At 40.1% G+C, this 144,179-nt stretch overlaps 1 protein-coding gene and 1 long non-coding RNA gene across 3 annotated transcripts; one reads left to right on the top strand and one right to left on the bottom strand.

Annotated features, from left to right (window-relative positions):
- Positions 1–45,834: 45,834 nt before the first annotated feature.
- INHBA (inhibin subunit beta A) lies at positions 45,835–59,368 on the bottom strand. The gene is made up of 3 exons (XM_003268974.3): positions 59,289–59,368; positions 56,261–56,791; positions 45,835–46,836 (listed from the first exon to the last, which is right to left on the bottom strand). The coding sequence occupies exons 2-3, from the start codon at positions 56,646–56,648 to the stop codon at positions 45,944–45,946; spliced, it is 1,281 nt and encodes a 426-aa protein (XP_003269022.1). The 5' UTR covers positions 56,649–56,791; positions 59,289–59,368; the 3' UTR covers positions 45,835–45,943.
- LOC105737805 lies at positions 50,199–135,639 on the top strand. Of its 2 annotated transcripts, XR_004026468.1 has the most exons (4): positions 50,199–50,371; positions 66,882–67,065; positions 129,219–129,318; positions 133,117–135,639. It is a non-coding gene; the product is annotated as an uncharacterized LOC105737805 (long non-coding RNA). The 2 variants fall into 2 exon arrangements; XR_001113500.1 differs by lacking the exons at positions 129,219–129,318; positions 133,117–135,639 and adding an exon at positions 67,943–69,468 and having other exon boundaries at positions 50,202–50,371.
- The last annotated feature ends 8,540 nt before the right edge of the window (positions 135,640–144,179 follow it).

Below are 144,179 nucleotides of genomic sequence, written 5' to 3'. Positions count from 1 at the left end.
AATTTTGGAAAATGTGTATCTGCCACAAAGAGCTAGACAGCTTCCTTTTACTTGAAGCGTTTCCAGATGAGATTTGGTGATTATGTTAACAAATATGATTTTTTGATATCATTTAATGAAATGTGTCAGTATTAACTCAGTGAACCAATATTTTCCAAACGACCAATGCATAGCAATACAAAATCACATGGCAATATGAAAATTCATTTAAAGTATAAGTTAGATCAACGGATTTTAATCTAATAGAAAATAAAATTGTGTTGATATAATTTCAGATACCACCTGATTTGTGGGTTTTGCAACTAACCTTTAGAAAACTACTACTTATTTTGGTACAACATGAAAGAAGAATATCCACAGTGATCTGAAAAGGCTATTTTAAAACTCCTGTCTTTGCCAACTACATATCTATGTCTGGATTTTCTTCATATACTTCAACCAAAACAACATATCACAACAGACTAAATGCCAAAGCAGAGATGAGCTTCCAACTGTTTTCTATTAAGAGTTTTGCAAAAATGTAAAACAACATCACTCTTCTCACTCTTCCTTTTGTTTTGTAGAATTTATTTTTCATAAAATGCATTATTTTTGTTAGCATGTAATAAGTTTGTCATTGTAATATTAGCCAAACTAATAAATATTTTCAAATGTCTCCATTTTAATTTGAAATTTGGTACATATTGATAGATAGTGCCCATATAAACAAATATTCTTTGGAGGTCTCAGTAATTTTTAAAAATGTAAGGGGTCCTGAGACCAAAATTTTTGGAACCACTAGATTGGATGGATAAAAGATAACAATTGAAACTTGATTCACTATTATTTTTACATCAGCCATTACCTGAATAAAATGTTTAAGTGAACTAATTTTAAACATTTTAATAAATAACAAATTAAAATAATTCATTGAGGCTTTATTTTGCGCCTGCTCTTAGCTAACAACTTTGTTTACCATGACCGTAGGTGATCCTCAAGGCACAGCTGAGATTATGTTATTCTAAGCCCATTTTACAGAGAATAGACCTGTGGCTTCAGGAGTACAAATAACTGAACAAGCTCATAGCTGGTCGCTGGCAGAGCAAGTTTTGAAAGCAGCAAGCCTGCCCGGCATCAAGGATGCCGTCCTAAACCATTAAGTCACACAGCTTCCCAGTGGCTGACATGTAACCCCATCACGTGTTCTGGTTGTGTTCTAAGAGCTTGCTATACTTTATCTCATTTAATCATAATTCTAAAGAATGAGGCAATTATTTTGCCTCACCTTTTATGGTCCAGAAAACTAACGTTGTGAGAGGTGAGGTGACTTAGCCATGAGTATCACAGCTGTAGTGCACCAAGCAATGATTTGGATTTTTTTGTGGGATATTTGTGTGTGTCCCTGTAGTACAGAGATGTGAGATCTTCTTACCATTCAGTTTGTGGTACACTAATTATCAATTTAGCAAGATCCCTCTTGTGTTTAAATTCATTTTTTACTCAGCATTTCCCCATCCACACTGCCATTCATCACCCCCATAAAGCTACTATTCTAATGTAATTCAGATAGCTCCTCAGCTGTGTTTCTTTGAAATTTTTAAATTTGTTTTCTTAATTCATCTAAATGATATTATATGATAGATACAACTCTGTTTTTTAACCCCACGCTGTTTTCATGATCGATCTACAAGGCTGTAGCTGATTCGTGGCTCCTGATAGCTGTGTAGTATTCCATCATGCAGGTCCACTCCTCTTTACTAAATATTATTATGTTTCTCCAAATCACTGTTGCCTCCAGGAAGCAATAAACAACCTCAAATATAACCTTTAATGGACCAAAGGTTTTTATTTTTATATTTTTTGTTTTATATATTTATTTATTTAGAGAGAGGCTCTTGCTCTGTTGCCCAGGCTGGAGTGCTATGGCATGATCATGGCTCACTGCAGCCTCCACCTCTCGGGCTCAAGCAAATCCTCCTGCCTCAGTCTCCCAAGTAGCTGGGGCGACAGGCACACCCTACCATGCCCAGCTAATTGTTTTTTTTGTAGAGATGGGGTCCTGCTATGTTGCCCAGGCTGGTCTTGAACTCCTAGCGTCAAGCCATCCTACCCCCTTGGCTTCGTGTGTGAAGCTGTGCCCAGCTCTTAACTTTTTATTTGTATTAAACGTCTTCTCTTAGTCTGTTATCCATTGGTTATTTTTGTGTAAAATTCCTTCCTTGAAGAATAATATTTACCTTTTTTTATTTTTGTTTTTTTAGAGATGGGGGTCTTACAAAGTTGAGTTGCCCAGGTTGGACTCAAACTACTGGGCTCAAGCAGTCCTCCCATTTTAGCCTCTCAAGTAGCTGGGACTACAGGCACATGCCACCATGCCCAGCTAAGAATAATCATTACTTCAAATGTAGAGAAATTTATCAATTTTTCCTTTTCATGGTTTATGATTTTTGAATCTGAGTTACAAATTTTTATCCAAAAGTCACAAAGATATTCTTTTGCATTTTCTTCTCCTAAATTTTATATTTTGCCTTTCACATTTAGAAGTCAGTTCACTTCTATATATGATGAGTTCTATGTTTCTCCACATAGTGAGCCAATTTTCCTGAGTTTCTACTAAGCAAACCATTTTTTATTCACCAATTTGTGGTATCACTTTTATACCAGTTCCCATACATACCAGAATCTCTAGTCTATTGCATGGGTTCTGTTTATTACTATACCAATAACACACTACTTTTAAAAAAAATTTGCAGTTTTTCTAAATAACTTGTAGAACAAGTGTGCTGCTCACTCCATCTTCAAATCCTGGGGTCATTTTTTTTTTTATTTTCCTTTTCAAACTTTGATTAACATAAGGGGCACATTTATGTTTTCATATCCACTTGGAATCACTTTTGAAAAAACTCTCCTTGAGTTTTGCATGAAATTGCATTGAATGTATAGATTAATTTTGGTAAGAATTGATATAAAAATAATATTAAGTTGCCTCATCCGTGTACATGGTCTATACTTTCTATTTATTCCAGTCTTCTTTTGGTTCTTTTAATAGTGCTTCATATTTTCCTCTATTTTTAAAAATTTCCTCTGTGCTTTTTAAATAGGTTAATTCCTACCTACTTTATAGTTGCTGCTGTTTTGGGAAATGGATCTTACTTTCTTTCTTTTTTTGAGACAGAGTATCACTCTGTCGCCCAGGCTGGAGTGCAGTGGTGAGATCTCAGCTCACTGAAACCTCTGCCCCCAGGGCTCAACCGATTCTCCTGCCTTGGTCTCCCGAGCAGCTGGGATTACAGTACCCGCCACCAAGCCCTGCTAATTTTTCTGGTATTTTTAGTAGAGATGGGGTTTCATCATGTTGGCCAGGCTGGTCTCAAACTCCTTACCTCAGGTAATCCACCGGCCTCAGCCTCCCAAACTGCTGGGATTACAGGCGTGAGCCACCACACCTGGCTAGGTCTTACTTTCTAGTAAATTTTCTACTCAATTATTGTTAGTGTGAAAAGAGGCTATTGATTCTTATAAGTTGATCTTATTTGGCAACTTAATTTATTTTTTACTAATAGCCAATGAATTTGTTAGTTCTGCTGGGGTTTCCATATGGATGATTATGTTAGCTGCAGATAAAATACTTCTGTCTTTTGCTTCTCAATTCTTAAAGTTCTTCTTTTTCATGGGTTATCATTTTAGCCAGGACCTTCAGGGTTTATGGTAAGAACACCATCCTTGTCTTACTCCTTATCTAAAAAGAATGCATATAATACTCATTATTACAACTGGTGTTCATTGTAGCTTTTTAAAATAAATATTAGGTTGGTGCGAGAGTAATTGCAGTTTTTGGCATTAAAAGTAATGATTGAATAAAGTTAGGAAAATATCCTTCTAGTCCTTCTAAAAAAATTATGTCATTCATAGACATTGAATTTTAAGTATTTTTAATAATGATTGAGATAATAATAAGATATTTTTCCATTAGCCTAGTTTTCCACCCTGGAGGGTAAATTGATAAATTTTATATTAAACAATATTCAAATTCTTGAATCAACCTTTCTGTCTTTTAAAATTAGTAAACTTTACTTTTTAGAGCAGTTTGAGGTTCAAACAAAGTTGAGCAGAAAGTACAGAGAGTTTCCATATCCTGCCTGTTCCCACACATACACAGCCTTCCCTGCTATCAGGCACACAGTGGTCCATTTGCAGCTGATGGACCTACACTGACACATCATTATCACCCACCCTTCAGAGTTTATATTAGGGTTCACCATTGGTGCTGTGTACTCTGTGGGTTTGGAGAAATGCATAACAACGTGCATTCATTATTATAATGCCATACAGAGTAGTTTCACTGTGGGGGTGTAGCTCAAGTGAGAAAACTAGAAAGTTACAACCTAGGCCCACCTCCCTCCATTTCCCTTATCCCTAAGGGAACTTGCCCTTACATTTGCCTAAGAAAGATCAACCTTTCTCTGCCGTAAGCACCTGGGGTGGAAGGAAGGCAAGACTAACCTTAATGTTCTCTGCTCACCCCAGCTGCCACAGCTGCTGTTTTGCACCCCTAGAGGCAGAATTCCCACTGATTTTCCTTCCCTTGGGTACTTGCTCCACTTCTACTGCCTGCTGTTTCTTTTCCTTTCCATATTCGTCTCTCTCTGAATTTTTCAGTTTTAAAAATCTGAGAGCAATCAACTCCTGTTCTGCTTTTATTTCATCTCCAGAGTTGGTTTTGGCATCAAGAGGCAGCATCTTATATTAGTCCTCTTCTGTCAGCCAAAGGAGAGATTTAAACCTTAGTTTGTTTGACTCCAAAACCCATGCTGTATGATGTAATAAATAAAGAGAAAACTGAGGGCATTAGAGCAGCTAGAATTCCAGATGCTATCTTGAATTAAGAAGCAAATAAGCAATTGACTTTCCTAGAGAAATTCAACGGCACATATTTTTTTTCTCTGACCCAGATGTAATAAAACTTCATTACAAAAAATTTCAGAACAAGTTATTGTAAACTATAAATAACCACTATTTAAATTATGGTATATTTCCTACCAGTTTATTTGAATAAATTTTTCAAGGCATAAGGAAAAGCAATTTACATTTCTCTTCTTAAAAAAAACAGCATAAAGAAAAAAGAAAAATCCTAGGACAGTTCAAAGGGAATCTACTCCAACCTCAAATACAGAGCCACACCCCACTGAGATCTTGGCAAGGATAACCTCCAGCTCCTTATAACAGTCCTATCTCATGCCAGTGATTGAACAAGTCATTCAAAATCCATGACCAATGTCAGTGCGTATAAATTTAAAAGAATCCAAAAAGTTTGGCTACTGTTAGAAGGACCTTCTGTTTTGCTCCAAAGTTCTTGGACTGTAGCAATTTCATATCCATAGTCCATTGCTTTGTATTTCGGAGGATCTCTTCAGGATCTTTCCCTGGATCTCCTCTCCTGGGACCAAATTTCTTAGTACAATTGTACCTACCAGCATTATACTTGGTGGTTAAACAGATAAACTATCTGAAAAAAATTAAAAACTCAACAATGGCTTGAGGACCTTTTATCACTTTAGAAAAAACCCGGTTCAATATTCAGCCACTATTGCTTGCTGACCATGACTTACATGGAAGTAGCTAACTTAACAAAAACTCAAAGGAAAACTCAGGCCTTTACTGTATGCTAGAAGGTTCACTGACAATTTTAGTACATTTTAAAGTCCTGTAACTCCACTTTAACCTCCGCTGTGGCTATGATCTAATATAAACAGACAATGAGGGAGAGGCATATAAGAAATAAGGTCCACTGATCAATGATTACATGTTAGCTCGACCTGTGTTTTTTGGCAGCTAAACTGACACATAATAAAGTGCCTTGATGGATGTAAAATTTGATGAGTTTTATTCTCATTTTTTCCATGGGAAAATGAGTTTCCAGGGAGCCCAAGGCAGAGGAAACAAGCCCCCACTCCTTTCTTCACGGGCTTCCACTAATGGACTTATATGTGATTAATGAATCTCTCAAAGTAGCTCCTTTTTTTTCCTTTCCTTTTTTTGTAATATTATAGCTTTATTGAGATATAATTCACATCTCATACAATATATCCACTCAAAATGTAAAATTCAGTGGTTTTTAGTGTATTCACAGATTTGTGCAAGCCATCATTAGATTCCATGCTGAAACATTTTCATCATCCCCAAAAGAAATTCTGTATCCATTAGCAGTCACTCCCCATTTTCTCCCAATCTCCTCATCTCAAGCTCAGGCAACTACTATTATATTTTGTCTTTATAGATTTGTCTATTATAGACAATTAATATAAAAGGGACTGTATAATACATGGCCTTAGGGTCTGGCTTCTTTCATTTAGCATAGTGTTTGTGAGGTTTATCCACATTGTAGCATGTATCAATTGTATATTTCTTTTTATTGCCAAATAATATTCCATTGTATGGAAATAACATACTGTATTTATCCCTTCATTAACTGTATTTACTTTTTAGCTATTATGAATAATACTGCTATGAACTTTCAGGTACAAGATTTTGTGCGGGTGTGTGTTTTTATTTTTCTTGGGTACATACATAGGAGTGGAATTGCCAGGTCATATTGTAACTCAAAGTTAAACTTTTAAGGAACTGCCAGAACTCCCATTGTTGATCTGGTTAATTCCTCTTCCTCCAAAAGACACTTATCCAGAAATGTCCCTACTCTTTATCTGCTCTAATTCCCCTATTTTTCCCTGTCATAACACACAGTACTTCATAGAAATTGGTAAATTTGTGATTCCATAGTTACCTGGATGTGGACTCTATGAACAATAATTATATAGCTCATCACTGGATCTCAAGCCTGTAGCACAGTGTTTGATACCTGGTAGGCACTCAGTAAATATCTACTGAATGAATAAAATGAGACTCACTATTTTCTATAAGCCTACAAAGCTGACATACCAAGTTATTTTATATAGGAATCACATATCTTTACTTTTTTAGCCTGAAATTCACCAGTCATGATATTTTTCCATTAAATTTGCTCAATAATTTTCGATTATCCAGAAATCATCAAATATACTTGCCTAGAAAATCAGGATGCATAAGGAGGGTATCACAGAGGATGAAAGTTTTAGTCCCAGCTTACACCTGCAATCGCAACCATTGATCCTATCACACTTTGTGCTTTTTTCTGGGAAGCAAGAGAATACAAACCACCCCATGCCATTAAGCTCTAAAGTTAAACCAAGATAACTAGACCCTATTGTCTTACAAGTTGGAGTTGTACATGGTAGATATGTGTTAAATATTGTTTGGTTTGAATATAATTTATCCATGTAACTATTTCTCTCATTTCAAATATTGGAATTCATTTCCTATTGTTTATATAGATTGGTACAATTTTCCTGGAGGGCCATTTGATTAAAGATGTGCTTTCTTAAGTGTGCATATGTCTCGATTCACAAATCCACTTCTAGGATGTGATTTTGGAGAGATAAATCAAGGTGTGGGTGTGTATGTGTGTATGCAAAATTTAAAAATTTTTAATTAAAAAATCATATTATATTTTACAAGAAAACTGCAGCCACAACATTCTTTGAGTAAGAGGGCTTTAGGAAAATACATGCTTTCATTAGCAAAAGAAGTCACGTGAAAAATAAGCATGAATTTTCAATTGTAACTTTGTGTTTTTGCACAGACAGAGTGTTTGGTCTCAAAGCTTTCCTTCCTGATTATATCAGCAAGATTTTTGAAATTTTGGGGGATGCTTCCCTGGGTGCTTAGAAAATTCATCTTTGATTCTGATGTTCTGTTTCCTGAACAAAGTATTTTTGAATATTAAAATATAAGAATCAAGACAAGTGTTACTGTTAAGAGTAGAATAAGGAATTTGTGTACTTTGATGATTTTTAAGTCTCTGAATCTTGAGGGTAAAGAATCTGAATGTGTTTTATTAAGTATTCAGTTGTGATTTTCTGGCTGGGTTGATAACTATGAGTTATGACAGTGGAATAGGAATCAAATACTTCATTATGGCTCCACTTGCCCCACCATCTTCATTTTGCTCTCCAATGAGGTGTGAAATATAAGGATGTGATTAATATTGTCTACAAGGGATTCATGGTCATCTCTGACTCTCTGACTTTCAGGCCCGTGGTCAGTTTTAGGAAGCAGAGGGAATATGTGCCATCAAATTCTTAAACTTGAAAGCAGAAAATTGGTGTGCAATAAGGCAATCCACCTTAAGCTGTTTAGATGAACATTAAAAAAAATGCATAATTAGGACCAGTCTGAGCTCTCAGCTCTCAGATCTATAGTACCTGGAAACCATGGAAGCCATCTGAGTGCCTCTGAAGTAGATTTGGTTGGAAAATGGAAACATACGCCCAGACAATAGCAAATAGCATTTGGGGACTCACTGATTTGAGATTAAGTTGCCATTTAAGAGAGGCCTTTACCCCTAAACTATCAGAACAGTGCAGCCAACAAATTTGTCTGTGAGGGGGAAGCAGAGGAAATGTATTGGGTCATTTGAAATAAAATCTCTCGCAGCTGACCCATGAGAGGTGCTGATGGCTTCCAGATGGAGCTTTGTCCAGTTCCCACTGGCCAGATGTCTGGGCCTGTCCAGCAGGATTGTTTTGTATGTAGAGTGGGGAACCATGGAAATAGCATCAGGATTGACCAAGGGCTTACCCCTGAAATAAGAAAATTCCAGTCAGAGGTGTGGTCTATAGCTTGAAGCTCATTCAGTGCACTGACTGGCTTTAAACTCCAGCTCCATTCCATCAGAGCTCTGTGCCTTTGGGCAAGTTATTTAAACTCTCTGAGAATTAGTTACTTCATCTGTAAGATGGGGAGAATAAGAAGGAACACAGGCGTGCAGAATTGTTGTGAGGAATACAAGAGGTGATCCATGTGACATACTGACTCAATAGCCCATAATAAATGCTAGCCATTTATAATTATTAATTTCATTGTCATCACCTTTCTATTACACAAACATTGACTGAGCACCTGTGCTATGCCTGGAGCTTTGCTGTGTCCTGCAATGCAAACATGAGTAGAACCTGGTCATGGTTTTCAGAAACTTCAGTCAATTATAGGAGACTGAGAAATAAACCACTAATTGCCCAGAGTGGATGAGTGCTGACAGGGATGTGCACACAGTGTTTCAGAAGAGGGGAGCGGAAAGTGACACTTACACCCCCCCACCATTGCCACACACCGGCGTCAGGCTTGGCAATGACATCTCAGTAAGTTTAAGACAGCCCCATAAAATAGCCCTATTCTCCCACTAACAGGTGAGAAAACTGAGGCAAAAGTACTTTGCTAAGTTCACAAGGCTAGTATACGGCAAAGTTTGGTTCCTCTTGCCTTATCCTCTCTCTACTCAACCAGGCTGTCTCCTGAGCAGCAAGAACACCTGGATGGCAGGCCAGAAAGTGGTCCACAAATGAGGGAAAGTTTCTATTCTAGATAAGTAAATAAAAGTTCTGCAAATGGCAAAGGGCAAGAAAATCTCATTCCCACCAGGCAATGGGAATAGTATGTTTAAAAGTATGAAATCATGAAGACAATGTAGACAGACAACTACAGTTGCTGCACTGGGTCTAGAAAATAGGCTCTGGGTACGCAGGTGGAGTCTGTGAAGAGCCAGGGGAAATGAGGAATGAGACTACAAAAGTCAGTGGGGACTAAAGCACAAAAGGACACTGTCGGTGATCAGAAAGTGTGAATTTATTTGCTATGATATGTGCCTTTCATCTAGTCAGTCTCTCGGCTTAGCATGAGCCATGGGTGGACACTCATGAATTCCACTCCATAGCAGAATAGAGGGATGAGCTGGAATTAATGGGAATTAGGCACAGTTTGAAGATCTCTAACACCTCCAATTGCCTGGAGGCAAGGAAAAGTGCTCCAGTTCATGGATTTTAATGCAGTTCTTCCCTAAACGCAGTGAATTCCACAAATAGAAATTAACTGCTTACTTTGTAGAATGCACAGGTTTAAGTATCAAAGGTCTATAGGCATGAACAGAGGAAATTCTTGTCTTTCTGGAGTTCACATCTTAGTTGGGAGACAGAGACTAAATGTCACAACAAGCCAGTCATACAGGATGGTGGTAAGTGTCGCTGGAAAAAAAGGGCAGAGGAAGGGGGTGCATAGGGCTAGCCAGGGGCATTGGTCACAATTTCAAATAGGATAGTCAGGGGAGGCCTCACACACAAAGAGATATTGGAGCAAGATTTAAAGATGTGAGAGAAAGAACCAGATCTTGGAAAAGATAATCCCAGCCAAGAGAACAACCTGGGCTAGGGCTGAGGCAGGCTCACACCCGATGCATTTGAGGACCAGAGTGGAGTCATTCATGACTGGGACTGAGCACATGAAGGGGACAGTGGAGAGCTTCCAGGTCAGAAGTGCCTGGGAGTTAAAGGGGGAAGCCATTGGTGAGTTCTGAGCAAATGAGCAAACCTGGACTGACTTAGGTTTGAAAAGGTCCCCCACTCTGTCCTCTGTGGTGAGAATAGACATAAATAAAAATTTAAACCAACAGTAGCTAGATGCCTCACTAGATCAGTGGCTCTCAAACTTTTGGATTGTGATTCATGGGAAGGAACACATTCTACATGATGACTAGGATATATGCACACACATATATCAGAATTCTATAATGTAACTACTGCAGAATTCTATAATGACACCGGTTGCTTGGTTACTCCTGCTACATAGGATGAACTCTGATGTTTTCTATCCTAGTTTAGGTTACTCTATTTCACTTTCAAAATGTCTGTTTGTCACCCAATAAATTGACTTTATGAGTATATCAGTTTTAATCTGCAGTTTTGAAAACACTTGAAAAGGGATCTTTGGCCATAGTGTTGCATTGTGTATATACGGTGGTCCATAGCTGTCTTGGTACTGAATACCCTAGATAAGGCAGAGATCCATTAGTTTGCAACATAATGGAGATAATATTAAATCCAATACATTCTTGTGGTAGAAGCAACTGATGACAATATTTAGCTTCAGGTAAACCAGAGATATAGCTCCTTAAACTATGGATTAAGCTGTCATATTAGATAAACTAAGGTCAAATATTAAGTGGGAAGGAAATAAAATATAGTTGTAGTGCACATTAGAAATCAGTGTGTATAAAATGTGTTAAAAGTTTAATTAAAGAATGAAATATTAAAGCAGGATGCAGTGGTGTGCACCTGTAATCCCAGATACACAGGAATATCATTTGAGCCCCCGGAGCTTAAAACCAGCCTAGGCAACTTAGCAGACCCCATCTCGATAAAAAAGAAAGAAAAAAGTTCGCTTTTTCTGTGACCAGTATATACCATGACTAGGGAAATATTCACACCCAACCGATTTACTGAATGCTGGTTTTTGTTTTCTAAAACTTTTTCTCTCACATAGAAGGAAAATTTTCAATTATAGATAGTGTTTTTTGCAGCCATAGAGTATGCCTATTAAACTGGACACTACACCCAGCACAGTGCTACTGGAGACATCCAGGCTATAAGAAAACACTCTGGTAACATGGCTGGACCTGGAATCAGTCACTTTGTAATGTATTCTCGGAGTATGTTATTTATGTAAGGTTGAGTGACCCTTTTTCAGGCTCTTAGCCACCCTTTGAACCTTTGCCCATGTATATTATCAACCTTCAGTTGATATGCTGAAATATTTGGATGCCGAGTTTATAGCAGGGACTAAAGCAGGGGGTGTCAAAACACGACAAGAAAGGCTTTTTCTTGTTTGATTTCTGGCAGGGATCAGAGTGAAAGTGATGGAAGGCTTGGGAAAAAGCCCAATCCTGTCAGTTATTCTAGCCAACTTGGCAGACTCCATAGGTTTAGAGAGTTCAGATGAGCTTTGTGTCCATAAACCTTTGAATACTTATAGAGGAACTAATCTTCCTGTCTGAGATTTTCTGAGGTTCAACACATCTCATTGCTCTGGAGCCAAACTTCTAGCTACAATCAGATCCTTCTCTTTCCCAAAAACAGCAACACGAAAAGGCATTGAGCTCTGATCGCATGTGCCAAACCTAAACTCACAGAAAATGGCAAAAACGTTGATAGAATATGTGCTGCACCTCACCTGGATAAAGATTCTTATTACTATCTCAGCTTTGTAGTGTACAACCCCCAAAACCATCTGGAGTGTTTTGTTTGTCTGTTTTGTGTTTTTAAAGCTATAAGAGCTAACACAAACCTTTTAAATGTGAACATTTCCACTTTGCCCCAGGAAGTTATAGACTAATTTTTAGTATTCTTTGTAAGGGAGAAGATTATTTACTGATTTGTGTTTCATAAGTGAAGAGTGTGTGTGTAATTGTGTATAAAATAATTTATGATTTACATATACTCTAAAGCTACTTAGTAGTTAAAAATTTCATGATTCAATTTTTTATGTCTGTCATATAATTTGTTCTAGATAAGCCCTTAATAAAAATCAAGATTTTCCAGAGAAACCACACTATCTGGCAGACTGTCATACTGAGCAAAGAAGGAAAGGCTCTAATAAGGAATCTGAGCTTTTTACTAGATTCACTGTTTTTATGTTATACAGATCTCGGATATTCTTCCTGGGGCTTTGTAGAGGTCTGTGCAAGTCTCCACGTAGATCTAAATTATCTCCAATACACACATTTCCTTGAGAACATTCTTATTGAAACCACATTTTCAACCTTAAGTCCCTGGTGTTACTGTGCCTACGATGCTGGCTCAGAACCAGAAATATGTCTCACATATTACTGCCACATTTCCTGAGTGAATTCAGGGTTCCAGTTGCAGGCTGAATTTTCTCTGAACTGTAGATACATTCAAGAAAGGCCATGTCTTATAAAATAACCAGAGAATGCTGGCAGGCACACTTCCAGGAGGCATGTTTTTTATGCCCAGTGCTACCATAGAGTCCTCTGGGTGTGTGTATCTTCCAGCTTGGTCGGCAGGCCAGGTGGCATTCATTCTATAACACATCCCAAATGTACAAGTAGGTCACCAGAAATGGCCCCTCGTGGATAAAAGAACAGAGCATTCGCTGAGGGGAGAAGTTGGGAGGGAAGACAATTTATAGGTGTTTCTTCATTACCTATATCCAGAATCCCTCACCCAATGTCTAACATTGATCTTCCCATTGCAAATATTGATAGTGTGAACACCCAGAAAGAATGTAATATGCTTCAAACACCTAACAGAAATCAAACCAAAGAATAGGAAATACACTCTCATGTCGTACTTTTGCAAAGCTAGTTTTTACCACTGTATCATAGATTCAACAAAAAGAGAGCTCCATTATGCTTGAACCACTCAGTATTTGTGTTTGTCTTTCTGTTTCAGCTTTGTCTTAGATAGCTTTCTAATGTGTTTGTTGGTTTTGACAATACTTGAGACTGTATCAATAGGAACTAACACATTTTAATTTCAGTTTAAAATGAAACTCACCATAGGAAACAAAATTGCAAAACTAGTTTTTCATATTGGAATAAAAACCTGTGTAATTTTTAATGGATGCCAATGTATTCCACTTGTGGATAATTATTAGAAGACAGTTAAGGGCTTTGCTTTCCAACGCCAGATTTCCAAGAGCCACTTACACAGAATCTCATGAACATTCTTATGACAGCCACTGTACAAAGAAAAGTAATGAACTAACGCCTTACCTTGTAGGAGATTGTATTTCAAATTTTTTACTCAAATTGATGAAGATAAACTCAGAACTCTTGCTAGAAAAAGATAATAAACATTCTCCCCATTTATAATTTAGGACACCTAAATATTTCCACTGTTCTTCGATCTTACTGAACTGAACAATCCCAAGGGTACCTACATATCTACATTTTATTGTGGGGAGGGGTAAATATGGACTGTTTTTCGACTAAAAAGCCTTCCAGACCCAAAGGAATTAAACTCTAATGGTGCCATTCCTGAAACTGGGGCAGGCAGTTGGGCGGAGATGGGGGTAGAGAAAAAGCCACAGTCTTCTCTGCCAGAGAACAGGCACATCTGTCCACTGGAAAGGTCAGCCGTGTCTGTTCTCTGGCAGAGAGGACTGTGGCTTTTTTCTCTACCCTCATCCCCATTCCATGGAACCAAAGCCAGCTCCTAGGAGCATACCAGGCACTTAATGAACAACTTCATTATTCTTTCAGGAGAGCACTAGCCACAAATCTAAGGAGTTTGGAGAAGAATTTTTCTTGGATCTATTTTAGTATTTTTTCTTCCAGGCTTAAATGTGGATAGACAAGATGGTTCCTCATTCAGTCAGAAGAATGCATGTCAGGCCACAGTAGAGCATCAGTGTTAAATATTCTTTCCTACTGGAGAACATAGGTTGGGAAGAGACAGCCATGAATGCAGAGACAGTCCTGCCCAAGGGAGGCTTGGCAAAACACTCTGCCTTTCCTGCTAAAATCCTAGGGGTCACTAACTTCCCTACTCCTGGTACTTACTCAGCAGATCACCAAACCATGTTGTATGATGGAGAAAAAGAAGCACTATGGTAGTATAAATTCCATGAGTATGTCCATGTATAATGAAGGCAAGGCTACCCAGAAGGAAAATTATACAGGGGTTGTCTACAAGTGTAAAGGGTGTGTTTTCTCCATCTGCAGAGGCTGCAGCAATAATGAGAGACAGCACCTTAATAAGCCAGGGCTCAGTTCCCAATAAGACTTTGAAAGTGATCTGGCTCCACGCACATCAGCATTCAATTGTGCTGAGCATTAAGAGCTTAGGTGCACACAGCAGAGTATACTAATGAAACATTCCTAGGCTTGTTGCCCTCGAGAAACACGCTTTCTGTAGAGTCATAGTGGGCACACTTCTCTTCTATGATTTACTATTTTTAATTTGTTTTGCTGTTGTAAATAGTGACTGGGAGCAAAAGAGGTAGATGAAGGGGAACACTGAACATGCATATAGCGATTACGACTTGAACTTATTCGGGGTTAGAGTTCTCACTATTACTTACTTTATTTTATTTTATAAGAATTTTGATTTTGAAAAGATTGGGTATTACTTACAAAATAATAATACCCACTGGGTTTTCTGCAGCAGATTCTATACCAACTATTAGGAAGAGAGAGAGAGAATGACCAAGGACATAAGCAGGAAAACAATGAATTTGAACTCTAGTAAGAGGGAGAGGAAAAACTACCTTACGGAAGGGGATTACCAAGTCTTCACAGTCAAGACCACAGAAATCTGGTTTTCCAGAGGAAAAATGAGGCTGAAGAGGTGATAATGGACTATGGGCCAAGCTCTGATGACATGATTGTGGTATACAACAAAATATGAAACTCCTTCTCCCAAGGGTAAGACTGAGCTAACCTTAAAATTCAAGTTATTATGATTATGTAATTTTGGGAAAAATGACACACCAAACTTTTAAAACAAAAGTGTCAGAAAAAGAGAGACAAAAAGAAAAAGGAGGACAACATGACAGGAGAATAAAAGAGAAAAATAGGAGATAAAATCATTTCCTAAGCCTAAGGCAGCATTTCCCTTGATCTTCCTGGTAGATGAGTGATTTTTCAAACCCAAACAATGTTTCATGGGGAGTTACAATTCTGCCTCTGGGGACCCCAGGGGAGGGGGAGCTGAGGTGAGGGAGAAGTGAAATGAGTTTCCAGGTCCAGGCTCCACTGCTTCTCAAATAATAATTTCTACTGTAGATGTAACTGGTTCCCAGAAAATTATCTGGAGTCTGGGGCATAAGACAGTTTGAAAACCACCTTCTAAATTATCATACCTTATGGTGCTATTTAGCATGATTTTTCAGATGATATTCATGATGGGGCTTCCTTGGCATTCCTTCAAGTCAAGTGAAAAAAATCAGAAGGCTTAATGTCTCAATCAACCTGTCTCTTTCATCCCCCGTAATACCCCATTGCAAGAGTACATTAACCTAGGCAACCGGCATAGTGTCAATTTCTTTGCTTCTCTTGGAGGGCCATAACTGTCGGTGGAAATTATTTTAGTTATGTCAGCTCTGCAGAGGAAAGTACAAAAACAAGGGAATCTAAGTCCTTGGAGTTCTACATTTGTCTCAGTCTTCAACTTGCTTCCTCAAGAGTAATATGTGGATTCTTTTCATATGCCAGGTTCCTAAAGAAACCTCACCACCACCACTAATTTCCCATCTTTGCAGTTCCTTTGCCCAACCCCACAGAACAGCTACTTCTTGTCTAAATTACAAATACAAGGAAATCTCATAGGTGTCTTTCTTTTATACTTTCATGGTAAATTTCAGGCATTGCCTCAGGGATTCAGTTACTAAACCTAGTTTAAATGGAAACATTTTTCATTGTAACTCAAACTTAAACCCTTAAGACTTAGAGAACTTACAATATTGGCCATAATTAATTCATGTGACGGAGAGGGGAATACTCCAAATTTCCTTGTTTTTTTGAACTAGATAGTTTACTATCCCTTGTAGAACATTCCTAATCCACTATATTTAAGTGTGGTTGAGATGTCTCAAAATCCTATGCATTCTGACATTTCTAATTCTTAATAGATTTATAACTCATTTCTGTGCTATAATTAGAGTTTTATACTTCTAAATCAAAACCAGTCATCAAATTTTCATGTCTTTGCACCAGAACATCTATATATAATAGAATTGCTTAGAAACCCCTAGATCTTTGCTAATCATATTAGTAAATTCTTCCTTGGTACCCTATCTTATTATGGCAACAACATGTGTTTCAAATTTCAGCCACTCACAAGTCATTTCTTACAGAAGAAGGAGTGCATTGCACATGTCTAAATGATGAGCATATGTTAGCACACAGACATACACATGAACATACTTTGAGTCAAAGTGTGCTATTGGGACTATAACCCATCTGGCCAATGAAAGTTATAGATGAGCATTTGAAGACTGACTCTTCTAATTCACATAATTAATAAAGCTTGTTTAAAATGGAAGGCTTATATTGCTATATTTATTTACAGTGTTGCCATCTTAACTAATAGACTCATTTACTATTCCTGAATTCAAGTTGTGGCTTTCTATCTCTTGGAAGTTTTCAGTCCAAATCAATTACAGCTTGTGGTCACTATGCCCTTGTCTGCTGTAGTAATAATGTGCCCAGCTGAAATCTTTCTTTGAAGTATTAGAGACATCATACCAGAAAATACTTACCTTCAGTGAAGTTTCATAATTCCTTTGGATACCTGCTAAATCTGACAACCTGCTGTACATTGCTGAAATTTCAAGTGTTTTCTACTCTGAAAAAAATGGAAATACAGAAAGACGACTATATAAATCTAATCAAGACTGGGTATGATTCTTAAGTGAACAATTTCTATTTAACATACTATATGTCCCTGGTTTATAATTTTGCAAAAAAGAAGGGACATTTGTGTTTAGCCAACGATGGTTTAAATGTAGGTACTTAATGAAGCGCAGACTTATACCAATAGCTGCTCATCCTGGAACCCAGTGATGCCTGTTACTCCCTGAAATTCACATTGGCAACATCGCTTTTGATAACCAATAGCCGCTGTAGTAACAAAGACCTGGGAGCAGAGATCATTCACCCAGTAAGTGCTGTGAATTGAATTGTGGCTTCTAAAAAGATATGTCCATGCCCTAAACCCTATAACCTATAAATGTGATCTTATTTGGAAAAAGAATCTAAACAAATCTAAGTAAGTTAAAAATCTTGAGATAGGTTCATCTTGGATTATGTAATTGAACCTAATCTAATGACAAATATCAGGAAAAGACAGAGGGAGATTGAAGGCAGACAGAAGAGAGAGGATGTGGGCTACAGTAGAAGTCCCTGTGAAGACTAAGGCAGACTGGAGTGATGGGCCACAAATCAGGGAATGCCTGGAGCCACTGGAGCTGCAGGGGATAAGAAAAGATTCTCCCCTAGAGACTTTGGAGTCAGCATAGCCCTGTGGACACCTTGTTTTTGGACTTCTGGCCTCTAGAACTGTGAGAAAATTTTGTTTTGTTTTGTTTTAAGCTACCAAATTCATGATAAATTGTTATGGCAGCTGCAGGAAATTAATGCACCATGATGTGCAAGCCCTTCTGAAACAGCAGATAAAAATATAGAATCATTGAGTGTCAATAAGTGTTACCTTTCAGTTTAGAGAGGAAAAGCAAGCCTGAGCTATAAGTGGAAGCCTGGAAAATGGAAAATGTTTTATGAATGGTATAGAATTGACAGTGGGGTAGGCTGTTCCATTTCAAGCTAGGAGGAATGACATATAGACAACCAAAGAAGAAAGCAAAAGGCAAATTAACTGACCTGGAAGAAAGTTTAACATCATAAGTCAGACATACTGAATCATTAGGACAAAATATTTTAATAGATTGATTGATCTATAACTAAAAACACTACGTAGAGAAAAATCTTATAAAACCTTCATATACAAGATTGAATAATTAGCACATTTCCAAGAACGTGTGAAAAGGAGTGAGGGGGTTCCCAGTGTGTCTTGATTTTGTCTTCTGATAGGGTTTCCTGAAATGAATACACAGGCTCCTCATGAGTTGATCCAATGTGTGTGTCTGCTCATAGACTGTATTCTGGGCGATCTACAGATATAGGCACAAAACTCCAAAACTCCCCGTGTATTTTATTGTCTGTATTGTTCCAGTTCATTTTTTTTGAAATAATATTTTTTAGTTCAAACAGTTCTATTTTTGGTTCTGCACCATGATTTCTCATTAATTGTGAACTAAGGCAAGTGTTTTTTGTTGTTGTTGTTGAGAAGATGTTTCGCTCTTGTTGCCCAGGCTGGAGTGGAGTGGTGCAATCTCGGCTCACTGCAACCTACGCCTCCCGGGATCAAGCGATTCTCCTGCCTCAGCCTCCCAAGTAGCTGGGATTACACACACCCGCCACCATGCCTGGCTAATTTTTTGTATTTCTAGTAGAGATGGGGTTTCACCATGTTGGCCAGGTTGGTCTCAAACTCCTGGCATCAGGTGATCCACCCGCCTCGGCCTCCCAAACTGCTGGGATTACAGGCATGAGCCACTGCGCCTAGCCACAAGTGTCTTCTTGATGGTATCAGTCTATGAGGATTCACTGCCCATGGTACAAGAGTGTCAGCGTCCATGCTGATTGACTGTGGGAAATCCAGGATTGAGCTGGGGCTTCCCTCCCCAAGAATGAGCTGCGGTTTCACTGTGTTGTCATTTTCGTCTGAGGAGACATCTTGCCTTGAATAGATTCTGTGGTCTTATCAGAAGTTCCTGGCAGGTCAACCCTTGCCATCTTAGGCATGGAGTCTTTCAAGATGTTACTTATTTATTTTTTTCTACATTGCTTTGCCTCAAATTTGAACACAGGCCCTTGTCTCAATTCCCCAGAGTGATAGTGAAGACTGGTTTCTACCTTTAAGAGATTTTACTTGAATTGGGGAAAAATTGAAAGAGAGAAACAACTTTGACTATGACTAATTGTGCTCCCAGTCTCCCAAGCCAACAAGGGTGACACCACAGCTTCACTCCCAGATTTCTATCATTTTGATAGGCTCCTCCTCCAAATAAAAATTTCTCCTGGCAGGCCCGGTGGCTCACACCTGTAATCTCAGCACTTTGGGAAGCTGAGGCAAGTGGATCACCTGAGGTCATGGATTCAAGACCAGCTTGGCCAATATGATGAAACCCTGTCTCTATTAAAAATACAAAAATTAGCTGGGTGTGGTGGTGGTTGCCTGTAATCCCAGCTACTCAGGAAGCTGAGGCAGAAGAATCGCTTGAACCAAGAGGCAGAGGTTGCAGTGAGCCAGGGTCACACCACTGACTCCAGCCTGGGCGACAGAGTGAGATTCCATCTCCAAAACAACAAAAAAGAATTTCTCCTCAGCCTCAAAAACCAGGCTTCAAAATAGAAAGAGGACTACCAGAATCAATCATCATACTCCTCTCTATCCCAGCCTAACCTCCTTTGAACAAAAGAAAAAACATGTTGAAAGCAAAATGTTTAGCTAAAGTTCATCTCATCCTGTGGTAACTCCTCCTTCTTTCCAGATAACCAAGCCAATACTTTGAGAGTCATCTCTGATTTCTCCCTTTCTCTCACATTGGATGTGGGCTCTGTCAAATCTTGTTACTTCTAATTTCAATATATATCCAGAAACTGAACTCTTCTCAGACTCTCCCGTTACCATTTATTCCAAGCACCCATCACATTTTGTCTGACTTAATGAAGTAGCCTCCTAATTTGATGCCTTGTCTAGACCTTGCTTTCCCTACCCCTAATGCTATGTTCTCCACCCAAGAGTTAAACAGACACTTTTACTATTTAGGTCTACTTATTTTACAACGCTACTTGGGACCCTCCACTCCTTCCCTATTACCAGCCCTGGCTTGAGCCCCACATTTTTAAGCCTCACTCAGCCCCTCCTCTCACTGACAGTTGTCTTCAAGAGCCAAGAGATGGTGATCATACAGAGCCCCTCTCTTTTCTCTCTCCCCCTGCTGCTGCAATATGAGTAGCTTGGACAAGAATTCTCTCACCAAATGACCCCAGATCACTTCTGCAAGAGCCTCTTCTCTGTCTATCCTCTCTAGGATAGCCTGAGTAAGATCTGTCTATACCTCTAAGCTTAAAAGATGGCGAAGGGGCAAGGTCAAGGGTGTGGCTGTGGATCTCTATTTTCCCTCTTGCCCTGGCCCCAGAGCTCTAAGAGACTGATCTGTGCTTCCCACGTCCCCAGAGAAAAGTCATAGCTTTTAAAGTCCTCCAAGGCTATATCATATTTGTCCCGCCCCAGTATCTCTCCAATCTCGTCTGCACCAAACTTCTGAGCCTCCTTGCTGTTCCGGGGATACATAGACTGGTTTACGTCTCTGGGGCTTTACACTAGCAATTCCCTCTGCCTGGAATTCTCCCTCCATCCCTTTTCCCTATATTGTTTTGCTTCCTAGCACATTATCATCTTATAATATGCCATACTATGTACTAATATAATATTGTACATAAATATATAAACAGCATAATGCTAATGTGTATCTCATACAAATATAAAATAAAAACAAGTCAAAGATTTTATTTTGTTTATTAACTAATGAGTGAACAGTAAGATGTTAAAGCTGGTTCATTGAGATTTATATTCTTTACTTGAGAAAATTAATATTCATTGCTATGCCCAGGAAACATTTGCTTTGCTATGGATAGGAAATTATGCATTCGTATCAGTTTCTACACTTAAATTCTGTCCCTACAGAGTTGTAAAATAGCCTAGTCAATCAAAAACAGTTCAAGGTGAACACCTTATAGATTCCAATAAACTCTGGATTAGACAAGGCATTCCACTGAGAGGACAACCAGTGATTCCTTTTACCCAGGCTCGTCTTGGACACATTAAGTTTTGCCAGCAACTATATACTCATATTCTATATTAATATACTAACTAGTATTAAAATATGGCTAACTTCCTATATTAGAATAATATAAGTTCCTTAAAGGCAAACATTTCTACACTTCCTTTCATTGCTATATCTCTCATGTCTCGAACACTGGCTAGGACATCATAAGCATTTAGTAAATTCTTGTTGAATAAATGAATTAAAAACGTCACCGGTACATGCAATAGCTGCATAGAAATAAAGGCATCTAAACCTACACAGAGAAAAACGTGATTATCTCAAAATATAGCATAGTCTTTGAGACTTCATTTGAAATTTGCCATCACATTATGTTTTAAGTAGAATGCTTAACTGCATATCTTCACCTTTCTTCAAGGCTCCAGTCAATCACCAAAACAATAAGTGGATTCTTACATTATATTTACATAATAAGCATACCTATAGTGTTTTGTTTTTTTGAAAGCCCCCAAGGTAAATTCAAGTTTCTACCTATTGGTACGGCGGTTGGGGGCGGGGAGGAAACAAACAACCAAAAAAAAACCTGCTGGCTTGTTTTCCTCCCGGCATTTTCAAAAATCTTGGAATCTAGAAGGCCTGGGGGCCTAATTACAAATGAGCTTTTTATATACTTCATTGGACATTAAAGGACACAGGAAGTTTTCCATAAAGAAACTTATTATTTTCAATTTTTAGCTGAGCCCAGTTTACACAATCTTAGTAAGAGAACATGAAAGAAGAACAAGTCTAGTTTTGGTACATTTTATGTTTGACCAGAAGGGCTCCGCAGTTCAATTGCTTGGTTTCCAGGTAAGAATTTCAGTGGATCTCTTTTTCCTGTTCTTGGGTTTTCTCAAAGGTAGACCAGCTGTCTTTACCAATCTCATTAGTAAGTATTTTTAAAAAGAAAGCAAAAAGCAAATAAACAAAATCCCCTCTCCAAAAGTTCATCAATGCTCTTGCAACCTCAAAAACAAATTTAAGCACATTCTTATAGGAAATGGTTACATGAAACTCTTTATTTAGCTAAATTGCTTGTGCATTCATTGAATGCAAGAATTAAAGATCTAGCTAGTTAAAATCCTACTCTACAAGGAAGTTGAAACTTTCTAAGCTTCTATCCAAACTGGAATTTGGCATATTGAGCCCCCAAAAAGATACTCTGAAGACAATATGTAGGAGGAAAGAAAACAACCGCATACGTTTATTGAATGTTTATCATGTTCCTGATGGTGTGCTAGCAATTTTCAAACACTTTTTAATTAATTTTCACAATAATCCTAGGACGTAGTTATCATCCTCCTCAACTTCATCACCATCCTTGTACAGCCGGTCCTCAAATAACCTCTCTTCTTTCAACGTGGTCTTGTTATAAGGTCATTACACATTTTTTTGTTCTGACACTGACTGTGTGGGGTTCCCACATTCTCCCCATTTCTGTTGTAGGTTTTCTCCAGGCCCTCCAGTTTTTTCCCGTATCCTAAAGATGTGCATGTTGGGCTAAGTGGTATGTCTAAAGTGTCCTGGTGTGAGTGTACCCTGAGATTGGAGGGTGTCTTGTCCCGGACTGGTTCCACCTTGTGCTCTGAGCTGCTGGGGTATACTCCAGCCACCCAAGACCCTGAACTAAAATAACTCAGTAAATACAATAATTATCTTGTTTTAATTAATCTTCCTAAATGTATGTATTGCTCACATTTATTTCAATGTGTAATGTTTTGGTCTTTATCTAGAAGTTTGGTAATGTTTGTGTGACCAGAAATATGCCGTAAGAACCTAAGTTTTCTTTATATCAATTTGCCTATGGGAAAATTGGTTTTCTCATAGTTGATTCTCTTAAAGTCACCATTTCCAAGAAATTGTCAATGATGTTAAGTGAGGACTTTCTGTATATGAGGAAATTGAAGCTCATGACATCAAATAACTTGGTCAAAGTCACACAGCTGGGGAGGAACCCAGGCAGGGTTCAGAACTAAGGGTCTGAGGCTCCTATCCTTTTGCTCATTACAACTGGGAAGTTGCAACCCATATCATTTTATTCTCTTCTGTTTTATTCTGTGCTCTGTAAATTGGCAGTGAGGCTTAAAGTACTGCAGGAAGGAGAAATACAAATGGAAGAGATTTCAATCATACTCATCTTTAAAATACACATTTTCAAGATGTTACAATTACCCATTGTCAATGTATGAAAATGGTATCCAGTGAACTTCAGTTCAGGGCTACAAATACTGATTGATGGGTGCCACAATCAGTCTGACCTGGAAACTCTGACCTGGAAACCAAGTAATTGAACTGAGGAGCCCTTCTGGTCAAACATAAAATGTATCAAAACTAGACTTATTCTTTTTTCATGTTATCTTACAAAGATTTTGTAAGCTGGGCTCAACTGAAAATTAAAAATAATAAGTTTATTTATGGAAAACTTCTTGCATCCCTAAAACTTTTGATGTATGCCACCATCAAAGGTTTCTTGCCTGGAAATTTCTTAATTCCTCTTATGCAATTGAAAAGGGCTTTGCCAGTAGAATTTGTAATTCTATTGAATTACATAAAGGAGTACATGAAGAAGTTTTTGACAGGCTTCTAAACAAAATAGCAATGTGGCTGTGGACAATTCTTGTGTGTATATCTCATTTTTTGCTGGTGAGCATAATTCTTTTACCTGGCTTCACTGGGTGGTTGAAAGAATACAATGAGGTAGAAGATAAGAAAATGTTTTCTAAAATCTAATTTTAAAAATTGTTGAATGATACCATTGTAAGTCATGGTACAACACAAAAATCCATGTTTTCAACTTGTCCTTCTCTGTCTTCAGTGAGATGTGTGCTACTGTCACCTATGGCTGAAGCCATTCCTTTGTGCAATGAGAGCAGCAGGGAGAAGAGGGCATAGACCTTCCACAGTGAATCCTCACAAAAACACTGAGAACTCAATATTGTTCCCATTTTATAAGTAAGAGAACTAAAGGCCAGAAATTCCAAATCACTGGTTCAAGTTCATTTAAGTGAAACTCAATCTTTTACCACTAAACTCTAAGCTGTATGTTCATTTTCCCATGACATATTCTGTGATTCTGGAGCTTATACTCCAGAATCCCCACATCTATCCATAAAAGTCCTTGCTGAAATGATGTAACTGCCTGTTGGGTTCTTCTCTGCCACTTCCCAGATACAGCTGATTTATTAAGACAAGAAAATTGCAATAGAGAAAGAGTTTAATACATGTAGAGATGGTTAAACAGGAGACTGCAGTTGTATTATTACTCAGATCAGCCTCTCTAGAAATGTGAAGGCTAGAGGTTTTTAAAGATAGTTTGGTGGGCAGGGGCTAGAGAATGGGTCCTGCTGATTGGTGGGGGTGTGAAAAATGGTACTTGTATGCTGAGTCTGTTCCTGGGTGGGGGGCACAGGACTGGCTGTCATGAGTTATGTGTCTGAGTGGAGCCATCCAGTCATCAGAAATCCACAGTCTGAAAAGACATCTCAAAAGGCCAGTCTTAGGCTCTGTTAGATTAGTGCAAAAGTAATCATGGTTTTTAGCCATTATGGCAAAAATCACAATTATTTTTGCACCAACCTAATACAATAGTGATGTTGTTTATAGGAGTACTTGGAGAAGTTAAAAAATCTCGTGACCTCCATAACAATGGCTGGTAATCCACCAACATCTTAGCAGAATTCAGGCCCCTCTCATCCTCCTAAACTTTCGGTCTTTTATTAGTTTTATAAAGGTGGTTTAGTTTGGGGAAAAACAATTGTCATTTAAACTATAAACTAAATTCCTCCCAAAGTTAGGTTGTCCCACACTCAGAAATGACAATTTGGAGGTTAAAGGCAAGGGGAGTTTGGAGGTTAAAGGCAAGATAGAGTTAGTTATGGCAGATCTCTTTCATGGTCAAAATTTTCTCACTGTCATAATTTTTACAAAGGTGGTCTCAGTGACAGGGTTTGGACAGTGCCCCAGACTGGGAGACCCCCCAGCCTGCAGCCATGCCTCAGAGGTAGAGATGCTGAGGGTGCCTGGGAAGGCAGTCTCTTTCATTTGGAAGGTATAGCACATGAAACCTCTGTCAGGCACTAGCTGCTTCACTTAAGTGAGTTTGTCTCATTTTCTAGTTGTTTCCCACAGTCTCAAAGTAAAGATAATGCAACCATTAGTTTATAATCAGCAAGGACTTCAGAAAGGCCAAAATTTGGAATAAACCCTACACTTCACCTAAATCTTTCTATGAACTTAACAGCCTATGTTCATTCCTGAAGCTTATTAGTTTGTGATTGTGGTAGGTAAATTTAAAGAAAGATCTGTGGAGAAGAAAGGCTGTACATTAGACACATAGCTGGAAATTGCTTAGCTTACACTTTGAAGAAAGTTTAAAAATTTGGTTTGGATGAGAAAACTGTGCCTCCTGAGAGTCAAGTGTCTCTTTCATTTAACCAAGTGAATCACACCCCTTGACAAGGCAAAGATATCCCAAGTCATATTGGATATGATGAAATGTTATAAGACAAAACAAAAGAGACCATGAGTTTAGAGAAAACCTTTTCCTTTCATAAAAAATAAAAAAGAAACAAAGGGAGATGAATCCACAACAGTTGTGGCCATTTGAAAATCTGGTTTTATCTATAATGCCCATGTGCACAGATCCGTGTTTTAAAATAAATCTGAACATTTACCCGAGCCTCAATTTAGGTCCACTACTATTTGTTCTGCCTGTTTTTATCATGATTTAAGCTTTGTGTTTTATTGTGCAGAAGGGCTATGTGGCAGGCTAATGGTCTAAATACCTATGTCTCATTTTATAAATATTTATTGCCAACTGGTACATTCTCTTTGAAGTCACAGGCATGGCCCACTGGGAGCCCACACCTCCCTCCTCTGGCCTATGGAGGATGGCTTCCCCAGCACTCTTGTTTACATCAGGATAGCTTCAACGTGGAGTGATTTTTAAAAAAATCTACATCTTCTCACATCGCTCATCTTTGCTCTGTTATATTTTTTCCCTCCTTCACCTTACATCTCATGCAGTGAAGGCCAGAAGTACTAAACCAAACAACCTAATCTGTGTTGCCCTTGAATTAAAGCATTGGTTCAGGATGAGCTAGCTGATCATTCATAACCTGGCTGGGGTTGCTGCAAAGGGCCGACAGGGTCTGGGGGAGAGAAACGAACAAAACTCAGAAGAGAAACTCAACATAAAAGATGTGATCATGGAGAATCTCCAGCAGCAAACTAAAACCCCTGGACATAATTTTACTGGTAATCAAGAGCCACTGGAAGTTTTGAAGCAGGAGAACCTCACTGAGAAACATTGCTTCAAGGAAATGAATCAGACAGTGTACATGAAAGACTGCTGCAGACGGGAGGAGGAAGGATCAATTAGGAGGCAACTGCGATAACACAGATGAGAGGGGATGCAGACCCGGACATGAGTACAGCTCTGTTAGTATTTAAGATCCAGATGATGAGAGTGGAAATAGATAGGAAGGTGCTGATGGGAGAGATGTCAATCATAGAGTTGACGACATTTGGAACTTTTGGGTATAGGCAAAGGTGAGTAACCATACAGGACAGAAAAAATGTGGAACAATAGTGAATAGAAAAATGGGCTGGGTGTTGTGGCTCACACTTGTAATCCCAGCACTTTGGGAGGCCGAGGTGGGTGGATCACCTGAGGTCAGGAATTCAAGGCCAGCCTGGCCAACATGGTGAAACCTCGCCTCTACTAAAAACACAAAAAATTGTCTGGACATGGTGGCGAGTGCCTGTAATCCCAGCTACTCACTGGGGAGGCTGAGGCAGAAGAATCTCTTGAACCTGAAAGGTGAAGGTTGCAGTGAGCCAAGATCACACCATTGTACTCCAGTCCCAGTGACAGAGTGAGACTCTGTCTCAAAAAAAAAAAAGAAAGAAAGAAAAATGAGGGTCACATTAAGTTTCAAACATGCAAGAGGAGAATGTTTAGAACAAAAGATGATACAAATTACTGGAGACGGAATATGCTGAAACCCACAGAGGTAATGGGTAAGAAAGGAAAGGTGGGCACAGCTTAGTACTTAGCTGGCTAAGATACGGCAGGTGAGGGAAAGAAAGGCAGACAGGAATAGCTCCTGATTTCCAGCTTGGAAGGCCATGTGGTAATAATAACCAGAATAGAGTAAAAGGAGGAGGAGTGCTAAGGTGCTAAGGAACAAGGAGTGAGCCCATACATTTATGTTTAATTTGAGCTTTTCACGATCTGTCCAGGTGAAAACATTCAATAGGCAAGCTCACTTGCCAGAGCTCTTTGGAACAGATCTATTTGAGCAATATGGATTGGAGAATGGTAACAAGAAATTTAAAACACTGTTCGGAGGAGCAGAATTCTACTTTTGGGTAGATGGAGTAGACTTACTTTTTCCTCTTCCTCCCACTAAGTAGAACTAAAAACCCTGGATGTTATGTATAAAATAAACACAAGAAGACTTTGAAGGATGGAACAAAAGGATGCAGAACTATTGGAACCTTACGACGAGAGGAACAGCATAATGGTGGGTTCTCTAGGTTTGTTTGTTTTTTTCCTAGATCTCAGACCTGAAACTGAAGAAGTTGGCAATCTGGAAACAACAACATACACAGACAAAAAAGCCCAACAAAGCCTGTTTTTTCTAATCAAAGGACCAGGAAAGGGGTGGCCTAGCAAGCCAGAAACCTTTAGGAAATTACTGTTCTACTCCATCCACCAAAGCACCACAGAAAAAAAACCGTAGCCCCACCTTGACTCACACTACCTAAGGCCAAATGGACTCCCTACCAGGTGCAGCTGGTCTCCATTGTGGGATGTCCTCTCACTCTCAGGATACCAGAGTAAACCATGGTTAGTGACCAAGTGCAAGGAAAGGAAAATGCTCTTCCTCAAATCCTGTACCACCGACATCAGATTCCTCTGCCCAAGTCTTGAGCAGCATTTATCCTATCCAGCTCACCCAATTGTTCAAATGCACAACTAATTTTTTTGCCACATTTTAGAGACTGTGTTCCTTAAAATGATCAGTCTCTTGATTCTCAGCTCACAAGACCCAGCACAAGCCTTTCATTTTGGGCCTTCCATGTCCTGTCCTCTGTTCTCTTCATTTAGCCTTTAATCTCTCACTGCTGGAGTCACTGTCTGTTTTCTAAACTTGCTTCATTTCTGCCTTCCAGTCAAAATGAGTGCTTCTAACTTCCTACCAAAGCCTGTCATCTGTTTTTGGCTCAATTTTAACAACTTCACCAGCCCTTACTTGCCTTACTACAAACCTGGAAGGCTCTGAGACTCTGGTTCAAATTTCCAGGAAGTTTCTGGTTGGTCTTTCTTCTAATGATAGACATGAAGACCTTTCTCCATATTTCCAGTAAAAAGCTAGTCCATGCCCACACATTTGACTCCTCTCCTCTTGCCCCCACCATGCCACTAAGCTCCTTTCTTGTTCAAAACCCTTCTAGTAGGTTATTTCCTCCATTCCCATCAATCTGAGTTGATATACACAATATTTATTTTCTTCTCTATCTTGCCTTTTCTGGAAGCGTGCAATTCCACAGTACTCACCCCAGATAATGGACTTCTGTTCTAGATTCGTATGTCTGCCACATACAAGCTGAATGACTTTGGCAAGTTTAAGAAATATATTGATAATTAAAATATTTAGAATGATAAGGTCAGCTATGATTGTGGGTCTATATCTTGAACTTTAAACACTTTATATCTGAACTTTACAATAAGTCACAAGGAAGGTATTATTATCTAAAATTTGCAAATAAGAAATGAGATTTAAAAGATTTGGGAGGAGGTTTCAGTTCCTCACTTCAGGTGCCTCTCCACAAGTCTTCTCATAAGACAGCATCTGGCTTCCCCCTGAAGGAGCACTTGGGGAGAGAGAAAGAAAGAGGGAGACAGAAGCTGTTACAGGAAAGGGGTCCCGATCCAGACCCCAAGAGAGTGTTCTTGGATCTCCCCCAAGAAAGAATTCAGGGTGAGTCTGCAGTGCAAATTAAAAACAAGTGTATTAAGAATGTAAAGTGGTGAAAGAACAGCTACCCCATAGACAGAGCAGAGTGTTCCTGAAAGTAACAGGAGGAACGCATCTACCCTAGGTACAATGCTCATTTAAATGGGGAGACGTGCTCTGCTACAAGAGTTTGTGATAAAGGATTACTTGTCTTAATTACTATACTTTGCAAGATTCTATTATCTTTAAAGCAAAATTAGGAATGCCTTTGTCATCCAGGTATCCGGATATCTGGACACTCCCAAGTCTGGGTCTGTTTAGTAAACATCATTAATTTGTTCCCTTAACTGTAAACATCTAGAGTCCAGGAAAGCCTAACTTTCTGAGAATGCAGCCCAGCACGTCTCATCCTCATTGCCCTAGCCCTCACTCAAAATGGAGTTGCTCTGGTTCCAATGCCTCTGACAAAGCCACAGGGTCTTTTATAATCTAATCTCAGAACTGACTTGCCATTCTCTGCAGCATCTTATTGGCCACGTATACCAACCTACTATGACATGAGATGTGGGAGGGGAGGACACATGGGTGTGATACAGGAAGCCAAGGTCTGTGGGGGCTATGTTAGAGACTGGCTGCCACAGCAAAATCAGGACTGGTAGATGCTCCTGTTTAATATGTTAATATTTATAAGAGTAAAATTTATACATCATTAAAAAACTCAGAAACAATAAGCACATAGTGAAAACAGTAGCCTTTATACGTAGCCCACCCTCCACTATCATAACCCCACTTTCCAAAGACAAATACTTTTTAACGCTTTTAGCTTTTTTTGAGTAGTTATTTTTAAGTGCTAAAGAATGTATATTTATATGATTTTTGATTCATTAACTTTAGAAAGTGTCTAAAGTCTAAATGACTTAGACATTGGATAAGGACTTAGCATTCTGACTCTTAAATCCCAAAAACCATCCGTCACCAACAAACACACATGTAAACACACACACACACACACACAAACACACACACACACTTCCTACTTCACCCTTCCAGTATACCATGAGTCTTCTTGGCTGATGTGAAGTTGGTTAGTTAATAGAAGTTAGTTAAACAGGGTAATTACACAAAATAATATATACACTTAACATTAGGTTTTAACTTAAAATATGTCATTGTATGTTCATTCATTAAGCTTTTGATTCATGGCCAAGGCCTCTTCTTCGAGACTAGATCTATTGATCAGAGGTTGCCATTATCTTTCTTGTATGAATCACTTTATAATGCATATTCTACAATGTCCAGTTTGGGATTCTTTTAAGTAGAACACAAACTTAAAGATCCCTGCAAAAACCTGTGTATGTAGAACCTTCCTATATTTAGTGTTTTTTGTTTTATAGCTGTCTCTTCTATGGCCATTTTTTGTTTTGTTTTGTTTTGTTTTAGTGACTTTCCTTTAACTCTTACAGAAACAATGTACTTGTTTGTTAACTTGAGTTTTGTTTTGCTTTTCTTTGATTTCTTAAATTTTTATGCGATACACTCCCAAATAGAACTGGCAGAAACAGGTTTGGAAACAAACATGCCCGACCCTCAATAAGCATACAGTTCAGCCAGTGAGAGCAAAAATGCACAGGTACTGCACAGAGTGACTCACTTATTCAATCTTCTGAGAGCATCAGGCAACGTGTTTTATGTGGAAATCAGAATCGCCCATCAATCACAAAGTAAATTAAGTGGGATCCATTAAGAGGCTTCCCATAATATTTTCTCCCATAGCAAAGTAAAATTGGGAAGGAGATTGCTATCTATCCCAAGAACTTAAGTTGTTAGCATCACAATGACTGAAGAGACAAAGTACTTAGAAGAGTAGTCATGGAATTCAAAAAGATCCAGAAACTATTTAGTTTAAGAAAAAATAGACCTGCCTCATTAAATAGAAGTGACTGAGATTATACCTGAACAATTTCTGAATCATCATCCAAAAGCTAAGGAAAAATTATGTTCGGTGTTGTCTATTTAAGGATATAGAACATAGGAAAACTGTACAAAGAGTTCCCTCAAGTATATTAAAATAAAATTCTGGCACTTGTGATGTTTGACTCTCTATCATTCACCCTATCCAGTCCCACATTATCTAGTAGCAAAGCAATGTAGGGAATTGACCCTATCTCTGGAAGTTGGTTCGATTTGTCTTAGTCAATCATGGATTCCTGTCCTTGTGGTTGGTCTGTGCCAACTTGGTGCAGAAAGTGACTAGGGAAGACTTACCAGTAACTTTTTTGAAATGTTTTCCTTGCTTTTAAAAGAATGCCATGGGAAGTGTTTAAAGAAAAACTTCAGCCAAATTAAATTTAAAGGAGTTTAATTGAGCAATGAACTATTTGTAAATCTGACAGCCTCCGCAGCCAGAGTAGGCTCTGGGACTCCAGTGCAGCCACATGATGGACGAAGATTTATGGACAGAAAAAGGAAAGCGACGTACAGAAAACGGAAGTGAGGTTCAGAAACAACTGGATTGGTTATGGTTTGGCGTTTACCTTATTTGAACACAGTTCGAACAATTGTCCACATTTGATTGGCCAAAACTCGGTGATTGGCACAAGTGTAGGCTACCACCTGTTTACACTTCCACTTATAATACTCCATGATGTACAGAGAAACCTTTAGGCTGAACTTAAAATATGTAAGGAGGCAGCTTTAGGCTAAATTTGATTCAACAGAAGCAATCTATCCTGAACACAAGTGAAGATGAATAATGCCCAGGTTTTTCCTAAGGGTCCTTTTGTGATCATATGCCTGATGACAAGTCGAAATACTGATGAATGGAGCTATCAGAAGACGATAAGGTCATAGAGCTGGTGCCATGATTACAATGTTCCTGAAAATTTGTTCTTCAACTACATGAACAACAAATGCCCTTATTATTTAAACCTGCTTGGTCAGATTTCTACTTCTTAGAGCCACAAATACACTATCTTTTTTTTTTCTGAGACAGAGTTTCATTCTTGTCACCCAGGCTGGAGTGCAGTGGTGCAATCTTGGCTCACTGCAACCTCTGCCTCCCAGGTTCAAGCAATTCTCCTGCCTCAGCTCTCCGAGTAGCTGCGATTACAGGCATGCCATCATGCCCGGCAAATTTTTGTATTTTTAGTAGAGATGGGGTTTCACCATGTTGGCCCAGCTGGTCTCTAACTACTGACCTCAAGTGATCCACCCACCTCGGCCTCCCAAAGTGCTAGGATTACAGGTGTGAGACACCGTGCCTAGCTCACTATTTTTTTTCAGTATTTAAAAGACCCTTCTTCAATTATATACAAAATAAGCATTCTTTACAAGAGACACTTCAGTTTCTATCAATTCAAATAAATTAGCTGCTACTTTAATTTATGTGTTAAACTAATAGAATTTGTTATCTCAAGAGGTAACCTAAGCTCAAATGAATATTTATAGTAGGATCATTAAAGAAAGATGTTTGGGTCAAAAACAACTCTGTGATTTATTAACAACCACATTTGGGAGAGTAAACAACAGCCACAACTATTCCTAAAACATCCCATGAGGCCACTGTCAAAACTAGTGTCTTGGAATGCCTGGGCCCAGGGTATGATTGAGGGAGGTATTTCTGAACATTCTTAGAGATTGGAGCCATATAAATATAATTAAATATTTCTAGCAGGGATTGATGGTGAACTCACCATGTCAAACACTAGGCTCCACTATTTAGATGCCTTTCCACTTGAAATTTTTCAGATAGCTCTATCAAGAATATACATTTCTATTCCAAATGTAAAGAGAAGGAAAAATGGTTATTGAATTTAAATAACTTGTCCAATGCCACAAAGCTGCTAAGTGGCTAACGTAAAATTTGTTATTATTTAACTAGGAAGCTATTCTCTTCATTATGTTTTGATTTTATTTACTTATTTTTAAATTCACTCGCTAAGAAAAAAAATACTACGTAGAAGCCAAACATTACAGCATGTATAACTCTAATGATTAGAAACATCTACCAACACTTTCCTCTCCTGACAGTTAACTCAGCTTCACCTGTTCTAATAGCATGTACCCTCTCAATGGGCCAAAGGGGCGCTTCCATCTTTTCAAGGAGAAAAGTTTTTTGTTGTAGGTCGTCGGGAAGTGACAGGTCTACAATAAGAGCATTTCCAATGACTTTACATTAGAGTGACATGGTAAATGTGTAGCATATCAATCCAAAGAGACTTTGAGATTGGCTCTACTTGAAAACACTATGGAAAATACAGCTTTCAAGGTTTAAAAATGTGTGATCAGAAATACACCTTAACCAAGGTTGTGTCACATGGTCACTATCATTCTTTAAGAACTACATTGAAAATAGTATATTTATCATACTTTGAAAACTATATATCAGGCCAGGCATGGTGGCTCACACTTGTAATCCCAGCACTTTGGGAGGCCGAGGTGGGTGGATCATTTGAGGTCAGGAGTTCAAGACCAACCTGGACAACATGGTAAAACCCCATCTCTACTAAAAATACAAAAATGAGCCCACTGGGGGCCAGGCATGGTGGCTCATGCCTGTAATCCCAGCACTTTGGGAGGCTGAGGCAGGCAGATCATGAGGTCAGGAGGTCAAGACCATCCTGGTTAACACAGTGAAATCTCATCTCTACTAAAAAAACAAAAAAATAGCCAGGCATGGTGGCACGTGCCTGTAGTCCCAGCTACTTGGGAGGCTGAGGCAGGAGAATGGTGTGAACTCAGCAAGTGGAGGTTGCAGTGAGCCAAGATCATACCACTGCACTCCAGCCTGGGTGACGGAGTGAGACTCTGCCTCAAAACAAACAAACAAACAAAAAAAAATTAGCCCAGTGGTAGTGGCATGCACCCGTAATCCCAGCTACTAGGGAGGCTGAGGCAGGAGAATCACTTGAGCCTGGGAGGCAGAGGTTGCCGTGAGCTTAGATTGCACCACTGCACTCCAGTCTGGGTGACAGAGTGAGACCCTGTCTCAAAACAAAAACAAAAACAAACAAACAAAAAAACTGTGTATCAAACAGGTTATGCTTCTTTATCATAAACTCATCGATCAGTGGTTCATTGAGGTGGTTTGGGTACAACATTCAGCTATTGAATTAGAAAAGTAAAGATTAGAAACAAATCAATGGCCTGGAAAATTGTGTTTATGGATTAAAGAAATAAAAGGAGTATACTCATCACTATTCTGATTCTTAAATTACTAAAGTGGTTTGACATGAGCTCACTCTAAGCACCACAGGGACATAAGCAAAATAGGTATAATTGGCTCTACACTACAGAAGAATAAATCTAGAATCAAAGCATCTAGTTCAAGGTCACATTATTGAGTAAAAAGACAGCCTGGAAGAAATACATTTAGTACTCACTCCAGGACTCAACACATCTCCTACTTCTTCATGTGTACACAATTTCTAGTAATGTTAATGCTTCATATTAACCAGGCATATAAAACCAAGTTCATATTTCTCAAAGATAAAGTTATACAGTTAATAAAATTGTCTTTATCTTATAGCTAAAGACAAAGCAGAGGTAGAAATATATCACTAAGCCCTGAACATACCATTTAAAACCCTATGCATCTTTAATTAGATCAAAGTAAATAATCTTTTACTTCTACTTCTGCAGTTATTACACTGTGTGCTCATACTTCTTATCTATGAACCTGGAAAAGACTATCCGAGCAGAGGAAACACACAGATGTGAACAAATGTGGCTTTTGGACAGTTCATACTAACATTCCATTTATTTGCTTCCAAAGAAGAATTCAGGGTCACCAATATGGTATAGCACTTTTCAGTTTTTCTAGTTGGTCTATCTTTACCTTTTGGCAAAAACAAAAAACAAGAACCTCATCTTCACAGAAGCCTCCTCGTCTATTTACTTGTTGAATAATTTTTTAAAATGAAAAGCACTAAGTCTGTACTCCAGAACTTCTCTAAAAATGTAGATTCTCTGGTCCTATTCCTTATCTATTGTCTCAAAATTTCTGGTGGGTGAAGCATGGAATATTTATTGTTAATACTTTTAATAAGGTTCCCAGATGACTGTGCACACTAAAGTTGTAGAATTTCTGGGCTAAAGAATGAAGTCCCATCTGAAACTTTCCCTGCCCAAGTAGTTTTACTCTTAATGGCCTTCCTTTCTGGCTTTTAGGAGCCAAAGAAAGAATGCTTTCTGGAAATATGAAAAATGATAGAAAAGAAAAACATAGAAGCAGAAACTCTATCAAGAGAGTGAAAGAGAAAAGAGACTAAAATCCAGTCATGTGCAAAGTGAAACACAGACCCAGAAATATATAAATACAAGCAAAAGATAGCTGGACAACATGCCCAAAACAAAATAGAAAGCTGTATCTGAACACATCTGTCTAATCATAACTAAGTGTGAAACACATTTCATCTATCCAAACCTCATCTCTTTGCTTTAATCTCTTCTTTAAAAGCAACATGGGTTATTCGGCAGTAATTTTTCTAGCCAACTTGGTTGAATGGTCTTGACAATTGTTTTTGTCCTACAGCAAGTATTGAAGTCAAATATTTTACTGTTATCGCTGTTACGACAAAAAGTACTTATTGGGATGTCAAACACACAGTAACAGTCCATTTAAAAATATATCTGATGATTAGGTAGGTCTTTGTGATAAGATCTGTTACAAAGGGAGATGCAGAAGCTGTGTCCAAGAGATCCACGTCTTATCCATGTCTAGCTACTTTGTATTTTAGTGTCTTAAGGCTGAATCACACTTGAGAGATTCTCACTCGCCCTTTTTTATAGATGTGGACACTGAAATCAAAAATGTAAATATTAACTTAATGACAGAGTTATTTAGTGACTGAGAAAGGATAAAGCGTGGATTTCCTGACTCATGATACAGCATTCTTTCCTCCTCACTAGTGTCTCCTCTCTGTAGATCACCAGCCGGATAAGTAGTTGTATCAGCTGTAAATATGCAAATCATATATTGAAGTGGAAGGACACGGTTGTGATGTCAGCAGACTTATGGGGGAGCAGGAATCATGCTCATGGTGGACTGTAGTAGGACACATGGCTGAAGGTCAATGGCTGGTAAAGGGCTTCCCTGGGTTTGAACCCCAGCTCTGTCACATCATAGGTGTTTGACCTTGGATAAGTTATTGCACTACTCTTTGCCAAAACAGTTTGTTTTTCTAACCTATGGAATGGTGGCTAAGATCCACCTTTGAAAAAGCCAAGGGCAGGAGCTCTACCTCGTAGAGTTTTTACAAGGCATAAAACATTCAGAACAATGCCCAGCACATAACACCATCATAGGAGTTTTTCAGATAAATATGTGGTATACTCATACACACTGTAGATAGTGTCTCTCAGGTACCCTAGTCCGGGAGGCACTGTTTACAAGTCTGGCTCCTAACTTGGTCTAATTCCTTCCTTCAGTAATTCATAGATATTATTTCCTGTGCTTCATTTTTTACACAAAATCTCCCTCAAATTGACTAAGATTCGTCACTCAAATTGTCAAAAAATGAGTTGCTTGTAAAGATCTCCATTAGTAAGACAAATTCTTTTGTAATTTTTTTTTAATTTGGGTTCAACTAACATTCCTTAAGGATCTACCACACTTTTCTGTGTCACTGTGTGCAAGTCTACTATAAATGGAGTTCCTTCCATTCTTACAAGTCTGTAAAAGCAGACAAGGTTATACTAAGTGAAATGGACCCAATTTCATCAGCTCTTGCCTCACCGCCTCAAAGACAGACGTTAGTCAGCTCCATACCCCATCCCTAAGCTTATGTCTGGGAACCCTCAGGCATCTCACGTGGGCCCCACTCTCACGGAGATCCATCACACCACCACTACTTCCAGGGGATATCTCGTGAATGCCAAAATCTGGGGAAGATCCATTCTCCCAGATCCCCCAAAGCTGTTTGGCCTATTTTTCATGCAGCATCCAGGACGTTGTTTTTGAAGCAAAATCAGAGAAAATGTTCCCCCCTCCCATGGAGTATCACAATTTGTTACCTGGGGACCAAGAGTGCCCCCTTTACATTGAGTTCTTGATGTAAAAGGATTCTTCCCTTGCTGCCTGCAGCCCTTCTCTCCACTGGTCTGGGCATAAGTCCTTGAAGCCTGACTGGTGGAAGATGTGACTTGCCCCACCCTATTTTCTCCAGGCACCTACTCCTTCAGGAAAACAACAACACAAAACCTCAAGCAATTTGTTTTTTTTGTTTGTTTGGTTGGTTGTTTTTTTTTTTTTTTTTTTTTAGATGGAGTCTTGCTCTGTCTCCAGGCTGGAGTGCAGTGGTGCAATGGGCTCACTGCAACCTCCACCTCCTGGGTTCAAGCCATTCTCCTGCCTCAGCCTCCTGAGTAGCTGGGATTACAGGTGCCTGCCACCATGCCCGGCAAATTTTAGTAGAGACGAGATTTCACCATGTTGGCCAAGCTGGTCTCAAATTCCTGACCTCAAGTGATCCACCCACCTCGGCCTCCCGAAGTGCTGGGATTACAGGCGTGAGTCACCACACCTGGCCGAAATCTCAAGAAATTTGATTCCCAAAGGCCAGCTCATGCCTTCATCAGACTATTCCCTGACACATCTAAGTCACAGTAGAGGATCTTGACACTTGATCTTGACCTGATTGCTCCTAGATTGCATCTACTTTTTTTCCCTTATATGATCATCTGAATGGTGTTTATTACAGGGATTTTTTTTCCATAAAATTTACTTCCAATGCTTAATCCATCTACTATCAATTCTGGGCTCATTACTTTAAAAATCAGTCTTCTGGGTGATGGATGAATTGAGTCAGAATCATAAATGTGTGCTTGTTCAATACAATAACGGGTTAAGGTTACGTATCCTGTTTTGTAAAATGTTTAAATCCCAAAGATAAAAGCTGTTCACCTATCACCTTTTCTCACTCACCGGTGATGCCTAATAGCAGGAGTAAGCTGGGGTGGTCAGGTGGTGGACTGGGAACTTGCTGCCTTAGGAAAAGGAAGGCAAGCTTGTCCTGTTTCTTTGAAGCTGCTGACACTTGGCTTGCTGGGGACATTGGTTGGACCAGCTAACATTTGCTGTCCCTTCCTCTTTAAGTCAATCAAAAAGCCACCCTATCTGTTAACCTTGGCAGTATTTAGCTTGTAGATCACTCTTAAGTCCTCTACCCCAGGATATTTTCATACAGTGGTTAAATTAATGATTCAGTCAGCCCAATTAGCTAGATTTTTAATTGTAATATATATCGTATTATCCAAAGCCCAAAAGGAAAGGACTCTATTTGCCTACTCCATGTTTTCAATCTGAGGCCATTAGTAACTTCATGGCAGTATGGGCTAGTCCATGATCTGATGGAGACTGGTTTAAATTCACTCTTTTGAGAACATAGAAGTTAGTTGATTTCAGAAGTGTGAACCCCATAATATTTGGTATATTAACAGCTACTAAATGTATGCCACTGAGAGAACCTAAGCATTTCATCTTGTTGGCAATTAGATCACATTTAGGATATGATTACTCAGATGGAAAATTAGCTTTATCTTTAAAAAATATCTTATGTACTGACAACTTTGAGTCTTTGAGGGATAAGTAGATCAGCCATGAAACACAAACATTTGTTGTCACATCAATGGCAAGAAGCCTTCCTGGTTTCATTTAGGAGGGTTTGATGGTTGTCTTCAAAGTGGTTGGAAGCTCTAACACAATAAACACTTTGAAGCACAATCCTTTGTCATTCTCCTGCCTTAGGCCTGCCTGTTTCTGGCATAGATTAGCACTATTTGTCTTTTTTTCCCTTTCTTTCTTTTTTTCCTTTCTTCCTTTCACAATGGAAGAGTTTCCCCTTAATGACTGCCTTTATCCCATGTAAGTACCAAACTTTTTAAATGGTTTAGGCTGTGGAACTCAACCGTGTTGATAAAACTTCATTAATGAAAGGTGTTTTCCATGGGAACTTTTGTTGCTACACTATAATATTCGTGTTAGAACATTGGGCCCTCTATATAACAGTGATGCAGGCACCACCACCACCATGACAGCAAGAATTACAGCAGGAAATTAACTCTAGCCCTGGGTGGCTTTTTCATTGCTCTTTTCTGACAATGATGGGACCTTCTCTCAACACTTCTACTGATGTCTTCCTGAGAAGTTAGCTAAACCAAAAAACATTCCTCATCATTTTTGTTCACTCAGTTGGCCTAATATTTCACAAAACCACCTCCAGACTTCAACTGCCAAGTTTTCTGCAAGAAAGATGCTTCTCTGGTATCTGTTGAGATAATTTGAAGTCAGGGTGGAACGCCCAGGATTATGGGCTCTTCTTGAAATTGGACATCATCAAACGAGGTAATTGTTCATTTCTAAGAAGCCTGAAACAGCTCTGTGGTTCTTTGCTTGTGGACAAACAGTTTGCCTTTCCTATTTTTCTTACTGTAGGCACTAATTACAAAACAATTAACAAAAGCCTAAAAGAGTGTAATGGAGAATTTCTAATAAATCCTGACTTACCATGGCTGAAAGAAGACTTGGAGTTGGATTAATGTAGAAACACTGGAATTCTATTAAAGGAGCTGGCGCTTGATTTGATAGAAAAAAAGAATTATTACACTGTTCTATTCCCTTTTTCAGTTTGTAAAACTCCTCAGACAATTGTTTTCTAAGACAGGATTAAACTCCTATATGAAATGGATTTTGATGTTAAATGACGACACATTCTCTTTCTCAGTCCCATATATATGTGTACAGATATCATATATATACACACATAATCATATATATCATGTATACATATGTGTCTATATATACATATATATGCATATTCGATGTATTTTTCTATACCTGACTTTAACTTTGTTTTCTTTCAGTAATTTTCACCTTGATTATGATAATATCCATATAAATTTCATTACAAGGTTACTAGTTTATAATTCAGTGAAGCGTTTACTTCATCCCTAAAATGTATTCATTATTAAACTTGGCAGGAAATAAAGGCTAATGCAAGTGCTCATATATGTACCTGCAGGCACACACACACATACATGCACACACAAATGTCCCACTGTCCACAAAGTAAAATAAAGTACTTTGGAATACCCCTAACAAAATATGAGAATAGCAAGATAAGACAAAGTAATAAATATAAAGCAAAACCAACAATTCCCATTTTCTAATTTAAAAATAGAAACTTTCCTACTAAAGTAAAAAGGGTTATGATAAATTTACATGAACTTGGCATTTCACTTCAAGATTAAGTGCCAGTGAACTATCTGGTGAGTATGAAGTATCTCTGCATTAAAAAGTTAGAAGTGACTTCAACACTCAATCCACTTAACCCTTTTTTTTTACTACCTAAGAAAATTAACACAAAAATGCAATTATGGAAGAACAAAAAGAAAATTAACTTTAGATTTGAATATAGACCTCAGCTGGAATTTTAATTCCAATTAATATTACTCAATCATGCCTCAAATTCATCTGTAAAAGCAGCAATAACACCTATTGTGCAGGGTAGTTAAAACGATGATATGTGAATATCAAATGAGGCCATACATGGGACATTCCTGGTCCAACTGAGCAGTTTTGGAAGTTACTTTCTCCATACAAACTCTGAGATGGGCACAGATAATAGAGAAAAATTATAGAAGAAAAGGTCAACCTATGAATTAATGTTTGACCTTACTTCTGTAATTCCAAATTCCAACTCTGTTGGTCCCAGTAATAAGACTAAGTACATTTTTCCCCATGTATATAGTTCTCTAACTCTAGTTGCTCCATGCATTTCCAGTTTTCTAGCTAGAAAGGAAAGGAGGAAGAAGGAAGGAGGGAGGGAAGGAATGAATATCTCTTTATTTCCTGTGAGTAGTTGCCACTACACTTGAAGAAATGGGAAATCAACAAAAGAATAAAATATAAATATTGCTGATCCAAGCATCTGCAGCCCATTACCAGCCTCTGCCATGGCAATATCTATTCTTTTTCTACTTGAGCTCTCTCACTCCAGCTTTTGTTCTCTCCCACATTCAGTCTGTTTCTCATCCTCTTCTGGATAATTACAGTAAAAACAAAATTATCACCCAGCAAAGGACGTGTCAATATGTGTGCAAAGTTGATCATGGAAAATGAATAAGACATAAAATAAAAATAAAAATAAAAAATACATCCCAAACAGGTCTTTTTATTTAACATAAGGCCAAAGAAGCTATCAGGCGTTGCTGAATACTGTCCACTAACTGTACAAAATATTGACTGCATGCCTCGCAAACACCAAAATATCCGCTGGAATGCCATAGAAATAAATAACTTCTGCTATAAACACATGAAAACATATCAAACTGTTATCTCTTTAAACATATTGTAAATAAAAAAATTACCAGTACTTCTACACAATAAATATTAAGAAACCATTGACATAGTTGAAATGCACTCATATAAATTAACAACTTTAATTACATTAGCCAAACAGACATTGGTTAAAGAACTGCATGTAGTATGCAAACAAAACAAAACAAAACAAAAAACAAAGTAAAAAACCAACAAAATAGAAACAAACAAACAAACAACATCAACCACAGAACATAAAAAGTTTTAAAATAAAACAGGCTTCAGATTATCTTGGCTTTCATAATTATATTTTTCTTTTAAAGAAAAATATCAACCCATTGTCAATGCACTGTTTTTCAAAGCATTTAAATAGAGGGTAAAACCCATTGGAAATTAATACAGAAGAAATGATTCACTTTATGCATAAAAAATAAATAATAATATAGCTGAGACATGTGGTTTGCTTCTGCTCTTGAAGATGTGAACAGCTTCTAAGCATTCATTTTCTCTGACCCATACAACAGCTTCTCAGTGATACAGGGTTTAATTTAAACACATACAATGTCCACCCCCAAACCTTCTGCCCACATCTACAAGTTTTATTTATTTCGTGGGTTTTCAGGGTGACTAAGTTTTTCTCCACATTGAAAAGAGAAGTTGCCAAAAGGTGCACAGGAAATCATTTTTTTTAAGTGAGTATGATAATATGGGTCTGTGCTTAATACAACTGAGACATATTTGTTCTCTGTTTCTTAGAGTCACCTCTTAAAGTCCAATCCCACAATGGTGAAAAAAAAATAAAAAGGATTTGTTCTACCTCTAAGGAGACTGCAGGGATTCTCCTTGAAAATGGAGTATGGAATCAATCTTAAATAAATATGAAATTGGTTGGTCTTCTGGGATAAGAAATTCCCAACTCAGTGTGCTGAAATTCACCTGACTTTTTTGGAAAAAAAAATAGAAAATGTCAATTTGGTCCATAAAATACATATTACTATTAAAAGATATTTAAAGACAAATTCTTTTCAGAGCTTCTAAGATTGGTGTGGGCAGATTTTTAAGAGCCTAGTGTTTAGTCTTAGAGAAAGAATGAGGAGATAGTAAGGTTAGACAGAGCCACTCAGTTTCGAGAAAAAAACATACTACTAAGAATCCCATATGTTAGAATTTAAAGCCTTTACTTTTGGCCTCATGCTGCTAGGTGGAAGAGTGGTTGTTCACAGGGCTTGTATTTTCCAAGATTATTAAAGATGGTAAAATGCTATCTTTCAATGTTATCAAAAAAATGTTAGCAATTTATACTTCTATTTCAAAGCCATATAAATTTGACAAAATTAAAGTTTGTGGGTGTTTGATAAACCACTCAATATCCAATTAAAATATGGAATAAGTTTCAAATAAAATATGGAATTACATTTCTCTGCTTCCGATAACTGTGGTCACTAATCAACCCCCATGTTATCCCTGATATGTCTATAGGACTTAGCTTAAAAAGATAGCAGTTGTATTTGAGATGAATGGGAACTATACATGGGTATCAGCTTTCTTGGTAAATTTCTGCTTTTTCCATGGCCTTGACCATCTTTGCTACTGCGCAGTGAACCAGGACTTAATCTCTTACACTGTTTCTGCAGGTTCCAGTACCAAAGAAGACGCGGTTCAAAATACTGCCAGTTTTCCAAGAAATTTTGTAAAGTTGAACATGGCCATCTACTCTTGCCTTAAAACTTTTCTTACCACACCCACCTTCCCACATGCATGATATCCAAGGTCGATAGACCTGGGTTAGAATCCACTCTCAAGCTTCTCATGCAGTGCATATTGTATTTTCTGCATAAGAAAGGGTGGCCTCTAGAACACAGTAAGTTTATTTGCCCAGTAGTGACGTTGCCTACATATAGCCAAGTGTTATAGTATACCAACTTAGTATATTTTTCAAGGAGAGCTAAACCACCTTTTGTAATGTTTGGTTTCTCACTGTTATCTTCCTTTCCTATAATTTATTTTAATTTACAAATTGACATAGGGCTAAAAGCTTCAATATTTTACAAAATATTAATTAATGTAATTGTTCCCAATTATTAGAAACTTTTTTCCATTTTTCAAAATATTTGCCAACTTCACACAAGTGTGTAAAAACAGGGCTCTGGATTTTCAAAAGCACATACATGAATAATTTATTAGCTATTCCAGGCAAGCTAAACACTAGAATAAACTAGATAAAAACTTGGCTTTAAGCATGTACTTTGATATTTATAAAACAAAGGTTTTTTTTTTTCTTTTCTGCATCTGAATCAATACAAATTTACACATGAAGAGTTTTGGCTATAAATTAAAATTTTAGAGATTTTTACTACTGTCCTCATCTCTGCCTCCTCTTAACTGTTCTCTTCCTTACTCTCCCTCTCTTAACACCTTCTCCCAAATTAATTATCTTTTAGTTAGTGACGACATTATTTTTCCCAGCTGGTACAGGTAATATTTCTCACAACCAAGCCTTAATCATTTTTTAAAAATACACTCGACTCTAATTCTGGCCTAAATATTATTTTTCTGAAAAAGCTTCTGATTTAAGATTGATTCCAATAGACACTAAGTTGGAAAAACATCAGCCCAGAGTTTTGATTATCATCCTGTTTTCCCCACAGGGGATAACTTGTAGAAGTGGGAGGGGGCACAAAAAACAGGAGGAAATTTGATCCCTGTACAACGAAAGAGGGCCTTGCTGAATATTCACTGGAATTTCCAGGCTTTTTCCCATCCGAATTTTTGAAATGTGCCCACCTATTTCAGAGTAAAAGCAAAAACTATAGCCTATCCTTCTTAAAAATACTGTGTTTTGCACACAAACATTCATTGCTTTAAGAACATTAAAAAATGACAGCCTGAAGTGCTTAAAATGTGTATGGACATGGTACAATACATGTATATATACATACAGATATGCATATGCACAAGCAATGTATATATACACATACAAGCATGTAGTTCCATGAATTTGATTGAACTTGATATCCAACAGTGTACAACTACTGTACATCCAGTATGAAATGTCCTGTTTCATGGATGTAAAAGGAGTCAAAAACCAAACTTCTCAGGTCTTTTAAGCCTGAACACAATCCACACTTCTCAACCTTGAATCCCAACCCCTGACTCATTGATGGTGAATGATACCAACCACAGACAGACTGTTTAAAGGCTCACACAAATGTCTTTGGTGTATGTGTCTATTTTTTAAGGTACAAAATAATAATAATAATTATAATTATAATAATAAAAATAGCTATTTTGTGTGCTGTAGCAGTTCTTTTATAGCTCACATTAAGTGCAGCTCTTAAACCCCACCCCCACCCCCAACCAAAGAAAATACTTGTTAAATAAGGATTAGACAGGTCAAACACCATTGTAGTGCAAATAGTAAACGATTAAAAAAAAAACAACAACAACATTTACAAAATATAGAAATGTTTGGATCCAACAGATGGACAAACATATTCCTTTCAAGTATCTCTCCTTGAAGAAAATAAAAATTAATCAGATTACTTCCAATACAAAAAAGTCTCTCTTTTTGTTCTCTCTCAGGTAAACAGTTTCAAACCTATTAGGTTGCATAGTTCTAAGATCATAAGCACCTTAACGAAATGTAACTTGGTATTCTTTTTTCCTTGATCTTTCATTCTTTCCATACTTGTTCTCAATTTTTTAATGTTGTTTTGTTTTGTTGCAAAAGTGGTACAGAAAAAGGAAGTGTGACCACCTGCACACGATTGTTCTTTCACCAGTATGTGTATATATGTAATGTGTGGAAATGCCTGTGTGTGTGTGTATGTGTGTGTGTGTGTGTGTGTGTGTATGCTGATATACACAGAGATAAGTGTCACACAGACATACCTTATGACCTGGGTAATTGGTTAGGAAAGTGCCTGTGATGGGCCCTTTCAAACTCATGGCTTTCTAGATGCTATTTGGGTTGTTCTAGTCCACACTACTGCAGACTAGATTTGTTGATTCAAGGCTCACAAGGGAACCGCAAGGGGGGAAAGGACAATACCCCGTTTAAACAACTGATGTCATCAGTGTGATTTCAGAAGAAATAAAGGGTACACCATTCTCCCTTTCCCTCCCAATTCCTTCTTTTTCACTGCTTCATCTCTGAGCCCTGGCTAAGGATTTTTTCCACGTCTTCCTTCATCTGTTTCATCAGGTTTTGTTTTTAATTTACTTTTGTTTTTTTGTTTTTTTTTAATTTCTATTTTTCTGGTTAACTCAGAAACCTTAAAAATTTCTTCATTTTGCCACTGTCTTCTCTGGACAACTCTTGCTCCCTTTCCCCCTGGGCTGGGCAACTCTATGAGCACCCACACTCCTCCACGATCATGTTCTGAATGTCCTTTTTGATGATGTTTTGACCATCATCATAGTACAACATGGACATGGGTCTCAGCTTGGTGGGCACACAGCACGATTTGAGGTTGGCAAAGGGGCTATGGCCCCGCATGCGGTAGTGGTTGATGACTGTTGAGTGGAAGGACAGTGAGGATCCGGACGTGCCTGCTATATGGCTCGGGCACTCACCCTCGCAGTAGTTGGCATGATAGCCAGAGGGAGCAATGATCCAGTCATTCCAGCCGATGTCCTTGAAACTGACAAAGAACTGTTTCTTACAGCAGATGTTGACCTTGCCATCACACTCCAAGCCCCGCCGACGCCGGCGATGAGGGTGGTCTTCAGACTGCCGGGCCTGCAGCATGAGGAAAGGTCTGTGCGACTGCTCCTTTTCCTCATCTGCTCCTGCCCCACCTTCACCTCCACCCTTCTTTTTCCCTTCCCCCTCCTCTTCTTTCTTCTTCTTCTTGCCCAGGAGCACCAGGCTGGCGCCACTCTCCTGGCACTGCTCACAGGCAATCCGAACGTCCAGGGAGCTCTTGCCCTGGTCCAGCAACCTCTGGATGCTGCTGGAGACAGGGAAGACGTGCCAGGTGCTCTTCCGAGCGTCTACTACTTTTTCAGAGAGCAACAGTTCACTCCTCTCCCCCTTTAAGCCCACTTCCTCGGCCTCTTCCGCTGTGTCCAAGCTGCCCTGCGGGTGCTTCTGCTGCTGAAAGAGGCGGATGGTGACTTTGGTCCTGGTCCTGTTGGCCTTGGGGACTTTTAGGAAGAGCCAGACTTCTGCACGCTCCACCACTGACAGGTCACTGCCTTCCTTGGAAATCTCGAAGTGCAGTGTCTTCCTGGCTGTTCCTGAAGATGAAAGACAGCATAAGAGAAAACAGGGACACCTGTTAATTCCAACATTTACATGCACTCACAAATTTCAGGCAAGCAGGAGTCTTCTGTGATAGACCCTCTTGAATAGGGGTCAGCAAATGACGGCCCACGGGCTGAAACTGTTTCTGTACTGCCTCCAAACTAAGAATGGCTTTTATACTTTTAAGTGGTTAAAGAAAAGTGACATTTTGTGACGTGAAAATTATCTGAAATTTAAACGTTAGTGCCTGTAAATAAAGTTTTGTTGGAGCACGGTTATGCTCATTTCTGTACATGCTACCTATGGCTGTTTTTGCACTGTAATAACCAAGAACTGCGTAGCTGCAACAGACTGTCTGCCTCACAAAGCCTAAATTATTTACTCTCTGGCCCTTTATAGAAAAAAGGTTTTGGACCCTTGCTTTAGAATGAAGAGGGCCTGCGGGTCTGTGTCTGTTGACTAATTGCTTAACCTCAGTTTCATCTTCTATAAAAATGGGAGTGACATAAGGACATTTGACCTGTTAATCTCACAGGTTTAGGAAGGTCAAATGAGATAACATAAACGAAAAGACACTGTAAGCTCTAGAAAGCTAAGGAAATACTATTCTCAGACAAAAATGCAGCCCCTGGCCCCGCCTCGCTGTGTAGGTCTGTGCAGTCGAGACACACTGAGCCAGCCTCCTCTTCCCTTGTCACAGCCTGATTCGTCCCCCATCACCTCTTTGCTGGGTCACTGCAGCAGCATTTTCTTTACTTTGCCTCTGCAGCACTAAGGAAGGCCTCCTCTCCAGTCATTTCTCCATGAAGCAGCTAAAGGCATCTTTCCCACAGGTGGATCTGATCACATCACTTCTTCTTGAAAGTCCTTTACTGAATTCCTATTGCTCAGTGTCCAACAGAAAGTGCCTGGGACTTTGGGCTCTGTACATTCTGTTCCTCCCTTGAATGTCAGCTCTTGCCCAGTCCTGTTCTCTGGGGTCTAAGGCCTTGAGAATTCCACCCCCTCTCTCACCTGCAGGCAGTGACACCTGCTGTTCCTTCTGCCTCAAGTGCTCTTGCCCCAACTCCAACATACCACCCTTAGTGCTGCCTTCAATAATGTTTCAATTTTCAGATTGTTTGGATGACAGTTCATCTAGGAGGCTTCCCTCACATCACCTCCGCCACCACCCTCCTGCCAGCCTAGTTTAGAATGCCCAGGGTCTAAGGTCACTATCATAGTCTAGTGTTTAGCAGAAAGTAGCCAATGACTCGATTACTTATTAACAAATGAAGGCGTCCTTAGCATTGAGTCCTATTAAATTAAGAGAGCCACCTTGCACCTCTGAATCCCCCATTTTTGCCTCTGACCCATTACAGTGCGATTAATGGGCACCAGAAACATATGTCAAATAGCAATTGCTGCTAATGGACAGGGAGTCTCCACACTGTCAGGGCAATTGAATTTAGCAGCCACTCAGTTCTAGCCTAACTCTAAAATTAGAAAGTCACCTATTTCCTTCTCTTTTCCTAAGCAACTGTACGTTTAATGACACAGCAATAATTACTATGAAAGCAGGTATCCAAACTAAAATTTTTTGATTAATCAAAAATTTTCCCTCACTTCCATTTTTCCCACTTGGTGGCATATAGAAACATATCCTCTTTTCCATGACCACGGACCTCCTTACAACTGTCCGCCGTACATGTATCTCATGCACAAATCTGGGAACAATCTTCAAGAAGTTCATCTTAGAACTTGCAACTCCCTGGGAGGATCTCCCTGCCTGGATTTCTATAGTTAACGGAAATCCAGCCATACTTATCACTCGAGGCCCTGAGATGTTTACGGTACTATAAATTTTAGGCACAGTTTCAAGTTCTCTGCAGCAGAAGGCAGGCTTTTCTGTGCATTGCGTACTGTAGATTCTGTTCTTAATTTAACACACTCTGCACACTGTGATTATGATAGTGGTAAATTCACTGAGGCAAGGGCCAAGCAGGGCTGCAGATGGATATGAAAGGTTCTCTGGCATCTTTCTATAAACTTACGAGGATGCTGGCCATGATGATGGTGGGTAAGGGGAGTTCCTCTGACTCCGACCTCATGTCTTTGGCAGGAGTTGAAATGAATAATAAAGCTGGGTTTATGATTAGATAGAATACCAGAGCAGAGAGCAGTTAGAGGGAGAAGCTGTCTTATTTTAGGAAGCATGATGACTTATTTTTTCAAAATCTGAATTCGATATTCCCCTTTGCTAAGAATTGGTGTGGGTTTTGTTGTTGTTGTTGTTTGTTTCTTAACAAAGTAAAAGAGAAGAAGATTCCCAGAAGCAGAGCTTCATCATGTAAATCTAAAAAGGCAATCAGCAGCTGATTTTAGGGTGGCAGGGTCCTGCCAAGGCCTTAGGAGAAGGCCGAGGGAAACCTCCCAAGCCTCGGATAACTGGCCTGGAGGGTGTGCAGATTACCTCCAGCGTGGGCACATCTGCCTTGCCCCATGGAGAATGTTAACAAGATACCTGCTGTTTCCCTTCTGCCTCTATGCAGGACAGCTTCTGAAATCCTAAACTGCACAGGGTGTCACTCCAAAAACAGAGATAGTAGCTGCTAAATTAGGGAACCCAGAGGGCACAAGGTTGGATTTTGTTTTTCTAGGAAAGAGTGTGAAACTGGAGCATCTGACTAGTTCCCCGGATACGGAGGCTCACTGGGTTTGGGGTAACTCATCCCCATGAGCTCTACTCTACTCTCATCCACACCTGCCCGAAGGGGTCAGGGTGAAGGCCAATGGACAGCAGTGCTGACCTGCACGCAGTGGACTTTCCATGAATAACACCCAAGGCCGATTACAGATGTTTGGGTGGGGGTGCCGAGGGAGGGTTACTTGGCTGACTAGAATTAGGTACAGCCGTGTGCAAATTGCTTTTGTAGGGCTAGAGAGGCTGAGGCTGCTGGCTTCCAGTTACACAGCCTACAGGACAGCCCCTCATTTCACAAGAGCAGGTTTCTGATGCATGATCTAGCCCCACCCCTTCTTCACAGGCAGCTGTACTTGGAAGCAAATGATTTAGTGTTCCTGAGAGAGGATTGTACAAAGAGAGTACTCATTAGAGGGGGCTCAATCTGTCAGGTGCTGTTATATTAGGATCAGAGAGTCATCATAAAATGACTTTCATGCTGGTCTTGGCTGATAATTAACGGCATGGCATCGCCTGCGTATTGTGGAGAGGCAAGGGCGCTGATTTATGCATCCGTTTAATTATCTGAATTGAAAGACTGTTCCCTGTATTTGCATCCACTGCCTGCGTGCTTTCTCTCTCCCCCATATTTCTGACATTTGGATTTTCCCCCTACTAATTGACATGCCTGTCGCCTCCTTCTCCTGGTGTCCATTTCTGGAACTGCTATTTGTATATTGCATGATATTTTATCAGGAAAAAAAATAAAACAGATCTAATTTCATGAAAATGCTGTTGCCATAATGCTCAGGAGAACAGGGGGAAGAGAGAGATTCAAGTCTTCCTAATGTCTACCTTATATGCAGGTACATTTTACAAGTTCTATTGTATTCTGACTTATTAAGCAGTGCATATTTCTTTCTTTTACATTAGCTTTCATTGCAGAAGGGTGTGGGGAGATGAGACTGCTGGAAACTGACGTGGGATTGATGTTTATCAGGGCTGTAGGCTTCAGAAATATATTACAGCCTCGGAATGTCCTAGGTATGAAAAATATAAAAAATAACAGGTCAATTTATTATATTCCCTTTATCTCTGTATTACCTGAGAGAGATTGCTATACGGCAGTGACACTTTCAAGATGCCCCAATCCTCCAATCTCCATGCATAACAATTTGAAAAAGGGAAGGTTGACTAAGGCTGGGATGTTCAGGATCAATTTCTAATCAGTTTCAGGTTTCACTCAAATATCTCATGCTGTAAAATCTTGAAATGAATGCCTTCCCATAATGCGCCGTGAGCAGGTTCTGCATTAGTTTGTACAGGTGCGACCTAGGTTCCTGCACTATTACCTAGCTAACCAGATATAGCTGGTTGCTTTGCTAACCCTTCATTACCTACTCTCTGATAATATTCTTTTCATCCTCTGTGCTATTTTTTCCCTCCCGAGGCTTGTGAGCAAGGCTGTATCACAGCCTGCTCTGCCTGAGTAATTCACTAAAGAAGTCCCACGCAAACCCATGTGGGTGATAATATTTCATCACTTAAACCTCTATGAGCTCGGTGGACACATACCAAAGAGAGAGAAAAAGAGGTGCAGAAAAATGGGCAAAGAGAAATTTTGTACCTCACAGGGAATACCTCTGAAATGCTGCCGGGTGGGAAGGATTGGACAGAAGAGGGACTGTGTAAGCTGGAAGGAAAGATAGCTGGAAGGGTGTTTGCAGCACATTTTCCTTTGCTTTCAGAATTTTAAAAATGTTTTGAAGAAGTCAATCATGAAGGCATGCCAAGGGTTAAGCAACTAAGCCCCTTGTTGTTCCCTCCCCTACGCTAAGATGCAAAATGCTGGACTCATCCGAAAGTCCAGCATCTCAGATTTGTGGGTGTATGAACATTTTCAGTTAAATAAGCAACACACACATGCAGTGTTTCGATTTGGTTTTGTTTTCCTCACCAGGGTCCTGCTTAAAATATGTTGCTCTTTTACACATGGGCAATAATTATGTCTCTAATGTGAATGTGGAAAGCCTCGTTGTTTATAGAACACATTTAAACTTACCATGGGGTGGGGGTTGGGGGAAGCCTCCCTGTAAAAAGCATCTGTTCCTTTAATTTTCCATTCTTCATCAAGATTTCACTGTGCCTAGATATGGTATAGTCAATGGTAAGGGTATACACAACTACCATTTACAGGGTGCGTTCTCTGAAGCTCTAACTGCATTTGGACTGCTGCCAGGGGTTTCTGCAGAAAGCAGCAAGTGAGATCTTAAGGTTATTCCTCCTTTGACCTACAGTAGAGGATCTTTCCTGCAGTAAACTATAGGTTTGACCATAAATTATCCTGATTAATTTTTAGCTTTAATGTCCCTCCTAAGGGTCCATTATTGATTTATAAATGCCCAGCCGCAAACATATATCATCCATGCCTCTTCCATTAAAATGGTGATGAAAAAGGTCAAATACTTCGGGAGAAAGGGGTTTTAGGTTCCTACAAGTAGCAAAAATTCTTAAGGTTCAACTCACAAAATTTCAGAGACTTCTTCCAAAGTTCCTGAGAACTTTGGCACTTTTGATTTTGGACCTAGGAATCAGCGGAGTACGAAGAATTCAGAACTACAGCTAGGAGATCATGTGCAAGTATTTTTTAGCAGAAGAGGGGCCAAGACAAATATGTGTTTTCAAGAAAAGTGCCTGGGAGGGTATTACTGCAGTTCTTTAAATATTACAACGGACTTTCCACCCTGGCATCTCCACCACTCCCAGCCCAGCCCATCTATTGCACAGGCCGCAGACGACTATTAATCTCTTTTCCCATCTTTCTCCACCATTTCTCTCCACACCCTCAGCTCGGAAACAAACGCATCCTCAGAAGCTGAACACCATGTTCCCACAAGGCATTAAAGAAAGAAGCTTTTTTCCTCCCTGTTTGAAGTCACTTGTCATTTGTCGCTGGTGGAAACTGTTGATGAGGCAGGAAAACTAGGCAACAAAATCAGGGGAGACGGAAGATGTTTTTGTTACGACCCGGGAGACCGTATTAGGGAGAGACTTGTGAGCAAATCAGTATCGCTGATGATTCATGGTCACATTTCTCCCTGCTCCGCTTTGTTTGCTTTTGAAATTTATCACTCGTCTGCCTTCCATAGAGCTCCGGAATGTTCACATGTATCACTAGAATTTCCATTTCCTTTCCTTCTGTCTCATTTAATGTGTTACAGGTAGTCATGCTTCTCCCATCTCATAAATTCCTAACTTTTTCTGCAGGATGAGAGGGAGCAGGAGGTAACTGATAATCACCAAGATTAGGGCGCTACAGACAGGGGCTTCCAGTAGGCGCAACTGCCTTTCCCTGGATACACTGACAAGGAGCAAAAGTCTTTGGAACGCGCCCTCTTGTGGCCGCTCTTCCCCATTATTCACGGAAGAGAGCGTGTAACCCCAAGGAATCCCTAAGGGAGGGGTGATTCACAGAAAAGTTCAGAAGATGGGAATGGAATGGTGGGAGTCAGCTTCATTTTGAGATGGCTTTCTTGGGGTGGGGAAAATGGTTATCCAAGCAAAGCTTCTTGGATCCCTGTCTGAGCAATGCAAACTTCTAACTCAAATCTTCCATACATAGTATCCTCCAAGGGGTAGACTTAAGTGTTGCACTCAACAACACCTAGGCAACGTGAGCACATCCATTTCTTGGTGTTCCATTTGTCTTTCCCTATTCTTTCGACAACAAGTGCTGTCAATTGCTAAGCTAATTACCAGAACCCACATCCAGGTTTTACAGCATATGGAGACTCAGAGTTACATTATTATTATGCATTGATTGACCAGCTACTGTCATGAGTCAAAATAAAATAAAAATAAGCTGTATCAGCCAAAAAGGCCACTGAATTTGGCTTCATTGACATTTATAGTGATAGTTTGGCTTACCCATCCCTTCTATCTTTCATCGTGAAGAACTCTGTAGGCCTTAAGGTAAACATTGAGGGTTTTGTGCCAGCCATGCAAAGAACACACTAACCTTGGTGAGAAATCTTGGGTGATGTGACATGCATAAAAATAAAATCATTTTTGTTTGTTGGGATACATTTCAGAGAGCCTTAGAGTGATTCCCTGCTGTTTAGTCAATAACAACTCGCATCAACTTTACAAAAATTGGGCACTTTCTACCTAAACAGGATGGGACAAACTCAGTTAAAAGAGTTCTCAGCACTTCAGTTTTTGCAGGCTCTCTACTTCTGTAGCCATGCCTTGGCTTTATCCAACAATGAAGGAGAGAAAAGGCAAAAATTAAACGTAGCCTCAAACTGAAGAATCTTGAGGTTGAAAGGGGCTGCTATGGGTCTGCATCTGTGACATGCTCATGGGCGACAATGTCTGGATTCTATGCTGCACAAAATGGTTATAAGGGAAAGAAAAATGCATTCCTTTTTCTATTCTCCAAAAACTCTTGACATTCCACATAGTTGGAATGTTATTAAAGTTGAATTATTCCAAAAGCAACAAGACATAGGTCTTTGCTATTCATGTTCATATATTTGCTACAATCATTCAGATGATAAATATCTTTTCCTGGATTAGCAAAATCAGCAGCAAAATGCTCGCGTGGTTTTCTGCTTGAACAGTAGACTGTCCATATAGCAATTCATTAAATATGTGAAATTACATTAAATCAACTTGAAGTTGATGTGTGAAATCCCTCAGAGAAAAATAAGCAATTGTAATAAACGTTTTCTAAGAATCCAAAGTCAAGTTGTAAAGTCAACCATGAGTTTCCCATTACAAATCTTAAACTTGACTCAACGTGAACGTCCAAAGAATCCCTTTTTTAAAAGTCGCTCATTTTCTTTCAAACTAAACACCTAACTGAGAAGTAAAAAAATGACAAGATCTCATACAACTGAGAGAAGATTGGCACAGGAAGGAAGACCACACATAAGAAAGAATGTAAATGGTCAAATTTTTTCACTGCCAAATCTCTAAATGCTAAGAGAGTGATTTGCTATACAAGTCCAGTAAGTCAGAAAGAGGGGCATATTGCTAGTAACAGTAGTGCAGTTAAAAGCGGTCAAAGGCATAGGTACACTTAGTCATATGACATGGTTAAAGGCAACTGGATAGGAGCTGTCATTGAATCCATCATGTGTGGAGGCTGGTATATAAAAACACGAAGCAACCCTCTAGACCACTGAAATCTGTTTCACACGTGCAGCCAAATATCACAAATATTTTCTTTTTTACCTTTTCCCACCAGAAAAGTTGAGAAAAAAAATGGGTGTCAACTTGAAAAGTTCCAACTTAGCTTTCTTCCTCAAAAAACTCCAGAAGATAAAGTCTTAATGATCATGCCTTTTGGGGCTGCGTTAAGAAAGAGCTTTAGGGAAAGAAAGTAGGATCTCCCCTAAGTGAGAGAGGCTTCTGGTGAGACAGCCAAACTGGGAAGCTTGTAGGACACCAGGGCTTCTCCTGCAAGGGGAAGCCACGCAGCCAGCAGGCTATCTGCACCCCCAGAAAGATGCCCTGGTCTTTCATGGTTTTCTTGAAAACAGAACATCTGAGTCAACAGGTTTTCAGATTGGAAATTCTGAGTGTTGCCTTAATTGTTTATACTGCTGCGGCAAACTTTTAAACAAAAATGCTGGGAGTCCCTGCACATACTTTACTGGCCATATGCTCTACCAAACAAAACAATGGCATTCCTTTCAAATGGAGTTGGCAAAAGATGCAATTCTTTAGCCTGGCATTACCATGAAAGTAACACGGTATTAACACATCTGTGTGCCTGACGTGCATGGGCTTGCAGGCATGTAAATGATCTGTGTCACTTAACTATAAAAATAGCCTGGCTCCAAGTCCATGGGCCCATACTTTTGACAGGTATTGCTATTCAGCAACAGGTTAGTGTGGTCCTGGGCCAACGATTAGAATCTATTTATTAAAGCTCTTCCTCTTAAGGATTGAGTGAGTTCAGCGTAGTATCTGAGAGTACTTTGTCAAGGTTGCGTTCCTTGGCAGAGAGCTCTTAGTAACTTTAGAAAGAACAAAACTGGTTTATTTATTTATTTATTTTTCTTTCAGAGAGCAAAAGTCAGTGTCCCAAAAGTAACTGCTGGTTCAGTGACAACTGTCCCCCAAAGTAGCTCTTCCCTGTCTTGAATGTGGTGCCTGTGCACTTATAGACAGTTTCTAAAGGTAAAAATGACTGTCACTCATAAATATGCCCTGCTTCTCCAATGTGGCCCCAGATTGGACTTTTAAAGGGGAAGGTTTGTTTTAAGAGAGTGACTTCATCTGTGCCATTCCACTCCAATCCTGGCACACTCACCCCTCTACCCTCAATAAAAACTTGGATGGGGTCCGGAAGCCTCCTCTGCTCCCCAAGCACCCGAAAATGCCCCGGCTTTCCTCCGGCTGCTTAGATTTGGTTTCACGGGCAGGGCAAGGCAGCCCCTCACAGTCTGCCTTCCAGCTCAGCATTGGCCCCGAGCTTCCTCTCTGTGTGACCCGCTGAGTTTAGTAAGTGTAAGCCAGTCATCTCCAGGCAGAGCTCGACAGAGAATTCCTTTTCTGTAAAGTCCTCTCCCCCTCCCCTGCCTGCCGTCCGTCGGCTAGTCCGCTACCATCACCTAATAACTAATAACCTTCCCAGGCAGTTTCCAGCTGAAGGGAAAAGAAGTTCCTCCTGGGACTGTCAAAGAAACATATTTTACCCTCCATCCCCCCACCCCTCCCCACCCCCTGCCAATGCCAGCACCAACCTGACTCGGCAAACGTGATGATCTCCGAGGTCTGCTCCATAAGTTCATTCATTTCTGCCCTCCTTCCAATGTCATCCTCTATCTCCACATACCCGTTCTCCCCGACTTTACCCACATGAAGCTTTCTGATCGCATTCAGAAGCGCCGCCTTGGGCACCGGCTGGGTGACATCGGGTCTCTTCTTCAAGTGCAGCATGTTTAAAATGTGCTTCTTGACGGCCTCCACCATCTCTGGCTGAGAGTTGGGTACATCCTTTGGGAGGGCGGCCAGCGCACAGGACGGACAGTCGGGGGCTGCGCTGTGCCCCTCGGATCCTGGGGTGGGGGAACTCCTCACTATAATCCAGCAACTTGCCAACAGAAATCCTCTCAGCCAAAGCAAGGGCATCCTGGCAGCAAAAGTTGTTGTGATTGCCTTTTTAAAAGGCCCTGCTTTTCCTCCCCCCTCACGCGCAGGTTTTTTTGTGTGTGTGGGTTTTTTTGTTTTTTTTTTTTTGGTTTTTTTTTTCCTTCTCCTCTTCAGCAAATTCTCTGGAACAAGAACAAAAAGTTTTCTGTGAAGTTTTGTTTGCAGGTTCCTCTCTGAATGCAGTCAGTGCTGTAGGTTTGTGGCTGTCAGGGAGGAGAGTTCTGACTGTCTCCGAGTAAGAGAGAAGGAAGGAGGGAGGGAGGGAGGGAGACAGGGAGGGAGGGAGAGACAGGGTGGGGGGGAGACAGACAGAGACAGAGAGAGGATGGGAGGGAGAGAGAGACAGAGAGAGAGGAGAGAGGGGGAGAGAAGAGAGAGGGAAAGAAGGGGGGAGAGAGAGGGAGAGAGGGAGGAAAGGGAGGGGGAGAGGGAGAGAGGGAAAGGAAGAGAGAGAGAGAGAGAGAGAGAGAGAGAGAACGGATTGGCCCTAAGTAAGTGAGTGAATGGAGAGGGAGGGAGTTTGCTGTGAGTAGGGCTGTGATTAGGGAGGGAGGGACAGCCCGTTTTCTGACAGGCTGCTCTCCTTCTGCTCTTAGCTTCCTCACAGACACCTCTCTTCAAATATCACCATTTTCGGGGGTTCTACTTTCTCTTCTAAAATAAATTCTCCTAATTTTGTTCACTATTTTTTTTTTCTTTCTCTGCCCAGTCTCCTGGTTTCACCTTCTTCCTTTTTTGAGGGGGGAAAAGAAACCCCAAACAAACACAGTGTCTCAATCAACAGGGATGACTTGATTGAAAAAGTCTGTTCCCACCGCCCCTCCACCCTGCGAAGCCACAGCCCTAGGTGGTAAAACGCCCACCTGGCCGCGTGGTGGGGCAGAGGGTGCAGGGAGGTCCGGTGGACAGGTAGTGGAGGTCAGGGAAGAGGGACTCAGGGGTAACAGAGGGTGCCTGGGCCAGTGGATTGTTCTGGCCTCTGATGGGATCCAGGGGAGATGGTCCTTTCCCCCCATTCATTCATATTAAATGTTCAGGTCATCAACACTGGCAGGCGATCTGAGGAGAGCGCAATGGAACTTTTGTTTGGGGTCATATAATACACTCCACTCTTCCCAACTGTGAAATGCAGCAGGGCACTGAAGGACCAGAGGGCAGGCAGCCTGTCACCAGCCCAAGTTCCAGAAGCGCTTTCTCCATCGCGTTCAGCTGCCCCCTCCTGCGGGGGACCCACTCACTCTCACACATTACAGCCTACCACCACTCGCCGGACTTCACAGATAAAATGCAAAATTCTCTTGGCCTTTCCCACATCCTTTTATAAAAAGAGTGCACTCCTATGACTTGAATAACTGGTCCCATGGGAAAAGACTCTCTAAAATATATTGGCAAATTATTTTTCTCTGTCATGTGGTAGTTTTTTCAGCTTGCCCCAAGCCTGTCCCGACCAGTGCATTCACAGACAGCCTCCTTGACTGCTTCTTTTTCCCTCAAAGAAACAGTGCAAATGAAATCATCATGGATTTTAGTGTGCACAGAAAAAGAAAAATGTGAATTTTTTAACAATGCCTTTCTAAGACTTAAAAAAAATTCTTCCCCCTCCCCTTTTTTTCATTTTCTGTCTTATTGCTTTTATCTTGCAGAAGAATCTTTAAGGGGTCCATCTGTTAAAGCGTTCCTTCCCTCTCGGTTTCTTTCCCACACATAAGCCCTCTTGGTTTCTGAAGATACACTCAGCTTATATCTGACACCTAGTGTGTTCACAGCATTATAGTCAAGCAATGCAGTTTAGGTGGAAAGAGTTAATAAATATCATTACTACAAGATAAGATCTGAGTGCAAGGGGAAGAGGGCAAGAAAATTGTGACACTAAGTTAAAATTACAGTTTGCACAGGTTAACAATGCTTTCTGAATTATATATACTGTCCCCTTTTCCAAAACAACTATTTGTAAGACTTTTTCTGTTACAAGTAACCTAACACCTTTGGGGTTTCAGCTCCAGAAACATCAATTACTCCACCATTATTGTTAAGACTTTGTCAACATTGCCTAAAAAGCCTCATATCTTTTACGGGGATGGTGAAAGAGAATGGGGGAGGCAGGGGACATTTGTGTTACAATGGATTTATAAAAAATCTTTGTACTATAATACTTAACATCATCCACCTATTTGGAGTCACATATACAGTACCCAAAATGTTTTGTAGTCCAATTAAGTTTTACAAGAGAGTCTGAAATACAACCAAAAGTTTAATGGCTCTAAACAACTCAAGAGTCCTAATAGCAGCATTTAGATAAGTGCAACTTATCAATATTTGGATTCTCTCTGCATCTGAGTATGTGTGTGTTCCCTGAATTTACTGTTTGCGAATGTAACTCTTAAAAATAGCTTTCTCTTTGGCATATGTACTTGTATATATGTGCTGAGTGGGTTGTATAAACATATAATCTATTTGCATGCTCTAGGACTATTAAAAGCTATATTAACCTGCCTGAATAATATAAAAAGGTACACATCACAATGCACATTGGAAATGCCAATTAGTTGTAAAATTCCTCCTAGCTATCCTATCTTTGAATGTGTAAAGAGCTCAGAAGTAAGAGTTAAAAAGCATTACCTTTCTGGTCCCCACTCTTCCACCAGCCGGCTCTTGTATCATGTGGTAAGAGCTGTCTGAGCTCCTCTTCATGGTATTGGCACTGTGAAGTTTTATACTGTACTACTTATTTGTACACCACACATTGGTACCACTGAAACAGAGGAGGGCTGGGGCTTTGTTTGGGATTGGTTGGAATCAGCATGACATCAGCGGATGACTGGTTTTTCCAGTGTGAGACATTTCATAATTCATTATCTAATGGAAAGCCCTTCCTGGCTTCTGAGACACTACTGGGTGATGCACTGAGCCAGTGAAACCTCTGGCTAGGATTACTCTACCTTTTAGAAAAACATTGGAATCAAATAGATATGTCTCAATGAGTGTGTCCAACTTTCAACTTTTACTACTCGCACACACGTCTCATTATATTCAGGTTCGGTTTTATGTCTTTACATAAAACATCTGTTACTTCATGAAGTTGCTTCTATTTACAAAGTATTTTATTGTTTCTTTCAGGAAAGAAAATTGGTAGTGTTCTTTATAGGGATTCTAATTTTATATTTTTAAAATAAGCTATTTCACTGAGGAAAAAAATTGGGAAAATCTGTATAATCATATGATGATGGTCTCCCCCCACCCCAACCAACTTACACTATTATTTTACATCTTGAAATTGAGTGCCTGCTTCATAAATCAAGAACTTTGGAAATAGTAATTCTCTTTAAGTGAACTTCATGAGTATCCTCCCCAGGTCTTTAGAATCCCATTCTAACTAACCAAACACACACACACACACACACACACAACAACAACAACAACAAAAACCCTCATGCACCATTCTTTTTACCAGAACTTCCACTCCTATAATTTCTAAATTGTTACAACTTTAAAAGCAGATTAATGAAAAGAAGTGAACACTCCTTGAAATAGGGGTAAAGCTGGTCAGGCTCTTTTTTGTGGGGGAGGGGTGTTGGTAAGTCTGGTAAATAACACAGGAGGAAGGGGTCCTCTGACAAGAATGGTGAAGGGTTGTTTGAAGGACTATAGTTGAAGCATAAGCCCAGTTCTCATGACAAGTTGGATAAAATGTGCAAAATTGGGAGCTAATGAGAGCCATATGACCAGATATGTTGTTTTGTATGCAGGATTTAACATGCATAAAATAAACTTTTCACTGTGCCCACAAGCAAAATATAGAGGCTCTGGCCTCCTGATGTGTGGCTTAAGCAGGTTCCATTAGGACACCAGAAGTTTTCTGTGTAAAAGGGTCTCTCTTGGCTAGATACAGAGAAAGTGTGGGTGCTGAGCTGCATGGGGGTGGGGGGAAGGAGTATTCTAAGAACTGCATATGCAGAAATGAAGTAGGAAAAAAATCATTAGGTTGTAGAGGAAGAGAGTGAATCTGAGTGGCAAAGACAGAAATAGGATTAATGATGGTGAACTCCAAACCTGCCCCTCAGCTTAGCACTGGGTGAACTCAAACCCTTTATAAGAAAGGAACTTCTCCACCCTTTTTGCTGAGAATTAGTGGAGTCAATGACCTTCAGGGCATCTAAACTCACCCCTGACCCACACATGAACCCTAGTGTCCTGAAAACATCCCCTCCGTCCCCACACAAAGTTGTGTGTGTGTGTGTGTGTGTGTGTATGTGTGTGTGTGTAGGTGATGTGGGGTTGGGGTGGGGGCACAAAACAAACCCAGATCAGATCCCAGTTCCTCTGCTCACTCACCGTGTAAACTCAGGCCTCAGTGTTCCCATCTATAAAATGGGATCCATGATATGAACCTGTGGGGGGTCAAGTGCAGCCGTCAGATAATAAGTGATACTATTTCTGAGAAGCCTGGTGGCTCTTCTTAAACATGGGTGTCACAGGAATCTGCAGCTCTGTGACCAGAGGAGCCACAACACAAGTGTGACTCTGAAACTCCGCTGGCCATCTGATGCCACCGAGTGCCCACCTGCCAGGCCAGCCTACCAGCCGTGCTGCAGCCCCTCTGCAACCACCTGCACCACAGTGGCAATGCCTCCTAGCTCGGTGCAAATCAAGGTGGGGGTGGTGGAGGAAGCAGGCAGGTTAAAATAGCTTCTGTGGAATATTCTAGACTGGGAATCAGCTTTTCCCTGCGGAACTCAAGGGCCCGGGGCACAAGCTGGTCAACCCAGTCCTGACCAGAATCTCCTTCTCCTTCTCCTTCCTTGGTTTGGTTTCTCTTTCACTTCCCCCTCCCCCGGAGCTTCCCCGCACCCCAGGCCCTTCGGGTCCCGGCTTCTCGGCCCTGCTACTGTACCTTGAGCAGCACCTGCTGGCAGCTTCCAGGGATCACGCCGGAACGCGGCCGCTGCTCGAGCCCAGCTCGCAGGATGCCTGGAGCCAGGGCCAAGCCGGTCTAAGCGGCAGCCTCTATTTTTACCCTGAGCACCAGCAAGGGCAACTTCTTTTAAGAGCAGCTCTTGATTTTTTCCCCCCTTTTGGCAGCTAAAGAATTCAGGGAGGGGAAAAAAATCACTGTTCAGTGAGTGCAGCTGGGAATCTCTGAACCCAGCCCTCAGTGCCAGGGAGTGAAACCACAGCAAATGTCAGGGAGCGGGACCTGCGGAGGGGCCGGCTGGCTCCCCGCGGACAGAGGCGAGCCGGGAGCGCTCGCGCACCAGCCAACTGCCCCCTTCTGAGTGCGGAGCGCGGTCCTCCAGCGACTGCACTAACAGAGTGGCCCGCTGCCACCGCGTTATTCACCTAGTGGAGGCGGCCTGATTTACTGGCGACTTCACAAACCCAACTCCACGCTGGAGCATTTGCATGGCTCTGTTCTCGCCTCGAGGAGCAGCCACTAGCGAACCCGGTGGAGCAGCTTGCTGCGAGAAGGAGCCGGGAGGGAAACTGTGGTACCTTATTTTACTGTAATTGCAAAAGGAACGATGTGCCAGAGATTTATATTTAGAAGTTGTATGTTTCTACTTTTATGTAAATGGAGCAATTAGGGCCTGTCTTGCTGCTGCTAACTCCAATGCGTGTGCATTGCTGGGGAGCTGGTGTTTTCAATCACAATTAGTGAGCTGGTCAAAAAACAAAGTTCGTTTAAGGATAAGAGCTCAATTGTGCGAATGGGGGAGAGGCCAGCGTTCGTGTGCCGGCCCGTGGCTTACGGTGACACCTAGCTTAGGGCCACGGCCAACCCTATAGTGGTGTTTACCTGTGGCAGCAGCTGTCCCTGTTCAAAATTGGCATAGATAAGGAAGCAAGAATGTTCACTTTTCTTCTCAAGCAAACCGTCTGTCCTTCAGCTTTCATCCACGCTATTAATTGGTCTCTTTCCTCACTACTCCTGGAGCAAGGATACAGGCCCAGGAAAGGGAGGGGGGTTGGGGTAGTTTTCAGGGCTCTATTATTTTAGCTGCTGCTCACGGATTGCTGTTATTCAAAGATACAAGCCAGGAGACGCGAACGCCCCAAGCAGGTGACTGGGATGTTGTTCTCTGATTCAGCTGAAATGACACAAGTCTGGGGGTTCAGAGGCACGGACAAGAGTGCTGACGAGTCACGGTGTTTTCGTTCCTTCCTATGAAAAAATCTGTTTCCAAAAAAGCATGATTTCTGGTTCATCCCGTCTGGGAAACAGAACATAAAACGTGACTATGGAGAGAAATCAAAAGGACTCGAGGTGTTCCCAGCAGCTGATGTGTTATTCTGGGGCTCAGGCCGGAAAACCTGGCCTTGTTGGTGAGAGGTGACTCCCTCCAGAGGCAGCTCAGAATCCAGAGAACGTGGGCAGGATCCAGAGTACTATTTGCTGCAGGGAGACTGCGAGAGTCTGTGATGAAGGGTCTCATCAAATGGTATAAATCGAACACGGGATTGGCAAACACTGCCTGTTTCCTGGACAGCCAAAGCCTGTACATAGCTTTGACTGAATGTTAGGTAGAAAGATTTGGGACAAAGGAGAATCAGCGTTTCACATTCAAAATTGAACTGGGAAGCTGTTTTGCTTTTAAGTTAAATCAATGAATGAATAGCTCGAAACAGAGAGAGAGAGGAAAGCATTAAAAAGTCCCCTAAAATTCATTGAGAACAACAGGGTCAGAAATGGTTAATCTGAAACTTGACTCCTAAGCTTCACATTTCTTTCAGAACCACCAGAATATCCCACAAGGCCTTCTGCTATGTAAGAGCACTCTGTTTTTAGATTATTTGGAAATGTTGCTTTCTGAACCAAGGGAACCCAGATACTAGAACTAAAACAATTAGGGAAAAGAGAAGGAGGAAGAAAACCCAGTAAGTAACCTATTACTCTTCATTCTACAGCAGTGGTTCTCAACTGGGGCGATTTTGCTCCCGGGGGGACATCTGGCCATGTTTGAAGACATTTCGGTTGTTACAGCTGGGAGGGAGGTTCTACTGATCATTAGTGGGTAGGGCCCAGGGATGCGCTGAATATCCTACCATGCACAGGACAGCCCCTAACAACAAGAAATTTTCTGGCCTACAGTGTTCATTGTTCTGCAGTTGAGATACCCTGATTTCATATTATAATTGTAACGTTTCACCCAACCTTTTCCCTATCCATCTCCAAGAGGCCTTGGAAACCAAGAAAAAAAAATTGCAACTCCACAAAATACTAATAATTCAAGTGATTCTGCTTCCTCTTGCATCTTATGTTTTCTGATTACTGGAGACTACAGATACAATGTTCCTCTTGGGCAACCTCATCGTTCCAACCAACTTTAACGTAGGGCCTCAATACATTTTCCTGCTGGCTTTTTGTTCTAACCTAAAGCAGAATCTTGGTGACCAGCAACAAAATGAGATGGGCTGGCCCACACCCAAGTTGTTAGGAGACAAGAGACTCATGCAAAAGAGTAAATGAATAAAGGATTGAGTTGCTCATTTTAGCAATTCAGTATCAGATAAATCCATGCAATAGAGCATTCCCTGAAGTAAAATTCACAAAAGTAAGATTACCATGCCTTTCTCCTAGAGCAAACAAATATGATGTAGCTTGATTTTATTTGTTTAATACCTTAGGGGAATGACATGCAATCAATATCCAAAGAGATAAAACAGTGTTTTGCTAAATCTTAATGGCTGTTGCAAGCAACATTATATTCTTCAAACTTCCTTTGTAAAAGGAAGCGGTGTGGCTGTTAAAGGAAGGCCATGCCCTTCCAGGTGTTGCCCTCCTGTGAGGACTGGGGAAACTATTGTGAAGGATTCCATCTCATGGAAAATCATAAGAGTAATCAACAAGTATTGGTGAAATGCACAAAAGGGAAGTTGCCTGGATGAAACTAGCTTAGAACTGAAATCCTGTTGTCCAGACAGTGAGTGCTTACTTCCCTGGTTCATCACTTAGCTCCTGAGTGACATGGGTCATCCAGAAAGGAAAGGGTAGGTCAGAGATCGTTTTAAGATGAAGGGAGCCATGAGGGGAATGTCTTAGACACTCTGACGCCGTGTCATGTCTTCCAACGTGTGAATCACCGTCTCCTCAGGTAAATGGTCATTTTGGAACCAAAGGCCTCAATCAACTTTCAAATGATTCAGAAATGCCTGGACTTCTTCCCAAGAAGTAACCATGTAGTACATGCAAAAAAAATTCAATATTGGAAGAAATACTCATTTACAACCGCTATATAAAAACATATATTGAAAAAAACCCAGACTAACTCAACCTGAAGAAATATGCCCTCAACATTCTTCCTGACCAATATATACTTCAAAATTTTTTATCATGACTCAGTTCTAACCCAATCAGGAAACATCTGCTTCAACAATTTATCTTCCTATTGCCCCAGAAGATTATTGAAAAATACTCCCCAAGGAACGCGGAACAGATTGTTGTAATCATTTTTCTCACCTGGATCCCCTTGGGTAATAAGTTCCATTGCTGACTTGAAGACATGGTGGTTTAGCATGTAGATTCCATTGGACTGATAAGAGAGCAGCAATCTTGATTTGCATCCACTTTTGGCTGTCCACAAAGATCCCCCCACAACCTGTTCCCAAATTGCTGCTTGGAGGGAAAAAGCCCGACAGAAAAGCCTGGGGGCAGTTCTGTGTGTATTTTTTTTAAATCAGTGAATTGCTGCCTCCCTCGTGTCCTAATAGAGTCCAAAGTTTCTGCCCTCTGTGGGAGCGGCTCCAAGGCATGGGCTGAGTGCCGCTGTTCACGAGTCCTGTGGACTCGCGTGGACACTGGCAGCAGCTCAGCTAGGTGAGTAAATATTTCCAGGTGGCCCACTCTAATTTTAGGAAGGTCAAGTTTGCAAAGGTGAAATAGCAAGTAGGACTTCTGTCACTTTATCAGATTGGAAAAGCAAACTGCAATTAAGCACAATATTCTTACAGAGTTTAAAATGGAATCACTGAATTCTACAACCAGCTTTAAACTTTCAAAAAATAACTTATGGCTACAATCCCTCTTCTACTCATTGAGTTCCTCTTGAAAGATGGAAGAGTATAATGAATGAAGGGGGAGCCTCTATAGTAGAAGGAAAAAAAACACTCCAGAAAACCTCTCTCCCAAAGGCCAGGGGTTCATTTGTGATCCCTTAATGAAACAGGGGCAGAAAGCCAACAAGGTAATTTTGGCCAACTCCAACATCACTTAACTATGAGCTGAGAATAATTAAAATGGTGCTCCCTGTAGAAAAGAGTTCACCCAATAAGTTTCCCAAATTTCAAGGAGCTTTTGTTTTATTAGATGCTGTTAGCTTCATGTTAGTCACAGGAAAAAAAAATGCCCACATACACACGCACAACTAAATGTAGTCAGTTTGCTCAGCTGCTGCTGACGTCACTGCTGCCCACTAGGAGTGAGTTACTGTCATAACCCCTCTTTTATTAATCATAGGCTGGAGGAAGCACAAAGTGAGTGACATCATTAGGCAAAGGACCGGCTAACTCATGCTCCAATTTACTCAGCTTTATTATAACATTTCTCGAGTGTCATATGAAAGTGATTACCATTTCACACTTTCCCCATCTGAGCAATCATCCCTAACCTTCAATTCAAATTCCCAGAGAAAAGCTTAGCTTTTCAGATGGAGGTGCATAAAGGCCAAATCTCACCAAGGGTCCTTGTCCCAAGAAGGAAGGTCCTCCTCAGAACGCCTTCTTCCTGGGCTTGAAACAGAGGCAGTTTCTAGAACCACTGGATACTAAATAATTCTCCATTGTCTCTGGCCCTGGCGGTTGCCTCTGACTGGAGAAGACCCTGACGGTCCAGATGGGTGCAGCAAAGTATGGCCTCCCAGTGACCAAGGGCACAGCCACCCCAGTGCTCTGAAGTATGCAAAACACCATTTGAAGATGAGGCAAAAGGTAGTGGTTGAATGTATGGGTCCTGCAGTCAGACTGACTGGGTTCAAATTTAGGATTCAACACTTTCAAACTGCTGGGCAAATGACTTGGTTCCCCAATTAGTATAACAAATGTGGACAATAATAGCACCCCCTTCATAGATAGGATTGTTCTCAGGGATAGCTGAGTTAGTCGTGTGAGCCACATAGAATGTGCTGGTACATAGTCAATGTTGCTTACTGGTATTATTTCTCTTCCTTTTTTAAAAAAGCTTTATTGGCTGACCTGAACTCCCTGCATCCTATTTTGTAGAGCTTTGGAAAGATGGGAAAATGCTCTGTGACAAGCCACCAGGGTAGACCAGTACTGAAAAGACCCTACTACACATTTGGCTCTGTCCCTGGCTAGAAAGTTACAAGTCAGCCTACCTCTCTGTGGTCCAGTTTCCACACCTACTACTCTTTATCCCATGAGGAGCTTCTGGAAACTAAAAAAGGTAGGTAATCAAAACCAAAAGAAGACATTGGTTCAAGGATCCTCAAGAGCTCAGCATCATGTTTCTGTTGTTTCTTTTTGAATAGACAAAATTCTCAGAGTGTTCAGTAGCTACACACAGACACACACACACATACACACACACCCCACACACACAAAAGTAGCATCTCCACAATATTGCATGCATCAGGAAAGCAAATGTTTTTACCGCAGGCTGGGCTATGCTTCATCCTTTTAAACTAGCATCTTGAGGTCTTTGCAGAAGCCATTTTATAGATGCCTACACTCATCCCCTTGCATCTCATCCTGAGGGTATTTTAAGAAGTCAAAATAAAGTTTACTTAGGCGTGTGTGAGAGACAGAATGATAGCCCAAAAGAGAAGGCTAGGGCTTTGTAATATTTAGATAATGATGAAACTGAAACGGCTGATGCAGAGTGCAGTAATTATATAGGATACTTTATTATTTGGGTTCACCTTTGCTCAGTAGTGAATTATTAGCACTCTACTAGGTGAGAGGTTTGGCTTCCAAAATGAACAGCTGGCGCAGGATGGAACTGTCAGACCATGTCACATGGTAAATAAAATAATAATACATAGAAACTTTAGGATCTCCTAATTGGAAGCTCCTTTAGACAACAAAAGATGCCAGGATATCTGCTGCCCCCTAACTGGTACCATGAAGAACAGCACATAACTTTTTAAGCAACAAACAAAGTCTGATTCAGGTACAGTTAGTGGCTGCGTCAACCTCCTAAGTTATAGTTGTGAATTTGGCCATTTCCATGAACCTGTTTGTTGTGATTAAGGCAAAGTCATAGGGTAGAGTCCTGTTTTGTTTCTGTCTTTTCCTGATGGAGAGGTACTCCTGATTTGCAGCAGCTGCCCAGGTAGAACAGTGTTGACCAAAGCACACATCACCAACACAGACTGTTAATCATGTGACTAGAGAAAACTCTCATGGTGGCATTCAAATTTCCATATCCGCCTTCTATGGAAATTTCTGAGAGACCCAGAAAAGGAGCGTAACCACGAGGAAAAGTGAATCCTGCAGAGTTGAACATTCCAGACTTACCAGGTGATCCAGCTGTCAGTGGGAAGAGGCTGAGGCGCCCCCTTCTGGTGCATCTGAATAGTAAGAAACCCTGCGTAGAAAGAAACCCTGTAGCAATTGGGCACCTTCTCTGTGATCTGTCCACTTCCAATACCAAAATTGTTGCTTTTTAAATGACATCCATCCTAAGCTTAAAAAAAACACATATTATTTGTATAAAATGTGGAAGACGCAGAACAAAAAATGTAAATCACATGTAATCATCCCTTCCAGAAATAATCATCAATAAAATTTCTGTGTATGTGTAAAAAAAAATTGCAATCCTACCGTAATATAATCCTGTATACTGATATTTTTCACCTATCACTGTATGTTGAGAATTTTCAATAGTCAAATTATTTCTTGAAAATATTAGTGACTGGGGAGTAACCTTTCAAATAGGTATGTCTTTATTTTTAAACCAGTCCACAATTATTGTATATTGAAATCATTTCCCAAATTTTGTACGTATAAGTATTGCATCCATCCTTATGTGTATTTAAATGCAGCTCTTATTATTTCCTTAAGTTCCTAGAAGTGGAATCACTGGATCTAAAAATGTAGACATATTTGTGCCAGACACGGTGGGTCATGCCTGTAATCCCAGCACTTTGGGAGACCGAAGCAGGTGGATCACTTGAGGTCAGGAGTTCGAGACCAGCCTGGCCAACATCGTGAAACCCCATCTCAACTAAAATTACAAAAATTAGCCAGGTGTGGTGGCGCATGCCTGTAATCCCAGCTACTCAGGAGGCTGAGGCATAAGAATCACTTGAACCCAGGAGGTGGAGGTTACAGTGAGCCGAGATGGCACCACTGTGCTCCAGTCTGGGTGACAGAGTAAGACTTCATCTCAAAAATAAACAAATAAATAAAATTAAAATTAAATAAGATAAATAAAAAATAAAAATGTGGACATATTTAAGATCTTCATATATATTACCAACTGCCCTCCTGAAAGTTTTACTTGTTACATTCCAACCAACAGTGTAAGGGCATGACTCTTTCCCTGTGTTTTGGGATGGATGTTATCAAAGTTCTCTCCTACTGAGGCCAAGTATGGTATATGCTTTGTTTTAATTTGAATTTTTAAATTATTATTTAAAATGGACACTTTGTTGTCCATTTGAACAACTTTCTTTTGAGTCACTGTTCATGCTCTTTGCCCATTGTTTCTCTTTTATTAGTAAGAATCTTATTCTCATTTTTATATTTTAAATAAAATTTCATTGTATATACATTTATATTATCTATAGTAAAGTATATTTTATTATTAATGAGAACTATTTTTATATTAAAGATCCTAACCTACTGTCTGCTACATATTATTGTAATTTTTTTCCCTGTTAGTTCCTGGCCCTTTAATTTTGTTTATATTAATAGTGTTTCAGGCCAAAAGAGAGTTTACACTTTTATATGAACTAATCTAGGAATTGCTATCTTTTTGCTGAGGCTTCTCCATCAGGAAATCAAATTGATACTCATGTATATTTTTCGCTAAATATTTTTTGGCACTTTATTCTTTAATCTAACATATCTGGAATATATTTTGGCATACAGAACAAGGAAGAGCTATGACTTTTTAGAAATTTTTCCAAAGATTGAATGAACACCATTTATGAACTTTTCACTTTGGAACGCCATTTTCATCACCTATTGAATGTGTATAAATATGAGCACTAATTTCATTCAATTGATCTGCAGTGTGTTGCTAAGCTTGTGATCCCATTCCATTAATATCTTTTTCCAGTTTTAATGTTTTTCTTTTAACTCTGGTTCTGTCCTATCCCAGGTCTTTTTATGTATGTGACTCAAATCCACAACCCAACAGTTATCTTGATTAAAATATCATTTCCTAATGCCAGGGCTTTATAACAACGTAGATAATTCCAGGTTTTTCTCTACCTGCAGTTACTCAAAGTTTGTCATTTAATGGTAGCATATTATTGAACAGTGTGTTTGTTTGTTTGTTTGTTTGTTTGTTGAGACTGTGTCTCGCTCTGTCGCCCAGGCTGGAGTGAAGTGGCGCAATCTCGGCTCACTGCAACTTCCATCTCCTGGGTTCAAGTGATTCTCGTGCCTCAGCCTCCTGAGTAGCTGGGACTACAGGCACGCACCACCATGCCTGGCTAACTTTTTGTATTTTTAGTAAAGACGGGGTTTCATCATGTTGACCAGGCTGGTCTCGAACTCCTGAGCTCAGGCAATCCGCCTGCCTCGGCCTCCCAAAGTGCTAGGATTACAGGCGTGAACCACCGTGCCTGGCCTTAAACAGTGTTTTTAATTGAAAAAGCTTCTTCCTAATTCTAAAAATAATAGGTATTCATTTTTCAAATACAAGCACCATCGAGGAAAAAAGAAAGGAAAGAAGAAAGAGAAAGAGGAGGGAGGTAAAGAGGAAACAAAGAAAGGGAGAGAAGGAGGGTGGGAAAAGAGGGAGGGAGGGACAGAGGGCTCCTACAATTTAATCATCCAAAGAAAACCAGAAACAAAATTATGGTTTATGTCTTTCCAGAAATGGAAAGATCGTTCCTCATTTCAGGAACATTTTCTTCTATTGCATTTTTGACAAGTGTTTTTGTTTGTTTCTAAAATTTTCTTGAATGTGTAAATTGTTGATTTAAAGATTCTTTATTTTTTGAATGTGCTCTTTAGCTTTCTTTGCTCTTTGTTTCGTTTCTTCTTGTTAGTTGAGGAATTTATGCATAAGCCCTATGTTGCTGTTTATTCTTTTCTGTTAACTCATTTTTGAATGTGATAAGACAGCAGGTCTACTGTTTGCCCTAAAATAGCATAGGTGTGTTCTCATCTATCCTCCTTTCTACTTCTCTGAACATCATCTACGTCTTGTCTAAGGGTTGGGTAGCCTCTGGGGCCTAGGACAAGAGCTGAGGTCATGGGTCGGAGCTTTCCAGTGACCCTGCAGCCAGGGCTTGTCTTGCCAACTTAGGAGCCTGTCCCTTCTGTTGGAGGAATACCCTTCAGGTCTCAGCTTTTTCCCTAGTTTTAGAATGGACTGGGTTGGAGAGATGTTGGAGTTTGCAGCCTTTTTCTTTTGTACTGCTGCATGTGTTTAATTCTTCATCATGTCTCAAGCTGACTGCTCTCGCTCCTCATTTCCTTTTCTTACCTGTGACAAAGCCTCTGTTCCTCCATCCTTGGATGTAAGCTTATGCCACCATTAACAAAACTTAGGGAGAGAAAACTAAAATCACCCATGCACTCCAGGCTCGGCAGACGCTCCCACCTGACTCATTCTCTTGTTTTCGGGTCCTTCACCCAACAGCTGCCACAGCTGTCTATTGGCCAGCTGTTCCCCGGTCCTCACTTGGACCCTGCTTCTCTGCAGTCCTTTGCATACAGACTCTTTCTGTAAGCCATATTCTCCTCCCAGGCCATCTTCTTGGGCAGCATCTAAAACAGCGCCAGGCCTGCCTTCCCTCCCATGTAGACCCTATTAGCTCCACGGGAAACTCATGCATTTCTAGCCCACTATTGATGGGAATGTGGTTTCTTCATAAACATAGCCCCCTCCTCCTTTTATCCTTTACCTTGCCTTAGACCGATTTACATTTATTCAGGCATGAGTCAGGCATCAGTATGCAGGGTCCCTCAACTGCAGAAGGTGCTGTTGAAGCCTATGTTAGTTATCTTCCCTGGAGTTGAAGAAGATTAATTAACCTTGCCCTGCTGGGAGAGCTGGGACTGACACACACACCTGGCAGGTGCTTCTTCTGAAGGCGTCTCCCAAAATTCACCCCCCTCCCTGCCTTGCTCTCCACTCTCTTAAACTTTTATATTCTCAACATCTCTCCAGAGTCTTAAAACTAATGGAACCTGTTCTCAGATACCTACTTTAAAGATTGCTTTGCAGTGGTCTCTATCCCCTTCATTCTAGTATCTGATCGCTATCTGGTATCTTGGCCCCTGGGTTAGAATTTCAATTTTAAAACATTATACTAATTTTAAAACACTAAATGTTTGTTTTCTATTATTGCTTGAGTGAGAAATAAGCCTTTATTGATTTTGAGGCATCATCATTTTGGGATCTATTTCTTCTAGCAACTTTTACCTTCAAGAGAGAGAAGAGCAGAAGATGAGAAATTTAAAGGCAGAGGCTTGGGAACCTTCATATTTACGAGGTGAGTGGAGGAAGAGGAGTCTGTGAGGAGCTTTGAGAAGGAGTCAGACATGTAGCAGAAAAACAAGTAGGGAACATTGTCAAGGAAGCCAAGAAAAGTGAGAGTTTGAAAATGTCAGATGACAGGATGTGGTCAAGTAAGACACTGACAGAAAGGCCCAATAGATCTGGCAATATTCTAATCAGTGCCGGTGCTAGCCTGAGCAGATCAGCTTTGTTACTTGGGGACAGATTTTAGTGGGAAGAGGAGGGGATGAGAAGACTAAGGAGATGTATTCTGTCAAACGTTGTGAAGAAGAAATTGAGTAATGACTAGAGAAGGAGACACTGAGGATTGAGAGAAAGCCCTTTTAAATTTTAAGAGAGAGATTAAAGCTTCTCTTCAGAGAGAAGTGAGCTGCTAAAGCTAAATAATTTTACAATATGAGAGAAGACAGATAAGCAAGTTTCCTGCTGAAGTGAGGAATGATGGATTGATTCCAAAATAGAACCATGTTCACACCACTCCTTAGCACCTCCATCACTATCCCTCGGGCCAAACTGCCATCCCTACTGACCTAAATATACCACCACACCTGAATAAGTGCAACAGCCTCCTAGCAAATCTCCCTACTCCCATCCTTGCCCACATAGAGTATCTGGAATCCAACACTCAAAATGACCCTTTCAAAAATGCAAGGCAGATGAGGTCTCTCCTTTGCTCCTACCCTCCCGTGGCTTCTCCACTCCCTCACTACTGTGGCCAGAGAGAAGCTACGTGACCTGGCCACATCCCCAAACGTGCCTTCTTCTCTGTTTCTCCTTGGTCTCTGTATTCTTCCCATGTGATCCCCCTTGCTATCCTTCCAACAGAATGAGCTTGTACATGTCCCAAGCCTTTGTGCTCGACATCGCCTCTGCCAGGAATTTCATCATTTTCCATCAGACACCCTCGCAGTTCACTCCCTGAATTTCTTGTTATTTGTTTCCAGATCACTGAAGCCTTTTTGGACCACTCTATATAAAATAGCAATGGACTCCACCCTGGTACACCCTAACACCCAGCCTGTTTCATTTTTCTCTGTTATATTTATCACCATCTGAGGTATTTGTTTATTGTCTATGTGACAACACTAGAATGAGGGTAGAGACATTATTTTGTTAACAGCTAAATCTTGGCACCTAAAACTGTGTCTGACATGTAGTAGTTGCTCAATAAATATTTGTTAGCTGATGAATTAATCCTAAGCATAGGTGGTAGGATTAGCCTTAAATTAAACAAGAAGAAAAAAATAAAGGATAGGCATAGAGAGACATGATAATAACTGACAGAGAAGGGAATTAGGAGAATTTTCATCTCATTGATTTTGCAGTACAAAAGAAGGTAAGCTCATCTGCTGAGATAGATGTCAAAGCTGGTGGAGGTGGTGGAGTGGAAGGTTTGAAAAGACAGATGAAATGTTATAATAGTGGCAGAAGAAGATAGGAGATGAGGGGGCTTCTGAACACCTCCAGGCATTCTGGAAGTCATTGAGACTGAACGCACAGAAGTTTCAGGAACACCAAACCACAGAGTTGTTCTGTCTTATCCAGAAGTGTTCTTCACTGTAAGGTGTAGAAGAGAGAAGGTCAATTGTATAGATACAGCACTCCTGTCCAGTAGAACTTTCTGCAATCATGAAAAGTTTCTACACTCTGTACCATGCAATCGAGTAGCCACTGGCCACGTGTGCTTATTGAACATTTTGAATGTGGCTATTGTGACTGGCTGCACACTACACAGTGCACATCGGGCGATCCAGACTCAGATTCTGGCAGAGCAGGAGCTGAGAAAGGACAACAAAGAATGGGAGTAAGAGGAAAGGTCAGTAAAGAAACTGAGCTGTGCCCTCAGGAATCTGAACCAGGTGAAGAAAGAAGTGAAGCCAGAAAGCAACTGATAGTTTGTGAAAAATAGCATCATCCAGGAATCAGAGATATTGATGATGTGAAATGCAGGTATGTTGAGAGAGAGTGAGAGCTGATGGGCATTGGGTCTCAGGAAATGGAATGCTGAAGATTAAGATTTCAAAGGACAAACCATTGTGAATAGTGAAACAGCCCAGGGCATGGGCATAGGATGTGTTTCTTATGTGGAGTGGTTGTGAAAGTCTTTGGTGTTAAGGGATTCAAAGGTCTGTAAGAGAGGGTTGGCTGAATAAAAAACCTGGGGTAGATGTCTGGCACAGAGATGTATAATGAGATAGCCACAGCCTCAAGGCTGTTTTTATATGAAGGTGGAAATATGATGAAGATGATGCTCTGTTAGTTATCATTGATCAAGCACTCATTTCTGCTAGGCATGGAGCAAAGTGCTTTATATAGGTGTAATACCCTTTCACCCTTCAAATAACAATTTGAAATAGGTTTTCTTATTATTGCTAATTACAGATGAAGCCACTGAGGCTTGGAAAGACTAGATAACTTGTCCAAGGATATACCCTGAAGGTGTGATGGAGCTAGGATTTCAATCCAGGCAGCTTGGCATGAAAGCTCATGCTGGCCGGATGCAGTGGTTCATGCCTGTAATCCCAACACTTTGGGATGCTCGAGGCGGGTGGATCACTTGAAGTTGGGAGTTCGAGACCAGCCTGGTTTACATTGTGAAACCCCATCTCTACTAAAAATACAAAAAATTAGCTGGGTATGGTGGTACTATTGGGTAGTCCTAGCTACTCTGGAGGCTGAGGCAGGAGAATCACTTGAACCTGGGAGGTGGAGGTTGCAGTGAGCCGAGATTGCACCACTGCACTCCAGCCTGGGCAACGGAGTGAGACTCTGTCTCAAAAAAACAAACAAACAAACAAACAAAAACAAGAAAGCTCATGCTGTCTAGCACTAAGCTCCGTTGCTTTCTTCTTTTTTCTTTATATATTTCATGTTCTCATCTGAGCCTTCATACTTGGAGCAGCAGTGGTCCAGTAAGAGTCCTTAGTGGCTATCACCTACCCCCATCCTCATCCGTGTCTCCCAGATCAAGGAGCCGCAGGAAAACATGCATGCTTGCTAGGAGTTGGGATGTCCATGGAGGACTGCATGTCAGAGAAGTTAGCTGGTGGGCAAGCTTAGGGTGGAAACTGAGAGTTAAGGCAGCAGATTACAATGGAACAAGTGGGAAAGTAGGAAGGGATGCAGTAGGAGGAAGAGGGTGGGGATACGGAGCCCACTGGATGAGATTCCTGGAAAGGAGAGTCCTTGGAAGGCCTTTATTTGGGATGGTGCAAAAGGCTGACAAACTAATATTAATTGACCTTAAACTTTCATACTTAAAATATAATATATATGGCATGCACAATACTCATATCTCATGCCATGAGAAACATTTAAGTATAATGCTTACATATATTAACAGATATTAGAATGGCACTAAACAGGAAACATTTTTAAATTTAAGAGTGCCTGGTTAGCATAGTGGCATTCAACCGGTTCTTGCTACACCTGCTTCCATGAGAGTATTACACAAGATAAAAACTTCCAGAAGCGCTAAGAGTGGGGATGAATCTTAATCTACATACACAGGTGGTCAGGATAGGTAATTTACTTTATTTTTCTGTGATTGCATTAAATTCCTACCCTGAGCCTTCAATTTGCCATATGCTAGTAAATAAGCCTCACTCTCTTTGAAGTCCTCACATTTTTTTCTGTACCTAAATTCAGGAATGGGGGAGGGTGGATGGAGCCGAGAGATGAGAGAGCTTGTCTAGTTTTTTCAGTCTTGGGCTAGAGAGTGTAACATGTGGCTTAGCACCTATCTTCCCTTTGTCCATGGAGAACTTTTCTTCCTTCCTGGTCTAGGCAGATCAGAGCCAACTTGTTCCTCATTGATAACTGTGAGACCTTTTATTATAATATTTTTCAAGTTCTGGTCAGTATAATAAGGCAAAAAATAAAAATAATGAGCAAAACACAACAAAGTGGTGACAAAATTATCTTTATTTCTTAGTAGATGGTGTGAGTGTGCTACAGGTATAATTTTTCAGTGCGTAAATTCATATGCAAAACATGTGACATTTCTTTAGTTCCGAAGTCAACACAAATCAGTGGGAAGTCAAATCTCTCTTATGGTTTTTTGCCCTCCCCCCATTCTAAAGTTTCCTGGTCTTGGCAAAGGAAAGTTCCTCTGTTCGTGGGTCCCCACTGGCTAGTGCTGGGGTGCCAGTGCTCTCCGAGAGGTCCCACAAGGACTGAGACCTTGCTGCTCTCCTAGGTACTGCCCAGCCACCTGCAAATCTCCACTGCTCCTGTGAGGGGTGTGCCAGTCTCTCACCCACCTCTTCCTCTCCTCCCTTGGCCATGCCCAGTTCATTTTCCTTTCTGCACTGCATGTGCCCGATACTCACCATTGCCTGTTCCAAATTTAGTAAGAGTGTGCCCTACAGAAGCGTCAAAGAGGCAAAGATATACAAAGCCCTGGCTTTCTACCTTTCATACATGAAAAAGAACAATACGAAAGATAAACACAAACCAATATTAAAACAAATTGTATTCACCATTGTGTGACCAAAACAAACCCTAACTATGTTAATTTACAAACTTACGTAAGAGTTCAGCCAGATAACAGAACACAAATATTTAGAAAATATATAACATTTTATAGGACAAAATAATATACAATGCCTAGAAATTATTTTAGAAGATAGTTGTTTCTCTACTCTCCATTTTATAGATGAAAGAAAACATGCATAAACAGAGTGACTAGTCCAACTTTATGCACCTATACAGTGGCAGAGCTAGACTACAAACCCAAGTCTATCCAGTTCCAACTCCATGCACTCAGTCACTATAGCATATTGCCATAATAAAGTGATATATTCCAGTATTATGTGATAGTGATTGGGTGATATATGGAGAGTTATGTATATATCTCTCTCCTGCATTTGTTGAGCATGTACTATGTATCAGGCACTTGCTAAAGACTCTTCAAACGTGATATCTTTTAATTCTACAGCATCCACTCACATAGGTGTTATTAATCCATTTTGCATCTGAGGCAGATGAAGAATGTGATGAACTAATTCTTCATTCATTCTTCAACTGTAATCTGGTGTGTGCCAAGAATGCCATTAAAATTGTTCTGACAAATATTACCAATAATCCTCTCTACAGAACATTTCAGTGTTCTCTTTTTGAGTGATTGCATCTACTTCCTGGTTTTAACTGATAATATTGGTGATTCCCAATCTCTCTCTGGCAACATCTTTTATCTGAGCTTCAGACTCATACAAACAACCATATATTGATTTTATCCATTCAGGTGTCTTTTAGGCACCTTCAACTCAACATGTTAAAATTTAACCAACTTCTTTCTCCCTAAACAAGCTCCTAGTTTTTAATTTTGATCTGTTATTGGTGTCCAATCACCCAAGAGTTCTTTCTTGACTACTTCCTTTTCAGTCCGCACAACTAAATGCAATCAATAACTGCATCATAACCATTTACCTTATATGTAGTTTTAAAGGATGATAAAACAAGACATTGTAGGTTAGGACCTTAGCCCAGGTTCTAGCACAATGAAAACTCTCAAGAAATGTTGGGTATTGTTTTTACTAATATATAAGCAATGACAATAGTCACTACCACAACAGAGACACACTGACTGTGCCACTGCAGACCATGGCTGTTAATTATATGCTGGATCTTTTTAATTAATGTCCCTATTGTGTCCTTTTTTTCTTTCATATTTCCATATCTTTGCTCTGTGTTTAGTGAGACTTCTTCAACTTAACCCTCTATCCTTCCTTTTACTTTTGTTTTAACTAATATTTTTAATTTGTAAAAGCATTTGAATTGCTGTTTCCTTCCTGTCTTCGGGTTTAATTTCTTTTAAAATATTTCTAAGAACATTTTTTCAAGGTGCCCTTAGAAAAGACATTTTCTGTTTTGTGCTCTGAGTAATTTCTGTTTTCCACATCATCTATTTTTTTGTTTGTTCGCCTTTCATAACTTTGGTTTTTCTCATACCTGGTGATCCTAGCTTGTCCTTTGTATTCAAGATGGAATATGCTAATTATTATAATGGGCATGTTAATTACCAGAGCTAGAATGAGTGCCTTTTGCTGTTGTCTAAGTAGTTTGTTTCCTGTCATCTAATTCTTGATAGGAAACATGAGTAGGTGATTTTGTTTGGTTTATTTCTCTTTATCTTGAACTCTATGCCTAAAAGAGTATCTGGCACATAACAAGGACTCCCAAAATAAAAGCACATTGTTATTGAAGGGCTTTTCCTATTGTAGTTGACAAGATTGTTAGTGGAATCTAAAGGGACTTCTGATGAAACACAGGCACTAAGCTAATCCTGGGAAAGAAGGAGGAATGTATTTTAAGCGTGGTCAACCCTTCAAGCCAATGTTCTTTTATTTTCTCCTGTTTTTATTACAGAAACTTCCCAAAATCAAATTAAAACAGAAAGGGGCAATGCTGATCTGATAGCTCACACCCTCTGCATTGAGAATTAGATATGAATCCTGATTCCATTTCTATTAGTGAGATCCTGAGATACATCCCTTAACTCTCTAAATCTTAGTTTCTCTAAATACAGAGGCCCTAAATATTATCTGCTTGCTTCCCAGGGTTTTGTGGGAATTTAAGTAAATAGTTTATATTTCAGTCATCTTAGAAACAATTCATTTTACAAATACACTTTACCAGGCTTCGTTTTTAAACTCATAATTGTACCATAGCCTATGTTTACAAGTGTCAAAAAAAGCCTGTGATAACACACTGTGTTCACTGGCACATATCAGAGAATGTGTTCCTGGGTTGTCAGACATGAATCAAGACTTGATTGAATCAAATTCTCAGGTAATAATCTTTTAATCTTAGCACTCTATTGATGGCACCCCTCTATGGCCTTCTGTTTGCTTCTGGAGAAGTCTAAAGTCAGCCTGATTTTTGTTTTTTTTTTTTTTTTGCTGCTCTCAAAGTTAGCTTGTTACTGTCTTTTTAAATTTTCTTCATGGATACTTCTTAGCTCTATTTTATTTTGTTTTTATTTCTCTTCATAATTCAAAAACTCACCATGGTGGAATGATATGTGATATTTTCTATTAACATTTCCTGAAACATGTTTAGCCCTTTTCAGTCCGCACACTTTGGTGGTTTCTTTTAGCTCAAGAATATTTTCTTACAATTAGTCTGGTTTCCTCTCCAGTTCCTAGGTTGGTTTTCCATTTCGTGAACCCCATATCTTCCTCTGTGAGTATTCGACTGTTGGTATATTTCCTCTTTTTACTGGAAGAGCTACTGAAGTGTATCACTCTCATCTGTGTGGAATTTCATTCAATACCCATCCTGTCCTTTATAATCTCTAGTACAGATTTTAATTCTGCAATTGCCAATTTTTTATCCTTTTTATCTCACTTGGCCCTTTTTTATCCTGGATTTCTTTCTAAATTATTCCACTGCTTTTATTCTTATCATTCTCTCTTTTTCAGGCCACTTTTTCATGGACTGCTTCAGGGTGTCAGATTTCTAAAATGTTCTTCTATTAGTAAATAACTTTAAGAAGAATGCTTTTCCACTGAATGCTAAATATCCTGGACACTTCTCTTTTTCAAACATATAGTTCTTTTGCTGTTGTTGTTTTTTCTTTTTTCCTTTTCATCTGGAAAGAGAGCCATTCATACTTGATGTTTGCAATTAGACAGATAATACAGATTCTTTGGCTTTGTTCTCTGACTTTTGTAACCTGGTAAAATACCCTGGAAGGAAGATAATTAGTAATTCCTAGAATCTGTTAAGCATTCTTCTTAGGATCATTGATTCTGTGATATTCTACATCAGTGGTATACACGGAAACCTGCAATTCCCAAGACACACTTCTACAGAGATACTTCCATTTCTTACCCTAAAGGAAGGCTTCACTAAGGGGTGGTGTTTTCAAGATTTAACGTGTCAGTTTTCCCTTGTTTTCTGGAAGTGACAGCCCCAAGATTGATGCAGAAAGTAACAAGGGTAGAAAAGAGGGGAGAGAGGGAAAAAGGCAATGTTATAGCCCATCTGGAAAGTCTTCTCTGTGCAGTGAAAGTGGGGAGAGGATGATTAGTTTTAGTTAAGAGTCAAAAATCAGGAGGAAGGATATAGTGTTTTCCTTTCTTTAATATTTAAAATTTTTAACTTCAATTTTTTTTCCTTGGAAATGGGGTTTCATTCTGTCACCCAGGCTGGAGTGCAGAGGGGTGATCATAGTTCACTGCAGCCTTAAACTCCTGGGCTCAAGTGATCCTCCCACCACAGCCTCCTGAGTAGCTAGGACTACAAAATGAACCACCCCACCTGGCTAATTTTTTTTTAATTTTTTTGTAGAGAGGGGGTCTTGCCATGTTGCCCAGACTGGTCTTGAACCCCTGGCCTCAAGTGATCCTCCTGCCTTAGCATCCCAAAATCCTGGGATTACAGGAATGAGCTACCACACCCAGCCCCGTCTTCTTTCTGATGAAAAGTGCTGTTTTATTTCATGAGTCAATGCATAAGTTAGCCAGTCAGGCCCCAGGAAATCAGAGTTAATAAAAATATCTCCCAAATTATCAGTTTGGTTATTTGGTTATTTAAGGTAACCAAAAAGGGGAACTAGGAGGATGGCTTTTCTGTGAAATAATGAGACAATTCTATGTTTCTGTCTTTTACCCCTGCCATAGTTCTAAGGAAAAGCAGGTCATAAGGAAGGTTTTTATAGAGCATTTTGACCAACTACTTTTCCTCCTTCTAATACATGATAAGATTCTGGACAAGAACAAAGTCCTAGACTTTTCATACCTTTCTCTGTCTCACATGCACTTTTCCAGCCCATTCCCCTTTATTCATACCATTCTCTGTTAGCCCTCCTGTTTCAATTCAAAATGAGGCAGAATACATCAATGCTTAGTGGTTATTCTCAACCACAATCTTCTCTATCAAATAAGAAAAATGATGTGTCTGATTAATAATGTTTTAAAACACAATAGCAAAAATCCCACATAGAATTCTAACTAAACTGTTAGAGTTACCATTAATGATCACAGCAATTACTAATGTTTTCATGTTCATAACCAGCCTGAGACTCAGTTTTCTGAGCAGAAGGCATCTCAGAGTTTGTAAACTTGCCACGAAGTCACAGACTCTGACCGCCAACAGGGTCCTCATGAGTCATGAGTTCCGCCATGGCCCAGAGCTGCCAAAATGCAGTTCTTCCCCACACTTTTCCACAGGAACTGGGGGTGTCTCAGCCTTTGGAAAGCTACCTTGTACTCTGTCCACACTCAATAAATGCTGCTTAATAATGACAATGAGAATATGTGTTCCGTCTCACTTTTCTCCTGAACACCTCTATTTAGGGAGCCACAAATATTTCCCCAAGTCATTTATTCCATTGCCCGATTGGCTGCACAGTCAAAAAAATTTTCCTACTGTCTCCCTTGAATGTTTCCATTTTCTTTTTGCAGCTCAGCCTGTTCCTCCTTGTCTTGTGCATGGATACTACCCTAAACTACGTTGGTGGTTAGGAAGTCATGCTGGGAAGACATTGCCTCAAATTTCTTGTTTCCAGGTAGTCAAGTCCAAGAATATGTTCCTGGATTCTAGGTATAAGCTGAGCTTGATTTGCAACCATTCATTATGAGAAAAAGAAAATTCTTTACTTATTTATTTTTAAATGTTGGAAACTCTGCCAAGGCAGAGGACTGGGGAGCTGCAGAGCTATGTGGAGCAGCCAGGGGCAGAGGCTGCCCAACTGTGGTTGCAGGATGGCCGCTGTCCCTGCTAATAACTGAGGGATCTGCAAGAATGATTAGCTGAATTTCCAAAGCCCTTTCCTCCCAGGTTGTGCTCCTCAGAGTCCAACTATGGTGTCATGTGTCTGTGTACATGAGCCCACAGAGATGGGTGTAAGTGTACATAGCTTTGTGTGTGTAAATACAATACATCAGCAATTTCTGTTTTAGAGAGGCACTAAAATGTCAGTTAGGATCTGTTTTATCCAGTAGCTCCTGTGCTTACTTCCCCAGCGTGAGTCCTTCCTTTTAGAGCTGTGAGCGGGATCAGCCTTATGAGATGCCTGAGTTACAAACTATTCACCTTTGACATGACTCCAAAAGCCCTTCCTTCCCAAAGCAACTACCTCACTGCAAGAAATATCTGCTAAAAAAAATTCACTCTTCTAGGTTTGAGGAGTGATCTCTCAACCTGACAGTAAACCTGATATTAAAATTCAGAGATATTCCTATTGATCTGTATTAACTCCTGTGGTAGAGGCTAGGAATACAGCCCTGAATAAAACAGCCAACCTCCCCTTTTTTGCAGGAAGAAGGCAGACATTAACAGAACAGGGAGCTCATGGAGTCAGCACTCCTGGAGACAAGACAGCCAGATTTTCCTTAAAAAGTGACCCAAGGGCTGAAAACCAAAGGAGAAGTAGGATTTTTCTCAAAAACAACATCTTGAGGTCATAATAATAAGTAAAAAACAATGCATTGAATGTGATTAAAGCTTATATTTTTCCATATAATTACAACAAATACGATCTAGTCTGAGTTTGACACCAACCCCACCCTCCCACTGCCACTACCACGGAGCCAGTGGGGTTGTAATCGTAGTTCCCACTCCACAGGCTTTGAGAAGGCTTCAGTGAATTACTGATGGTCACACAGCTACTCAGTAAAAGAATATGAAATAATAAATGAGCCTTCCAATTCCAACTCCAGGAAACTTCTGAGCACAGGCTTCAGAGAAATTGGCTGGGGAGTAGAGGTAAGAGGAGAGATTAATCTAACCTCAGATGCCCAACTTCAGCAGTGGAACTCGGTTTTATAAATAAATGCAGGTTTAAAAAAAAAAAGCGGTATAATGGAAAGGCTTCAGAGACATATCCAAGCTCAAATCCCAGCTCTGCCAGTGATTAGCTCTAACCTTGGGCAAATAATTCAACCCAACTATAATATGTGACTCCTTCCAAGCCAGCAGGAAGATTAAATGAGTTTCTAGAAGACATAGAACCAGTACCTGACACCTTACATGTTCTAAAAAATATGTCTTCTTTCTCCTGTAACCCAAGAAAAGAAGTAAAGCAAAAATAATGTCCCTTCACAAGAGAGGCACTAGAAAAAAGACTCCACATGGCCAAACAGCTGTGGAGCCCTCGGGACCAAGAGGGAGGTGCAAATATTAATAATACTGGGAGGCAGGAGGGCACCCATGGATGATGCCTGCTCTCCCCCTGATTCAGCTCCAGGACCCAGGGAGTCATTCCCACTATAGCAGAAGGAAACCTAGATGGGGTCTGTTCTAGAGAAAACAGGTGGCAAAAAATAAGGAAGAGAAACTGGGCAAGTAGATGAAATACTTCGATGTAGGACCCTCTTCTGTGCTCTTGCTTGATACCTTGGCTCTGTTTGCACCTCATATGTCCTGTGACCTATGTATGTCACTGCCATGATTGTCCTTTTTGACAGATAAAAAGATTAAGGGCAGATTTAGGTCCCTCCCAGAGTACATGTTTATCTCAACATGAAGTGCATTTCTGGTTAAATTTCTGCTTCCAGTTTGCTCTCCTCCATACACTTTTTTTGCTCCAACTTTAACTTGTGCTACTTTGTAATAATTTATGTTCCTTTATAAGGCTCCTGAAATCTCTTTATGAAAAGATAGGTATAAGTGAAGAAACGCAAGGCAAATAAGTAAACATTAGATTTAAAAATTTGTTTTTAACATTCCCACTTGCCAGCCCTCAGGCTGTTTCTAAATCCAGCTTCTGAAGCTCTATGCATCTACTATTGTTCAGGGCTATTATGGCATTCCAAGCAAAGTTTCCTTTAAATAAGAAAACCCTATAAAAATGCCCAAGTTAAAACCAACAAACAAGATCTTGTCCTTAGACTGTCACTGCTGCCCTGTGTTGGGCCTTCACTGCAGCAAGGTGTGGGTCATTGTTAGCTGCTTTACTTCAAAATCATCCTCAGCCCCATTCTTCCGGGGCCACCTCTTCCATAAAGGCTGGAAAAATAAAATGCACATTTTCCCAGCTTTCTCTGCAGGTAGCAAGCCCATGTGATTTAGTTCCGGCCACTGAGGCCCATCGTTTCCTGATAAAAGTATAGAAGGTGCCAGCAATTTTCTTTTTCTCCTGACTTGGACACAGATGAGATGGCTAGAGCTGGAGCAGCCATCTTTTGACACTGAGGCAATATGCCATCATGCTGAGAATGACAGAGCAAAAAGATAAACAGAGCAGCTTTTGGACTGTCTGGCTCCAAGTGTATTGTTAACTGAGACATGTAAGCCTCAGCTTGGCTAAGTTAGTCAAGTTTTCTATTCCTTGAAGCCAAAAGGTTTCTCAACTAAGATAGATGTAAATATAGATAGAGATTAGGTATAGCTATAGATGTAGACATAGATATAGATATAGTTATCAATAGATAGATTTATCCCTAGAAAACCATTCTTTTTCAATACAGGCATGTATAAGAAAATACAGCTTAATTACTCTACACAGAATGAATCGATAGACTAAATTGTCATCTGAACCCAAATGTACATGCATAGTGTCTCCAGGTTATTTTCTTTAACATGTTCTACAAAATAGCACATCTAAATCCACAGCAATAATAGGGAGACAGACACAACAAATTCCATGCCAACTCATTTTCCCTGAAGATACAATTTAACTGCATGAGAATAATGATCCCTAAATCTAGAAAGAATCTTGAGTAAGATGAGGTTAAAGTATGAGAACAAGGGAGAACCTCAGATTACTCTAAGAATAAATAGCTTTCAATCCCAAAGCAATCACTCTCTATTTCAAAAAAGAAAATTAGGAATGCATTCTTATTTTTATGACTGCCATTCTCAAAGCCCCAATAGATTGATGATGTAAACAACTTGGAAGACTTTTTTTATCTAAACGACTCTTGGTTAAGCCAGACTGGCTGACCCACATGTCCATCAGTTGCTCCATCCCCTTCTCAATATTTGTTCCCTTGACTGTGGGGTGCTTTCTCCCACTTACACTGTCCTGGAGCTGAATTTCTGGATCCATTTCCCAACTGATATCTGCCTCTGCCCTGCTTCTCTGTCTGTTGAGAACATCCTGATTCACTTTCTGGTATTTTGGACCTCAGCTCTCTTCTAATGTATGAGTTCGGTTACTTTTCCAGTGTGACAGTCTCCTAGAACAAATTGCAGTCCCAGCTCAGCTGGACTGAAATGAGAAGGAACTCCAGCCCAACTCCAGAAGAAAAGCTCCATTCCCCTCCATCCCCAGTAACAGGATTTCAGACAAAGACACTGAAGCCAGAGGTAAAAGGGTAAAGAATAGAAGCCATGTCACTTTGCCCCTGGCCATAAATTGCCTCTGTTTCCATCTGTGGAACCATCCTTGTGGAGGTAAGGGAAGACAGCACACCATGCTGGACACAGGCGAGACCATCGTGAATTGAAGCAGTTTCCTGAAATGGAAAGATGAGGACATATATGGTAAAGGGAGGCTTCTGGGTCTTTTCTGAAGGAAATTATCCAACCACAGGGACAGAAAAAAACTGGTACTATGAAGTTGACCTTTTGATCATGATGAGTTTTAGAAGCAACCCTATGTTCCTCTCCCCTTCTATGCCATCGCCACTTAGCGAGGCTCTAGCGGTGATGAGAGATCAACTCTCCCCATAATTGATATAATGGAATGTCATTAATTACAGGGATTGGGATTCAACAAAGTTAAAGCAGGCTTAGTAGATCCTGCTTGAGGAATTTAATATGTAGGGCCCTGTATGTGCTCCTAAGTACTTTGACCAAACTGCAATTATGTTCTAAAAAGGAGAGTTTCCAAACTGTGCAGCAAAGAGGGCAGAGTTTACCTGATGGAACTGTGTTAGTTAGATAGAAACACTTGTCATTAGGGGTATGAATGAGTACATCTGTGTATATGTTTCCATGCAAATAGAGATTGGGAAGGAACCACAGCCACCTGCCACCACCCTTTCCTCACTGAACCCTGATTTTGTTCATGCTCACCTTGTATGGCAGGGCAGTCTGGAACTCTTTCCCACCACAGGGGGAGAATGTTGATTGATCCAGGCTAACTATGGTAATTCTATATCCTAGACAAGTGGTTCATCCAGGAATGAGCAGTTTGCACAATTCTGGCCAGTGAGGTGAAGTCTAGACAAGTGGTTCACCCAGGAATGGGCAGTTTGCACAATTCTGGCCAGTGAGGTGAAGTCTGGAACTTCTGGAGTAGTGTTTCCAGCCCTTAAGAAAATGGAAATAAGAAAAATACAAATTTTTCTGTCTCTAAATGTCACTGTGTGAGGATATGATACTGGGAACAGCCATCTTGTGATCTTGAAGCAAAAGCCAAGATGATTGCAGAGATGGTTGACATCACTGAGCTCCTGACTGAACTTCCCTGGAATTTTCTGGTGCCTAGACTTCCTGTTGGGTAAGATCAGATGCACCTTTATTTATTAAGCCACTTTTAGCTAGGTTTTTTGTTGTTGTTGTTGCTTGCAGCAGAATGCATCCTAGGCGATACAAAAATCATCCCTATAGGCACAGAATCTAGATATTATTTGGTTTGGGTGAAGAAGAGTAACAGACTCATAGGGAAGAAATACTTGCCTAAATTATAGAAGGCAGACCTTCTGGCTGCACTACTGTGTGTTTGCCACTCTACCACACTGTTGTATAGGGAATTGCTTGTTCATGTTAAGGCCATCAGCATTCACTCTCATTTGAATGATTTTCTTATAATGATTATGGAAGTCATTTTAAATAAAATATTTAGCTTGCCTAACCAGGTAATGGGAACTCTTTAGCTACAAGGTTAGAAACTAGACTCAACCGTGTAATTTATTGCCTACAACTATAAACCAAGCCACTGTCAGAGAGCAGAGAAGAAGAATAAACAATGAGACAGCAGCTGCCTGGTCTTTTAACGATAGATGGCAAGGCTAGGTATGGCCAACAATAACACCAACCCATAAATATTCTATATTTAACCTATAGTCTTAAAGTACTTTGATTTTCATTATTGATGTGTGGACATCCTCAGGATCTTCAATTCTAAATCCCTTATCTTGTACTGCCATGTTATTAGGAAAAAGGGAAAGTGCTTCTTTTTAAAAAAAAAAAAAACTCAATTTTGCGTAGCTTCTTAGACTTTGGCCTTTGCATCCTCAGTGTAACAGCGTTGATGCATCTCTGATATGACAGGAGAATCCCAGCACTGCACTATTCCTGAGGAGAAGGGACTTGGTTTCTGAGTGCGGGGAGGACTGTGTGTCTAGTCAGGGTGAGGTGCAGATAAAGGGAGTTCTTAAATCATAATGTTTCAGAGTCTTGCAACTAGTTATTTAAAAAAATCTGTTATAAATAAGTCATAACATACTCTTTATAATGTCAGGGCTACCATCCTTGCCAAAAAGACTTTTCTGGAGACAGTCTTCTCCCCCCTGTAGCATCCTGAACCCTACCGAAGAGGTGAATTCATGTTGATGCATCACCATTATTGAAGGATGCTGGTATGATTCTCATTTGCTCCCCGCAAAGAATCATTACTCCAACATAAAAAAATAAATCCAAACTGAAATGTCCTCTGTGTCTGGAAAAGCTGCCATGTTTGGATCATAGCAGCCCCACCACGGCAAAGACGTCAGCGGTAGAATCATTTGACCCCAGGGCCTAGTTCCTCCAGGAGGACAGCAACATCCCCACTGTTCAAATCTTCCACCATCATTCTGCCACATGGCAACCAAAGCCACACAGAGTTAATCTTGTGCTTGGAAGATAGTCTTCCCTCAAGCAGTAATAATACTTGCATTTTCTTAACTCTCTAAAACATAAGGTCTTCTTGAAACTTTCCTGAGAACTTCTTGTGGACTGTGCAGTGGCACCAACCTCAGTATTAACCATCTCATTCATTGGTTGTACATATTTCAGAGGGTGGCTTCTCTAGTTCCAATGTCATTTCTGTCTTATTAACTCTTTCTTAGATGTTCTCCATTGAAGGATATTTGTCCATTAGCCCACAGGATTATTTTCCAGTTTGTCGAAAACGCTTATCAAAGAAGTCCAGAGAGGAATGAAAATAGAACTGGAGGATCAGGTGTCTGTGGCAGACTTGGTGTTTCGAAAGCCCAACTTGCTTCTTAGACAAGAGAATTTCCTCTCCACTTTTAGTGTGTGCTGAGTGAAAATGAAAGAAGTGTGTCTGGGGAGGCATGTCCTCATTTAGACACTTATAAGATCTCATCTCATTTTAGTAAAATTTACATGCATGACTAGTAATTAAGTTTTATTAAATTAGACGTTCTCTTTTTCATTTAAAGATGAGTTTTAATTATATAAAACAACAATTGCTGTTAAAAATGATTGCATGCATTTATTTGAGCTTTGAGTGCCCTCTACTGGAACAAGAGAAAAAGTAAAAAATCAATACTACCTTGATCTTGCATGGTTCTGTAGGAAAACAATAATAACAGTAAGAACTCAACATATCTCACTCACAGTGATTTAATAGTAATAAAATATTTTTCTAAAAATCACTTTAAAGCAGACCTAACAGTGCGCATTTTGTGGGCTTTACGTTTATGGAAAGTCCTGGGTGATATTGACAAGAAGCATCTCTTTAGCTAGTTGGGCTGCTCTCTTATTTCCAGTGGCTGCTTGTCTCCAAGTTATGAGTTTTGGGTTGATAGTCATAGCCTCTGGAACAAGGCTGGACTCTGGATCCATTTTCTTTTCTAAGCCTTTTCCTTCCAAAACCAAGGGTGATTTCAACTTTCATTTGGATGAGGCACTTCACTTCCCAGCTTCACAGTCATTTGATCCCCTCTGCTCTGACCGCTGTCCCCCCCTCTGCTGTAACTTCATTTGCATCCACCCCTTGGCCTCTCCGCTCCACCTCTGACTTCCCGTATTCTGCCATGACCTTTCCTGTGCGAACCACCAGGTTCCCTCTTTCCATTGTCACTGCCATGTCTTCATGCCTGCTCCACTCACTGCCAGTGTGCCCAAGCCTAATCTCCTTACCTTGTCTCTATTGAATCAGACTCTCGGTCCCTTCTTATTTCAATGTATTTCCTAACTTGTCTGGACTTGATGGTTTATTGTTTCCACCACACTGTAATCAACACACTCATTTCCACCAACCCTTTGATCTTCTGCTGTATAAGCCTTGCAAATAGTCTATTCTACAACAGCCTAATGATTCATTCTGACTGACTCTGATTTCTAAGCTGTGAAGCACTGCTGAAGGAAGTCATTTTGCTTTGCTCACTGGGAAACGACAAATTCTATGGCCTTCGGGTGAGACCTTGGGAATGCTCAAGAATGGTTTTTTTTTTCTTTTCTTCTGTTTGCTTGTCTTTCAAATCCCTCAGGGATTATTCAAACCTTGACTACTTTCTTCATTCTTAAGACTTGCTTTGTTTCTCAAGTTTTGGGGAAAAAATGGAGACTACTGCATCCTTAATTTACTTACCCTGAACTTTAAAATGTGTCTTTTTTTTCTTCAACTTTTATTTTAAGTTCTGGGGTACATGTGCAGGATGTGCAGGTTTGTTACATAGGTAAACCTGTGTCATGGTGGTTTGCTGCACAGATCAACCCATCACCTAGGTATTAAGCCAAATGTGTCTTTATCTGTATTCTTCCCTTCTGCCACAGGAGATTAGTCTCTTCCCCGTTTGCTTTTGATTCTATTCCCTCCTAGCCCTTCTTAGATTTTGTTCCAACAGTTTTTTCAATTTTTCACTCTCTTCCCAGGTAATTCTCTCTTGAACTCAGACTATAAACATTCCAGATTCTTCTGGAATGCCCCCAGAAAGGGTTGTCCCTCTCCCAGTCTTGATCTCCCACAAACTACTGCTCCACATTTTCCTTGCTTCACTGTGAAGCTTTTAGAAACAGTAGCCTGCACTCCTTGCTGTTGCTTCTTGTCAACCACTTCTGCTTCCACACAACCCAGTTTGGGTTGATTTTTCTATCACTAACCAGAAAAGGCTCCCAACAAACGTAACCAGAGAGGTCTCAGCACCTTCAGGTTCCCAGGATTATCTGCTGTGTTGCTCAGCCATCGTTAGCTGATGCTCCAGAGCCCAGGACAGCTACTTATGCTCCAACTCATTGCTGTGGCAGCAGGAAAAAGAAAATGACAAGGAAAGGGATATCCCTTCTCTTGAAGGACATGTACCAGACGGTACATGTCGCATCTCATTGGCTTGAATGTAGTCACATGTCTAACCTAGGTGCAAGGGGAGTCCTTATTCTAGTTGGCCATCTGTGTAGCCAAAAATTGGAGGTTCCATTACTAAGGAGAAAACTGAGAGTTGGTATTTGAAATTTTATATATTAAATGCTAACGAAAGATCCAAAGAAACTAATGAGACTGAAGTTTTAAAAATGCATATTTTGGTATAACCTTAAGGAATTTTGATCTGATATTTTGTGCAATATCTGTTGTTGGAAAATTACTGATGTTTTGTACACTAATATATGCCAAATATTTTATGAACATGTAAAGAGAAGATATACTCTTATTTTTAAGTCAAAAGTAAATAAATGTATACTAATTTATCATTATATTAATATGTATTTTATGTGCCTTCACTTAAAAAAGTAACTTTCTTTAACAGACACAGTGTTAATAACTGCAACACTCTTACATTTCCCTATGTTTTCCTATATTTGCAAACAATTTTTGTATAAAATGAAAGTGATTTTTCCTTCAGTTCACAAAAAACTCTGGAGACTATCAATATTAAGGCTTTTCTTTAATATTTTATAGTGATTTGCAAGTTACATATATTTTTTATTCCACTTGAATCTCTTTCAGAGTATCAAGCCACACATCTAAATCTACATGTCTCTAATTCTCAAGAACTTTTAAGTCTAACAATATTTGTAGCAAAGAATGTGGTACGTTTTTACTTCATCTCTTCTCTACTTGTTTTACTTCTTACTTGCTGTTAATTCACCTGGGATATTAAATCCATTTTTAAATTACATGACTAATTGCATAATATGCCATTGTTTTTTAAAGAACCATACTGATTTGTGCATTTATATTTCTAATTAATATTTATAAGCAGTATACATCACTCTATATACTTATTGGTTTTAATATTTACTGTACATCTTTTTTATTCTTGAGTTGTTTTAAGTTTTCACCTCCATCAGTTGAAGTACACCTTTACTTTTTTTGTTTTATTTTAGTAAATATATTCAAGAGTTCCATTTTTTGACTGCTTGCATTGTGAGAATTGTTTTTATTGCTTAACACATAATACTACTTAATCAGGGTATAAGATTCTTATAATACATCCCAGATACATTCCTTAGAAAACTAAAAGGAGTCAACTGGAATATTATTAGAACCAAGGCGGAAGTTTCACTATGTGGTTGGTTCTGATATAAGTGTGCATCTGTGGCTCTTCCTAAACCACAAAAACTGTTTGTTGAGAAGTGTTAAATGGTGACACTATAGATCTGATGTACTTTTTATTATTTTTTCTTAATTTTCCCCCAAACTTTGCCTTCAACCATGGTATAGTGAATTTCCCATCTGTATTTTTCAATAACATCTTAAGCAAATTCCACAATGTTTTCTGTATTAACATGTATCTAGATTAAAGATTCAATCATAAACTTGATTTAAATGACTTCTTTCTTCCCAACACAGGTCCGATCCATGGTGCTAAGGATCTGAAGTGTGAAGTAAGACCTGGTTAGCTCTTTTAATTACACTCTTCCTTCTGCTCTATGTATAGATTTTTAGGCTTGGAGCCATCTATGCTAAAACTGCAGAAGGTGGTTCCAGGCTTACGGGACTAGCAAACACAAATGTTCTGATGAGGTGAAAAGTTTGGTGTGGATCTAGAAACTGTTAGAGGCCAAATAAACTTGAGATTAGTTTTATAAGAACCCAAAGGCATGAGATGTGTTTGAAAAGTTAGATAGGAACCAGATCATGAAGAGTTTTGAAAGCCATGAAGAGACTTGAGATTTTATCCCAACCACAATGGAAAGCCATCTAAAACTTTTGAACAAGGGAGTCACTTGTAATCTAATTTATATCTTTAAAAGGCATCTCTGGCCATTGTGAGGAGAACGGTCTGTGAGGGGCAAGAGTATAAGAAGGAAGACTAGTTAGAGAAGGATAGCGAAGGTCCAGGCAGGAGATGTCAGTGGCCTGGATGAGAGTGGTGTCAAAAGAGATGATGATGCAGAAAATTTCAAGATCCAGACAACAGGATTTGCTGATAGATTAGACACTGCATGGGAGAGAGAGAGAACTGAATGACTCCAGATATTTGACCTGAGCAACTTGGTGAACAGTGGTGCCTTTGACAGAGAGGGGATATACTAGAGGAAGAAGAGCCAATATGATTAAAACAACAACTCAAGGGTTTGGTTTTAGACACGTTTGCCCAAGATTTTTGCTGCATCAAAGTGGAAATGTTAGGTAACTGGTTATGCATGTGAGTCTGGAGCTCTGGGCTAGAGACATAAATGCAGAGCCATCAGCGTATACATGTGGGGCTATGTGGCATATAAAGCCATGGGAACAAAAGTAATCACCAAGCAAGTGAGTGAATACATGGAAAAGAAGGGATCCAAAGGCCAAGCCTAGTGAGACGTCAATCTCCGGAGGTTGAGAAGATGAGGGGGAAGGAGCAACGGAGACTGACAGGGAATGACCAGTACAATCAGAGCAGAACTAGTGTAGTGCCCTGGGAGCCAGATTTAGAAACACTTTAGAGAGTGTTTAGAAAGTTTAGAAATGTTCTAAAAAGTGTTTCAAGAATTGTGTCAATCTCTTCTTTAGCTCCTGTAATTTTTTGGCTTTATCTCAGATAGGCAGATTATTGGCAACAGCTAAAAAAAAAAAAAAAAAAAAAAAAAAAAAGTTTTTCTGTGTTTCAGTACCAAAACTATTTTAGAGGTATGCTTTTCTTTTGTATTTTCTGACAGATACTGCCTTTCCCTTGTGTGATTAGTTATTTCAAGATGCCACATGGACATGCTTCCCCTTCCGACATACAATGTAGCCACATCATATGCACATGCAACTCATGTGACTCCAACTCTAGGCACTTGAGAAAAAGAGAGAACATGACAATATCGTAGGTGATACCACCTGCCACTCAATGCATATGCCCAAGACTAGAGAAATAGATGTGAACCTGATGTTCTTCTGGGGTTATGCCCACAAAGCAATACTTTCTTAACCTATGGATGGATTGTGAGATTTTTCAAGATATTTTAATTATACATAACATTTGCCTTATATGCTGAATCTAGTCTTATGTTAGATCCTATTCCACCCTACCTAAGCTTGAGTGGGGTGCAAGCTGCCCAGCCTTAACTTTGTCCACAGAAAGGATGTGTGGAATATTCTTAACTCTGGTCCGCTTGGGTCCTGGCAGGTCACTCTCATATCTGTTTCCTCATTATCCAGCACTTGGGCATCTTCTGGGAGCTATATGACTGAGGTGGAGTTTTCTTCCTCCAACCCTCAATTTCCTTGCCATATTAGATTTCATGAGCTTTCTCTTGGTCCATAACATATTCAGAACATCTATGTTGATGGTTACTGTTTCATACACAAAACTATTTTATCAGAGCTCTCTCTTCTTCCTCAACAACGTTTCTATTGAGATGACCACTTAGCCCAAGACATGTTAGTGGATATTTTTGATTAGTTTGTTTTATTTTTATTTTTATTTTTTTGAAAACTGACATCAAACAGCTCTAGTTATTTCTAGTTTTAGCAGCAAAACAAATAATTTTTTTGGGGGGGGAGAATAGGTAGCCATTTGTGATATGAGGCAAGCAAACCATGACCTTGTGAATACAGCAAGTTGCTGAGGCACAATTTTCCCAGGTGGATAAAGCTGGGCACTGCCCTTCTCCTCTTCATCTATTTGTAGCAACAGATTTCTATTAAGGGCCAAATAGCCATCTACAAGGAAAGAAATGAAAGCTTTGAGGTTCTGAGTTATTAGAGGATATCTGATATCGTGGTGTTGTTCTGGATGAGGCCAACAGATGAGACAAGGGGCTCCCAGGAGAGTTGGATTTAGGCTTAAAGCCGGGGCCTTGTTGTTGGTGGGGTGAGCGCTTTCTGGCAAAGCAGGTTCTGTAACCTCCCCTCCCCACCCCCGAACCAGTGTCCAGGCACCATGATGCGCCCTGGAGAAAATGTCTGTGTCTGAGTATAAAGTGATAGAATTATATCTTGGAATTTGGGCTGGGAGTGGTGTGAAGCACCCATAGATGAGAATAAGCCTGAGAGGAAAAGCAGTTTCTTCCTCACCCTGGATTCAGAAGTAAGGCCAGGTGCTCTTCAGTGCTTTGGGGCTTGTGGCCTTGCCATAGAATATTTGCCTGCTGACCACACCAGGCAGTGGCAATGGCAGTAGAGAAAGCACTCCCTCAGAGAAAATGGCCAGACTTCCCAGTTTCCTCCTCTGCAAAGGGTTATTAATCACCATGGGTCCCCTTACACTTAGAATGCATTTGAAGCACATGCAGAGGGAGAGCCTTCTTGCGATCAGTGGAACAAAGGCTTGGAGTCAATAGAATTTGGACACCAGAAGAAAGGAGACATTATTTTGCACCACACACTGGTGAAGTGGGTATTATCTTCATCGGAATTTTTATGTAAAATTTGGAGACTGCCCATCAAGAAAGCTTCCTTGTGAACCCAAAGGTAGTGATACTTTCCTTAACAATGAGGGGGTAGAACTTATGGGAAGCAGAATGCAATTAAAACTCATATCCGATATTCTACTGCTCAACTGATGTCTTATTAAAAATGTGTGCTTGTGGCCAAGGAAGTAGGAGGTGCGCTCTCAGCTGTCAGGCAGAGAAGAGAGAGCCGTGCCCTGGATCCATGTTTAAAGGCCTGCACACTCAGATCCCAGTCCATGAGGAGGGAGCCGTTTACATCCTCTTCCCACATGACAATCAAAATCACACCACAGACTTCATTTTTCTCACTTCTCCTACACAAGGGCTCATGGTTGGGCATAAGATAATGAGGACAGGCTCTGTCACCCACAGTGTGGCAAGATAAGATGTAGCATAGTCAGAAGAAATTATTTTAGGGCCCCCTCCCCCAGAATTTTCACTGGTGACTCAATTCATCCTCTATGTGGCTAAATGGGTGATATCAGATATAGGATCCTCAGATGCCCTGAGTTTTAATTCTGGCTCTACCACTGACTTCATTTCTGTAATAGGTATACTATCAAATGTCTCCATGCCTCTGTCTCCTTGAAGGGAAAACTCACTTCACCAAATTATAAGGAACACCAAATTATTGTGAAGTCCTCTGTCAAGTCTAGTTGAGATTTGTATGATTCTTCAACCTGTCCAGCATCAGCCCCTCTGATATTTTATGAACTGTGGCTCTCCATAAATTAAGATCTACCAAGACATAATTGCAGGAATGTTTTAAAATATTACTCATTTTTAGTAGCATTTTAGTAGCATTTGTAATTATGGCTGCTAGATCTTTCTTGGCATTCATTGTATTAAACCTCAATGGCTCTATCAAGTAATGGGTTTTTGAGTTGGCCAGTAAAACTCATCCAATTCTCATAAGTTATCACTGTATTTAATTCTGTCTCCAGGAAGACAGAACTATTAATCTTGAAGACATCAATTTTATGTTTCACATAGGAATGAAAAATGCTTAGTGACAATGAAGATAATAGAAAATCTAAGTCACAAACGAATGAACAGTGGGCTAATGGCATTCAACTACAGGAGAAGAAGGAGAGAACAAGAAGAGGAGGAGGAGAAAAAGGAGGGGAAAGAGAGGAGGAGGGGGAGGAGGGAAGGGGGAGGGAGAGGAGGAACTAAGGAACACACAGGAACTAAGCAGTTACTCTTTGGACCAACAGTAAACTCGAAGGTCGAATACAGAATATTTTCCTTCTTCCTGTGCCTCAATTTGCTTATCTGGTAAATAGGAATAACAGCTCAAATCACCCTTGCTTAGTAGAGATTTATATCTTTGCAGAATTTATAACTATTGTTAGTATTCACTCACTAACTACAATACTAAAAGTGCTCATTAGGTGTGTATACATATACATAGCTTTCCAGAAAAATAAAATGCCTTCATTTCTTCCTAAATGATTCAACCTATAGAATACATCTGTTTGTGGGTTATATTTTGTTTCTTTGTTTGTCTACAGTGAAGTTAGAAATGTTTATTAATTGCAGTAATGTCAGAATTTTTAAAAAGAGAAACCTCTTTATTGTAGTATTTACATATAGGATTATTAACTCCAATAAATTCATGAGGAATTGGTAGATAAAGATTTATGAGCTAAATATTAAAATTCCATGCAGTCACTAAATATTCCCAAAGAAATGGAAATATCTTGGAAGTATATAACCATGTTTTTTGGCCTTTATTTGAATATAAAAGAGGTGGCTTAAATGACCATTAAATTACATTCCTAGAGAGTTTGTGTACAAATCAGATGATAACAGATTATACATTGACTGGCGCAAATTGCTTCCCAAAGTGAATATTAATATAGGGTTACAATTCTTGAACCATAACCCATGTGGGCCATACTTTGGGATCTGTTGTACTTTTTGAATGGTAATGTGAGCACAAACTGTGTATTGTGTAACACCCCCCATCAGGAGTTGGGGGAAGCATTCAAACACATTAAATTTTCTTCAGTAAAACATGAAAATATTCACACCAAGTGAGATAAACACTATTAAATTATTTCACATAATTTGATCATTTAAATCAAATAATTTTTTAAAAAAGTTTGCAGACTTGTATTTTCTTTCTCAGATTTTTGGATGATTGTGCACCTGTGTTCTTTAAAGTGTTTGGGATGCTCTGCAGTCACCTGTGGGGAAGTCTTTGAAAATGTAATGGACACCTGCGGGAGGATAAAATATCAAATATAAATAATAGCTGTGGGCTCACATTTTCAGGAACTCACCAAATATGTAAGCAAAGGATATTTTTGTCTCGGTTCCCAGGATTGAAAGTAATTAAATTTCCAATACTGCCTAAATAGTGTAGTGGGTAAGGAGAAAAGAAAGTCGAGGATGGTACTTCAGATGCAGGGACAAGGAGCCCACAACAACAGAGAGTGAAAAGAACCTGCCAGAAAGGTGGGGGGGATAAATCACCTGAGTTTGCATCAGTCTGAGCAAATATTTTTTTTTTTTGGTAATATAAGAAATTCTGTAATGGCCAGGTTTGCAAAGATATCACACATGCTGAGAACTCAAGCATCCATCCAAACTGACGATGTTTCATAGTCCAGTCTGCAGCAGGGCCAGCTGCAGAGCTCATGCCTGCGCCCTTGGAAAGGATGGTGTGCTGAGAAGGACCCACTTTTGGTTTAATGCTCTGTGGTCACTGACTTTGTGTTCATAATCATAGCTAAAGAAGGGCCTTCACATTTGCATTTTGCACTGGGCCCTGCAAATTGTGTAGTGGGTTGTGTCCACAGGTAAGCCTGTGTGTGGAATAGAGTGGAGGACCATCTCCACTTTCTCTTTTTGCTAGAAGTGAGAAGACAGCCTGCTGCCTAAGCTTAGGAGGAGCCCACTGACCACATGGCCAGGGAGGCCTTCACTGTGGCTCCTCTCAGGTCTGCTCCAGGCATAGGAACACTTGCAGAGAGAGGAATGATGTGATACCAGCTCAATTGTCTCATAGCACTGATATTTACAGGTTTTTTTTGCTAAACACAGAAGTTGACCTTCCCTGGTCTTAAAATTTGAAACTTAACATTTGTCTCATCTGAGTTTCTTCCTCAGGAAACTGACCCTAAGGTAAGGGACTGAAACTCACCAGATCACTGCATCTGGGCCTCTCATTTTTTATGATTGCTCCCTTGCCCTTGCCCTTGCCCTTCTCTAACTCCTGTTTTCCTGCCTTACCCATCATATAAAGCCCCCCAATTTTTGTCAGTCAAGGAGATGTATTTGACACTTTTCTGCTGCAGCACCCAATTGAAGCCTTCTTCCCTGGCAATACTTGTTGTCTCAGTGATTGGTTTTTTGTATGTGGGCATCAGGACCTAGACTGAACCCCTGTTTTTTCAGTAACAGATGAACGATGCACTTTCTCTCCTTAAAAGGAGGAAAAATTTCCTTCACATAACCTCCCTCTAAACAACAGCATTGGGCAGAATGCACAGTTCCCTGTGACAGGAGGAGTGATGAGGATCTTTGCCACAGCCATAACCTTCTGCTTATGTGGCATAAGGTGGGAAGTCTGAAGGCACCATCTCCTCAAAGTTAAACTAAGCAGAAAGTAATAAGTCTTCAAATTCGTTTTGCATTCTGCAATGTACAAAGGAGGTTTACAGCCATTATTAGATTTTATTGATTCACTAATGAAACACACTCATGCAAACATACATACACCCACCCCACCTACGCACACCCACACATACATATACATCCCCCACATATGCACTCGTTTTTATTCTGCAGCAAGCACAAGCCACAGAACTGGATCCTCTCCCATGTAATAAGGGAATCTTTAATCACCTCTTTCTTACTTGTCACTGTCTGTTTTCCTCTTTTCTCTAATGGGTGACTCATGGACACTATTGACCCCCAGGGTCTCCACTCCCTTCCCTTCAATTCTTACCCCAGGCCAACTCTGTCACTGCCATCCCACTGACAAAGCACTCACCATGTCCTCCAGCACTCATTAGTGCCCTAAGCAAAACTTGGCCTCTCACTCCTCAAGGCCAAAGTTCTGCCACAGAGATCCCTGATTTCCAGAGCACATCTTCCCTAAAACCTAAGTTGAGTGTGGCATTGCCTACAACCCCCTCATTCAGGGCAGGCTCTCCCTCTTTGGTTTCTAGAACACGGTTCCTTTCCTGGCTTCCTCTTACGTCCCTGGCACTGCTCTTCAGTCTCCTTTGGAGATTCTTCTTTCTCCCACAGTGGTTGGGGCTCCCCTAGGATTTCCTCTTTGACCATTTCTCACTCTTTGCATTCTTTCTAGGAAACCAGTTCAGTACTTCCCTGTGATTTCAAAGGTCATTTATCCAAATATAGATCTGAAGGTCTGTATTTGTTCTGGCTAGCCATGTGATGTGGGACAATAGATGTAATCTCTTAAGCCACAGTTTTCACATCCATCAAATGGGCAAAATAATCATCCCTACCTGATACAGTTATCACAAAGCTTCCCTTATTTATTCACCAAAAGTATTGAATACCTCATATATGCCATGCAGGAATAAACAAGACATATTAAAAATCCTCATCATTGGTGCACTTCTATTAATGGTGTGGGGCAGACACTGAACTAATGAGCCAATGAATTATTTAATACATAACAGTCATAGGAGCTATGAAGAATAAAGCAAGGCAAGAATGAATGACCTGATAAATGCAAAGCAATTAGCACAGAGGCTGACATAAATTAAATGCTCAATAAATGCTATCATAGTCCTCCCCATCACCTGCTGTGAGGGTCTTTAGTCTGTTTCTAGCCTAGATGTCTCTCTTGATGTCCATAGAAACTCAAGTTTAGTACATCTGAAGCTATTTTTTTATTCCACACTTTGATCAATAGCACCAAAGTCTCAGCTGACCATCAGTTTTACCACCCTAATATCCATTTTAGATCTGCTCCTCCTCTCCAACCCTGTTACCCTGACCTGATTCAGGTCTTCAACTTTTTTGGCCTGATCTACTGTGAGAGCTATCTGTGTTCCCCTTCTTTAGACTGTTCTCCACTCAATCCTCCACCCAACTGCTGGGATGGCATATTGGTCCCCTGCTTAAAATCATACAATGGCTTACTATGATCCTCCATAGATGTAGCTCAAGTTTTTTAGCCCAACCCACTACTCCCCACCCTTCCCATTCTAACCCTCTAGACTAGGACACTGAAGTGTATGAACCTCTTCCTGCTCATTCAGCTGTCTTGCCTCTGCACCTGTGTACCCCTGCAACATGCTGCCTTTCACCCTTTTCTCTCCCTGCAATGCCTTCCACACACCTTTTGATCTGGCTAACTATTGCTCACCACCCAAGACTCAGGGCCAACATCACCTCCTTTAAGCATTTCCTGGGTCTCCCCCTTACCCCTACCTTATTCCAACTGTTACTGAGTTGTGTATCTCCCATAAGGGTCCCACATGCCCTGCTCAAATCTCTGTCTCTTTCACTAAAATCATCAGGTTTCTTTGGATTTTACTTTTGTGTCTGTTTTTACCAGATTCTTATTGAAAGAAAGAAAGAGTTTTACTCGTTTTCTTTGGGTTCTTTCAGGAGGACTCCCACCCGCATTTTTCCCACAGGCTATGTGCTCTTGTGTCCTCCACAGCCCATAATTGTCTGTCGTGAATTTGACAAAGTCTAGATTTGTCAGTCTTAAAAAATACCATGTGGGAAATACCAAAGGGCCAGACTAAGTTGGAATGTATGGAAAACTTGCCTGTAACCCTTCAAGGCCATAGTTTAGCCACGGAGATACCCAATTTACATGATTAAACAGACCACTTAGCATCTTATGTTATGGCATCTGCATTTGTATTTATAATGCCTTTACATTTTTATCCAAGAATCATGGAGTAATTTTTTTCATTACTTTTATGTAACTAGAGGGCCCAGTGTGAATTTTTAAAATCTAGCGAAATCTCCAGTACAGGAAACGACCAGAACCCAGAATGTTAATACCTTCACTAAATCATTAAAATCCCTTTCCACTGGGCCCCTGCAGCAGCCTAAGTAACTAGAACAAGGCTTAGCATCTAGCATAAAAAATGAATTATCTCTTCCCTTTTCCTTTCCAGCAATGTCTTCTCTCTTAAGTTCAGACCTTACTCTGATGACCATTAGGAAACTCACATTCTATTATGTTGAAAACTGAACCAAGTTCCCACTTCACCACCACCCATCCTTTTCTTCCTTCTGAATTCACATCTTGGTTAATGCACCAGAGTTTACACAGGGGCCCCAAGTCAAAATCTTGTCAAAGAACTTTAACTCTTTCCTGTCCCTCCCTCCACAGATTTCATCAGCACCCATGCTCTGCCATTTTGCCTTCTTTAATTGTAGTGTCTGGCTGATGGATGTCAACAAGGCTTTGTTGAATGCCTGTTGTTAAAAATTTGCTCTCTCATTTCCATTGCCATGGCCTTTAATCTCTCACCTGAACTGCTGAAATAGTTTTCCTTTCCTGGGACTCTCATTTCTCCAAGAGCCTGTCAAATTGATTCCTCACTTCAAGCCCATTCAGTCTTTAAAGTCTTCAATATCCTATCATCACTTGCAGAGTAAATGGAAATCCAGTAGCATCTGAAGGAGTGTAGGGAACGTCACCCCAAAATATGGCTCCTTGCTATAAAGATTATTTTGAGTTAAAGACCCTTAGAAAACAACAGACTGTAACAGCCCAGCAGGTTCTTCCTGCCCACTGCCCAGAAAAGCCAGTGCACTGAGAACAGCAGGTTTTGCAGCAAAGAAAGAGTTTAATAATTGCAAGTCCAGCTAAGCAAAAGGACAGGAGACATTTCTCAAGTCTGCCTCTTAGGAAACTCAGAGGCTAGGGTTTTAAAGATTGTTTGGGAGGTAGAGGGCTAGTGAATTAGTGCTGCTGATAGGATAGGATGAAATAATGGAAGTATCCAGACTGTCTTTGTGCTTAATCAGTTTCTGGATGAAAGTTCCTGGGTGGGAGTCAGTTTCTTGGTCTGACTCACAGGTCTGACTGGAATCATTTGGTTGCCATAATGCAAAAGTTTGAAAAATATCTCAAAGACCAGTCTTAGGTTTTGACAATACTGGTGTTACTGGAAAGGGGTCCTAATCTAGACACCAAGAGAAGATCTTGGATCTCATACAAGGAAGAAGTCAGGGTGAGTCCATAAAGTTAATGCAAGTGTATTAAGAAAGTGAAGGAATAAAAGAATGGCTACTCCATAGGCAGGGCAGCTGCTTGGGTTGCTCAGTCAAGGATACTTATTATTGCTTCTCGATTATATGACAAACAATGGTGAATTATTCAGGAGTTTTCTGAGAAAGGTAGGCAATTCCTAGAACTGGGGCTTCCTCCCCATTTTAGACCATATTGGTTAACTTCCTGATGTTGCCATGGCATTTGTAGACTGTCATGGCACTGGCAGGAGTGTCTTTTAGCATGCAAATGCATTACAGTTATCGTACAATGAGCAGTGAGTATGACCAGAGGTCACTGTTATCACTCTTGTCTTCTCCAAATTCTGGAGAAATCCGTAGAGAGAAACAAGAATGCTCCAAATTTCGTTCACAGGAGTATACTTTACTCAATTGCTACAAGCTGTAAATAGCTCAAAAGGAACGTTTCCTTGAGTTTGAAAAACGAAACAAAGGATCAGCAAAAAAAGTGTTTTTTCCTTTTTTGCAAAAAAAAAGCAAAAAAAGTCAAAAACAAAAGAGTATTTTGAGTTGAAGACCCTTAGTTTTAAGCAAAAAAAGTCAAAAACATTATGTCAGTCTTCTATTAGTTCAGTTCATGCAGTTAACTCCTGTTCTGCTTGATATTCATGAACATTCCAGCTCTCCATGAGAGTCCTGAAGGTTTTTCCTCTATTCTAGTGTACAATCTCCAAAGTTATTAGAAGCCTGTATTCAACAGCACCTGTCAAAGCCCTGTAGCTGATGATGAATGACCTTTTGAAGAGGATTAAAATAAAACAACAGTTGTCTGTGGATGACAAAAAGTTTTAGGACAGCTACTATTAAAGCCACAATGGACTAGCAATTTTGATTACTTCTGTGGAATACAACAATTTTAACACAACAATTATAACTATTAATAACATACGCTAAGTCATATCATGATCATAAGAGTTTCCCATAATTTTGGAACACATACCACTAACATATTTACACAAAGCCCAAAGAAAGCCAAGTACCATTTCATATTTGACAATGCATCCTGTATGATTTTTATACCAAATAAGCCAATTTGGACTTTAGAGGACCTAATAACTAAAAGATTAATCAGGTCAGAAAAAGACATAATTTACCATTTGATTTTGGAAACTGTCAAATATCAAATCCCAGGTAACCATAAGTCACGAATTTAGCCAAAATAATCAATCAAAAATTTTAAAAGGCAAAAACTTTTCCTTGTTACAAGGGGAGACCTAGCTTTCCAAACAATGTGTCTCTTTTCTTTCCTTTCTTTTTCCTACAGTTTATTCAAAAGGGAAGACAAGGCCAGGCGCGGTGGCTCATGCCTGTAATCCCAGCACTTTGGGAGGCTGAGGCAGGCGGATCACAAGGTCAGGAGATCGAGACCATCCTGGCTAACACGGTGAAAACCCATCTCTACTAAAACTACAGAGATTAGCCAGGCGTGGTGGCGGGTGCCTGTAGTCCCAGCTACTCGGGATGCTGAGGCAGGAGAATGGCGTGAACCCGGGAGGCGGGGCTTGCAGTGAGCCAAGATGGCGCTACTGCACTCCAGCCTGGGTGACAGAGCGAGACTCTGTCTCAAAAAAAGAAAAAAAGGAAGACAAAAATCTTTCATTTTAAAAAACATTACATGAAAATCTTGTTCAAGAGAGAAAGCCAGTCTTACCCTTGCATGAGTGCACTATTGATGTCAAACCTAATTCCTAATAAAACCTTATAGACAAATCTATCCAATATTAATCAGTATGACCATAAGGTAAGATTCTTATAAACCTTTTATAACCCTTTACAACTTGTTGTTGTTGTTGTTGTTGTTGTGAAAGAGCAGAACAACGTTCTAAGAAAACTCTGTTGTGCTTTTATTCCAATGTTCAGTTTATGGAATAACTGAATAATACCCATTTAACTTTAGCCAATATAGTCACACACAGAATCTCTTTCACAATTAATTTTCATACATTTTCAACAACTTGTTCAAACCTTTAGATTTTTCCTACCTCACTTAAAACAATCCTTTAACCCTCTAAACTTAGGCAAGAAATTCACATTCCCATGCCTTCTTTTGGTAAAATTGCATTCTACTTTCCTTACATGCCTGTGTATAGAACTGTTTCTTCAGTAGTCTCAAATACATGTTACGCTGTTAACTCTTAGCAACTTTTACTTTTGGTGAAAAACCTGGATAGTAAGCTATTTTAATTATGTACCAGGTGTGGCACCTGGGGCACCAGACAGAAGTGCAGATAAGGTCTGACTTTTTCCAGCATAGCTAGAGGGTGTGGCTAACCCCACATGTCCTCAGGCCTTAACTAGCTGTTAAGCAGGCAAGTTGAACTGTTTTCAAAAGCTAAAGAAGGTCAAAAGCTTATGACCTTAAAGCATTGAGCAAACCTAATATCTGACTTGCATAATTTAACCAAATGTCTTAATTTTGAAGATATTTTTATTTTACCAATAATCCTTAAAACTGTCTTTATTTCCCAAAGCTTACCAAAGGCATGTGAACTAAAAGGCATTAAGTTTTATTTTTCTGACACGTTTTATTTAAGCACTTAACGATTATTATTTTTATTTTTGAGATGGAGTCTGACTCTGTTGCCCAGACTGGAGTTTAGCGGTGCAATCTCGGCTCACTGCAGCCTCTGCCTCCTTGGCTCAGGTGATTCTCCTGCCTCAGCCTCCTGAGTAGCTGGGATTACAGGCATGGGCTAATTTTGTATTTTTAGTAGAGATGGGGTTTCATCATGTTGGCCAGGTTGGTTTTGAACTCCTGACCTCAGGTAAGCTTCCCAAAGTGTTGGGATTATAGGCATGAGCCACAACAACTCGCCTAAGCTCTTATTATTTTTAAGCCAATTAATTGGAAATTTTTCATATATAAACATCACATACACAACACACATAAATACACAGACAGACAGAAGATCCAATAGTTGTAAGATTTTTCATTTGCCAGTTTCTTAATTGGATTATTGGCTTCAGGGTGGAGCTCTTAGAGGAACAGGGCCAGGAAAGCATGCAGTTTCTACAGCTCAATAAGCAGGCACAGCTGGAAGACAAAACAGATCCCAAAAATTAAGGGTCCCATTTTTATATCAGATCCTAGATCCCCAAAAAGAGAAATGCTACAGAACAAGACAGTGACATGGTTTTACCATGCATTTCATTGCAAAATAACCCAAAGCCCGTTCTGTGATTAGCTGATCCCCCATGACAGTCTTACCTCTCAGTGAGAGAGGGTGGCAATATCTTCATACCTTCCAAGTGGCCAGGAGCATATTTCTCTGATCCAAACGTGCAAAAAGCCATGTATTTCCCCATAATTGCCACTAGCTATCCCCAAAAGTATATTTCCTCCGTAGTAGTTATTACACACCAAAGTTCTTTCATAATGCAAGGTAATTTCTGATATCCCCAAAAGTCAAAAACATCAGATAATGCACGCAAAACAGATCAGAGCCTTAGATTTTTGAGAGAGAGATCTATCCACTTTCCATTCTTGAGGTTTCATGAGGAAAACAGATGTTTTTCCCAAAACAGGGTCTACGCCACCTCCTCTGTTTTTTTCCAAGGAGTTCCAGGCTGTTAGAGCTTGAATAGCTGCTTTTAATTAAGCTGACTTTTAACCATAGTGCTCTTAAAAAAAAAATTCTTTTAAATTTCTTATTACCCAACTTCAGCCAGACCAAAAGGCCAATATTTCTGGCTTTTAAATTTTACCAAAAGTAACCACCCAGGTGCTCAGAGAAAGAAAAATTCAAGATGGTTCATGGATGAGAAGAGAATTAACAGGTGGTGAAGTTCACACATATGTCAATTAGGAAGGACTCATTCCCTAAGTCAGGAACTGAACCCTGAACCCAGGCCACCATTGTGAAAAGACAAAGCCTTAGTTACTGAGCTACAGCCATTAGACAGTTTTCATTGCCCTTCCCAGAAGGAGCCTATAGCAGTCAATTCTGAGCTTGCAAAGGTTTTTAACTGCTCAAGATAATTTTTAGGGCTATGACATGAGCCCCAAGATTTCTGTCCTCCAGGTGGCAGAGAGAAGGTACCGTCACATGGTTAAAAGGTCAAGCTTTCAGTGACATTCTTCAACATGTGATCTCTGGGCAAGATGGTCGCCCTGAGTAGCAGAAAAGATAACAAAGGCAAAGAAGAGAAAGGGAGAAAAGCATTCTTGGAGAGGCCAGAGAAAGACCCACCCATTGCAGAGACACTGTAAAGCTCAGGTGGCCGCTCACAGGGGATCTTTTCCAGCAGTCTCATCAGTTCTCAGGTTTCCCCTTTTGGGAAGGCAAAAGCTCCCCATGCCCTATGTTCCTGTACATGCCTAATCCTATCACCCATAGTCATCAGCAAAGAGTACAAGGCAGATTAATCCAAAGAAAATACTAGTTAACATCCCATAGTGCCAAATCTTTTCTTAGCTGAGAGGGACTTTACTGAGAGAGGCCTCTAATGCCCAAAATTTTAGAAGGGACTCTAATCTTCCTAAATTGGGCCTTAAACCCAAGTTTGGTCAAGTGTCCTTCCTTTTATTAAAAGGGGACTTTAACTCTCTTCGTCTTAGGAGAGACTCTAACTCTTCTAAGTTGGGCCTCTAACTCAATCCCATCCTCTACCAGTGTAAATGCACCCCACTAACCCAAAGTTGGCCAGTTGGGGCATTCAGACAATTTTCCTTTGGGTCAGGGGTCTCTTCAGTATTGTCCCTTTGTGGTCACCAGAAAGATCTTACTGGAAAGGGGTTCCAATCCAGACCCCAAGTGAGGGTTCTTGGATCTTGCACAAGAAAGAATTCTGGGTGAGTTCATAAAGTGAAAGCAAATTTATTAAGAATGGCTACTCCATAGGTACAGCAGCAGCTTGGGTTGCTTGACCAAAGATACTTATTGTTACTTGTAGGTTATATGCCAAACAAGGGGTGGATTATTCATGAGTTCCCCCAGAAAAGTGTGGGCAATTCCCAGAATTGAGAGTTCCATTTTAGACCATAAAGGATAACTGTTTGATGTTGCCATGGCATCTGTAAACTGTCACGGCGCTGGTGAGAATGTCTTTTAGCATGCTAATACATTATAATTAGCATACAATGACCAGTGAGGATGACCAGAGGTCACTGTCATTGCCATCTTGGTTTTGGTGGGTTTTGGCCAGCTTCTTTACCACAACCTGTTTTATCAGCAAGGTGTTTATGACCTGTATATTGTACTGACCTCCTATCTCATCCTGTGACTTAGAATACCTCACCTTCTGGGAATGCAGCCCAGCAGGTCTCAGCCTTATTTTACCCAGCCCCTGTTCAAAATGGAGTTGCTCTGGTTCAAACGTCTCTGACAGTGATGTCATCTAGAGAAGCAATTGGGGAAGTTACAAACCTTGTGACCTCCAACTGCGTGGTTATTAAACAGTAAGAAATTCTAGGAACAATGACTGGTTATCTTGAAACTACACCTACATCTTGGCAGAATTCAGGCCCCTCCCAAATCCTAAACTTGTGGACTTTCATTAGTCTTACAAGGACAGTTTTGGTCCCCAAGTAAGGAGAGGGTTTGTTTTGGGAAGGGACTGTTATCAGCTATGTTTTAAAGTTAACAAAGGTAGTGAGCTAGTGAGGTTAGAAGACAGATGGAGTTAGCTATGTCATATTTCACCTGAGATCATAATTTTTTTTTTTGCAAAGGTGGTTTCAAGAATTCTCCCCTACCTACATGAAGACCCAAGGTGCCCACCAAGGAAAATAATTATTTTTCTTTCTCCTCCCTGTTATCTTATCTGGTGAAGAATGTAACCACACCTCAACAGTCCCTTTCACAAGATAATGTCTGGCTGTCAGATTCATTCAATTTCCAAAGCAAACTATTTACAAGTTGATATTCATTCTCTGATCCATTTATTTTTCCCTAGTAATCATTTATTGCCCCTCAATAGAATTACCTATATTTCCCAACCCCCTAAATTAGCTACGTAAGTACCTGGGCCTCTGTGGAATATTGGGTAATCATTCTGTGATTTTCCCCTCTGCAGACTAATTAATTCATATGCCTTCCCCCTTATTAATCTGCCTTTTATCAGATGATTTTTCAGCAAACTTTCAGTTTTTCTCTCTGACCCCTGAGTACCTTTCCACCCTCGTCTCCTCTTATGCCCCCAAACAGAGTCTACATTACAGCTAACTATGGCTTTCTCAGAATACCAGGGTTCTCCAGGTCTCCTTACCTTCCCACTTGCTGCTTTTTCTTCCTTGTATGCCCCACCCCCAGCTGTGTGCCCTGCCTGGAGAACTCCTAGTCATTTCTCAAAACTTTGTTCAAACATTTTGTGGGAATATGATGACATTCTTTTCCCTTCTATGTGCTCTTTCATCTCCAGTCTCTCAACAGAAGGCATTTATGGTGTTGTCAGATGATTTTTCTCTAATTCTATTAGTGATCTTCTTACAGGAAAGGGGTCCTGATCCAGACCCCAAGAGAGGGTTCTTGGATCTCACGCAAGAAAGAATTCAAGGTGAGTCTGCAGTGCAAATAAAAGCAAGGTTATTAAGAAAGTAAAGTGGTGAAAGGACAGCTACTCCATAGACAGAGCAGGATGTTCCCTAAAGTAAGAGGAGGAAGGCATCCACCCGAAGTACAATGCTTGTGTATATGAGGAGATGTGCTCTGCTACAAGGGTTTGTGATAAAGGATTACTTGTCTTAATTATTGTATTTTGCAATAATTTATATTATTATCTTTAAAGCAAAATTAGGAACGCCTTTATTGTCCAGATATCAGAATATCTGGACATTCTCAAGTCTGGTCTGTTTAGTAAACATTATTAGTTTGTTCCCTTAACCATAAACATCTAGAGGCCAGGAATGCCTAACTTTCTGAGAATGCAGCCCAGCAAGTCTCAACCTCATTTCTCTAACCTTCACTCAAAATAGAGTCGCTGTGGTTCAAAAATCTCTGACAATCTCACTATCTTACATTTGCGTATGTATTTGCTGCAGCCACTAGACCAGGAGCTCCTAGCAGCCAGAGCTAGTAAATTCCCCATTTTCTATTCTAAGTATTGATACCAGTACCTGACACATAGTCAGCACTTGATAAATATTTTCCAATAAATAACTAAATGGTAAGAGTTAGCAAAGCAAAGCATCCAGCCATCTAATACCCCAGAAACATTTTTTTTCTTTTTCTAAAGAGAAAATGTGTAGTTTAGAAGATAGTGAGAAGTTATAGTTGCTTATTGCCGAAATGATTGGAAGTTTATAAAGATGCTCATAGAATTTATGCCTTTTACAATGCAAGGCAGTGACATTGATTACCAGGTAATAACCTCAGAAAGAGAGATTCTCAAGAGCTCTTTTGAGGGCTCATAGAACTGCCAAAGTTAAGAAAAGGTTAACTACAGAGAACATGAAGAAGGTCTCTAGGGGGCTAAGGACAGATAAGTTATTTGGAGTAAAATATGAAGGACTCCTTTCATTGGAGGGGCACTGGTGAGAAAATGAAACATTGGCAATGAGAATAAGAGCAATAAAGAAGCAGAAGGGGAAAAAAGGCACCAGGAAAAGAAAACAAGTTTAGTTGTGATGCTGGAAGAGATATAAATAATCATGTGAATGGGCAGTTATCATCCTAAGATTTGCTTCTTTAAAAATATTTTTAAAACAATGAGACAGACAGTAATGAGATTTTTAAATGGAATCAGGAATTTCCAGTCACATATTTAATTCTTTGATCAGGATAAAGGAAATTAGCTAAGATGTGAACATCACATTTGTCTAAACACTTTATTCTCATGCGGAAAGCCAGGCTGAATTGAGAAGAAAGGACACACAAGACTTGTTAAAGGAAAGGGGTCCCAATTCAGACCCCAAGAGAGGGTTCTTGGATCTTGCACAAAAAAGAATTCAGGGCGAGTCCACAGTGCAAAGTGAAAGCAAGTTTATTAAGAAAGTAAAGGAATGAATGAATGGCTACTCCATAGGCAGAGCAGCCCCAAGGGCTGATGGTTGCCCATTTTTACGGTTATTTCTTGATTATATGCTAAATAAGGGGTGGATTATTAAGGCCTCCCCTTTTTAGATAATATAGCGTAAATTCCTGACATTGCCATGGCATCTGTAAACTGTCATGGCGCTGGTGGGAGTGTAGCAGTCTGGATTACCAGTGGTCACTCTCATCGCCATTTTGGTTTCGGTGGGTTTTGGCCAGCTCCTTTACTGCAAGCTGTTTTATCAGCAAGGTCTTTATAACGTGTATTTTGTGCTGATCTCCTATCTCTTCCTGTGACTTAGAATGCCTTAACTGTCCAGGAATGGAGCCTTGTACATTTCAGCCTCATTTTACCCAGCTCCTGTTTAAGATGATAGATTTGCTCTGGTTCACATGCCTCTCACATTTACTCCCTCCCTTTTGTAAGAGAACCCTTAATCCTAAGGGTTGCAGAGAGATGAAGATCCATCTTCTGTAACTTCTTCAGGCTGAACAGAGGCAATGATATTCCTGCCTAACTATGGGTGTCTCTTGCATTCAGGGAAGAGATGACTTCAGTGAGAAAGCATCAGTAAGGCAAGGTCCATTCATAACTCCTGAGTTTCAACAAAAGGTGATATCTGGAAGATTAATAAGTGTTTAATTTAAGAAAACATTCAGTAAGCTTGTCCTGTCTTCCTACAAAAAGAACTGATTGGGTCACAGGAATAAGCAGCATTAGCCTAAATTGCAGAAACAAACTTAAAAACAACAAATGAGACTAGGATTTAATAACAAGTCTACCATAGTTCTTGAAACAATATTTTTCTCTCCAGTTTCCCATTTTTACTAAAGACAAATCATGGTAAGATTGATTTGCTTTATTATATTTGGCTTGGTTATTTGTATTAAGTGTAGCAACAATAATTATTTTCACATAGGATCTTTTTAAATGGGCCTTGATGGAACTCTGTTTTATAGAAGGAATCTTACATAAGACTTTTTAAAACCAAGCTCAGCCATGGGTTTGTACCCTCAAACACCTATGAGTTGAGTAAATTCCTTTCCCCTTGTGGTCTCAAGATAACTTGGGGCTCCTGGACCTGTCAGAAAGTCACATTCTTTACTTACCACAGCTCAGAAACCCTGTACAGGGACTGTTGCAGACAAGGTCTGAGGCCAATTCTCCAAGGGGTTTCTGTTGGCTTTAAAAGTCAAGTTTGATTCCTTAAAGGAAAACACAACATTTTAGTTAAAGCATTGGTAAAATAACCAATTTCTCCAATTGTGTCCTGTTACAAAAGAAAACAGATTCTTATTGCATTTATGCAAGTAACTATATTGCCATAAATTAAGAATACTCAAAAATAGTTTCCAAATTTTGGAGGAATCAGGTAGAGAGGAACAAATATGCTCCAAATTTGGTTCACGGGAGTATACTTTACTCAATTGCTAAAAGCTGTAAATAGCTCAAAAGAAAAGTTTCTGTGACTCTGAAAAACAAAACAAAGGATCAGCAGTGTTTTAAGCAAAGTTAAAAAGATTACTTCAGTTTTTGATTGGTTCAGTTAATTCAGTTAACTCCTGTTTGGTATTCATGAACATTCTATTTGGTATTCATGAACATTCCAGCTCTTCATGAGAGTTCTGAAAGTTGTTTCCTCTAATCAAATTTTACAATTTCCAAAGTTATTAGAAACCTGCATTTAAGAATGCCTGCTAGAGTTCTATAGTTGATTATAAACCACCTTCTAAAGAGAATTAAAAGAAGGCAACAATTGTCTGTGGATGATAAAAAGTTTTAGGACAGCCACTATTAAAGCCACAATTGATAAGGAAATTGGTTACTTCTGTGGTGCACAAAATTTTACATAACGATTATAATTATTAGTAACATACACTAAGTCATTAGAATTATAGGAGTTTCCTAAAACTTTAAAACATACACCAAAAACATATTTATGCAAATATAGCCCAAAGAAAGCAAAACACCATTTTACATTTGATAATGCTTCCTGTATGACCTTTATACCAAATAAGCCTAATTTCACCTATACATTAATGTACTATTAATGTTAAACACAATTTTTAATAAAACCTTATGGACATATTTACCCAATTTTAATGTTTAACCATAAGGTAAGATTCTTATAAACCTTTTATAACCACTTACATTTGTGTGTGTGTGAAAGAGCAGCTCAGTGCTCTAAGAAAAATCTATTGTGCTTTTTTTTTTTTAAGATGGAGTCTCACTCTGTCGCCCCAGGCTGGAGTGCAGTGGTGTGATCTCAGCTCACTGCAACCTCCACCTCCCTGGTTCAGGCGATTCTCCTGTCTCAGCCTCCCAAGTAGCTGGGACTACAGGTGCACAGCTAATTTTTGTATTTTTTAGTAGAGATGGAGTTTCACCATATTGGTCAGGCTGGTCTTGAACTCCTGACCTTAGGTGATCCACCCACCTCGGCCTCCCAAAGTGCTGGGATTACAGGCATGAGCCACTGCTCCTGGACCTATTGTGCTTTTATTCTAATGTTTAATTCACAGAAAAAAATGAATAATACCCCTTTAACTTTAGCCAATATGTTCACATACAGAATCTCTTACGATTAATTTTTATAAACCTTCCACAACTTGTTTAAACCTTCAGATATTTTTTCTTACTTAAAACAATCCTTTAACACTTTAGGCAGAAAAAAATCCACACTTCCATGACTTCTTATAATCTTTCACCAAAAACACATTTTACTTTCTTTACACAACTTCCATGTAAAATTGTTTCTTTAGTAGTTTCACTTACATATTATAATGTTAACCCTTAGCAACTTTTATTTTTGATGAAAACCTTAGTAAGTTCGAGATTTTAATTGTGTACTAGGTGTGGAGCCTAGCCTAGGACACACCAGGTAAAGGTGCAGATAAGAGCTGAGTCTCCAGCATAGCTAAGGGGTGTGGCTAACTCCACATGTCCCCAGGCCTTGCCTAGCTGTAAAGCAGTCAAGTTGTTCAGTAAGAGTCATAGTGGCATTTCATGAAGCATTTAGGAGGCCTAACAATCTTTGAATTGTAAAACATTTCTTGCATAAATTCCCTTTCACAAATCTTTTCATGACTTACACGACCATCTGAGACGTTATTGGACTTTCTGACTTGCCCATTTAAACAACCAGTCATTTTACTTTAGGACAAGAATTCACCATACAAGATCCTTTCTTACATAAAATCTCTTTCTTTATAATCTTCTTGTATAGCTAGGGGGCATGGCTAATTCCACACGTCCCCAGACCTTATCTAGAATCTAATGGCTTTAAGATAAGTAATTTTTTTTTAAAAGCTAAAGAGGCAGTTTATAACTTTAAAGCATTTAGCAAACTTAATATCTGACCTACATAATTTAGTCTAAATATTTTTATCAATACTTTTTGAAGCTGTTTTTATTTCCCAAAGATTACTAAAGTTACATGAATTAAAAGGCATTAAGTTTTTATTTTGCTTTCAAGATGTTTAAGTGCTTATTTTTGTTTAAGCCAATTAATTAGAGCCCTTTTATATAAACATTACCCACAACACATATATAGCTACACAGAAAGACAGAAGAAGATTACTGCAGTAATTACAAGATTTTTTATTTGTCAGTCTTTAAGTTTCTTATTGGATTACTGGCTTTAGGGTGGAGCCCTTGGAAAAACAGGGACAGGAAAGGAGTCTCTGGTGCCTCCTGTTTTTCCCAAGGAGCCCAGGCTCTAAAAGCTTGAATATCTGCTTTTAATTTAACTGATTTTTAACCATAGCACTCTTTAATAAAGTTCTTTTAGAATTTCTTATGCCAAACCGCCAATATTTCTGGTTTTTGAACTTTACCAAAGGTAACCTCCCAGGTGCTTAGAGAAAGGAAAATTTAAGACAGTCCAAGGCGGAGAAGAGAGTAGACAAGGTCATGTATATATTAAACCAGAAATAACTTAATTCCTGGGTGAAGAATCGAACCCAGACCACCACTGTGAAAGTGCAAAACTTTAGCTACTGAACTACAGCACAGGGCAGTCTCCATTTTCTTTCCCAGAAGTAGTCTAGAGTAGTTGATTTTGGGCTTGCAAAGGCTTGTAACTATTTAATGTGATTTTTATAGTTAACTATGACTTGAACCCTAAAATCCCTGTTCCCTGGAAGGCAGAGACCTAGAGAAAGTACTGCCACATGGTTAAAATGTCAAGCTCCCAAGGACATAAAACAAGGTGGAGACTTCATCCAGTTTTTTGGTTTGTTTCAGGGATCTGCAACCAAGTTTGTTACTGACCAGCTTGCTAGGTCATCTTGAAACGCGGGCTTACAGGTGCTCAAGCTCGTGTTTTATCCTAAAATACCCCTTGACACAGAAAAAAGAATTCATAGCACAAAACACACCAGCTTAAGACTAGCCTTAGAATTCTTTTTCGCATTAATCCAAACTTTTACAGAGGAGATAAACACTGATTTTTTTTTTCCATTCATTCAACCATTTGCACAGAGAGAGAGAAACCAGAAACCCGACTGGTAAGAAATTTTACCCTTTTGCTGGCATGCCAGGCTTCTGGGTTCCCTTTCCCTGGGTGGCCCTAGTGATCGGGCTTGCGAAACCATCACCCTGGGGGCCACGCCACATCATAAAAGAAAATTATTTTTTTCATTATGGTCAGAGCAAAATATGTGTGATGAAACACAGACATTATCCACTCTGCTTAGCACCCAATATTAAACTGTCAAGGCTTAAATTTGCCCCCAGATGGGCCCTGTCATCTTTAATCTAACCTTTGACTTGGAGTTTCAACACATGGCCTCTGGGCAAGATGGTTGCCCTGGGTAACAGAAAATACGGAAAGGAAAAGTAGAGAAGGAAAGTGCTTCCTGTGGCAGGGTGGGGAAGGTGAAGAGCTTAGGGAGGCCAGAGAAAAGACCTACTCATTGAAGCTGACAATGAGAAGTTCAGGCAGCTGCTTGTCAGTAGCAAAGGGATCTTTTCCTGCAGTCCCATCAGCTCTCAAGTTTCCCCTTTTAGGGAGGAAAAAACTCCCCATATCCCACAATCCTATACATGCCTAACCCTGTCACCCACAGCCATCAGCAAAGAGTGCAAGGAAGATTAATCCAAAGAGAATAGCAGTTAAGCCCCCATAGTGCCAAACCTGTTCTCAGCCAAGGGGGACTTTTCCCGAGAGGAGCCTCTAACCTCCTAAATCTTAGAAGGGACTCTAACCCTCCCAAGTTGGGCCTCTAACCCAAGGTTGGTCAAGGGCCCTTGCCTTTTATTAAGAGGGGGCCTCTAACCCACTCTGTCTTAGGAGAGAACTCTAACTCCCCCAATTTGGGCCTCTAACCCAATCCCATTCTTTACATGGGTACTCCACCGCTTACCTAAAGTCATCCAGTCAGTGCTGCAGTCTATTTCCTTTGGGACAGGAGGTCTCCTCAGTATTGTCCCTTTTGTGGTTCACGAGAAAGATGTTACTGGACCCCACCACTTACCCAAAGTTAGCCTTTGGGTCAGGGTTTTCCACAGTATAGTCCTTTCTGTGGTCACCAGAAAGATGTTACAGGAAAAGGGTCCTGATCCAGACCCCAAGAGAGGGTTCTTGGATCTTGCGCAAGAAAGAATTCAGGGCAAGTCCACAGTGCAAAGTGAAAGCAAGTTTATTAAGAAAGTAAAGGAATGAAAGAATGGCTACTCCATAGACAGAGTAGCCTCGAGGGCTGATAGTTGCCCATTTTTATGGTTATTTCTTCATGATATGCTAAACAATGGGTGAATTATTTATGCCTCCCCTTGTTAAACCATATAGAGTAAATTACTGACATTGCCATGGTATTTGTACTCTGTCATGACACTGGTGGGAGCGTAGCAGTGAGGATGACTAGAGATCACTCTCATCACCATTTTGGTTTTAGCGGGTTTTGGCCGGCTCCTTTACTACAACCTGTTTTATCAGCAAGGTCTTTATGACCTGTATTTTGTGCTGACCTCCTATCTCATCCTGTGAGATGCCTTAACCGTCTGGGAATGCAGCCTCGTAGGTTTCAGCCTCATTTTACCTAGCTCCTGTTTAAGATGGAGTTGCTCTGGTTCACAAGCCTCTAACAGACTGATCTTGACAAGTCACAGATCTCTAGATGAAATTTCCTAAAATGCAGCCAGTAGACTTCCTAGTTTTTAAATATATCAGTAAGAGAGAATCGTACTGGGCATCCAACTAGCTACACTTTCAATATACATAAATGGCTTTCCCAGAACACCGACCTTCTTTCAGAAGATCTGCTTAGGAACATGCTCCCGGGCCCTCTGAATGTGGGTTCAGGGAGCCAGAACCCACATTCTCCTTTGGCAAATGGTTTTTTTTTTTTTTGGAGTCCGTTTTGCAGGAAATGGAGTTGTCCTCCCTTGAAGAACCATTGTGACCCATTCAAACCCTGATCTGCTGCAGCACTGTGTTTGAAAAACTGTTAACACCAGAAGCCAGGATCTCTTCTTTTCCTTACCCTCACTACATACCGAGCAATTACTAAGTAAAACCAACAGTGGCATCTCAAAGGTAGCAGGAAATTGCATCAGACTGGGCAGGACCAATTATATTCAAGAATGATACTGAGTCATAGTGACAGAAGAAAGGACAACAGAAAATAGGCTAGTAGATTTTCCAGATTCTCCACTTACCTCTCCAGGAGGTACTTAGAAGCAACACTGGATCCTTTGAACTAAGACTTCTGTAGACTTAGTTTTAATGTATTTGAAAAGAGAGTAGAAGAAAGCTCTGAGATATTTAGTGAGCTTCCTGAGATGGCCACATATTTATAGCTCCAAACTGTTTAATTAGAGGATATCACAAAGGAATAGTTTTCAAAGCACTGGAATCATAACTCTCATATAAATATAAAATGAATATGTGTCAAAGACTTTCAGTTAACCTATAAATTAATAATGGAACCAGTAAGATGTTAAAACTGCTTCAAGTGAGAATGTGATTTACAAAGGCTTATAATCTGTACTGGACAAATTCATTTGAATAGCTATGAACAGGAATCATTTGAATTGCTGTAGACATGAATTCTTTCCATTATGATCAACCTTCTAGATGTTAACTTCTCCTGTACAATATTTGCTAATAGTTAAGTGAAAGTTGAACATTATTATAAAATGAGATAATTCCCAGAGGAGGGTTCGCTAGGCAATGCTTGGCATTTCACTGAAAGGCACCCAGGAATCCTTTTCTTTTTTTCCATTTCTACATCTTTAACATTTTAAAAAAATGTTCTAAAATCAGACATGATAACTATTTTTCTCTCCTCAACTGTCCAGCTGCTCCTAAGATATAAGATGCTCGTCATTGTTAAGGGAATTTTTAGGCAACAGAGCTAAAACACTAAAATATACAAAGAAATAAATATAGAGAAACATTGTGAAAGACTTTAAAATGAAGCCAGAAACTACTGGAGTTCTGTCTAATGGACCCATCCAGATTATCTTTACTTTTTTTTTTTTTTTGGTCTTTGGGCTATTTTAAAATTATTTATGTTTGTGGAAAATGAGTAATAATGCAAATTATCTTTGTTCCTAGAAATGCGTATTCATTAAGCCCAGTATAATGCAATTGATTACTACTCTGTGGGTAGACCTATTTTCCATATATTTGTAAATTCATTTCAGCATTTTGTATTTGCCTATGTGTGTATTGTGTTAATGTGTTTACATGTGTGTACCACATATGTAACTGGTAGTAGCTTTGAACTGGTAGGAGAAGGCAGAAATATTGTTTTTTATCTTCATGGAATATGTATATGTTGACAGAAATAAAATGAACTCTGCAAAATATCTAAAGAGTTTTATTCCGATTCAATATGAGGGACCATGGCCCTGGAAACAGTCTCAAGAGGTCCCAAGAAAGTGTGCCCAAGGTGGTCAGAATACAGTTTGCTTTTATACATTGTAGGGAGACAGGAATTGTAGGTAAAATCATAAATCAATACATGGAAGGTGTACATTGGTTCAGCCTAAAAAGACAGGATATCTTAAAGTGCGGGCTTACAGGTTGATATGGTTTGGCTCTGGCTCTGTGTTCCCACCCATATCTCATGTTGAATTGTAATCCCCACGTGCTGAAGAAGGGGCCTGGTGGGAAGTGATTGAATCATGGGGGCGGACTTCCCGCTTGCTTTTCTAGTGATGGAGTTCTCATGAGATCTGGTTGTTTAAAGTGTGTAGCACTTTGCTCTCTCTCTCTCTCCTGTTCCATCATGGTAAGATGTGCTTGCTTCCCCTTCACCTTCCATCATGATTGTAAGTTTCCTGAGGCCTCCCAGCAATGCTTCCTGTACAGCTTGCAGAACTGTGAGTCAATTAAACCTCTTTTCTTAATAAATTATCCAGTCTCAGGTAGTTCTTTGTAGCAATGTGGGAACAGACTAATAAACAGGTCATAGGTGGATTCAAACATTTTATGGTTGGCAATTGACTGAAAGAGTTAAGCTTTGTCTAAAGGCTGAAGCCAGTAAAAGGGAGTGTTTGAGTTAAGATAAGGGGGTTGTGAAGGCCAAAGTTTTAGTTATGTAGATGAAGCCTCCAGGTAGTAACTTTAGAGAGAATAAATAACGGCAAATGTTTCTGTTTGAAGCTTAAAAGGTGTTAGACTCTTAGTCTAAAAGACTAAGGTGTTATTCTCTTATTCTCAGAGAGAATAAATAACAGCAAATGTTTCTGTTTGATTCTTAAGTTAGACTCTCCTAAATCCAGGAAAGCCCTGGCTGCATTAATGGAGATTCTCTACAGATACAAATTTCCTTCATGAAAGTTGGCTTTGCAGGGCCATTTCAAAACATGTCAAAGAAATATATTTGAGTTAAAATATTATTATTTCCTTCAGAGTCTGCTATCTGTCATATCAGGTTGGAATTTGATACCTTATTGCCACAGAGTCCATTCTGTCAGTCTTATGATCTCCATTTTAACGTCAATGCTGGTCAGTTTTGCCTTAACTCGAAAAGGAAGGGGGTATAACAAGGTGTGTTCATTCTCCCTTCCCTTGCCATCACAGCCTGGAATGCAGTTTTTCAGGTTTCTTTGCAGTCCCTTTAGCCAAGAGGGAGTGCATTCAGTCGCTTGGGGGACTTAGGTTTTTATTTTTGGTTTACATTCATAAATGTGTTTTTCTAAATTTTATCTCTGTCAAGATTAAATGTATAATTTTAAAAATGCATCCCAATTTTAAAAATCTTTCAAGAGATTAAGGAACACACACATTCCAGACCATTTCCCGTTTTCTCAACTTGATGCTTAGGAAAGTGTTGTATAGGCATCAGGAGACCAAGAAGAGTGGGAAGACTAATCAGCACATCCAATTCTGGAAACTTGGGATCCAAAGTCATTTATCAGGATAATTCCGTATGTGGCTCTGATAGGCCTTCTTAGAGAATTAATGAAAATAAATTAAGGTGGGGTTCTTGGACACTCAAGTATAGACTCCTAAATAAATTTGACAAAGTCTTCCCCTAACTTGACAGCAGAGTGCCCAAGTAGACAGGGAAAACACCTCAGGGTAGAATAATCCCTAGGTTCGTTTTGTGGGTGCTGTATTTGGCTCCTGGTTAGAGGTAAGCATAAAGGAAACACTTTAGTTAGTTTCTTTAAAATGTCCTGTGGTTCTTCTGGAAAGAATTTGACACAATGTGCTCCAGAGCAGGGCTATTGCAATAGAAGGTGCTACAGTTTCCTTTGAAGAGCCTGCATGCATACACCAGGAAAATTTAAAAGGTCAACACTGGTAGCAGAGAGAATTCTTTCATTGATGATCTGTAGACTTGGAACCAATGAGAATCACTAGGTGAATGTTGAACAAAGTCATGGCATACAGGATAACATGGCTTAGTTCAGGCAGGGAAGTAAGACAGACGTAAAGGACCATTTCTGTGGGCTACCAAGGACTCTGCCAGGGAAATGATGTAGACTTGAGGGGAGTCTCAGTGACTCTGCAAAGTGGGGCCTGAAAATACCAGATCAATGAATTTATTCCCGGTCTTTGAATTCCTCACATCTTTTGGTCAGAGCCTGGGGGAGAAGAGTAATATTTGTACTACCCCCGTGACTGTTAGTGGATCCTTAACATTTCACCATTGCTGAGGCTGGTGTGACCAGAGGAAGCAAGAGTTGGCCAAAAGATATGGCCAAAAGATTCTAACAGAGCTTTAGGAGAGCATTATAGACATGGATCAAAGGGAAACTTTCAGATCAATGGAAAATTAAAACAAAGAAGAATAGTCACTTTTCTAAAAGTTTATTTTTTGAGACAGAGTTTTGCTCTGTCACCCAGGCTGGAGTACATTGGTGTGATCATGGCTCACTGCAACCTTCATCGTCTGGGCTCAAGCAATCGTTCTATCTCAGCCTTCTGAGTAGCTGGGACCACAAGAGTGTGACACCACGCTCAGCTAATTTTTGTGAGTGTTTTGTTTTGTTTTGTTTTGTTTTGTTGTTTTGTAGAGATCAGTTCTTGCTAGATTGCCTAGGCTGGTCTCGAACTCCTGGGCTCAAGCAACCAGCTCAATTCAGCCTCCCAAAGTGCTGGGATTATAGGCATGAGCTACCTGCTCGGCCAATAGTCATTTTTCTTTTTATTTGTTTTCTTTCTATTTTTATTTCTTCTTACTTTAAAAGAAAGTAAATTGTGTGTGAGGTTGTAGACTAAAATGTTTATCTCCCCTCAAATTCATGTTGAAGGCCTGATCCCTAATGTAATTGATGATATTTGCAGGCAGGGCATTTTGGAGGTAATAGGTTTAGATGAGATCTTGAGGATGGAGTCCCCATGTTGAGATTAGTGTTCTTACTAGAAGAGGAAGAAATCAGAGCCCTCTCTCTCCCCATACACATACACCAAGGAAAGACCAATGAGCACATAGCAAGAAGACAGCTACAAGACAGGAAGGGGGCCTTCACCAGACCCCAGATCTGCTGGCACCTTGATCTGGGACCTCCCAGCCTCCAGAACTGTGAGAAATATTTGTTGTGTAAGCCATCAATACATATACATATATAGAATACAGCCACCACCGAATCCTATCAAATCCCATTCTCTCTCTGGAAGAAAATTCTGTTATCAGTTGTCTGTATACACATGAGATTGTTTGGATTTGTGTCTTCACCCAAATCTCATGTCGAACTGTAATCCCCAATGTTGGAAGAGGAGTTTCATAGGAAGTGATTGGATCATGGGGGCAGAGGTCCCTCCTGCTGCTCTCATAATAGTGAGCAAGTCTCATGAGATCTGGTTGTTCAAAAGTGCATAGCACCTCCCTCTTCTCTCTCTTCCTCCTGCTCTGGCCATATGAGGTGACTGCTTTCACTTTCTGCCATGATTGTAAGTTTCCTGAGGCCCCCAGCCATGCTTCTTGGAGAGCCTGCAGAACCACGATCCGATTAAACTCATTTTCTTTATAAGTTACCCAGTCTCAGGTATTTCTTTATAGCAGTGCAAGAATGGACTAATATAGCCTGTCTTGGACTTGGAGTTGGACTTTTTCTTTTTCTTTTTTTTTTTTTTAGATGGAGTTTTCACTTTTTTTGCCCAGGCTGGAGTGCAATGGCGCGATCTCGGCTCACTGCAACCTCCGCCTCCCGGGTTCAAGCGATTCTCCTGCCTCGGCCTCCTGAGTAGCTGGGATTACAGGCATGCACCACCACACCCGGCTAATTTTTTGTAGTTTTGGTAGAAACAGGGTTTCACCATGTTGGTCAGGTTAGTCTCAAACTCCCGACTAGGTGATCCGCCCATCTCAGCCTCCCAAAGTGTTTTTTTTTTTTTTTTTTTTTTTTGAGATGGAGTCTTACTCTGTCACCCAGGCTGGAGTATAGTGGTACGATCTCGGCTCACTGCAACCTCAGCCCCTGGATTCAAGCGATTCTCCTGCCTCAGCCTCCTGAGTAGCTGGGATTACAGGCGCCTGCCACTGTGCCTAGATAATTTTTTTGTATTTTTAGTACAGACGAGGTTTCACCATCTTGGCCAGGCTGGTCTTGAACTCCTGACCTAATGATCCATCCACCTCAGCCTCCCAAAGTGCTTGGATTACAGGTGTGAGCCACCTCACCAAGCCCTATCTTGGACTCATTCTATGTATTTTCACTTACTTACATTATTCCCCTTGGAGAATATATTACTTAATCTCTGTGCCTCACTTTCTTCATCTCTAATGTGGATAATAATAGTTCACTTTCTAAGAAGCAATTGTGGGTTTCCAATGAGATAGTATATATAAAGTCATTGTTACAGTGATGGGCACATTGGGAGTTTTCAAACATTCTTCAGTCTGTATCTTGCTATATAGTTTGGTTTTATTTTCTGTTTTTTACACAAGTGGAATCATGCTCTTCGTGTCTTTGTGAAACTTGCTTTTTCATTTAGCAATATATCTAAGATATCTTTTATGTCCAAATATGTAGCTCTACCTCCATCTTTATCATTATTGTGTAATTTTTGTTTGTTTGTTTGTTTGTTTTGAGAGGGAGTCTCGCTCTGTCACCCAGGCTGGAGTGAAGTGGCGCGATCTCAGCTCACTGCATCCTCCGCCTCCTGGGTTCATGCAATTCTGTCTCAGCCTCCTGAGTAACTGGGGCTACAGGTGCATGCCACCATGCCCAGCTAATTTTTATATTTTTTAGTAGAGATGGGGTTTCACCATATTGGTCAGGCTGGTCTCGAACTCTTGACCTCAGGTGATCCACCCACCTCGGCCTCCCAGTGTGTTGGGATTACAGGCGTGAGCCACTGCGCCCAGCCATTATTGTATAATATTTTATGGGATGACTATACCACAGAAAATTTACCATTTCATTTTGTTAAGTTTGCTGTCAATTCATCAGAGTAACAGATAACACTTCAATAAACCCTGTTGTATAAACATATGGATTCTTCTCCGGGATAAATACCTAGAAGAGGAATTCCTGCACAGAAGGCTATGGTCATCACTAATTTTGATAGACATTATGGTTCTTAAAAAAAATAACTTGTACAGGGACAAATTATATCTTTCCTAACCATATGAATTTGGGTTTTTCCACTTTTATTTCAGTGAGGTCTAGCGACACAGCTTGTCATACTTAATGTGAAGCATGAGAATCCGATTGGTATCAGTGTATATAGCCCATTTGTTACTAACACTTTCATACACATTGTATCTACGACAGGAATGTGGAATCACAGTCCTGTCTTAGAAAGAGGGCACGGTTCATTACAGAATATAAAATTAGAGCTCATGTGGATTACAGATAGTAGTACTAAAAATCCCCAGGTGTAAAGAACAGTCATAGCAACCTAATTTTCTGGGGGCAGTTAGGCTGCCTTCTTACTCTCTTCTTTCAGCCCACTGGGCATCCCTTTAGCAGCTGGTAACATTCTTAACAGAATTAGAGGACAGAATGGAAGTCAACAAATCTGCTTCATCCATGCCTTCAACAAGCCTGCACCAAGCCATCAGAATGTGATGTCCCTCTGACACCAACCGTCTGTTCTCAAACTCTCCAGCCACTGTTGAGAATTCACTCTTATATTTAGTGATTCTCAGTGTAAAGCAGCCATTGCTTTTCTAGGAGAAAATTAAATAATGATGACCAAAGAAACAAAGACTATAATACATTATTCCCTCAGCAAAAGCTCTTCAGATGTTTCAAGGCATTTATTTTATTGCCAATCATACTTTTCTTTCTTCAAATCTTATCTTCCCATGAAGGTAAGGGAACTCTTTAACTCTTCTTGACACTATTTATACTATTTCTTTTCAAGTTTTCTATAGGCCATTTGGTGTGAAACTAAACATTTTAAAAGCATCCAATCAGATATTAGTTTTAAAAAATGTGAGTGTTTTTTCTTTTTGTTTTTGTTTTTTGGTTTGTTTTGAAATACACTGGTGAATTCCAATAAGAAGTTTTCAACATTAAAAGAGTGACACCATATTTACTGATTTATTAAGAACTTATTTTTGTTTGTTTTCTCTTCATTTTAGCAATTCTCTGCAGAAAAGCAGGTAACTTATTTCTCAATTCTAAATGCTATTTTGCCTTCACAGTCCTATATTAACACCCTGAAGTCATACTCTTCAAATAAGGGTGACAAATTGTAAAGGAGGAAAATAGAGAGGAATGAAGAAAAACACGGAATGATAAGGAGATTAAAATGTTTTTTCTAAATGTCTCCATAGCTTTAACTAGTTTATAATTAATAAACCACTTGGAGTAGCCTGACGTATTTGATTATACAAACCACATTTTATAAGTTTAGCTTGGACCCCAGGAAGTTTCAGTGCTCAAAGATAGATGTTCATTTTTTTTTTTTTTTTTCTGGCTTGATCCTTTTTAAAATGGCCCAGGTGAGGGTTTCCTTTCACATACTTTAAGCAGTTTAGAGGTTAATTGTGGCCATGCATTATGGTGTAAAACTCTCTGTCTCCTGGGGTTTGAGTGCCAAGGAAGAGTGGTCGGGGGAGATTTCAATGAAGAATATTCCTCTTGCCACCCAACTTCAACTTAACATCGGAAATGCAGACAGACAGATGAAGAATCCAGATGAGACCAACGTGCTAGCTTTGTTATCAATAAAAACTAGTCTGGGTGACGTGGTTTAGATATAGGACAAATGGTCTTGCTGAGACTTCTCCCCAAATGAGGCCAACTTAGCCAGTCACAGGGCGTGCTGAGCAGGAGCAGGTCCATAAATAGTAGAGTGCCCTGAGAAACACCTTCCTCAGGAAGGGACTGAACCAAGCCTGGGAAGCCAGCAGTATAACTCTGAGGAAGTTCTTTCACATGATAACAGGAGGGGTGAAACATAGGTGATAGTTTCACCATAACATTTGACTATTTTTTTATTGTGATAAATACACCTAACTCGAAATTTACCATTTTAATCACAAGGTGCACTTTTAATGCAAACCTTTTAAAGTGCACAATTCGGTGGCATTAAGTACCTTAACAGTGTTGTACAGTCATCACCACTATCACCAGAACATTTTCATCACCTCTCCAAAAAACTCCTTATGCATTAAGTAGTCACTCCCCTGCCCCCCAGCCTTTGGCAACGACCAGTCTGCATCCAGTCTCTATGGATTTATCTAGTCTAGATGTTTCATGTAAATGAAATCACACAATATTTGACCTTTCGTATCTGGCTTCTTTCATTTTGCATAGTGTCTCCAAGCTTCATTCATGATGTAGCATGGATCAGAACTTCACTTTTTATGGCTGAATAATATTCCATTGTATGAATATACCACATTTTGTCTCTGTTAATCTGTTGATGAACATTTGAATTGTTTCCACCATTTGGCTTTTGTAAATAATATGCTGTGAACATTTGTGTACAAGTTTTGGCTTGAACTTCTGCTTTCAGTTCTTTTGTGCATATACCCAGGAGTGAAATTGCGTGTGTCTTGTGGTAATTTTATATTTAACTTTTTGAGGAATCACTAAGCTTTTCCACAGCAGCTGCACCATTTTACATTTCTAACAGCAATGTATGAGAGTTCCAGTCTCTCTACATCCTCCCCAATACTTGTTTTCCTTTTTGTACTCATACAGCCATCCTAGTGTGTGTGAAATGGTAGCTCACTGTGGTTTCGATTTGCATTTCCCTAGTGACTAATGATTTTGAATGCCTTTTCATGTGCTTCTTGGCCATTTGGATAACTTCTTTGGTAAAATGTCTTTTCAAGTTTTTTGACTGCTTTTTAATTGGCTGGTTTGACTTTTTGTTATTGAGTTGTAAATGCTCTTTATGTATTCTAAACAATAGACCCCATCATATATATAATTCACAAATATTTTCTTCCATTCTATGGATTGTCTTTTCCTTCTCTTGATAGTATCCTTCAATGCATAAAATTTTTAATTTAGATGAAATCCAACTTATCTGTCCTTCTTTTGTTCCTTATGCTTTTGATGTCATATCTAAGAAAACATTGCCAAAGCTAAGATGATAAAGATTTATCCTATGTTTTCTTCTAAGAGTTTCATAGTTTTAGGTCTGAAATCTCACTGATTTTCCAAAAATAAAACAACACCAAAACTTTTTCTAAACATCAACTTTACTGAAGTGTAATTTACATATGATAAAATGCACTCATACCATTTGACCCAGCAATCCCATTACTGGGAATATACCCAGAGGATTATAAATCATTCTACTATAGAGACATATGCACACATATGTTTGTTGCAGCACTATTTACAATAGCAAAGACTTGAAACCAACTCAAATGTCCATCAATGATAGACTGGATAAAGAAAATATAGCACATGGAATACTATGAAGCCATAAAAAAGAACGATCATGTCCTTTGCAGGGACATGGATGAAGCTAGAAGCCATCATTCTCAGCAAACTAACACAGGAGGAGAAAACCAAACACTGCATGTTCTCACTCGTAAGTGGGAGGTAAACAATGAGAGCACATGGACACAGGGAGGGGAACATCACACACCAGGGCCTGTCAGAGGGTGGAAGAAAGGGGAGGGAGAACATTAGGACAAATACCTGATGCATGTGGGGCTTAAAACCTGGTGATGGATTGATAGGTGCAGCAAACCACCATGGCACATGTATACCTCTGTAACAAACCTGCATATTCTGCACATGTATCCCAGAACTTAAAGTAAAATTTAAAAAATGCACTCAATTTTTAGTATACAATTTAATGAGTTTAGACAAGTGTCTACCCCAATTAACCACAATAAAGACATGAACATTTCCATTACCCCAGAAAGCTTCCTTGACCCCCTTGCAGTCAGACTTCCCAACCCTCCCATCTATGCAATCACTGATCTGATTTGTATCACTATAGATGAGCTTTATCTGGTCTAGAATCTCATATAAATAAAGTCATACAAATGATGAACTCCTTGTGTCAGATTTTTTTCTCAGCATAATATATTTTGATTGATTTATGTTGTTGCTTCTATTAGTAATTTGCTCCATTTTATTACTTAGTAGTATTTGATTGGATAGATATACTACAACTTATTTAACCTTTTACCTTTTGGGATGAATAGTTTTTTTTTTTTTTTATAAAAATAATGTTTGTGTATCCCCTTCATTATAAAACCAAAACAGGTTTTGGATAGAAAAATTAAAACATGTAGGCCACAAAGAGGCAAAAAATTATAAAACTCATATTTTACTATGGAAATGTTAACACTTTGATGTATAGCTTCAAAACTCTTTCTGGGGCCGTGTATAGGTATGTTTCTATTTTTAAGATATTTGAAACCATTTCCATTTTTTTTCCTGAAATTTACCTAAAGCTCCAATGCTGAAATTAAAAACAAAAAACAAAAAACAAAAAAAAGCACTAAGATCCCCTAATGAGACAGAGTCAATCCCTGAGACTAGACACTTTATCCCAAGACTTAGTAAGAGGTGGCAGAATCCTCACCCCCATGGCCAGGCACCATCCCAATGCTCCTTCCTTCAGAGTCTGTGTAAGCAGAGGAAGGCGGAAGTATTGAGATTGTTGGCTTTGTAGGTTATTTAGATTTAGAGTAAGAATAATTTTGTGTGTGTCTTTTTGTCTGGTGAGGTGGTCATGCACTTTCCTCTTCAAAGTCAAGTGGGGCAGCTCCAAGAGAATTACTGAAGCAGCTTGGGAGTATTTGCAACAAGGAATGACTGGCCTGTGCTCCACTTGGATGTCTATTCAGGTGGAGGACTGGCTTGCCTGACTCTGCCTAATTGGAAAGGAAATGAACATAAGAGAGAGAGCAGGGTACCAAGAGGGGGTGTCAGTGGGGCCGCTTGCATCTGCACAGTGGCACTGGCATGTCCTGAAGGCCTGTGCCTCCTGTGTGCTCACGGGGAAACCGCAGAAGGGACCTGAGTAGAGCTCATCTTGCCCCACTTAGAAGGGGAACCAGGAGGAAAGCCCATGTGATTGAGCATGGTGGGAATTGACAGGGAGTGGAAGGGTGGATCTACCACATCAGGGAAGTGTGCAGTTGGCAGGCGTGGTGAGCCTCCGCTGGGGGCTCTCGAAGGGTCTGCATTTGGATGCCCACCCCATAGAGGGCAGGGCTGTCGGTGTATTTTAGCCAGAGCAGGAAAGACTCCAGCAAGGAGACGACTGTGGCCATGGCCAAATCATCAAGGAAAAAACAGCTCTTTCTTGTCTCCTCCCCTTCAGAGGCAAAGCAGGCCCTCCCTTCACCTTCCAAACGTCTCAAGCTGACACCCAGGGGGCAGGTGATGACGTTGGAGTTGGATTGAGATTGGAAATTTAAACTGGAGAATACTTGATAATTGGAAGTGACTAGACATATATGGGATCTGATGCAGTTAAAGAAAAAAGGAATGGGACTCAAAAGGCTTTGTGGGAAGCAGTATGTAGAAGGAAAAAAAAATCTGATATTAAAAATAACTATTACACAAGCATAACAACACACTAGTACTATTATTATACTTGTATTCTTTAGTAAACTGTTTTATATAAAACTTAGCAATGTATAGTGAACACTGACCATACCCATGTGTGTTCATCTAAGACATCATACTTAATAGTGGAATCGTATTCCATTACATGCAGGTACCACAATTTAGAGGTGGACATTTACAGTGTTTTCATTCTTTTAGGACAAATATCATTATCATTAATATTTGCACACACTCTAAAATAATTCCTTAGGTGACAATCTAGAAATAGAATTGCAAGATCAAAGATGTACGTCTATCTATTAACAAAATGCCCAACAACAATATTATACCAGCTTATGTGACCACCAGCACTAAGAAAGCCTTCGTTTTTTTTTTTTTTTTCTTAACCAGTTAGTTAGATTTCTTTGGTGAACTGTCCCTCGCCCCAATCTCATTGTATTGTTTGTATGAAGCAGGCTGGCTACAAAGAACATACGGCTCTGCACTTCACTAGCCACATATATCTGTAGTTCATGTTTAGTTAACAGGGATACTTGCAAATTCATTGTTGCCCTACGCCTTTCTGAAGCTTGGCCACATAAACAGGAATTCATGGAGGGCTAATCTTTCCCTTACAGATACTTCGAATTTCATTGTTGCATCAAGCCAGCTGATTTGGGAGCTGAGTTCCTGGATAGGACATACTATTCGTGGTGTTTTACCAGAGTGAAAGCACAGGTGTTATCATCATTCTATATTAAGAGAAATATAAGTGTCCACTCTGTGAAATCTGTCACATGTATAGAAAAAGGATACAGTCTTTTTTTTTTTTTGAGCCAGAATCTCACTCTGTCACCCAGGCTGGAGTGCAGTGACACGATCTTGGCTCACTGCAACCTCCTCCTCCTGGGTTCAAGCAATTCTCCTGCCTCAGCCTTCCAGGTAGCCGGAATTAGAGGTGCACACCACTACACCAGGCTAATTTTTGTATATTTTTTTAGTAGTGACAGGGTATCACCGTGTTGGCCAGGCTGGACTCGAACTCCTGACCTCAGGTGATCTGCCTGCCTCAGCCTCCCAAAGTGCTGGGATTACAGGCCGGCATAAGCCACTGCACCCGGCCTACTGCCATTTTTTTATTCGGTCTCCTTTCTGTGAGGAGCCCTGGGGAAATTGTCTTTAGTCTCACTATAAGAAATAGTTATTCTTTTCCTGAACTAATTTTATTTAATTCTATGGATACTATGACACTTTAAAGACATTTTTAGGAAAATCAGGTTTTGGCCCACATCCAGCAAGAGGAAAAGATTTCATGGTGTACATTCATGTCGCTTTTTCATTCTGGCTGAGGGCTACTTTGCTCAGCCTTTCATATATTCCCTTCCTTCCTTCATTCCTTCCTTCCCTCCTTCCTTCCTTCATTCCTTCCTTCCCTCCTTCCTTCCTTCCTTACTTTTGACAAGGTCTTGCTTTGTGGCCCAGGCTAAAGTGCAGTGGTGCCATAAGGGCCCACTACAGCTCTGACCTCCTGGACTCCAGTGATCCTCCCACCTCAGCCTCCTGAGTAGCTGGGACTACAGGCACGTGCCACCACACCCAGCTAATTTTTGTACTTTTTGAACAAGATCTTGTCTTTTACAGGGACATGAATGGAGCTGGAAGCTGTTACCCTTAGCAAACTAACGCAGGAAGAGAAAACCAACTACTACCTGTTCTCACTTATAAGTGGGAGCTAAATGATAAGAACACATGGCCGATAAAGGGGAACAACACCTACTGGGGCCTATTGGAGAGTCGGGGGTGGGAGGTGGAAGAGGATCAGAAAAATAACTAATGGGTACTAGACTTAATACCTGGGTGATGAAATAATCTGTACAACAAACCCCCATGACACACATTTACCTATGTAACAAACATGCACATGTACCCCTGGGCTTAAAAGTTTAAAAGAAAATTTTTTTTTTTTTTTTTACTTTTTGTAGAGATGAGGTCTCCCTATATTGCCCAGGCTGGTCTCGAACTCCTAAGCTCAAGTGATTCTCCCACCTCAGACTCCCAAGGTGCTGGGAATACAGGCATGAGCCACTGTGCCCGGCCTCATATATTTCCTTTTTTATCTGAAATACAAACACATCTTTCTTGTCCTCCTTGAGTCCTCTTTTAAGTAAGCTTGGAATAAATAATATTTATTTTAGATTGGTACAAAAGTACATTACTTTTAATGGCAAAAATCACAATAACTTTTGCACCAATCTAATAATATATAGTGACCAAAAGATAAATCCCTTAAAAATAAGACAACTGTTGGGAGGCCAAGGCGGGCAGATCACGAGGTCAGGAGATCAAGACCATTCTGGCTAACAGTGAAAACCCGTCCCTACTAAAAAATACAAAAAAGTTAGCTGGGTGTGGTGGCGGGTGCCTGTAGTCTCAGCTACTTGGGAGGCTGAGGCAGGAGAATGGCATGAACCCGGGAGGCGGAGCTTGCAGTGAGCCGAGATCACACCACTGCACTCCAGCCTGGGCAACAGAGCAAGATTCTTTCTCAAAAAAAAGAAAGAAAGAAAAAGAAAAAGAAAAGAAAACGGGGATGAAGTAGCAGGCAGCTTCTTTCTAGGCATAGAGGCAGATGGGAGGGCCTGGCAGGAAAAGGGCTAATAATTGGGGATAGTTAAAGACATTTAGATGCCATCACATTTCAGTTTGGGCTTTTTAACTAGAAAGATGCTTTGCTTTGAAATTCTTTAAAGGAATCACAGGCTTTGTGATAGAGGAGGGGGGTGCTTAAAAATTCCTGTGCGCTGTTTGGCTAGAAAACAACGTGAGGCCCCGGTGAGAAGGCGCAGAGGGCTGCGTGCTTGGGACCAGCTAGCTCTCAATTCCACATTCCAAAAACAGAATGACTAAGAGTCCCTCAGGCTTTTCCCTACACTGGTCAGGAGGGTCTGATAGGGCAGGGCGAGAGGCAGGACATGATCTCGACGGGCGTTGGCCAGGGGAAGCTGCGTCTGTGCCTGGAGCACTCCTTGCTCCGTGTTTCTTAGGAAGTGTGGAGGCAAGCACGGAGCAGGAGGGGAGGGCGCAGAGCATCGCTTTCTCTGTGGCAGTTGTTCATTTTCCACAGTCCTTGTTTTAGACTATTTCTTCAATTGATGACTTTTTGCTTTTGTTTTTTTATTTTAAAATGTTTAACCAACAACTAAAAATCATATGTATTCAAGGTTACAACATGATGATTTGCGATACATATGTATAGTGTAATGATTACCACAATCAAGTTAATTAACAGGTCCGTCACCACCCACAGTTACCCTTTGTGTATGTGTGTGTGTGTGAGTGTGTGTGTCTTGAGGACACTTTAAATCTTTTGAACTTCAGCTAAATATACAGTATTATTAACTATAGCCACCATTAGACTTCCAGAACTTATTCATCTTATAACTGAAACTTTGTACCTGTTAACCAACACCTCTCCATTGTCCTCACCACTGGCTCCTGGCAACCACCCTTCTACTCTCTATTTCTACTGTCTTTTCCACATATGAGTGAGATCATGCAGTATTTGTCTTTCCATGTCTCACTGACTTCACTCAGTATCATGCTCTCCATGTTTGTCCGTGATGTCAACCAATAGCAGGCTATTTCTTTTTATGGTTGAATAATATTCCATCATACATATATATATATATGTGTGTGTGTGTGTGTATATGTGTATATATATATGTGTATATATGTATATATGTACACACACACACATATATATGTACATATACACATCATGTTTTCTTTATCCATTTATCTGTAAATGGACACTTAGGTTGTTTCTATATCTTGGCTGTTATGAATAATGCTGCAATGAACATGAATTGAAATACTGATTTCATTTCTTTCAGACATATACTCAGAAGTAGGATGGTTGGATCATATGGTGGTTCTATTTTTTAATTTTTAAAGGAAACTCCATACTGTTTTCCTTAATGGCTGTACCAATTACATTTCCATCAACAATGCAAAAGGGTTCAATTTTCTGATAAGAGTGATTTTGAAGGCTGGGCACAGTAGCTCACACCTATAATCCCAGCACTTTGGGAGGCCTCCCAAAGTGCTGGGATTATAGGTGTGAGATAGGAAGATCTCTTGAGCTCAGGAATTTCAGACCAGTCTGGGTAATATAGGGAGACCTTGTCTCTACTAAAAATTAAAAAGTTAGCCAGACACAGTGGTGCACACCTGTAGTCCCAGCTACTTAGGAGGCTAAGGTAGGAGAACCGCTTGAGCCCAGAAGTTCATGGCTGCAGTAAGCCATGCTTGCACCACTGCACTCCAGCCTGGGCAACAGAGTGAGACCTTGTCTCAAAAAAAAAAAAAAAAAGAGTGAATTTGGACTTATCTGTTTTTAATACGTATAAAATAATTTTAAAAGAGGGACAGTAAATTTTAAAAAAGGATTGAGTTGGGTGGAGGCTGTGGTACTTGTTCGTGGTTGCATATGCACAAATACCAAACACCATGCTTCTTATTCTTCTCTTCATTCAGGATAGGCTCAGCTGTAACAAACTATATCAAATCTCAGAGGCTTCAAAAGACTAAGGTTTATTTCTCACTCATGCCACACGTCTACTGAGGGTCATGTGGGGTTCCACTGAGTGATGTTCTCCATCCAGGATCCCAGCCAGGATCCCAGCTGGTAGAGCAGCCTCCACCTGGAACATTGCCTAAGATATTGGAAGGGTACACCAAGGCAATGGTGAAGCTCAAAGTGGCTCCTAATGGCTGGCCAGAATCAGCCTTTGTATCTCCTTGGCCAAAGCAAGTCTCATGACCACAGCTAATTCCCAGCAGGTGAAGATGTGATTTCTTCCATCCAGAAAGAGAGAAAGCCAGAACATCTTGAACAGCTCCGGTGACTATCATATCCTTTTCTTCTAAGCCAAATATGAGATTCTTTTATAGCAGCTATGACATTCAAGGAGCTCTTGCAGATGTCCCCAGTACTGTCACAGTGGAGTTTATCTTACAGAATTGGGCCACTCTAAGTGACTACCTATTGCCTCAAAGGGTAACAGGTCTAATAGAAAGAACTGTATTCCAGAATTGTAAGTCTTCTAGATTCTGCTACTGGAAGAGTAAATGGATAAGAATAGCCAAGAACATGTGAAAGAAGAATTTGTGGAAGTTAATTTGTAATGAGGACAATCATAAATTCTTCCTAAGTTAGGTCTCCTTATCTGCAAGGTTCCCATCTGCCAAGGGGACAAGATACAACATGGGAATCCCAATGGATGCAGAAGGGAAGTAGAGATAAATTTGCCTCTTCTAGCCACACAATATCTGGTAGAAGAAATGGAGAAAAAGGCAGGGGCAGACAACCAGAGGGATGGGTAGTGATTCTGGGGAAAACAGAAGGCAGAGTATCTTCATTCCAATTTAATAAAACTATGGGAGGTGACTCTCTTGAAGGCTGCCTCCACACCCACCAGTCAAGGCTCCATCAATGTAAACTGGCAATCCAACATGGTAGTGCCCAGAGAGCCACGATTATTTATCATGTTATGGACAGATTGGCATAGGCCCTGAGGGGTACTCAAAGGCCAGTGGGACTGCTGCCAGGCCCTTGTGTTGGGGTGGTATCCAGCATAGCAGACTCCTCTAGGTTGATATTCTGGGCCACAGGGGACAGCTGGACAATGTCACATTGGTTCTGAGAGGTGCATGGCACTTGCATGAGCCAGACTGGGGCTAAGTCAGCCAGGCAGGCTGTCAGGCCCCAATCACATCAAGGATGGCCAAGGGACCATCTTGAGCTTCAAATGACCAATAGGACAAATGATGTCATCCAGAGGACCCAACCACCCAGATCTGAGACACAGTAAGCCTCCTTCATCCACCCAGACATACGTTAGGAAACTGAAAGAGGAAGAGAGGAGCCTCCAAAGATTGGGCTTTTGCGCAGAAGGAACTGAATAATTTAAAGAATGTTCATTTTATGAGGTCAGACCGAGATGAATGAATGGAGATAAGGTGTCACGAGGAAGATCAGCTCACTGAGAGCAGTAGTTCTCAACCCTGGCTGTACATTGCACATTAGAAATGCCCAGAGCTTTCAGAAAATACTGCCCCCCATCCCGAACCGCAACTATTATGTTGGAATTGCTGGTGGTGGGCTTAGATCTGGGTGTAGGTGCATATGTATGCAAGGACACATATGTATGTAATTTCTCCAGTGTTTATAATGTACAAATATGAATTATCTAATCGAAATAAACAGTGTCACTAAAGGGCATGCCCTGGCAGATGCTCAGGGCTGGTGGAATTGGCTCCAGAACTTTTGCTGTTGGCTCCCATTCCCCACTGGGAGAAGCCTAATACCTGACTCCTTGAACCAGGCCTTTGGCTTCAGACTCTGAAGTCAAATCCTTTCCTTCTCCTTCTGGCTCAGTCTCCATCGACTCAACTAGTCCTGCTTTTCTGCTTGACCCAGCCCTAGCACCCTACTCACTGGTGTGGCCATTACAGGCAGCTCAATGTAGATCAGTGAGTGTTTTGGCTGGAAGATAGACAGATGTAGCTGAAAGAAGCTGATGGATCTTTCTCAGGACTGGCAGTTACCCACCATGAGGATGAAGGCCACATGGGGTATAGTCAATTGGTGAGCGCACATCCAGTGAACTGGCTGATTCCTGCTGCGGCAGGTGCAACCTGCAGGCCCATGGATGTCAGATCTTCTACAGAAGGGAAGCCAGAATTCTTGATTTTTATCTGAAATTTACCAATATTTAAATACCAGTAAGGAATTCATTTTTTATTACATTCTATGTACCAAATGAAAAATAAACCTATTTATGAGTTAGTCCCAGCCCCAGGCTCCGGCCCTGGCCCCTGGAAAGCCTCTGGAACAGTAGGGATTGCTGAAAGAAGGGTGTGTGGATGCCAAGGATCTGCTGCGCCTTTCAGTCATGTGGGTCACAATGAGACGGTTAAGTGTTTGAGCAGACTGTGACTACACTAAAAGTGATGCTTCCCCTGGGGCAGTTTTACAATAAAGATAATAAAAACCAACAACAAAAACAACGATGATTATAATTTGGTTTTGCATAACTGCTTTAAGGAGGCCCTCAAAGTTTTACAGAATACTTTAACCCTTTCAACATCTCTATGGGGGAGGAATATGGAAAGTGATATCTTCATTTTATAGCTGGAGAAACAAATGTGGGGGGGAAAGTTACTAAACGACCAAAAATGTCACATTTTTTTCAGAGGTGGATAAAAATCTGGGCTTAAGGACAATATTTTGTTCGTTATTTTGAATCCACTTAAGAAAAATTTCAACATGACTTATTTGCTCACATCATCCCTCATAATTCTCACATCCCCTCCAGCCATCCACTCACATCCCCTGTGCCCATTTTTCTGGGCTAAGTTCAGGTCAGTTGCTTTCCATGAAAACTTGCTGGGCTGTCCCAGGTCTCAGCTGACTCTCCCTCCATCCTCTGCACCCTGGTATTCTGCATGAGGACAATTCATATCACAATTATTCATGCCTGGTCTCCAGACCAGTTGATCTACCTATTGCATTGACACTGTGTTATTGCTGTGTTTTTATTGTGCTTTTTAAATGCCACTCAACTCCTGGTAACTCCTTCAAGGTTGGGATAGAATTTCATACAATGGCTTCTGGGTCCCTCTCAGGGCCTTGGATAGAGCAGGCCCCAGAACATATGTCTCCCATTGCTTCCTTTATCTTAGCATCTACTTTCAGTTCTCTAAAACAATAGAGTTAAGAAAACAACTGGGTGTGAACCAGCTCCTTGCCAGTTTTATGAATTGCACAAGTCTCCAACTTCTCTGAACTTCAGTTTCCTCAACTGTAAGTTGGCAATATTAGTCCCTACTTCCTAAGGCTATGGTGAGGATGATATAATTTAGGGTATATAAAAATCCTAGAACATCACCCTAAACACAGTTAGCATTCTCTACACCTTAGCTGGCTTTTTTGTTTGCTTGTTTTTTGTTTTGTTTTGTTTTTTAAGACTTAACTTTTTAAAAGCAGTTGTATATTCACAGCAAAATTCAGAGGAAAGTAAAGAGTTTCTCATGTGGCTGCTGCCCCTACATATGCATAGACTCCACTATTATCAACATCCCCTATCACAGGGGTCCCCAACCCTCAGGCCAGAGAAGACCGGTACCAGTCTGTGGCCTGTTAGGAACTGGACTGCACAGCAGGCGGTGAGCAGTGGGCCAGCCAGCATTACTGCCTGAGCTCCACTTCCTGCCACATCAGCGGTGGCATTAGATTCTCATAGGAGTGAACCCCATTGTGAATTGCACATGTGAGGGATCTAGGTTGCATGCTCCTTATCAGAATCTAATGTCTGATGATCTGAGATGGAACAGTTTCACCCCAAAACCATCCCCCAAGCCACCTGTCTGTGGAAAAATTGTCTCCCCCCAAACTGGTCCCTGGTGCCAAAAAAGTTGGGGACAGCTGCCCTACCAGAATGGTACACTTGTTACAATTGATCTACCTGCTGCATTGACACATCATTCTCACCCAGAGACCATAGTTTACATCAGGTTTCACTCTTGGTGTCACACATTCTATGGGTTTGGACAAGTATATAAGGACAGGTATCCACCATTATAGTGTCATATACAGTAGTCTCACTGCCCTAAAAATATTCTGTGTACCTCCTAATTTTTTCCTCCTTCCCCTCAAACCCCTGACAACCACTGTTTTTCCTTTACCAGAATGTCATACAGTTGGAATCGTACAGTATGTAGCCCTTTCCAATTGGCTTCTTTCACTTAATAATATGGGTTTAAGTTTCCTCTATGTCCTCTCATGGCTGGGTAGCTTTTCCTTTTGTGATGAATAATGTTCTGTTGTCTGGATGTACCACAGTTTTATTTATCCATTCATCCCAACAGACATCTTGATTGCTTCCACATTTTGACAATTACTAATAAATCCAAACCTGCACCCATATGTGAGTTTGTACATGATCATGAGTTTTAAACTCCTTTGGGTTAATTCCAAGGATTGCTGGATCATATAGTAAGAGTAGCTTTAGTTTTATAAGAAACTGCCAAATCGTCTTCCAAAGTGGCCATACCATTTCAAAATCCCGTCAGCAATGAAAGAGAGTTCCTGTTGTTTTACCGCCTTGTCAGCATTTGGTATTGTCAATGTTCTGAATTTTGGCCATTTGAACAGACATGTAGTGGAATCTCATTGTTATTTTAATTTGTATTACATATAGTGTGGAAAATCTTTTCATATGTTTATTTGCCATCTGCACATCTTCTTTGTTAAAGCGTTCAGCACATTTTTAAATCTGGTTGGTTGTTTTCTTATTGTTGAGTTTTAGGAGTTTTTGGTTTGTTTTGGATAACAATCCCTTATCAGATAAGTCTTTTGCAAATATTTCCTCCCGGTCTTTGGCTTGTCTTTTCATTCTTTTGACAGTGTCTTCCACAGAGCAGAAGTTTTTAAACTTAGTGAAGTTCAGCTTATCAATTATTTTTAAATTATTCTACATTCTTATTATTAGATTAGTGTCAGAAGGTACTAAAACTTGCCCTAGTTAAAATGCAGCAGTAAACTTTTTATCTTTTTAGATCCCACACTAATATTTTGGGAGTTTCATTTTATGACATATTCTCTGGTTTTGGATTACTTTCATTCATCCATTCTTTAAGAAAAAAAATTAAAAACTTACTTAGCACTTACTATAGGTCCAACATAGGGGAAACCACAGTGAATAAAATAAGCAAGATTCCTGCATCCACAAGGCACTTCCAGTCTGGCAGGGGTGAAAGTAGTAAGCCAATTATTATAGATGGGATAACTTTTGTAAATGGAGAAAAAGCAAGTGCCGTGAAGGGCATAGCAGAGGGGACTAACTTGATCCAGAGGGTCTTAGAAGATCTCCCTTAACCTCCAAAAATCTCCATAAAATTCCCATGACAATATATGGCCAAGGGATACTGGTATTAGCAGGAACGCTCCAAGCTTTAAGGCTTTGATGGTTGAAATAAATTGACCAAAATAGAAAACAGTAACAAGTCCAACAGCTTGTTCACTTATGTCTGTGAAGTTTAGATGAAGACAGAGAAGGAATTACTGAGAGCCCAGCTACGCAGCATCACAAATGCCAACAACCCTGCCATGTCCCCACCAACTTGCCACTCAGGAAGTGGCAGAGTTGGGAAAATTGCAGTATTGGCTATATATTCCAGAAGACACCTATATGCACCATAAGAACCAGGACTTCTCATCCTGGGCAGATATCAGAGTATAGAGGTTTTTGTGTGTAGCTGGATGCCCTCCAACAGGTGTTCTCAGCATCCCTCTATTACAATTACAGTCCCTTGTCCTCCTCTTGGCTTATCTCTGAGCACTCCCCAGCAATGACTAGAGTGGAGGTATCAGAATAATAGTGGAGACAGAGGAGGAGGGCTTTGCTGGGCTGTCACCCAGAAATTACCATAAAACAGGTTTATTCTCAAGAGCCTGGGACCTCACTTCCAATGCTGCTTTTGAGCTCCTTGTCACCCAGTGAGTTAAGTATCCACCTTGGATACCTCACTGTCACCTGTCTAACTTACCAAGACACCTGGGATTGAATCCCAAACTAAACATCTTTTGAGGTTACAAAATATTCCACTGCCCTCTTCTGCTATATAACGTTTCAAAATGTCAGCACTTTTCTAGCTAGACTTTGGCCTAGAAATGGAAGTTCACACATGCTAAGGGAATGGCTATTGGTTTAATAATTTCAGTCCTGCTGGAAATACCAAAGTTCTCTGGGCGTAGTTCAAGTCATAATAATATATTGGGGCTTGTTTTTGACATTTTATGTGAAACTCTCCAAAAGCCCATGGAAAATAAGAACTCACTAAACCTCTTCATGCCCTTAGGAAGGAAAAGGAAGTTTTGAATTCTTCTCTCCCAGTTATAAATATTAAAGTATATGCAGAAAGAAAAATAAACGCTTGCTTCATCAAGTCTCCCTGGTTGCTAGGAGCTGGAGGCCAGCATGGCTGAAATGCAAAAGGGAGGATTCAATGTGAAACGGACAGCAGGAAGGGCCAGGCTTCACAGCACAGATCATGGTGGCAACCTTGGTTTAAGAAAAAGGCTAAAGAAGGGTGTGAAGCAGAAATTTGGCTGGGAATAACGCATTCAAATTTCAGGTTTAATAAATTACCGTGTTTTGCAGCAAAGGAGCTGGAGACAGAGAATGAATACAAGAAAGTCTGTAGGGAGGCAAGTGCAGTGACCTGGGTGACAGATACTGGTGGCCTGGGCTGCAACAGCAGTTGTAGATGTGGAGAGAAGACAGTAGATTTCAGAGGACAGGTCCAGAGGGTTCGACGGTGGGTTGGTTTAGTGGAAAAGGTAGAAGATGGTGTTAAGGATGTCATTTAACAGCTGGGAGAGGAAGATGTGGCACTGAGTCCAGAGAAGTAGGGGAATAGTCAACGGCGTGGTGTCACAGAAGCCCAGGAGTGGAGATGAAATATTTGCAGGAGGTTATCATAATGTTAAGTGGGTGACTACATCCTACATCCTCTGTGGATGGATCCTGCCCACCACGCCCTAAGATTAAATCACACCAACTATAGTAAGAAGTTACCTTTTGAAGAGTCCTGATTAGGTGCCAAGCACTACACAACTTATATAGTCTTTGTTACCTAATTCAATATTCTAAAAGACAACTTCTGTCAGGCAGGTTTGATTGTTAATCTTCACTTTCAGAAGGGGACACTGAGACTCCAAGAGAACATACAGGGTGCAGAAGGCCACTTGGCTGGTCACAACAGAGCCTGGATGCTCATCTAGACCTTTCTGACTCCAAAGCCCAAATTCTTAACCACAATGTTTTGCTGCTTCTTCACAAAGAGTCTAAACATGAAATGCCTAGGAGTTCAACTGAAATAAATAATTTAGTTTCACAGAGGAAAAAAGAGATTATAAACCATATTTCTAAAGCAGCAGGGAACTTTACAAATTCGTGTTATTGGTCACTGGGGGTCTGGGTGACGTACCGTCCCTGGATCAGCGCAATATTATGTGCTGTTTATTAGAAAAATAACTCACATTGCCTCTCATTGATTGGTGTGTTCGTAGCATGTAAGTTATGAAGAGACGGCACACATATCCACGACAGCAAATGGAAAAGTAATGATCTGCCTCATTGACAGAGAACAATTTACTTTTCCCCCAAATGAAATGTTATTATTAGAGTTTGAAGTGCATTAACATAAAGGAAATGCATTGAGGAAATGCTTTTTGCAGCCCCTACATGTGTTGAACATCTGAGCAGTACCCGCAGGTAGTCCCAGCCCTCATTTTGGCCAATAGCTAAGAAGGATTGCTTAGGGGAAGATGAACTCAGCAGTGATTGTATCTAAATACCACGAAAAGCACAGACAAAAAAGAATACAGTAAGAGGATGGAGGTTAAAAACAGATTTAACAAAAAGAAAAAAAAACAATTATTGAGGCAGCGACATTGGGTGGTGGAAAGGGGCTGTGCAGTAGGAAAAAGGTGGCTCTGTCTCAATCTTTGCCATCAACAAGTATTTTAAATTCCATGTTGCTAAATGTTAAAAAAGGACAGCAGTCCTGGGCCTAAATGCTTCCTGCCTTCATTTATTTACAGAGTTAGCATTCTTTGTCAGAGAAAGGGGAACATGAGAAGGAAATGAGCGGCTTTGGCGCTGTGTGGGCCATTCGTGGGCATTGCCATGACAGGCTTGCATGGCGAATCGTGAGACTTTAATAACAAGAGCTTTGATTTGGATTTTAATTTTCCAAAAGTGTAAGTCAGTGAAATTAACAGAGCAGGTGGTAGAAAGAGAGCAGTGTGGTGAGAGTATAAGCCACTTTGCTTTAGGATGAGGAAGGGAAATAACCAGGGTGTCCCAGATTCTGCTTCTGGTAATTAATGAGGCACCTAAATTCACCCTCACTTTCAAATTATTGAACTAAACTTTCTTCCTGTGGTTTTCATGAGTGCTATATTTTTAATTCAAAAAGGACACTGTCCTCATTTTATCCTCATCCACTGAAAGGCTTTCTCTCCTACACAGTGGCATATTGGGGTGGAAGGGGGTGCTGACAGTGTGAAGTGTCCCATCTGGTGAAGCCATTATAGCATGTTGCATTCCCAGACAGAAATAAGCCTCACTAAGGCACAGGGCTACACAGGATGCTGCTTATTTGGTTTTGCCTGTTTTGAACAATAAGATTTTGGCTGGGATCATCAGTGAAAGTCTACTGATTCAGGTATTTGCATATGATAAAACTTAGGACATAGACCCTGAACTCTGTCACGAGAATCATAGCCATTCCTTAATTTATTCAAGATGTATATGGATACATAAAAGCTATGTGCAAATTAAATAGATATATATATTGCATGTTAAAATTCATATATAACAGAATAAAGCAAGGAAGAAACTAATGTTTTTCAAAAATATGAATACAATATTTCTGAGATTTTTACTGTCTAAATGCATATATATTCCCAGTGTTTTTTTTTTTTTTTTTTTTTTTTTTTGCTTTTTAACACGTAAGTGAAATTAAGCAAGGAAAGCACCAGTTAACATTGCCGCAGTTGAAAAGAAGCAAGAGAAAATCACAGGTCCAATTAGAGTGAAGGTTCTCAGCTACACTGAAAACAAATGCACAACTGAACTTGGCCCTGTGCTTCACCCTAGAGAAAGATGAGGAAGAGCAGGATATGATGGCGAAGGCCCATGGAAGAACAAGCCTGGGCTATCCCTGAATATAACAGAGGCTTCTTCAGCAAGAATTTGTAGTAAGGGATGGAGAACAACATCCAAATCCTTTTGCTGGAACTGTCTCTGCCTATAACCAATGCTGTTTATGACTTGTTTTTCCTAAAATTAAGCTCCTTTGAATATTCAATTTTGCATAAAAAGTTATTGATATAACAATAAAGACAACATGTTTTTGGCAACCACTATATTTTTGTTATTTTAGCAATTATTTTAAGTGTTTTTTAAAAAATAAGAAAGAACTATTTTTTCAGGATTCTGACTTCCATACGGTCAAGGCTTACATAGTTACAGCCAATGAACTTGAATGGAAACACGGTGGTTTCTGATATCAGCCTCCAGCTCCTTTGCACTCAGGAACTGGTGCTAAAAGTGGGGATTCAAGATGAGTTCTTATCTGGTCTAGACATGGTGTGTCCTCTATTATTCATGACCCTTGGGTCTGGTGTACTGGGAGGTCCCTACTTGCTTCAGAGACTAGATGACTTAATCTCTTACTTAAACAGGAATCTTTCTCAATGGACTTTCAGGAGTGTCTTTGTTGACCTCTATTATACTTTCTCAATTTTAGCTTTAACTCTGCTGTACCATAGATTTCCATCTCCAGCTTAAGAGATCTGTGCCTGATTTCTCTCTCTGGGCTAGGAGTTCTCATTATACGATGGGAAAAAGTTATAAAGTATGCCACACAGAGGCAACAGCTTATGGCTGGGGGTCCTAATGGTACATGGATCATTGATTGAACAGAAACTTGGTGGCCAGACACCTTCTGTGCAACAATAAACATCATTTTCATTTCTGCTATGCCCTAAACAGTAGCTCCACATACAACTGCTTAATCACTTCAGCCTCAATATTATATATTATGTCATATTAACACCTCCTTCTGGTTTCATCCAAAGACAGTGAAAATTACAGAAACACTACCTCTTGCTTGCTCACATGGCTTCCCCAAGAACATATCACGTCACTTCCACTTTAGATGACAAATGAAACTGGTCTCCAAGCTTCCTTGAATGGCATGCCTGGCGTGGTCACTTCATGCAGGAGCTGTCAGCTCTTAACTGGAAAGCACTCCTTGAAATGATTTGTAACTCTGCTATAAAAAGCTTTCCCTCCAGCTAAAACTTGCACTTCTTTCAAGTTTGATGACAAACACACTACTGGCAAAGGCGAGGGTGTATTCATGAGCACAGGCATATGCCCCGGCACACGCACACACCCCCCAAACACTCCCACCTCGATTCTTTTATTTTAAAAAAAGGAAAAGTGAATCTTTCTGAGCATTTCAATACAGTTTAAAGCAGGTGGAGGCCTCTAGCCAGGTAACGTTAAGAACTGCCCCTTGGTGCCCACTTTGATTGCTGGCACCTGTATTTGGGATGGGCACGTGGCAGGTGCTTGATCATTCTTTTGAATTCTATGGTGCTGCATTCTGTCTTTTGATGGCTGACCTTGCTTATAACAATAATGTGAAAAACAATCCTAATTCCATTAACAGCCAAAAAAAAAAAAAAAACCATAAAAACAAAAACCACTCCTCAATCCTGCCAAAATATCTAGTCACTTCCGCTCAGTCTTCTTTCTGCACTTTTCTTTACTTGTCCATGGGAGGAAACCTCCTCCAATGTGTGGTAAGACACTTTCCTGGCCCCATTTCTCTGTGATGGAGAGCTAGCAGGCTACCCGTGGGGACCTATTTGGCCTTGTTGTTATGATACTTACAGTACTTAAAAAGAAATATTTATTATGCTAAGGGGCTCAGGCCTCCAAGTCTTGCCAGAGGCA

Source organism: Nomascus leucogenys, chromosome 17 (genome assembly GCF_006542625.1).
Source record: "Nomascus leucogenys isolate Asia chromosome 17, Asia_NLE_v1, whole genome shotgun sequence".
In the NCBI taxonomy this organism is placed as follows: domain Eukaryota; kingdom Metazoa; phylum Chordata; class Mammalia; order Primates; family Hylobatidae; genus Nomascus; species Nomascus leucogenys.
The sequence above is the reverse complement of the archived record's forward strand: the minus strand, read 5'-3'. Positions and strand labels throughout refer to the sequence as shown.

What these genes read in the sequence shown, in the direction of transcription:
- INHBA (XM_003268974.3), bottom strand. Translation starts at nt 56,648, where the DNA reads ATGCCCTTGCTTTGGCTGAGAGGATTTCTGTTGGCAAGTTGCTGGATT. An exon ending in CATCACGTTTGCCGAGTCAG is followed by an intron (nt 46,837 to 56,260) that starts GTTGGTGCTGGC and finishes TTTCATCTTCAG; the next exon opens with GAACAGCCAGGAAGACACTG.